This window comes from Anarhichas minor, unplaced genomic scaffold (assembly GCF_050575085.1).
Source record: "Anarhichas minor isolate MPS153535 unplaced genomic scaffold, ASM5057508v1 ptg000136l, whole genome shotgun sequence".
In the NCBI taxonomy this organism is placed as follows: domain Eukaryota; kingdom Metazoa; phylum Chordata; class Actinopteri; order Perciformes; family Anarhichadidae; genus Anarhichas; species Anarhichas minor.
Window position 1 is genome coordinate 1,082,101 of NW_027466582.1, and position 139,331 is coordinate 1,221,431.

At 42.4% G+C, this 139,331-nt stretch overlaps 13 protein-coding genes, 2 non-coding genes and 1 pseudogene across 26 annotated transcripts; 10 read left to right on the plus strand and 6 right to left on the minus strand.

Annotated features, from left to right (window-relative positions):
• Positions 1–12,730: 12,730 nt before the first annotated feature.
• atf3 (activating transcription factor 3) lies at positions 12,731–17,956 on the plus strand. The gene is made up of 4 exons (XM_076084682.1): positions 12,731–12,828; positions 14,151–14,409; positions 14,496–14,603; positions 15,060–17,956. Exons 2-4 carry the CDS (start codon positions 14,152–14,154, stop codon positions 15,372–15,374), a joined length of 681 nt encoding a protein of 226 aa, XP_075940797.1. The 5' UTR covers positions 12,731–12,828; position 14,151; the 3' UTR covers positions 15,375–17,956.
• An 8,959-nt stretch (positions 17,957–26,915) lies between these two features.
• On the minus strand, positions 26,916–29,060 carry batf3 (basic leucine zipper transcription factor, ATF-like 3). The gene is made up of 4 exons (XM_076084666.1): positions 28,457–29,060; positions 27,991–28,095; positions 27,345–27,389; positions 26,916–27,237 (listed from the first exon to the last, which is right to left on the minus strand). The coding sequence occupies exons 1-4, from the start codon at positions 28,628–28,630 to the stop codon at positions 27,103–27,105; spliced, it is 459 nt and encodes a 152-aa protein (XP_075940781.1). The 5' UTR covers positions 28,631–29,060; the 3' UTR covers positions 26,916–27,102.
• A 180-nt stretch (positions 29,061–29,240) lies between these two features.
• On the minus strand, positions 29,241–32,327 carry nsl1 (NSL1 component of MIS12 kinetochore complex). The gene is made up of 6 exons (XM_076083995.1): positions 32,117–32,327; positions 31,333–31,405; positions 31,053–31,186; positions 30,666–30,720; positions 29,879–29,946; positions 29,241–29,793 (listed from the first exon to the last, which is right to left on the minus strand). The coding sequence occupies exons 1-6, from the start codon at positions 32,303–32,305 to the stop codon at positions 29,572–29,574; spliced, it is 741 nt and encodes a 246-aa protein (XP_075940110.1). The 5' UTR covers positions 32,306–32,327; the 3' UTR covers positions 29,241–29,571.
• A 67-nt stretch (positions 32,328–32,394) lies between these two features.
• tatdn3 (TatD DNase domain containing 3) lies at positions 32,395–39,601 on the plus strand. Of its 3 annotated transcripts, none has more exons than XR_012951532.1 (10): positions 32,395–32,569; positions 32,851–32,883; positions 33,080–33,153; positions 33,598–33,682; positions 34,067–34,129; positions 34,991–35,100; positions 35,347–35,402; positions 35,485–35,597; positions 36,400–36,547; positions 36,646–36,713. XR_012951532.1 is itself a non-coding variant. In XM_076083762.1 (10 exons), exons 1-10 carry the CDS (start codon positions 32,513–32,515, stop codon positions 36,775–36,777), a joined length of 804 nt encoding a protein of 267 aa, XP_075939877.1. In that variant the 5' UTR covers positions 32,395–32,512; the 3' UTR covers positions 36,778–37,656. The 3 variants fall into 3 exon arrangements, 2 of the variants coding, with proteins under 2 accessions (XP_075939877.1, XP_075939878.1); XM_076083762.1 differs by having other exon boundaries at positions 36,467–36,547; positions 36,646–37,656; XM_076083763.1 differs by lacking the exons at positions 36,400–36,547; positions 36,646–36,713 and adding an exon at positions 38,143–39,601.
• A 337-nt stretch (positions 39,602–39,938) lies between these two features.
• On the plus strand, positions 39,939–52,844 carry flvcr1 (FLVCR choline and heme transporter 1). Its single transcript, XM_076083761.1, has 10 exons — positions 39,939–40,930; positions 41,834–41,978; positions 43,431–43,571; positions 43,960–44,027; positions 45,175–45,278; positions 46,128–46,238; positions 47,108–47,213; positions 47,437–47,548; positions 47,660–47,727; positions 49,632–52,844. Exons 1-10 carry the CDS (start codon positions 40,256–40,258, stop codon positions 49,728–49,730), a joined length of 1,629 nt encoding a protein of 542 aa, XP_075939876.1. The 5' UTR covers positions 39,939–40,255; the 3' UTR covers positions 49,731–52,844.
• Positions 52,845–62,558: 9,714 nt separating this feature from the next.
• On the plus strand, positions 62,559–66,162 carry LOC142941863 (uncharacterized). Its single transcript, XM_076083984.1, has 6 exons — positions 62,559–62,562; positions 62,610–62,888; positions 63,000–63,119; positions 64,223–64,248; positions 64,885–64,956; positions 65,357–66,162. The coding sequence occupies exons 1-6, from the start codon at positions 62,559–62,561 to the stop codon at positions 65,459–65,461; spliced, it is 606 nt and encodes a 201-aa protein (XP_075940099.1). The 3' UTR covers positions 65,462–66,162.
• Positions 66,163–67,189: 1,027 nt separating this feature from the next.
• LOC142941714 (cytochrome P450 2K1-like) lies at positions 67,190–70,427 on the minus strand (annotated as a pseudogene).
• Positions 70,428–74,195: 3,768 nt separating this feature from the next.
• On the minus strand, positions 74,196–75,261 carry LOC142941864 (cytochrome P450 2K1-like). The gene is made up of 4 exons (XM_076083985.1): positions 75,060–75,261; positions 74,783–74,967; positions 74,468–74,609; positions 74,196–74,383 (listed from the first exon to the last, which is right to left on the minus strand). Exons 1-4 carry the CDS (start codon positions 75,259–75,261, stop codon positions 74,196–74,198), a joined length of 717 nt encoding a protein of 238 aa, XP_075940100.1.
• A 3,555-nt stretch (positions 75,262–78,816) lies between these two features.
• On the plus strand, positions 78,817–82,957 carry LOC142942293 (uncharacterized). Of its 3 annotated transcripts, none has more exons than XM_076084560.1 (9): positions 78,817–78,960; positions 79,173–79,514; positions 79,645–79,917; positions 80,047–80,115; positions 80,569–80,658; positions 80,763–80,791; positions 81,295–81,351; positions 81,541–81,609; positions 82,203–82,957. In XM_076084560.1, exons 1-9 carry the CDS (start codon positions 78,897–78,899, stop codon positions 82,338–82,340), a joined length of 1,131 nt encoding a protein of 376 aa, XP_075940675.1. In that variant the 5' UTR covers positions 78,817–78,896; the 3' UTR covers positions 82,341–82,957. The 3 variants fall into 3 exon arrangements, with proteins under 3 accessions (XP_075940675.1, XP_075940677.1, XP_075940676.1); XM_076084562.1 differs by having other exon boundaries at positions 81,975–82,343; XM_076084561.1 differs by having other exon boundaries at positions 78,826–78,960; positions 79,176–79,514.
• A 1,225-nt stretch (positions 82,958–84,182) lies between these two features.
• Positions 84,183–86,930, plus strand: LOC142941854 (uncharacterized). Of its 4 annotated transcripts, XM_076083968.1 has the most exons (7): positions 84,183–84,293; positions 84,507–84,842; positions 84,969–85,247; positions 85,326–85,418; positions 85,781–85,867; positions 85,952–85,980; positions 86,253–86,930. In XM_076083968.1, exons 2-7 carry the CDS (start codon positions 84,584–84,586, stop codon positions 86,316–86,318), a joined length of 813 nt encoding a protein of 270 aa, XP_075940083.1. In that variant the 5' UTR covers positions 84,183–84,293; positions 84,507–84,583; the 3' UTR covers positions 86,319–86,930. The 4 variants fall into 4 exon arrangements, with proteins under 4 accessions (XP_075940083.1, XP_075940080.1, XP_075940082.1 ...); XM_076083965.1 differs by having other exon boundaries at positions 84,507–85,247; XM_076083967.1 differs by having other exon boundaries at positions 84,507–85,235.
• Positions 86,931–89,918: 2,988 nt separating this feature from the next.
• LOC142942118 (uncharacterized) lies at positions 89,919–93,568 on the plus strand. Its single transcript, XM_076084303.1, has 7 exons — positions 89,919–90,041; positions 90,168–90,446; positions 91,197–91,286; positions 91,366–91,394; positions 91,812–91,862; positions 92,431–92,496; positions 92,798–93,568. Coding segments are annotated over exons 1-7 (615 nt in total). The 5' UTR covers positions 89,919–90,040; the 3' UTR covers positions 92,897–93,568.
• Positions 93,569–93,661: 93 nt separating this feature from the next.
• vash2 (vasohibin 2) lies at positions 93,662–118,940 on the plus strand. Of its 2 annotated transcripts, none has more exons than XM_076084301.1 (9): positions 93,662–93,996; positions 95,345–95,796; positions 103,638–103,726; positions 103,847–103,903; positions 104,696–104,770; positions 109,444–109,681; positions 109,757–109,900; positions 112,949–113,067; positions 116,618–118,940. In XM_076084301.1, exons 2-9 carry the CDS (start codon positions 95,473–95,475, stop codon positions 116,685–116,687), a joined length of 1,116 nt encoding a protein of 371 aa, XP_075940416.1. In that variant the 5' UTR covers positions 93,662–93,996; positions 95,345–95,472; the 3' UTR covers positions 116,688–118,940. The 2 variants fall into 2 exon arrangements, with proteins under 2 accessions (XP_075940416.1, XP_075940417.1); XM_076084302.1 differs by lacking the exon at positions 93,662–93,996 and adding an exon at positions 94,645–94,887.
• trnat-ugu (transfer RNA threonine (anticodon UGU)) lies at positions 105,851–105,923 on the minus strand. The gene has a single exon. It is a non-coding gene; the product is annotated as a tRNA-Thr (tRNA).
• trnat-agu (transfer RNA threonine (anticodon AGU)) lies at positions 108,240–108,312 on the plus strand. The gene has a single exon. It is a non-coding gene; the product is annotated as a tRNA-Thr (tRNA).
• Positions 118,941–123,482: 4,542 nt separating the features above from the next.
• On the plus strand, positions 123,483–128,053 carry LOC142941720 (cytochrome P450 2K1-like). 2 transcript variants are annotated; one of them, XM_076083749.1, is made up of 9 exons: positions 123,483–123,689; positions 123,829–123,991; positions 124,082–124,231; positions 124,318–124,478; positions 124,609–124,788; positions 127,048–127,194; positions 127,287–127,466; positions 127,640–127,781; positions 127,866–128,053. In XM_076083749.1, the coding sequence occupies exons 1-9, from the start codon at positions 123,483–123,485 to the stop codon at positions 128,051–128,053; spliced, it is 1,518 nt and encodes a 505-aa protein (XP_075939864.1). The 2 variants fall into 2 exon arrangements, with proteins under 2 accessions (XP_075939864.1, XP_075939863.1); XM_076083748.1 differs by having other exon boundaries at positions 127,048–127,189; positions 127,282–127,466.
• A 3,383-nt stretch (positions 128,054–131,436) lies between these two features.
• On the minus strand, positions 131,437–136,931 carry angel2 (angel homolog 2 (Drosophila)). 3 transcript variants are annotated; one of them, XM_076084366.1, is made up of 9 exons: positions 136,767–136,931; positions 135,533–136,434; positions 135,021–135,241; positions 134,510–134,579; positions 133,805–134,235; positions 133,483–133,618; positions 133,105–133,174; positions 132,855–132,985; positions 131,437–132,387 (listed from the first exon to the last, which is right to left on the minus strand). In XM_076084366.1, the coding sequence occupies exons 1-9, from the start codon at positions 136,814–136,816 to the stop codon at positions 132,224–132,226; spliced, it is 2,175 nt and encodes a 724-aa protein (XP_075940481.1). In that variant the 5' UTR covers positions 136,817–136,931; the 3' UTR covers positions 131,437–132,223. The 3 variants fall into 3 exon arrangements, with proteins under 3 accessions (XP_075940481.1, XP_075940480.1, XP_075940479.1); XM_076084365.1 differs by having other exon boundaries at positions 131,437–132,384; positions 133,105–133,177; XM_076084364.1 differs by having other exon boundaries at positions 133,105–133,177.
• Positions 136,932–139,331: the final 2,400 nt, after the last annotated feature.

Here is a 139,331-nt window from a genome sequence, read left to right on the forward strand (position 1 = left end):
CAATCTGATCTGCGTCGAAACTCACATCATGACAGACAAGTAAATGATGCTCATTCAAGTAAGTTCTCTGTTCAAAAGGACACAAAAAGTAACTACTTTGTACTTATTTCACTGCTCTGTATTTTCCTGATAATTTTCTAGGGAGATTCCTGGAAACAGCTGTAATTTGGTACTCACAGTATATGTTCTTCTGAGAAAGTTACTTTAGTTTCAGCATGCTTCGCCTATAAGGAAAAAATAAATGAAGTAAAAAACGATTTAACTGAATTTTAAATGTAGGCTAAAATAATTTTAAAAAGTCATAATTATTTTCTGAGGATTTGTTCATGAGAAAGTAACACGGCCTATATTTAGACGGCTGTGCTAATGTTTGAGCGAGTGCATACCTTCACTGAGGCGCCACAATCCTGTCAAGGTGTTAGGAATCTGATCAGGGACAGAACTTTCACAATGACGGTCAATCGTGTAAATGTGCCAGATGCTCGGTCCAGTAACGGCAGAAGTTCATCAACAAAAAGGACATTAAAAAATATTGGTTTGTTCTCGGTTTATTAAGAAACTGTGTTTTCCGAACATCATCTTTTCCTCAGCTTCATAAAGATATTTGCTAGTTCGTCTTCTTTTTAGTTAAAACTATGAAATAAACACCATTTGTCTTCCATTTCACAGGCTGCAGCAGGTATTAATATGCCCACAGATGACATAACTTTTGGTTATAAAGCTTTTATTTTGATGAGAAACCACTAATACGAGAGCAGCAGAAATAAGGGCATTAAAAGGCTCCTGCTGTCAGTAAGAAATGATTTATTTGCAAAATCTTCCAGGAATAAATGTCTCTGCAACATCCGGCTCTTCCTCTGTTGCTTCATGTCAGATTTTACTGTCACTCCTCGGCTCTTCTCATCAGTGACTACGTGCCAGAAAATAGTCAAAAATAGTTTCCTCGTCCTCAGGCTGCAGCAGGTTACATGTGTTCGTGTGTGTTTGTGGTTCGTTTCTTCCTGTTTTCCTCAACAGAGGAGGAAGAAGTGCTCATGTCTTTTAGTTTAAATACCACTCTGTAAAAATACTCTGTTACATGTAAAAGTACAAACGTATTAACAGGAACATGTAAGTGTTAAAACAAAAGTAGAAGATAAAATACAGCATTCAATTTAGAAACTTAAGTAAAGTGCCTCCAATTTATGTTTAAGTGCAGTACTTAAGTGGACATACTTAGTTTAGTTCCTGTGGTTTAAGACATTATTTTAATATAAATATTTCTGTAAAGTTATTTGTAAAACGTTTAACATCGCTAACACATCATTTACATACGCAGCCTTAGTTAAACCCAAATTATGTCATTTCCTAAATGTGCCACAAACCTCACATGCACACAAAATGACGAACTCCACTTTTAAAAAAAAAAACCCATAAAGTCCAGTGTCGGGCCCGTATGATGCTGCTGCCTGTTTCTGCTACACACACACACAGACCCACACACACACATACACACACACACACACACACACACACACACACACACACACACACACACACACACACACATGCTTAACAGGAGAATTTACGTTTCAAAATGTCCATGTTTACTGTGTTGCACAATATATACGTGTTAAACATGTGAGTGTGTCACTCTCTCAGTTGAGAAATCCAAACTGACATAGATTTACAGTAAATCTGGTAACAAGTGAGACTTTGTTCTTTCTATGGAAGATACAACGAAACTTGAATCACCCCCACAGGAAAAATGGGACGCTCCAGCAGATGAGAGACAAGAGAACAGAATAAGAGCGTATTCATCACATGTTGCTACACTGCAGCTTTGTGGGGAATAGACGTATTGGTGACCAACTTAATCCTTAGAATAAGTGTGAATATGTTTCAAAAAAGCCCCGCCTTAGAATAAAAAACTAAAATACTAAAGACTTGTTTCTTGCCACATGGCCAAACTTTCCACTAAATTACGTTAAAATGTGTAACAAGTCTTTAAAATATCCTGCTGACTCAATGCAGGAAGGGTTTGTGTGAGATAATAGCAAAATAAAATGAACCCAGGGGAAAGCTGCATGTGATCGCTGATGAACTTCACCTGTGAGGTAAACTACAGAAGCAGAAACAAGTCAAACGAGAAGTTGTTGCAACATGTTTCCCACAAAAGCTTCTGAGGCTCGATGGCAGGAAGGTGATTAATGTAACGTTTCCTTTTTGTTTGAAACGACATTCAGCATGAACATTATGAACTTCCTGTTTGGAGTTTTGTTCTTATGCCCACTGAATGAAGCAACGTCCGGGCTGCGGTGAAGAAGAGTGTGTGAGATGAAACCTGGATGCATGTTTAATGAGACCTGAGGGGGAAACTGGGTCACTGCAGCAGAATATGTGTCAACAAAGACAACGTATTCAGATTCACACAAAAGAACTTTGCTATTAATTCTGTTGTAAATCAAAAGAGAGATAATATATTAAAACACATTTGAAAGAAGCAGTTATTGTACAATATGAGCAAAGATGTAACATAATAATAGATAATACAACACAAAAGCACAGTTAAAGGTGATTTGCTGCAAACGGGCTAAAACATACATAAAGACTGGTATAAGGTCTTTAAATTCATGCGACCCTTATACTTTATGTAAACGTCATCATACTATTTTTCCGCTGAGGGAAATTTTATACTAGAATCTGTAACTATGTGTTGACCTTTTGCCTGCATGATGACATCATCCACACTTAAAAAAAAGCCTGGTGTCGGACACTCAGAGCTGCTGCATCAGCTGGCTTTGAACCAAACTGCACTGAGGTGTGAATTAAGTATCATGAAGAAGACACACCTCACTGTGACTGTTCAGGTGCTGGAGGACAGTGGAACAGTGGAACAGCGGGGCCAGCTTGGGCAATAAAGTGGTGCAGAGGGTAAAAAGCGTTGAATCATTTATTTTCCTCTGTGACCTTCGGCTCGTATTAGACAACACGATGTGGTTCCTTTATAAAAAGATCACAGCCTGCACCTTTGACACAGTCAACTTTCAGCACACTGTTACACTCAGCGGTGGTTTTAAAAACCCACAAATGGCACCGCCACAGCCACAGCCACCCACTGTGTTAGGTTCAGGAGCAGGATCATCAACTCTAACATTGAAGCAGCTGGAGTTTATTTACTGTATGAAACAAAACCTCCAGGCAGCAAATATTGTTGTTCAAGAAAGAGAAACAAAGAAATTCATCAGAAGAGATCAAAAACATTGCTTAAGCAGAGACATAGAGGAGCATGTAAAAGAGCCACCAAGAGATGAAAAATGATCAGAGAGACACACAAAACAACCACAGTGATGCAAAACAGCCACAAAGAGATGATAACAAACACAAACCCACACGAAACGACCACCAAGACACGTAAAAATGACCACAAGTGACACAAAAACCACAAAGAGACACAAAGAAAACACAAAGAGACACACAGAGACTACAAAGGACAAAAGGACCACAAAGACACAAAAAATATCTAACGAAACACAAAAAGACTAAATGGCCACAAAGAGACACAAAACAACCTCAAAGAGACAACAAAGACCATAAAGAGACATAAAACAACCTCAAAAAGAAGCACAATGACGGCTCTCAGTCTGGATGTCCTGCTCTTATGTTGGGGGTTTGGTGGACTTTTTGTCTGTATCAAGGAGCTGATTGTCTCATAATCTGTTCATGGTTGTAGACAGTTTGGAGTTACAGACACTATTCATTTCAAATGACTTAAAGTTTATTTTTTATGGCATTAGACTTTATAAACAATCTAATAATGTAACGTTGCCAAAAACCAGAGCTTTGAAAGTCTGAACACATTTTGACTAATTTTAAAATACAGAAAACTGTCTTAGATTCAACATGTTACTGTCACAGATTATTCAGATATTCATATATTTCCAAGTTAGGAAGAAGTCCACAAACTCATCAAGGACAAAGTTCACAACGTCCTGCTTCTCATATGTGAAGATGCTGACTTCATTAGTTTACAGACGTCAGCGTGTTCTAACCATGAATCATCACTTTGATGCCATGTCTAATTATGATGAATCACAATCAGCCCAATCTATTGTTAGGCCGGCCTGACCTTTGTCTCTGCTCTCTGAATGTCGCTGCTGTAGAGACATTAAAACTTTGATGAAACCTGAGTGAGAAATATGAATTAATTCTTTCTTTCAACCAAACGGGTTCCTGACAGAAGTCAAAGGGACGAATGTGAGTTTATGTTTAAAACGAAAGAAAAAGAAGAACCAACGGAGGCACAAAGTCCAGAAGAGGGAGTCACGATTTAAAGAAAGTACAAGGTACACTCGTACATATACGTATAAATACTCATCTTACTTTAAATTACAAGCTATGAATATACAGTACAGAAATGATACTATATTATAGCTTCATGTGTAGTTGACCACAAGCCATTAATATAATCTGCAAAACTGGGTTCAAATCAACTTTACTGTCTCATAAAGGGAAATAATAGAACACCACGATAACAAGCAAAAACAACTGGACACAATAAAACCATAAAAGACCACAACTATTAGACAATAAAAACCAAAGCAAATAAAATAAACTAGCGTCTGACCAGCTCAGATGTGGGTTTGCAGCAGAATCACGTTTCAGCCTCTTAAATTCATTTCATGTTTAAAAAAGGACATCAAATTAAAAAAATGCCGTTTCAATGGTCGAGTGAACTTTTTAATCTAATTTTTTACACCAACAACTCATTAAAGTACTGAGAAAAATGGCAACTGGGTACGATCTGCAAAAGGAAGATCATGTGATATGCTTGAAAGCTCCAGATCAGCTCAACTAAATGGAAGAAAGTGAACCTACAACTAAAATATAACTAGTGAAACGGCTAGTCAGTTATCAGTTGTTGTAGATTAATCTTTTATCAATCAACAAACTGATTAATTGACTTCTTGTTTCAGCACCACTGAACATGTATAATATAAAACTGCTGCAGCCATATGGAGATTCATTTCAATGAAGGGACATTACAATGATAATAATGAGGATTTTGTAAAGTATATAATAGCAATTACGGTTTCCATCAACCGCAGGATGAATACATTAGTGATCAGTATTCGATAAATAAAGAGCAGCAGTTATTATTTTCTGGAAGCAGCATCGGACCGTAATGAAGCCGCAGTGTTCTCAGATCAGTGTTACGGTCCGTCTGCAGCTCCGTTTCACATATTTACCGGGATGCGATGAATCACCTCCGATCGAAAGTGCAAATGATCCCGGCCGGCTGCCGTAACATTCAAAACCCCGTTTACCACATTAACATGTACACGACAGAGCCGCATTATCCATCCATCCACCGGCCGCGTGTCTCACCCCGCCCCGCTTCTCATCAGTGGCGTGATGCAGGAGGAGGAGGGAGGAAGAGGCGGGAGGAGAGGAGGAGAGGAGGAGAGGAGGGAGGAGGAGAGGAGGGAGGAGGAGAGGAGGGGGATTTCCCGGATCCCCCGTGATAAAGAAGAACAAGAGGAGGAGGAGGAAGAAGAGGAAGAGCTTCCCGGAAAGGATGACGAAACCTGGACCTGCAGACGGATTGAAATAGGAAGAGAGGAGGAGACAATAACAAAATAATGCAATATAGAAATAAAAATGAAAGAAATTGGTGTAAAAATATATAAACTCGTTCTCCTAAAGATTATTATTATTATTATTATTATTATTATTATTATTATTATTATTATTATTATTATTATGATTTAATTGCAGTTGTATTTACATTATTAGTTGCAGTAATACTCAATTACTATGAATATCATTATATGAATAGAAATATCCTATATAATAAAATATATCATAAACATTATATTATAATAATAATAAGAGCATTTCACATTAGTTTTATATGTTGTATTCATGTATTTGATTTAATATTATATCTATTTAATTTATAAAATAATTCATCGTCTTTCCACTTTGCAGCTCAATTATATAGATTATAACAATAGAATAAATTCTGAAGCAGCAGAGGTGTAAACAACAGCTCCTCTGTCCTCCTCCTCCTCCTCCTCCTCCTCCTCCTCCTCTTTTATTCTCAGCAGGAGCGGATTACGTCACCCTCTTCCTTTCCGGGAAATAAAGCCTCTCATCCTGCCGGTGGCTTTACCGGGCAACCAGCGGGGAACCGGGAAAAGACACCGGGAGGATGGGAAGCCTCCTCGTCCTCCTCCTCTTACCATCATCACCATAAGCACTTTTATTTTACTATCAGAACATTTCAAAGCTGCAGTCTCATTTGGAAATGCAGGAAATAGCAAAGACCACTTTCTCCAACAATGATACAGCAACAAATCCTTTGTTCTTAATCCAGGAATCTGGTGGTGGAGGGCAGATTATCAGACAGACCACTATAGGAACCTGCAGACACTTTCAAAATCACTTCAGTTTTTGGGCTCCTACTGTTTCAGATATATTGAACTAGATCCACAAACATCTTTATAAATATTTGCGCTTGCATCTTTTACTTTCTGTAGATGTTGCTCCAACAGTAGATCATCAAGATATCATATAAAAAGAGAAGGTTGTTATAACACTGGGAAACAAAGTAAAGTGTAACAAATTGAGCATTGTTTCTGTTTTTGTCACACAAATATAGTTCAGACTAAAATGTGATGGATTACTGGGGTTGCTCATTATCTGAAAATGGAACATGTAACCAAATTATAATAAAACGGTAGGATTCTTAACCAAACCCCCGTAGAATCATTCATTTGGACACACTGCTTAAATTCCACTCACTTCAACTAAATGGAACCCCACTCTCTTCTTAAATGTCAACTCAGCTTATAAAAGTATGTTACCGAACAACGTAACGCATCAACATAACGTAACAAATTCAACATTACGTGACAACGTAGCGTGACGGCGTAAGGCGACAACGTAACGCGACAACAGCCCTGAGAGGACTCTCTAATGAAACGTTATTTAAGAACGTTTACTTAAGGTTTTCAACATGCATGAATAACTGCATGAATATTGATATTTCATCAGGATATAAATGTAGTGCTGAACACAGTCTAGTGGTCTACTCGAAGATTGTTTCCATTAGAGATAAAAATGTATTTTTGTGTTGATCACAATGTTTATTAGAGTCATGAAAGTTAAATAAAAGGAGGAGGAGCAGTTGTATAAAAGGACACATGGCCGTATTTAGATTCTTTGTGTGTGTGTGTGTGTGTGTGTGTGTGTGTGTGTGTGTGTGTCTGTGTGTGTGTGTGTGTGTGTCTGTGTCTGTGTGTGTGTGTGTGAATAAAAATAATATATTCTGAAAGATGTCGAAGAAACAATCACATGGCTTCTAAAAAAATCTAAAAAAGGGCATAAAGTTTAACAAGGCTCAGATATTAACCACAGGATGTGATGTGTCCCCATGAAATGACACCATGACACCATTCATGGCTTCTTTTGCTTTTCACTTTCTCTTCTACTGAGAGCAGATTCTCTTCATGAGAGATCCTGACTCCGTTCCCTCATAGTGAAACTTACAGCTCCGCCATCACGTCTGTTTTCTTTATCAAACCAACGTCTGCGGCCGAAAGTTCACAAACCAAACAAACTCTGCAGAACGAAGTGAAATGAAAAGCTGACGGCGGGTGAGAGTGGGTGAAAGTGAGAGTGTGGTGGTGAACCGATGCAAGGGCTTACATGTCGTCACCTGCTTCACTATCAACTTGAATTGCTTGTTTGAGACTAAGGTTCAGCAGACGACGTAACACTCACATTACTGTAATTATTAACAGACATTTGTTGTTTCTGGAACGGTTTGCCTCTTAAATTTAGCTGATTAAATACTACATTTACCTTCCTATAGTTTATCCATCATCTATTATTTACTGGAAAATAGGCAACACAGCCTAACTAACAGCATAACTTTATAATAATAACAAAAAAAAATCTAAAACCAGTTTTACATCCGCCTTAACTCCCACTTTCATCATTTAAACTCTACTCTAATGTTTTATTTACAAAAGGATATTTCATCTGACAAATTTCATGTATGAAGTCTAACAGTCTTGATCCTGACATAAATAATGTAAAATTAATATGACTTTCTGTTAAATCTTGGCACACAAACACTGGAGTTTGGTGAGTGTGAACACACACACACACACACACACACACACACACACACACACACACTGGGCCCGGTATGAAAACCCCTCAAATATAAAAATAGAGAATGTGATATTTAGCCGGCGGCTTAGCGCTCCGATCATGTGGTATTAATAGTCAACAGGGTCAGCAATGACTTCACGGCGCAGCATCAATCTGGATTACCACACTGACCTCTTAAACGTTTCAACACCCGTCTGCCTGCCGGCAGACAGACAGAGAGACAGAGAGAGAGAGAGAGAGAGAGAGAGAGAGAGAGACAGAGAGAGAGAGAGAGAGAGAGAGAGAGAGAGACAGAGAGAGAGAGAGAGAGAGACAGAGAGAGAGAAAAGAGACAGAGAGATGCGTTTCCATCCACCTGTTTTTATGCAAAACTCAGGTTTTTTACAATTTGCGTGTAAAAAATCTGAGTGAAAAAATTCAAAACAAATCTTGAAATGTCACAGAAAAGTGTTTACACTTGGCTACGGTGGATAAGTAGGTGATAATAATCTGTAGTTAATATTTTAACCCTTTTTTAGACTCACTAGCTAATTTGGAAGACATGTCATTTGTTTCTTCAACATGTTCCCGAATACATTACCTTATATATATACACACACACACACACACACACACACACACACACACACACACACACACACACACACACACACACACACACACAATACACAATCTAAAATAAGTAGATAAATATCCTGAAGTATCACAAAATGATTCAGGATGCAAAAATGTTAATTTCTGCTGTAAAGTTGGGCATTTTAACATCGAGGTCTATGGGGATTGACTCGCTTTTAGAGCCTCAAGTGGCCATTTGAGGAACTGCAGTTTTTGTCATTTTCCTTGCCCTCTTTTCTCTGCACTAGAGGCTTCCGCTCGATTTGCGCTCGCCACTACGTGACTGACTCGCACGCCAATCGGCTTGTTGTGCTAACGTCAGCATGTGTTGCTAACAGCGTATACACGGCTATGAACATCTACAAACCAGTTTTTACTAATTCATCATTTCCCATTGAACCATCACTGCTGACACTAAACCAGAACTGGAAACATGAAGTAGAGCTCATGAGACTAACCTTTAGCCAAGTCAGCTACTAAGTGATACTTGAGAGACCGACTGATCTAAACTGAGGCACAGACACACAATCTACCTTTTTATCAAATATCTTGCATGCCTAAGATTCCAAAATGTCTCCTTATCTGTATGACTTCAATTCTGAATAACTAAGGTTTGAATTTAGATCTTGAGATTGTTTCCACTTTATTTTCCTGAGAACAGACATTTCATGCTTGTATAACTCAAACTCGCCGTCCTACATTTGAAACCTGCTGGATTTGTTCAGTCAGCAGCGGAGAAACACTGTTTGGTGGATTATTAACAGTGTTATGGCTGGTATGATGCATGACATCCACACAGAATGTGGAGGCTCTGTTGAGTGGAAAGTCACCATGGAGGTGTCTCAGCCGCTCAAGGCTTCCCTGGAAACAATGCATGGCCCAGGGTGGATAAGCACACACAAACACACTCACACCCTGATGGGAGAGGTCGAAGTTTCTACATCAGTCATAAAGTCATAAAGTCATATTTCCTGTTCATTTCGAGTAAAGCCCTCATGACACCAACATATAGAGGCTGATTTGGACATTTCACAATTTCTAAACTCCTTCACAAGCTTCTGAGAGAGACTGGAAGCAGTGAAAGCAAAAGTTAACTTTTATTTTTGGAATGCAAGGCAGAAGAAACTGGAAGTTTCTAGATTACAGCATCCGGAGGCTTTGAGCTGGAAATGACAGGAAATGAGTGACGAAGAAAGAAAGATGAAATATCTCTGCTTTTTTCTTTTACTAATAATACGGCCAGTGGTTTCACTACCAGCTCATATCAGTCTGTTCTTGTAAAGGTGAAACTTTTGAAAAGTCTGTAGACGCAACACGCTAGAAAAGTGTTGATAAAGAGTTTGTAATTAGTTCCTTCAGAAACAATGAGAAGAAGAAGGCGTGGTCGCAGTTTCAGAGCATCTTTTAGTGAAACTGCAACTTATTGAGCGTGTGGATGAAGTGCAGAGAAGAAGACGGTGGTGTTTGGATTGTTTGAGAAGTTTCTGGATTGTTTTTGTCCCCAGAGTTAAAGCTAAGCTGCTGTTCTATATGAAGGAGAACAAACACAGTTTTTAAAAAGATTATTCTCTTTGCAATTAAATATTGTTTTAAGGGGAGACACCTCTTCTTGCACTGGTCAATTTTTATATTTTGGTTTAAGAAAACGTCCAAAACGACACACTTAGGTGTTTGTTTTACTACGTGTTTGTAGAGTTCTGCTAAATTCACCAACAGTTACCATTAGATATTGCCTCATTTGCATATTTAAACATTGTGGAGGGAAGCAGAGATGATGACTTCCTGTTAGCTACAGAAACATGTCATCCCTGCAGCTCTCTATTCATCCACCAGTTATTATACTGAACCATTAATATTTAAAATTCAAAACAACTTTATGGATCCCACTAAGGAGCAATTAGTTATGAACAGCTTGTACACACAAAAAAAACACAAAAACATACAACAACTACAAACAAGGAGCTAAAATGTGGAACAAAATCTATGAATGAATATATAATGGTATAAGTGATCTTGCAGTATACGTACTACTAGTAGTACTGCTGTTACTGGTAAGCCATATAATGTCACCACTAACAAAACGACTGCTACTACTAACACTCTTATACTACTAGAAAAGACCACTAGTACCAGTAAGTGTAGCACATGTAGTATTATAACTAGTACTGCTTACTGCTTTATCATGTACCTTATCTAGTACTACGGTAATAATGTTGTATTTTTAAGGTAGAAAGGCCTCACTGCTCCCCGTCTGTGTCAGCAGGTGAGTAAATGAGATCAACCGATTAAGACACACAAGAGTAGATTAAAGTAAAGCCACTCGACGGCTACAACACGTCTGTAAAACCACCATCGGTCCATGAGCAGCTCCTTTATAGGGAAGTTACCTCAGGAAGAAAACATGCAGGAATATGTTTTATTTACCCGCCAGCTGATCTTCAAGATGATTTCACGATCATAAAACAAAATGATGAATTCACCTGATGAATTAAGAGAAGAACAGACGACCACGCTGCCTCCACCGGTCTGTCTGTCTGTCTCACCTCACGGCTTTATACCCGGCTGATGAGACGCAACCACGGAATAAATAACCACGGTGTGTCATCGAGCTTGAACAGCGTTATTCACTCGTTAGTGAGGAATGACTGGAATGGAAATCCATGTCAGTGTGAAAACAAGGAGAGGGGACGGAGAAGAGTCAGCACCAGCTTATCTACTTATTTAGGAGTCATTGCAGGAGTTTTGATCTGCTTCTTAAACGTTGTTCATATATAAAGAGGACTTTTATTTATTTGAGTTTTGAGTGTGAAGTTATGGGGGAGAAGAGGGGAGGAAACAGAGAGGGGGAGAGTGAGGAAGAAATGATGAGGTAATGAGAGAAAGGGAGGAAAAGATGAAGGATGGGAAGGAGAGGAGAGGAGGAAAGACTAGAGGAAAGGGACTAAAAAGGAAATGATGAGGAGGGAGTTCAGACGATACAGGAAGAGAAAGAACAGAAGGAGGAAAAGAAAGAGGGATAGGGATGGACTTGAAAAGACAGAAGAAAGACAGAGGAAGGAAGAGACAGAAGGGGGGGTGAAAGGAAAGAACAAATATATGGAGAGATGGAAAGAAGGGTGGGAGAAGTTAGAAGAAAATGAGGAAGGAAGGAGAGGAGAGAAGGAAAAGAGTGAAGAAGAAGAAAAAGAAGAGACAAAAAAAGAGTATATGGGAAAAGGGGAGGAGAGACAAACTGGTGAGATAATGGAGGGATGGAAAGAAGGATGGAAAAGGAGAGGAGACGAGGAGAAGTGGACGATAATGGAATGAAGAAAGGAGGGATGGATGGAAAAGAAAGGAAGAGGTAGGATGAAAGGAAAGAAGTCCTTAATAGGAGAGGAGGAAAAGAGAAAAGGAGATGTGAGGAAGAGGAAAAGACTGAGGAGATGAAGGAAGGAAGAATAAAAAAAGAGAGGAAGACAAAAGGAAGTAAAGGACGGGAAAGAAATGAGTCAGAAAGGAGGAAGGAGATGGAGGAGAAGTGGATGACAAGAGGGAGGAGAAGAAAATGAAAGAGGGATGGAAAGGAAAGGAAGAGGTAAAAAAGAGGATAAAAGGACAGAAGTGATCTAAATAGAAGAGGAGACGAGAGGAAGAGGAAACGACTGAGGAGATGGAGGAAGGAAGCATTAAGAGAGAGGAGGAGGAAGAGGAGGAGGAGGAGGAGGAGGAGGGGGGAAGCCTGCCCTGTTTAGGCTGAGCAGCTCGGGGTTGCTCGATTGCATCATCGCAGGATAAGCCTTCTATAAATAGGGTGACGTCACCCCGCTGCTCTCGCTCCACCCCCCTCCACCCTTTCTCACCCCTCCCTCCCTCTCTCGTACAGCATTCTTGGTTGCGTCACCGGGCCCCGCCCCCGTCGTCCGTCTATATAAGCGGGTGATGCAACTCACCGGCCACAAGCGCAACTTTACGCACCGACAGGAAGAGACACGAGAGGAGAGAAGCAACTTTAGAGAGCTTTGTTTTCTTCCAGCGACAAGTTCATCTGAACCCGCGGACATTTATCAGGTAGGACGGCCGTCTGTTCACCGGGGGGAGGTCCGGGTTTGGCGGCGGGGAGGTCGGTGTGTGTTGTGTTTCTGTCACAGAGAGGACCGGTGTGTGTCCCGGTGAGTACAGCGGAGACGTCCCGTCGCTGTCCCGGGACACTTCACTAAAACTTTTAAAGTTGCTTCTACTTGTGATTAAATGAAAACGGAGAGGAGAGAAGCTCCGTGGCTCAGACTGCAGCAGTCATTTGTGATTATAAAGCAGTTTCTTATTTGTTTGTAACACTTTTGGGAGATTTTACTCTGATAGGATGTTCTGCTTGGTCTTAGTTTGCGCAGAGTGATAATAAATAAATAAAGTAAAACTAATAATAATAATAATAATAATAATAATAATGATGATGATGATAATGATAATGATAAAAGAATAACGTGATAATTGGGGCGTTCTCTGGATGTTTGTGATTTATATATTTGGCGAGTTAAAGTTTCCTTCGCTGTTTTTATTATAAACGAGTTGATGACAGAGATTTAGAGATTATTTATTTTAAGTTAAATAGAAAATAACTTTATTTATTCTCTGACTCGTTTTTAAAATGATAACCTGCACATATAAAACAAAACCCGAGGAAGATTATGGACACGATCAAACATACTGTAAATCAGTTGCAGATGTTCGATGAATTGGTAAATCTAGACAGAGTATATTATTTTGACACCTTATGGAAATATTATAGGGAGAATAAGTTGTTTTAACTTTGCCTATATGAATGTGTTTTGGTCTCGCAAGGCTGATAAGAATCGTATCAAGTCATTCTTCTCACGAGTCACTCCTCTGTAGATAACGCATGAATGATTCTCAATAATTGTTTATGCCCCAGAAAGGCAAATATGTGTTTAAGTTCACGTGGTTCTCCATCAAAGCCCGTTTGTTATTCCTCCTCCTCCTCTCTGTTGCATCAGATAACGCCATCTTGACTTCTGTTTACATGTTATACTTGTTGTGCAATATTTAAGAGCTTTACCATTATTACTCAGCAAAATCAATACCACTCTAAGTTATTAATAAGTGACCGTAACATGCTGAAAGATATGTTTAACCTCTTGGAATATTACTGTGTTTGTGCAACTTAATATTGAGATTAAATTAGTGTTATTGCATTTTATGTATTCATTTTATCACTATGATATCTTTATGGGCACTTGTGGTGTTGTAATATTGAGGTTATTGTGACTTTTTATTGTATTTGATTGCAAAATATCCTTATAATTTGTGTCTTAACTCTCGGTGACTTTGACCGGCATGATAATAATCTGTTGACTCTTGTTTGTTTTATCCAGAATGATGCTGCAGCACCCGGGTCCCTCGCTGGCTGACATCAGCTGCTCCGCCCTGGTGCCCTGCCTTTCCCCGCCGGGCACGCTCACCCTGGACGACTTCACCAACTTCACGCCCATCGTGAAGGAGGAGCTGCGTCTGGCCATCCAGACCAAGCGTCTGTCCAACGGGCTCAGCGCAGACATGAGCTCCGACGGCGCCAGCTCCGGCTCGGAGCAAGCCTGGGAGTGCCGCGCCGGTGGATCTGGAGGGAAGAGAGAGGTGAGGCAGAGAGCGGAACCGCTTCAGAGCGTTGCCATGTGGGGCTTGTTGACACCGTGTATTGACATTGTATCTCTGGTTTTCAGACCACACCTCAGGAACTCGAGAGGAGGAAGAGACGGAGGGAGAGGAACAAGGTCGCTGCCGCCAAGTGCCGCAACAAGAAGAAGGAGAAGACTGAGACTCTGCAGCAGGTAGCTTTCAACTGCTATTGATTTTAGAAGAAGATAACTGAACTTTTCTATCAGGTTTTTTTCATAGAAACGCAGTTTTGTTTCATTTTTCCCACCACAAAAATAACTGGGGTCATAAATGTCTGGCTCAAGGAGAGAAAAAATATTGTGATTTAAGAAAAACACATTCACAGCCCTAAATTCCAACAATAAGTTTTCAAATAAAGTTGTTTAACCGTTCAGTGTGCGATCTTTATGTTTTTGTGACTCCGCTCTTAGAAATGGTTTTAATTTAAAATCTGCACCCTTCAGAGAGGTTCAGAGGTGCTTCTAAAGTTCCCTCCTGCTGTAGGATTTGTGCTGATTTACAACAATCTTCAGACCTGCCTAAAATACAAAGAAGCTCGCCAAACAAAGCTTTAACATCCGACATGTAGGCACAACATGAATTGATTTCGCCCTCTGTCTCTCCTGCAGGAGTCAGAGAAGCTGGAAAGCGTCAACAGCGACCTGAAGGCTCAGATCGAGGAGCTGAAGCAGCAGAAGCAGCAGCTGGTCTACATGCTCAACCTGCACCGGCCGACCTGCATCGTCCGAGCCCAGAACGGCCAGACGCCCGAGGACGAGAGGAACCTCTTCCTCCAACACATCAAGGAGAGCACCTTGCAGCTCCACAACCTCACCTCCTCCACCAACACCACCACCTCCTCGTCCTCGTCCATCTCCACGCTGTCGCCTCTCGACGGAGGACTTCTGACCCTCGATCACATTCACTTTCTCGGTCACCTATGAGCGACCGGGTGCCACTTTTAATAGACTTGCAATGCCGCAATCGGCGCAGCAGAGGATGTTGGAGCGGCTGCTGGAGCCGCCACACAGACTTACGACCAGAGAATGACAGTGACTCTTTAGAAACGCCATTCAGGATGACTCCTCGGTCTCATTCACTGTTCACGAAGCTGCTAGAGAGACCTCAGCACCTCCCACTCCCTGAAGCTGCTGATGGGACAGGAAGTGTCTACAGCACCTTGACATGTATTACTCCTTTTTGTTTTGTTTCAAACATTACAAATGGTCATGGCCAAGGACAGATGCCAAAGCACGAAATTTTTTTTAATTTACTGGTATTTTGAAAAGATGAAAGTTATATTTTTCTTTTTTGTACCAAAGTGTGATTGCAAGGTGATCAAGGCACATCAGCTAAACGTTCACCTGAATAGAAAGCAGATGGACCGTGTGAGTGTGCACAGACCGAGTGGGTTTTGAGCTGCAGGCTTAAAAAAAAAAAAAAAAAAAAAAAGTCTTTGTTCTTTGTGTATGAAAAATTGTATATTTATTTAGTAACTACTGTATGACATGTCATTGCCGTATCAACCCTGTTTACTTGTCCTTTATACAACGTGAACTACTAAATTTGCTGCTACTACTAACCACTCAGGACCTGTGCTGTGCTGTAGAGGTTTCAGGTTGTCTGCTATCAGGGCCGCAGTTACAAAAGGGAAATGTACTTTGCAGGCAGGGGTTAGAATTATGCACTTAATAAAAAAGGAAAGTTAAAAAATTACAATATAATAATTTATGCAGATGATCGCTTACTTTTCTGGCAACCAAACTTGTCCCAAAAACAAAAAGCCTGTATAGAAGTACACTTTGTTTTATCACTGCGTCCCCTCTTAAGGTAAACAGAGAGTGTTGCTTTTTAAATCTTCTGTGACGATGAAGCTCCACAAGTACGAGTGTTATGTTGTTTTCTAGAGACGTTCCAATACCGGTTTTTTTTCTTCCCGATACCGATTTCGATACCTGAACTTTCATATCAGCTGATACCAAGTACCGATCCGATACCAGTGCTCTAAAAACAAAATAAAGTTAAACAAGTCAAAATTCCCTTTTTATATTTTTGTGAAAACATCCTCAAAAAACTGTATTCATTCAAATTAACAAGATTACATTTGAACAAATCATTATGATAATATAATTCACCTTCACCCCAAATGATTTTTTTTACTGACTAGAGCTCGAACGCATAATAATGTAACTCTAATGCAACCTCGGTACGTTGGCTGTTGGCTCCGTTATGTACCAGTAGGACTGTGCTGCTAATGGCTAACGTTAACTAGCTCTCCTCCTGCCGATTTCAACGTGGTTGTGTTGTTCAGAATGTAGCGTTATCTGGGATGAACAGGGTGCACAATGATTGTTTAAGCACAGGTGTGTAGTACTAGTTTGCACATGTGCAGTACGGATCGGGCAGGATGTACGGATCAGATAGCGGGTGATGTGTCGTTGTGGTTCCTGTGTATTGTGAGCTGATAAATGATATGATAACTTGATATCGGTACTTCTGATTCTGGTATCGGCATCAGAACAACTCTATTGTTTTCTACATAAAGTATCGACTGTGCGTTAGTTATGTGCTCCTGTATGTGAACACCGGATGCCTCCTTTTGATCTTGTCAGCGCAAAACAAAAGTTTAAAAAAAGATGGTTTATTTTCTAAAATGTATTTTTATCAACAAGATTTGGTTTGGAAGTTGTGTTCGCTTGATATCGTTAGCTAGGTATCGGAAGTATTCATCAATCATCTTTTCGGCTGGACCTTCAACGCTGAGTTATGCACGATGACGTGAGGTGTTATGAACTTTATCAGTATCCAGGCTTTAACTCACTGCCAAATAATTCCCGCTCCCTCCGCTCCCCCTGGCCTCTCTGGGGCCTGGTCGCTTTAGAGTGAAATCGTCCCCAATGAACGAGAGTTAAGACGATGTTGTCCTTGTCGACCGCTAAACCTGGCGGCAACCGAAAGTGTCTGCAAGCGAGACGCTGAAACCCTCTGAAAGGGGAAACTCTGCTGATCAGTGTTTGATTATTTGAATTGTCAGTAAGCCTGACTGAACATTGAACATCCTGTTAGCTTAAGGTTATCCTAAAGGTTTGTCACTGTCTGTTCCTGATAGAAGAGTAATAATTCATGCAGCACATTACGGTCACGTTGAGGACTGAAGTTTTATATTTTATGTTTGCGTGGTAGAAGGTTTATATTGTTGATGGTGTGGTATGTAAGCAGTCACATGGTTAAAGGGACGCAGGCGTTCAGTGTGTTTGTTGTTTCCGTGGTTCATTGTCCCGTCATGGCTAGATAGCTAATGAGCACTGAGGTTGATGCGTATGTATTCTATTGTGCCTACTTCTACTGGCTGTCTTTGTGTCGTTGTTGTTTGCAGCTGCTCCGACTGTTGGAGCATCGTGGCCTAAAGGAATGAACCGTAGGCTGTCAAGTACAACTGCACTGCTACTACCAATGTGTACTTCCATCTTTGTGATCTGTCAACTTTTGTTTTTGATACTTTGTTAATTAAAAATATGTATTGCAAATGTAACCGTGCATTGGTGTCGTTTTGTTTTGGGAAATAATCACGTTGCTTTTAAAGGACGTTATTCCATTTGATTCATACGGGGAATAGAAGTCGCTGCACAACAATAACATGTCTTCTTCTTACAACGTCCGTCCTTTCTTTTCCTAAACCGAACTAAGTAGTTTGTTGCCAAAACCTAAGTATTTCACGATAGTTTCGTAAACCTAACTAAGTTTTTCCTGTGAAGACATATCTATGCATGTATTGAGTGGAAATTGAACGTGATGTTGGACTTTCGTAGGGAAACGCATGAAGAATGAGGAGTAACTTTTCCTAAGATATCATTACGAACCGTTGCATGAGGATAAATTGCCTTATTTGCATGGATTGTTTACACTGAGTTACATTGAGGGTCATTTGTTCAAACCTGGTGGTTCGTGCTCAGGAGTTTTATTGGAGTGATCAACATTGAGAGATGTTGCTAATGTTGTAGCCACGTCCCATTCAGCTACATAAAATACTCTTCTTTTGAACTACACATCAGAAATTTGTCTCTCAAATCACATAAGCACCAATTCTTCAATTTCTCATATAAAGATATACAGAAAGAATATGTAAATATAAGGGGAATAACACCACTGTTTCTTCTAGATGTATTTCTCCAGACGGGGAAGCTGCTGTAAGAGGAAATTAACTTTTATTCTGACAGCTCATCCCTTCAGGCACTTCATGTACAAAGCTTCATAAGAGTGATGTGAGTTCACCAGCAAACATCCTGCATGTGAGCTCAGAGCGGCTGTGTTTGTGATGCAGAGAGAGACAAGACTGGACATGTCAGCTGATCAGAGAGAGAGAGAGAGAGAGGGAGAGAGAGAGGGAGAGAGGGAGAGAGAGAGGGAGAGAGGGAGAGAGAGAGGGAGAGAGAAGTTACGACCTAATCGTTATCTGTGAAGATAAGCTGAGAAATACTGTTCAAAGAGTAACAAACCCACCGACTCAGACTCTGACTCAGACTGGATGTTTAACACACTCTGAGTGAACAAATATAATCAACCACTTTTATATTTGTGGAGGGTTAGCTTTTACAAAAGAGCTTATTTCCTTTCAAATATGACCTCATACTGTATATTTTGCATTGTTAAGACTTCTGGCAGGTTTTTGAAATCATTCATGCAATCATTGGTCAAATGGAATATAATGAATACAATGTTGGGGAAAACTACACACTTCAAGTACAATTTTGAGGTTCTTGCACTTTAAACAGTTCAGAGGGAAATGTTGCTGCTGTTTACATTCCTGATGATGCAAATACAAAAAATGCACGACAGGAATGTACTTCTGTTTTGTTTTGTTTGTCATGTGTTTGTTGTGTTGAAAATGGGCTACAACTAAATTTTGTTGTGCATCCTTGTGCAGCATAATGACAATAAATGATCCTCTAAAGAAAAAGCTGGGAATAAAAAATGGTGGGAAATCTGATAAGCTTCACACATGCTAACTGAGTGAGGTCCACCATGGTGGTACAACAATGCATGAGGTTCTGACACTCACACTAAACTTGTTGCAAGTCAGTTTAATGGACTTCTTTGGGGTTTGTAGCTAATTACCCAATTGCACAACCAGCTAATTTGCCTGAAGCAGTGAACTCCACCCTCCTGCCTCACCACTATTCAACAAACACTATCACACAATCCAGGTTTACCGGTTTCTGCTTGAAAGGTTACCTCTAATGTGGTTTTACCCCGCCCGTCTAGAATGAAAAGGTAATAAAAGCAAACACTGAAATACGCACCACGGGTTCTTTTTAACATGCAGCTGTTATCACACATTTCTATTATAATTATATTGGCTGTTGGACCCCGGATAGAACACCATATTTGGGTGAAGTCATTCTAACAACCACTAAAACTCTTTTCACCTCATTTAAACATACATGTACTGTAGGTTAAAGACCATTAAAGAGTTCAAGGAGTCAACAATAGTCTTATTGTCATAAGACTACATGCTGCGGCTCAGATCCACTACAGCACTGTGAGAATGTGGGCGGTGCTGTTTGCTGGAGGGAAATGTTTCAACCTGCTTCAGTATTGTTTGATACACAACTGGTATGTTAATTATAACTTGTAACATCCCCAGGTATCCCATCCCCCCTCTGAAGCTGTTTCTTCCTCTACCTGTTACCTGTTCTCTTTGATCTGCCCGGTTGCCAGAGAAAAGTTGGCGTTGTCCGTTTCTGCAAACCACGGATTTATGGCATGCGGATGCATTCAGTCAGAGCAAGTAACAAAAGTACAACGAGAGACCGCTTTTAGAAAGTTACGTGGTATGAAATCTATGTGCTGTAATAGTGGGTCAAACAAACACAGGACTTTCATCCAGGACACCGCAGTTTGTGTCCCGTGTTACGCTAGGTTGTTACGCCGCGTTGTTACGCTAGGTTGTTACGCCGCGTTGTTACGCCGCGTTGTTACGCCGCGTTGTTACGCCGCGTTGTTACGCCGCGTTGTTACGCCACGTCAGAAGGAGCATAATGCAGACAGGTGTTTTCTTCTATTTTAATGTTTTTACTATTATTACATCTGCTTTTAACAAGTCAAAATGTTAAATTGAAAGGAAATATCCTCAAATACAGATGCATGTGCATTTCCTCTTGTACTATCTTGCAAAGGGATGACTTAAAAATGTCTCTTATATTTCATCTGATTATGCTTTCAGAGGTGAGCCAACGTTCAGCTGTCTGTTCTGCAGGCTTTAATTAAATGGTTTGATAGGAATGCCGGGAGGAGAAACATTGGTGGCACGAACAGGATCTGACATGAAAGGGTTTGTAAATGAGACTTGTTTATCTGATTTTGTTTACTATGAGAAATCCTGTTGAAACACAACTCCTCCGTCCCTGTTTTTCTGGTATGCAAATTCAAAGCAATGGCGGAAGAAGCATTCAGATCCTTTACTTTGTACAACCCTGTGAAAAAATACTCCTGCATTGAAAATGCTCCTCAATTAAAAGTTGATTGGAGGGTTATTCAGATCACCTGTTGGTCAGGATGTGAGGACTGGCTCCTTATTAAGAATTGAGAGCAGCTTGATGCATTTCCCCTCTTGGCCAATCAGGATGAAGATGACTTTCTTTTCTTTAGGGTTGAAGAGAGGTGAAGAACTGAACAGTCGGAGCATTCAGTTCCTCATTATAACAGAGTCAGCCAGATGCTCTGGTCTTCAGGCCGTTTCAAGACTTCTTTGTTGTCTTAACTTTCCAGATTGAGGTTGTTTTATTGAAAAACAAGCTGGAGTAATAATAAAGAACACCTTTACGCTATAGGTGACCTGCATCAGGGCAGGTCTTATTGCAAGAGTTGTCCTTGCCCAACGATAAGTTAAAGGAGACATATCCTTGCTCATTTTCAGGTTCACACTAGAACATGTTTAAAACACTTTATTTTCCTCATATTGTCCGTTTGAATACCTGTATTCAGCCTCTGTCTGACACGCTCCGTTTCAGTGCCTGTCTCTTTAAGCCCCACTCCTAAAAAAAAAGCCCAGTCTGCTCTGATTGGCTCGCGAGAACATATTTGTATTACAACACCTTTGCAAAGGTCGTTTTCAAGCCTTCAGGTGGAGATACTCAGATGGGCTCGGTGTACTCGAGTGAGCCTGCAGGCTATATTTCGTTTTTTTATTTCCATTGAAACACTCACATGTCTTTGTTATCAAAGAGGCATTTTATTAGAAGTGAAGAGGCTTTTTCTTCATGAGACTTGTTGTGAGACTTGTTTCTCCAAGAACTGTTTTTAAACATGTGGTTCTTAACTGGTTCTCAGGCTTAGAACCACATGATTATAACCAGAAAATGTATTAAAAAAATAAAAGTACTCGTGCAGAAAATATATCCCCTGTGACAGTTATACTGTTAAATATTATATGATTAGATTATTATTACTCATGCATTAATGTAAAGCAGCTAATGATTGTTTTCATTGTCATGTATAAATTGGGTAACTAGGTACAATAAGTACAATATTTAATTTAAAAGAATCCGGTAAAGTACAATACGTGAAATTTGTACTTCAGTACAGTACTTGAGTAAATGTACTTTGTTTCTTTCCACCACTGATTCTAACTTCCATTAAATGTATCAGCAGTCCATCACTAAACTACACCACTCAACAGATTACCGAGTGGGTTTTCTAAAGCTCTCTAAAGTACAGTTGGTTCTCACTTGAAGCGGAAGCAGAAGTGGGAAGTTTCAACACGGCTCTGTTACAGTTTATTCTCGGGTCAGCTCGGGGTCACAAGTTGAGGTCACTGTGAGTTGTTCTCTCGCCAGGTTTTGTTCCAGGAACCGATCGCTGACTTCCATCCCATCGATTACACACCAAGATGTTTCCAGCCAGGTTTGTCGTCACCGGAGTGAAACCTGAAATCTCAAAGTGCTGTGTGCTGAACAGCAGTTATTCCCACACGGGATGTTGGCCAATATGGTGCCAAAGTACAAACACACACACACACACACACACACACACACACACACACACACACACACACACACACACACACACACACACACACACACACACACACACACACACACACACACACACCCGGGAGAGGGAAGAGGCTTTGCCATGGAGGGAAATAAACTGATGTAACTCAGTCACAAGTGGAGGCGAGGTCACTGATGCAACAGCCGTGTCATAATCTTTGACCGGCAACATCCTGTGTGGTGGGTCAAAGATCACAGCTGAACACACAAGCACATTTGCAGGTATTACCAGATAACCGAATTTCAAGTATTCTTTTATGCTGCTGCAGTATATAGGCTGGTTCCAATCAGAAATATTTTATTATTTTACATTAAATGTCACAAATGATCCAGCCTGGTTTCACTCCCACAATGCACCCTTCATCGTCTGTATGAGACACACTGGACTTTCAATGTAAACCCATCTGTGTCATAACTAGACCTCGGGCAACACAAGTATTAAGAGGGAGAAGTACACAGTCAGGCGAACTCATTATTTTGTCCCGTGTGATCTTCACTGGTGATGTTATGCAGCCTGTTCTCATACAGCGTTCCCAAGTGCAAAGTGCTAAGTGGCATTGGAGGTGAATGGGTCAAAGCAAAAACGGTCTTTAGCCCAGGAGACTAGATGTGAAACGAGAAGTCAACCCAAACCACCATCTTTTCCTAAACCTAACTAAGTATTTCACAACTTATTCTTAAATGTAACCAAGAAGTTTTGTTTCCTAAATCAAACTAAGTTTCAACGCACAAAAATAAGAACTAATCTTTTCGTCAGATATCATACGAGCCGTTGTATGAGGACACGTCGCGTTACGTCACGTGACCACAGGATTAAGTAATGTGACGCCACATCCGAAGCTTACATTGCATTTAATTCACACTTATTTAAAGCTAAAGCATGATGGTTTTTTTCTAACCCTGACTTTGTAGTTTCGATGCCTTCACAGCATGAACCACACGTTACGCGTTAACCGGGAACGTTTCGCAATGTTAACCACGACCCTTCAGACGCTACGCAAGAGGCTGCCGTCATTATAGTGACGCTTTCTGCCCAAATGGCAAAATATGATGAGTAGTGATGAGATCAGGTTGAATTATCTGATACACTAATAAAGTTAAGCTCCTCAACAATCCTATCTTAAAGGTTGTACATTGTTCTTCTAAACGAGGCTGGTTGTCCCTTTCCTTAAAAAGACAGATACACAGTACAGAGTACAGTGACTGTAAGGAAGAAAACATCTACATGGAAACAGCCGACTGGGCCACTCTGACACATCAGAACTGCTTACTCACGTACTGACACATTAACAGAGTACAAGGAACAAAGCTTCTGTTTAAGGAAGTTACCCTGAGCTAAATAGAAAGCACCAGACATTTGCAAACCATAAGCATGATGCATTTTTCACTTATACGATTAAATAAACGTATGAGTTTAACGACTATGATGTGATGACGCCAGTATTCTTTATTTAGCCTTTTAAAGACATAAGGAAGTGAAAGAGGCTCTAATGTCTTATAGAATCTCCGGTGAGGGGAAAATACAAGAAGGAAGAAGAATTGGACACAAGATAAGTGAAAACAAGGAATAACAAAAAAGTGCAAAGTAGGATCAATAAAAACAACAAGAGGACAAGGAAGTGAACCTGAACAGTAAAGGGACGCTGATGGGAAACCCGATCATCTCAGTTAGACAGAAAGGTGTTGTCTTGAGGTTGTATTTCTGCCTCATTTGTCTCATACATGCAACAAGGAAAATTTTCAATCTTGTGCAACAGGTGAGAACAGCGCACCTGTTTCCAGTCAGAACATTATATTTTTCTTTCAAAGAGATTGTGCAGTGGTGATGAGCCTTTTGTGTGCAAATTCCACAATATGATGCCACACACGGCTTAACGGATAACGGATCTTGTTTGCTCTATTAAGCCGTAATGAGGGCCCAGTGCTAACAACATTCAACTATCACACTAAGATCTAAATATTTGAAGCAGTAGATTAGTTTTAAATATTACAGGAATGTAAAAAAAGAAGCAACAAGCAAGACCTTTTAAAAACTCAAAAGTGTAACTCAATGCAACCTCTGTTAACTTCAGCGGTTAGCTCCGTTATTAGCCGAGCAGGGCTGTGCTGCTAACAGCTAACGCTAACTAGCGCTCCTTCCGAATTCAACATGGATTTGTTGTTCACAATGCAGCATAATCAGGGAACAATAGGCTGCACGGCAGTGTTTCAAGCACACATGTTCAATGCAGGACTTGTTTTCACAGTGTGGTGTCAGTACTTTGATTTAGTAAAGTATCTGAATACAACCACTGCTCAAATCCATCAATAGAGAAACATTTCAGACAACATCTTCCAACATTCAATAAAGACGTTTTCTTTCAACATATTCAGTACGTTCCTGAGAAGATGCTACTTGAACTTCCATGGAGATAATCTTTGAGACTTGGTCAGTGTTCAAAACACCAGATACGGCAACATAGTGAGTGCCAGGGGGAAAACAATACTGAAAGCATTGGTATCATTTAGTGAGAAGGATATCTGTGACGCCCATCACAGAGCTCATGAAAGCCTTTAACTCTAATAATAAACTAACGGTGGACTCATGATGAAAGATATTGGCACTGCTGTGTAAGTCTTCCAGAGAAGTTATTCAGAATCCACTTGACTATTCAGTAGAAGTGTGTGTGTGTGTGTGTGTGAGTGTGTGTGTGTGTGTGTGTGTGTGTGTGCAGTGGAAGGTGTCTGTGCAGACTTGCTACTGTATTCCTCAGAACCACTCTGACGAGTTGCCTCCTGCCTCCGCGGTGTTTCCTGCTTTGCTCGGTGACCGGTGTTGTCGTGATGGTGGTGCTTTTGGTCACTCGGTTAGAAACTGATCCGAGCTCTAGTTTCCACAGTGACACTTTCCTGCGGAAGTCTCGGGTGTTGGGACGAGCGAAACCAAATAGTGTTTTCCACAACACTCAGCGTGTGTCTGCCTGAGACCTGGACGTAGTCTTGGACGTCACCCAGAAGGTTAATAAACACAAACACCACGCTTTTCAAGAAGCAGTCCAGTTTTTGCAGAACATTGCAGCAGAGAAAAGGTTCAATTCCACTTGGTTTACGTCATCAACATCTTCCATATAGAGGATTCACCCCCCTCGTTGTGGAAGAGGAAGGACAAATGAAGAAAAGATTAAGTTTGATGTGATCGTGGTCAAACTATAGGGAAGTGTTCATCTCAGTGAGCGTAACAGACCACAGCTGTGTTTGCTGATGAGTTCATGGATCCACTCTGACGCGTCCCGGACTTCAGAATGACCTCGAGAGCTTCAGCAAAACGAGGAAACGTCCCAGAGGAACGTGCTCAGTGATGTTGGTGAACGATCGCAGGAAACTGATGTTTTTATAGTTTCCATACATCAGTTGTCACAATTCTGACATTATTAATCACTGGGGTTTTTATGCGTCTTCTGAGTTCCTTTCTGTATTGTCTCATATTTCTGTTTTCTTTCTATGTTTTATAAAAATGTGTTGCGATAAATAACAGAAAACCCTTTCCTTTGGTTATTACATGACGAGACATTTATTAATAACTTATTTTCTAATAACTCTGACGTCACTCACATCTTAAACTCTGAAGGTCCATCTTACATATTTATGTTGTGCTGCGTTCAAATCCACAAACATATATTGGACATATTTTACTTCCACAATTATCATCAAAGTTCTAGAATACTGAATGTGTCGCACAAAAAGGCATCTGGAATATCTCCATTTTCTTTTATATTTCTCTCACTGTATTAATTATATAATGAAGTTTTGGAAAAAGCTGACAAGAGCGAAATGTTTTCTTCCTAACTTTTTAAAATAAGTGAAGATTTAAGGGGAACATCAGGATTTCAGAGGTTATTAAAGAGTAATGTGTTTCTCACTTGTCTCCACCAACCAATCAGAATCTAACATTAATATAACATTTATAAAGACCTCTTATAAAGGATGCACTAAGGAACACTTTGTGTCTTTGTCATATCATATCATGGCGTTATTACTCTGATTACTGCTGTCTTTCTAATAGAAATGTTCATATAACATAAATTAATAAAGACTGAAAATGTTCTTTGTTCCAACTCGTATTTTTTTAAATTATTTATCTACAACAAATAAACTTTATTCAACAAAAAGATCCACTGTTAACTTTACCAGTGCACGTTTTGAATTCATGTTAGTTGAATATCTGAGTAAAATAAACTAGAACACGATAAATAATATTAAAAATGACTTTAAAGTGATTGAGTGATTTTTATCAGTTTAATTGTATCAAATTAAACACATTGTTAAATTATTTTATTGACTTTTTTGGGCGAAAGATTAGTGAAAATGTGGGTCTTTGTTACAGCTGACTAGAATAACAATAATAATGAAGTAATTCCACAAATAAAGACTGAGGTTCAACAATTACAACTTTAATATCAGTGATGTGAAAGGACTGTACAGATAATCTATTACTGTATTTACATTATGGACACGAGCTGCTGCAGGTTGAACCACCAGAGGGCACGTGAGGTTATGAGGTCTCCTCACAGCGAGCAGCGCCCTCTGCAGGTCTACTGGTGCATTACACGATGAGCAGCTTCAGACTCATTACTGCTTTGCCTCAGACCGAGCGGGCCTCCATGGTGTCAGGCTGCAAACTGCACGAGGCAAAGGAGCAGTGCATGATGGGACAGAAGCGCTCGTGGGCCCCGAGACTCTCAGAGAGCATTCGCTGCTCCTCGTGCAGAGAATCCACCTGAAGACAAGCCGACCCAGACATTATATTACTGTCCTATGCAAACCACATGTTGAAGTAAAGATGTGTTGAGTACAGATATGATGTACAGTAGTCTGTTATTATACCTCTCTCCTCAGCTTCCTGTTCCTCTGCTCCAGAAGCTCACAGGCCTAGAGGAGAGGAGAGAAGGGAGGAAGGAAAGGAGAGAGGAGATCAGGAAGAGGCATAAATGATGAAGGATGTAAAGAGGTTGTTTGTGGAATTTTGGGGGCGTGGCTTTGAAGGGTCAGTGTTGCAGACTTGGCGACTTTTGGAGCGAATGCTGCTACTTTGTAGAGTTTTGTTTTAGTTTGGATCATTTTTAATAAATCTTTCTCAAGGCCTTTACTGCCTTTTCTTTGCTCTTCCTGGTTTCTCCAGTGGTGCCGACCTCAGCTTTAAGGAGGAACACATCCCAGTTACATTACCAGTCGTGAGTGCAGTGAAAGCTGTTATAGAAGGACTTCTGTGGCTCTGCAGACTCTGGAGATTTACACCTATTCTTACAGTTTAAAATCAACATATAATGCCTTTTAAAACAAAATGATCTTTTGAATATCGTCTTTACTGAATAACCGGAGTAACTTTAACACTAAAACCAGGTCTTAACCCTCACACATCCATTTGACGCAGTGAGGAACACAAAAAAGTCCTCACTCTCAGGTCTATCATTAGAACAAAGACCAGAGCGCGCGCACACGCACACGCACACACACACACACACACACACACCTCATGCAGAAGGTCAGCTCTCTGTGTTTGTCTCTTTCTGCTCTTCTGGGCTGCAACTCTGTTCTTCTCTCTCCTCTTCAACGTCCTGTCTTCATCCTCTGAACCCTGAGACACACGCACACCCACGCGCACACACACACACACACACACACACACACACACACACACACACACTATCCATTCAATTGGCAGGTCACATTTATGCAGTTTAACTTTATTTCAACATGTTTTTGAATAAACGGTTTGCTTCACTGAAACTACATTTTTTTAAATTTCCTTTTCATTAAACAGCAATATTTTGAATCCGAGGCCTCACAGACAATCATTTTTCAACATCCTGAAAATGTTGCTTTGACTGCTAGCACGACCTTTGACCTCCCTGTGGGATCAGCAGCAGGTTGCTATGATAGGTTTCCCTATAATGATACAAGAATAAAGACATAACGTAGCATCAGTGTGATCTCACCTCACATCCTTCACAGAGGAGGGATTTCTTGTTCTTCTGAGGAGCTTTGCAGGAAGAATCACAGTCTGACATCACAGGTTTGTTTAAAAGCTGCATTAAAATGATGGAACAGGAGGACGCCCTGCACACCGGCTCGGTCAGAAACACAAACAGTGTGGTGTGAGGACTGGCCATCGGGTCCAGTGAAGCTAAAACAAGCCGGGCTGCAGTTTCACTTCAGCTTTCTTTTCACTTTTCAATTTCGCTGCCGCTTTAGCAGAAGCAGCAGCAGCAGCAGCGAGGGCCGTTCACATAAATCACATGACCCACTGTCCCTTCATGCCTCACACACCCTGCTGTAGACACACACCTGAGCAGAGGGTCCCAACCTTTGAATTCCTTGAAGCCCCGCCTACTTTTATCAAAGAAAAACTGAGCCCCTAAAAAAAAAAACTACAAATCCGTGAACTAAATCCTCAATTTGAATAAAGTGATTCAGCGTATTGATCGAGTTAGTTTGCTTTCATTAAATCAACGTTCTTTAATGAAAAGAAGTCGTATAAATAAAGCGACAGATTTTAGTTTTGGACTTTTGGTCACAATCCTACGCAGCCACATCTGGATTATAATTCTACACACAAACGTATAATAATGATCTTTATCTGACACTCTGCACAAACAGAATGTGGATTTATATTTTGGACTTTTTTTTATTCAAACATGTTATTTACAGACTTTTGCATAAATGATCCAGTTAAGAGTGCAGAATGAGTAGACGGGTCAAAGTATTGAGACTCACAGGATGTTGGTTTTTGGTTATTTTATGGAATTTGTTTAAAATCTGTTTCAGTGGCAGAAAAATCTTAAAATGAAAACATTGTTGAACATGTTGGGCCCTTGTGCTCCATGAATCAATCCATGAACAGTTTATGTGAAATCATAGTAAAGTCTCAACATTAATATTTATTCATGTCTAAATGTGAGACATGATGGAACCTTTACTGCACGTTTAAAATGAATAAACCTGAAGAAGAGTCATTTTTAACCGCTGCTTTCTACTGTTTAAAAAAAGAAAACGTACGAGTCCAGAACATCACAGCGTGTCCACTGGCGTGTGCTCACGGAAGCAGGAAGTGTCACTCTGGTTTGTCGAGAGGCACGTAGCAGTCCGCGGCTGCTGCCTCCTCTACGGATCTCTTGATTGGCCGCCTGCTCCTCGCAGGAGGAGGCGGCGGCGGCGCGTCCGATTGGCCGTCGAAGCCGAACACTTCTCGGTGGATCTCCAGAGTGGCGTGACTCGGTTTCATGTCGAGGATCTCACAGAGGCCTTCGGCTTGTTTCTGCAGAGTGTTGATTGACTAGAGGGAAGAAAATATGAATAAATACATCAATAAAGCTTCTTTATATCCATCCATCTATAACACGATAAGGTGTGTGCGCTACCTTTATGACCTGGATGGCCTGTTTCACCATCACAGGAGCTGCTGCTGACAAGTCGTTCATGATGCTCTCTGGTGAACACACACACACACACACACACACACACACACACACACACACACACACACACACACACACACACACACACACACACACACACACACACACACACACACACACACACACACACACACACACACACACACACTAATTAGTTTGTCTGCTCGTCAGGCAACAGACATACATCTGTGTAAGATATGTTCCTGCATACACATCAAAATATATGCACAATCACGTTAAATAGTCAAGCTAATAATTCTATATACACATATAATATTCTGCAGATAAACCGTTGTGTCGTTTCAGGATGAATCCATTAACCGGCGGCTACATTTTGTGTTCGCACTCTCGGCTCCAAAGTCTAATGAAACTAAACAGTTTGAACAGAAAACAGCACGGATGCATTCAGGCGTTTCAGTTCATTTATGTGTTTCAAATGTCCAGCTGAAAGAGAAGTAGCTCTTCCTGTCAATCAGACAGGAACATAATGTATGTGACGCCATAGGAGAGAGTGTGTGTGTGTGTGTGTGTGTGTGTGTGTGTGTGTAGCATTTCAAATGCTTTAAACCGGAGAGAAATGTGAATATTTAGTCTCTTTCCTCGCCCGCTTTATGCAAAGACATCGTTGAACGTTTTTTCTGTCGATCTTTCATTACCCTCAGAATATCAAAGAACACGAACGCTCAAATTAAAACATGTGTGTGTATTCAATGATTAAGAAGGTAAGAACCTTGACCAGGATCTTTGAGCAGCTCTTGAGGTTTGACCGCGTGCTCGTACAGCCCCTGAAACACAAACGCAGCAGACGTCAGGGATAATAAAGTTAAACATGTATTAATCAAATACATTTCAGGGTTTGATCACTAAACATTATGTCATTGATACTAAATCAGTGTAACGTTGATCTCAACAGTCACTTGTCAGCCTGAACATCCATCTGTGAAACGATGGATTCCTGTTTTTGAGCTGTGACTGTGGCTTTAATGTCTAAAGTGCAGCTTCTCCTCCCACTCGGCTGTGTTTATTCCATGAAACGGAGGTGTCAGCGTGTCTCGTCCACTCACTTCACTGCACATGTATCGGCCCTGAATGAAGACAGAGCTACTGCGGCACCCACCATGAGTTTACGCTCAGCTTTGAGAGAGTGGACCACATGAGGCAGGATCTTTTTCGGGTACGTGCGGCGCCTCCTGGTGGTCTCGACTATGGTGTCATCCAGCAGGCTTTCCAGATCCATCGCCTCGTCCTCGGCTGAGTGGTGGAGGGAGAGGAGAGACAGTTAGCTTTATTAAATAGGACTTTATTTCAGACAACATCAACATTATTTACCGACTGAGGACGTTATGTAAAGCTGAAGCTCCTAAAACTGATTTTATACAGTTTGTCGTGTGAATCACCTTCAACATCAGGTGCCTCCTCCCACGGATGACCGTTCACCAACACGTTGTCCTGGACGGCTGCCTCAAAGTTCTGCGCGGATACGAACACGTTTCACTACTGAACAGTTTCAACAATACAGCAGTTCACGTCGAGCAAAGAGTCCAAATACTCCTGCAGCACATTATCAACTGTATCGCAGCGAACGCGTGTTTCTAGGGCTGCAGCTAAGCTTCTAATTATTCATGAATCTGCTGATTAGTTTCTTAATTGAGAATCATAAAATACTCAATTCCTAAAGCTCAAAGTGACGTCATCAAATGTCTCGTTTTGTCGAAGCAAGAGCTCGGAATGTAAGGATCTTCAGTTTAGTCTCACTATCGAGGCAAAGAAACGCTCACGATGGAAAATTGGGAATATTTGTGCAGCTCTGCTTAAAAATGTATATTTTATCTGCTCCCCAAATACTCTTTATCTGTACGCTGAAAAACATACATATAGGAGTTTAGTGCAATCAACTATTCCTGTGATGTACTTAAAATAAATAAACATACATGCATATATACACATATAACACCTTTAAGCCGAAATTATCACTTCAACTCAACAAATATTAATACAAACATTAAATTCAAGATTTGATAAATGTGATTTGGTTTGGAAGTCACCAAAGAGACAACTGTGCGCACTTGCAACAGAAGTCTTCAATCAGCAGTATGTTGATACTTGACAGGAACAGTTAATCCTTTAATTATCTAAATGTACAGTTAGTAGTAACATTAGGATGTAAACAACAGGACCCACCGCCAGCAGCTCCTGCAGTAAAACTCGCTTCGTCTCCTCGGAAACTTCCGGCTGTCCGTCAAAAGCCGTCTTCAAAATGTCTTTATATTTATTTATCTGTCCTATCACGTGTTTCTTGGACGTCACTTGTACTCTGTACTCCTGATTTGTTTCATCTTTCGGTAACAGTCCGCTCTCCACGGGCTCCATCTTTACCGCCAACTTGTTTATATATTTCTTTGCCGAAAACCGGAAGTGAATGTGTAACTTCCTGGTCCGACTGTTAATGTGTCCCCGGAACAACACTTCTAGCATCGCAGCAGCGTTCCGCCGGCTGTTAGCTAGCCTTCGAATGTAAAAATGGATAAATGTCGCAGTTTTTCAGCATAGTTTGGACTCGTTATTTAGATTTCATCAATGGAGTATGGCTTCGTTGACTGTCACTGTCATATATCAGCCCGTGAGTTCGAAGAGGTAAGTTAACTAAATAACCTAAACAAGTAGCGTTGTTTTTAACAGTATATGGCCCTCATTACATCCGTCGTAGACTAATTATAAGTAACTAAAGCGTGTACTGACGTTGTAAATAGCTACTTTGAATCATAAAAGCTGTTTGTACACAACAACATGTTAGCGTACACTCACTGTCCACACAGTCTGTTACAGCTGTAACTACAGTCTTTGTTGAATAGTTAGATTTTGTTTGTATAATTTCTGTGTCCTTCCGCTGTGCAAACTTCTGTTTGTCTTTCTAGGATCTGGATGATGTGATCCAGAGGACCACTGAGGTCAGCACACACACACACACACGCACACACATCATGATAGTAACATGGTGAACACAAAGCCTTATCTGAAGGACAATTTGAAAAGAGACATGCATGTCTGTCTTTATATATACTGTGTGTGTGTGTGTGTGTGTGTGTGTGTGTGTGTGTGTGTGTGTGTGTGTGTGTGTGTGTGTGTGTGTGTGTGTGTGTGTAGGCCGGGGTTAAGACTCTGGTTGCCGTTACAGAAGGAGTCGGAGAGTTTGACAGAGTTCTCCAGCTGCAGGGACGGTGTGTATGTCTTCAGTGTTACGTAATACGTTCTCATAAACGTATATTATAAAGTGTGCTTCATGGAGAAAGGAAGGACTGCATGAAAAAAAGAAATGGAGCTAACGATGATCTAATTAAGAATGTACTGGCATATTATGAAATTAAATGAACAAATTAAAGATATTTAGATGTAATGCACACAATCATTCTTCTGTGTGGTCTAACGACCTCATATTCTGCTCGGTCATTTCCTGTTCTCATTTAATTTGCACATGAACTATTATTTTCAGGGTAACTGCACTCGTCAGATCATTGTAGTCAAAGTGTATCGTCTCACTAAAATTCAAGTGAAGTGCCAGAACCTCCAAACTGCAGCGACAGTGAGTGCAGAGCGAGATGCTCTCAGCTGGATCACACGGTGTTTATTGTTCAGGCTGTCACAGTTGAATCCTCCTCTCACAGTTATCCACATCTGGTGGCTCCGTGTTTCGGCCTCCATCCGCTGCAGGGAGGCGAGGGCCCCGAGCAGCGCAGCGTGAAGCCTCAGGTAGCTCAACAGTCTGCGCCTCACCCGTCCTTTGATTGTTTGACTTGATTCATTCTGAGAGTAACTGTATCCGGTGCTGCTCTGTGGCGGAACGCAGGAGGAGAGACGGAGGCCTCTGGAGGAGATGAAGATGTGTATTTATTTTTCCTATTAAGCTATTATTATAAGTACAAAATACAAAATCGTAAACCTCCGGCTTTCAGGATGTAGAAATAGGGAGTAGCTCCCCAACGTTTCTTTAAGACTCACAAATAGCTTTACTCTCTTTCTTTATCTGTTCTCCTATTTTCTGTGGTGCACTTTCCACACATGACAGCGTGTGTTAGTGGTTGAGTAGCTGCTGTTGGATTAATTCACATAACAACAGAGATGTCTGTTCCTCAGGATCTGGAAGCTGCTCTGCCGCAGTTCTACAAACACAGAGAACGCCTCGTCGCTATTGGAGAGGTAGACACACACACACACACACACACACACACCCTCTATTCTGTAGCTGCCTGTTGAGGAATGTGTGTGTTTGTCAGAGCAGATTTCAGGCACCACATGGCTCAAGTCAACAGTCCCACGCTGACTCCTGTCTCAACAAATGTTATTTTTATGGATCGGGTTGGAAGCACAGCGAGATCCCCCCCCCCCCCCCCCCCCCCCTGTAGCTGCTGTGAGAAGCAGTGGACCGTTCAGGTTCAGGTTCAGGTTCCTTTTATTTGTACCCGTAGGTAGACTTGGTTTGCAACAGAAGGCGAGGCATCCATCATCACACATTACAATCAACGCAGACAACAAGACAAACATGATAAAAGTACACAAGGCTACAAATCAGTAAATCACTAAATAAAATAAATAAGTACACAAACGTTGCTTCTATAGCGTCTGTGCAGCGTTTCTATAATCTATAATAATCTATAATCTGTTCACCTGAGTGATGGCTGCTGGGACAAAGCTGTGTTTATACCGCTTTGTTCTACACCGTGGGACTATACACCTCCGTCGAGAAGGAAGGAGCTGAAACTCCCCGTGCAAAGGGTGGGAGTCGTCCTTCAGCATGGAGCCGGTTATCCGTGACTGTCTGGTGTACGGGGACTCTGGGTTAAGCTGTGACTCAAGTGTGAATGTAACAAGTACTGTACTTAAGTAGAGTATTTCTATTTTCTGCCACTTTCTACTTCTCCTCCACTACATCTCAGAGGTACATGTTGTACTTTTGCTCATACATCTAATGGGTAAACATTTGAGCACCTCGTCACTGTAATATAACAGGAAGAGTTCCCACGAGGCTCTCTGTGTGAGTATCTGCTGTTTTGCCTCCAGGTCGGTTTGGACTTCACGCCGTGGTGTGCTCCCACTCAGCAGGACAGAGACGACCAGATGTGTGTCTTCATTAAACAGCTGCACGTCGCCAAAGAGCTGGACCTGCCTGTGTGAGTAGAGAAGAATAACATGTTTTCACCTTTATGTTATTGGTTGTGCTGCTGCTGAGCCAAAGAGGCTGATTTCACTCAAATTAGCATAAAAGCACGTGGTTAGAAAAAGTGGTGCCGACACTCAGCGAACTTGTTTTCATGCTGATTGTAATATAATATAATATATAATATATATATATATATAATATAATATAATATAATAACACAATAAATTCGAACTCTTGCTTCCTGTTTTCTGCACAGGAACGTCCACTCACGATCCGCCGCTAAGGTCACCATACAGACCATGAGAGAACACGGTGCGTGTCCCGCTCCTGTTCGTCACGTCGGACGTACTAACTAAGACATTTGAACGTAACCATTCTCTGGTTTTTCCGTCAGGTATCAGTCGAGCTCTGCTTCATAACTTTGCGGGGAAGCCGTCGGCCGCTCTGGAAGGTGTGAAGGCCGGTTACCTCTTCTCCTTCCCACCTGCCGTCTGCAGGAACCAACAGGTGGGCGGGACTTCACACGTCACATGGCTTTGATACCTTTTTTAAAGAAGACAGAAGAACAAAAATAAATAGCATTATTTTGGTTAGCATGTTTGACTCAGTTGACGTGCTTGCTTGCTTGTTTTGCTTAAATCTGCAGGTGCGTTTGCATTATACTGAGATCAAATTGCAGCGATTTCTCACAATGTAAGAGGTTGTTTCATAGATGAGTTAGAGCCGGAGACTTCACATCTTTTACATCCGACTTCCACAGGGAGGAATATATTAGTTTATGGTCTGATCCCCCGTCTGACATACCAGCGAGACCATCACAGTCCTCTAGAAGAGAGTGGGGACCCTGAAATAAGTGCAAACATCATCATCTAAAAGGTCTTTGGTCTCATCGGGAACGTCTTCGTCTGCATCGCTTGTTAAATCCATAAAACCTAAGCTGGACTTTGGCTCATCTGCAGGCGTATAAAAATGTGCAGATGATGCATTCTGGGTAAAAACAACCCACCCAATTTATAAAATACACATTTTAAGCGATAGTAGGAGACAACATGATTTATCATAAGTTCTAATCTTAGTTACAATGATAGTTTTTACAACTGGGATGGAGACAGGAACTAGCAGAGCTCTCATTGGAGGCGTATTACTCATGCTAGTACTGCTGATACTAGTAGAGGTAGTTGTACTAGTAGTAAATAGTATTAGTAGTTGCAGCAGTACAGGATATTTTACCTTTAATATATAGTAATAAGAATGTATTGTGTTGTCCCCACAGTGTTATGTTATTGATATACACAATGTTTTATGTTAGAATAAGATAGAAGAAGAGCTAATGAATCTGTCCATCACATTGAGGATGACATACTAATACCATACAGAGAGACAAACTGATCAAGCAGATCCCGCTGGAACACATCTGTCTTGAGACCGACTCTCCTGCGCTGGGACTCGACAAGCATGTGAGTTTCAACTGTTTAAAATCTCATCGCGGACACTTCAACACAGCTGCATCTCCTCTGCAGATGTTTGTTTTTTATAATCTCTTTCTGTCTCCCAGGTGAGGAACGAGCCCCGTGACATCGTTCTGTGCTGCCGGTACATCGCCGACGTCAAAGGCGTGTCGCCACAAACTGTTCGGCTCGTCTCCGCACAAAACGCACACAGACTTTTCCCCAAGCTCAAACGCTAGCATGCAGGACACGCGTTTCTGAAAGGGCCTGAGGGTGGCGCCTCCTCAGTCTAGTCCTGATCCTCTATGAACCAGTCTCAGTTTAGTCCTGATCCTCTATATGAACCAGTCTCTGTTTAGTCCTGATGGCAGATCTCCATCAGTAAAGAGACCATCAGAGAGAAGATGGTCTGTTTCTATAGAGTTATTCTTAATGCTCGTCATCGGAGCCACCGGGTCGGATTCTGGTGAAACCAGATGAACTCATGCAGGTTCACCAGAAACTGCAGAGACCGGTCCACCGTGGACAGACCCAGATCCTCCAGCAGAGACCGGTCCACCGTGGACAGACCCAGATCCTCCAGCGGAGACCGGTCCACCGTGGACAGACCCAGATCCTCCAGCGGAGACCGGTCCACCGTGGACAGACCCAGATCCTCCAGCAGAGACCGGTCCATCTATTTGATTTTTTAGAGGTGGAAACAACTACAAACAAGGCAAAGATGAACACTTGTAATACTCCTGTATCTCTTCTGAATGGATATTTTATTATGATGTATCCATCGATCATTAAAGGTTCTTCAGGTCCTGTGTGTGTTTGTAGCCGTCCACAACAGCTGTGATCGATCTGGAGGAGAAGAACTGAGGCATCACACACAGGCTTCAAATAGTTTGTATAACATTCGTACATGATTCATATGGTTTATATGTATTTTATATATATATATATAAATCATGTGTACCCTGCATTGCTGATGGATGATTTCCAAAGTATAAATTAGCAAATTGGATTTTTGAATTATCATCAATAACTGTTTTTAAACTTAATTCTCAGTGTCCGCTCAAGAGGATAAATGTATAACACAACCAAGCTACCTAATGAATGAATGAATAAATAAATAAACCAATTTCTGTTTTTCTTATCCCTTCTCTAAAGATACCACAGCATGGCTTTACATTCTGTCGTGAAATGTGACACTCCCTTAATCAATTAGAAATGAATGGAGTCGTGCACGTGCAGATATAATAGCCGTGAAGACATTGGGAGTATTTCAGTAACGTCTTACTGCTCTCTTCGAAGTGCTTTCTCTCCGCAAGCTTGGAGGCGGTCGGCCACTCGATGCGGGCCGACGCGCGCTGCGATCCGCCGGTCAGAGCGGCGAGGAGGTCCGGGCTGGTGCGCAGGTGACTCCGGTAGTGTCTCCTCTCGGCCCTCTCCCGGTACCGCTGGGGGTTCACCTCCACCCGGCACCACGTCTCCCTCGTCATGTTGCGCTCCAGGAGAGTCCGCTGCTCAGCTCCAGACATCTTGTGAGTGTTTGTGTTGTCTTTTGTTTCTGCTGTAACTCATCCAACGTGTGGTCCGTTCTGTTTGTTTTTGTGTAGGATGCCGTTTCAATGGCAACGGGGAACCCGAAGAAGAAGAAGCAGCAGCGCGTTCCAAAGATCTTTCACGTTCATCCCACGGAAGAGGGACTGTAGAGAGTTTCAAACACACGCAGAGGTTCTGCCTTTGTTTGTTCAACAGTTGGAACTTTTGAGATTCTCTAAACTTTTACTTTCTCATCGTTTTGCTCTTTTTAAAGTCACTGAAAAAGTTCAAGAGTTAGTTTTTGTGTCTTGGTTATTCAATCAAACAGACGGTTTAAGAGTAAATCTATCAACACTGCAATTCAAATTTTTTTATGTAAAATAAGTTTTGTTTGCAAATCCAAAACTTGAATAGCATTGGGTTTTGCTCTCAAACCTCTTCTGTTTCTTTGCATAATACAGACACAACCCCACAATAACAGCAGATACATGTCATGACTCAGAGTCTCATATGCCATGTGATATTTCTTACACACAATATATCTCCTTATAGCCAACTCGTGTCTCATTAATATGTTTCTTAAATGACAGGATTCATCAAACTATCTACTGAGAGTAAATTGTATTTTTTCTTCGCCCTCGTGGGACTTTGAAACAGAGACAGAGTGAGAGGTCCCTCACTCAGAGGTTATGTGATCCTCCTGAGATAGATACAGCAAAGGGGTTTCAACTGCAAAAATATATATGTATATTATATATATTATAGCCTCCGCTTGTTTTTATTACAACCTGAATAATAACTCCTTACTGACCAGTGTCTGCCATTCAATGATTTCACGTCTCCGCTGCTGTGATGTGGAAGTGTACTCAGGACACTGTGACATCATGACAGGCCACTGAAATGCTGTTTCCCAGCATGACATCTTTAATGTTGCATTAGGTCAGGGCCTAACATACCATTTGGGGTTTATTTCACAAATATTAATATCCAATAAATGTGAGTTCCATGTGGGATTAGACTTGTACCTGCTGCAGTGGAGTCCCACTGGGTCAAAGGATGATTAGGATTAGAGCAGATAACGGCCTGAGCACATGGTCAGACTAACTGTGAGTAAGGACCAAGCAGCACTGTCACAAGGAACACAGGGGTTTACATTTGTCATTTATTTTAATGGATTTGTTTTGTTAATTATTCAAGATGAGACACTGCAGGCATTTCATGCTTGCTGGTCAATTTCAGATCTTTGTCTATTTTGTTTCTGCATGTTCAGACTAGTGGAAAGAAAACATTAAAAATACACATTTAGATGTTTATTCTACTACTTTGTCTATTTGCCTCGATAGATTTCTACTAAATCTATATTAGATAATGCCTCATTTGCATATTAAAACATACAATTTCAGAAAACGTGTAACACAAAAAACATTTGCCTTATTGTGAGTAATCAACTGTGGAGGTTTCATGGTCTCTCTTTTATTGTTTTACATTCATATTTCACCATCTATAACAATAAACGATGATCATGAGCTTAAACTGAGATGAAACATATTTAATGTGATTGTTTAGTCATAAAACAATGAATGGTGACATTTTCTTTAAAATGTTTCATAATGTAATGAGAGTTTTCTTAAACACGTATTTAATAATAATGCATTTAGAATTCTTATTTTTGTAGAATTGCAGACAGTGCAATAACATTATCGTGACTAAACAAGGACATATTGTATTAAACTGAATTATTAATAATGTTTACCTCTTGTAACATGTGCGGTGTAACAAGCTGTTGCATCGTCGCATGTCAGCCTCCACGTGGTCACCGATGCTTCTCTTATAAATATAAATATATAATATATCAAACCCCAGGCAGCAGTACAACATACCGCCAGCTCTTGCTGCTCTACTATTGGCTCATCAGAAGCTCGCGCGACAGCGTCGGATGAACAAAAGATAGAGGAACCACTTCACAGAGGGAGAGACGCACGAGACGCGCAGTACGTGAGAGAGAGAGAATTGCCGGATGTTTTATATCCGCGTGGAAGCAGTTTGTTTTAAAATGTATCCAGTCTGAGTGTTTCCGTGTTATTATGTTCTCTAACATCGTATAGGTAGTTTTTCATCGCTTCCTGGCTTGCGTCTTGTCAGCAGCGGGAGGGGGAGGGAATAACAGAAAGCGTCAAAACGGGCATCATGGTCGCCGGTGAGCTCGTGCAGGAGCATCTGCGCGCAGACACCGGCGAACTTGACGACATCGCGGTCAGCAGGAAGACTCCTGAGCCGGAGGGAGCGGCGGATCCGACGTATGGAGCGGCGCCGACGGGCGGGGCCGGAGAGACGGACCCCGAGCGAGAGAAGGAGCTGCAGCCGGATGAGAGAGAGGCAATGCTGCCCAACGCAGGAGGAGGAGAGGCGAAGGAGAAGCTCGAGACGAAGCTGTACCGGCGCCGGTTCGCCGTGCTGGCCGTTTTCAGCCTGTACTCTTTGGTGAACGCCTTCCAGTGGATCCAGTACAGCATCATCGCCAACGTGTTCACGCGCTACTACGGGGTGACCAACGGCAAGGTGGACTGGCTCTCCATCGTCTACATGCTCGCCTACGTGCCGCTCATCTTCCCGGCCACCTGGCTGCTGGACCGGAAGGGTCTGCGGCTCACGGCCCTGCTGGGCGCCGGCCTCAATTGCGCCGGCGCGTGGCTGAAATGCGCCAGCGTGAGTCCCGGGCTGTTCGGAGTCACCGTCACTGCGCAGGTCGTCTGCGCCGTGGCGCAGGTGTTCATCCTCGGCCTCCCGTCCCGCGTCGCCTCGGTGTGGTTCGGGCCGCGGGAGGTTTCCACCGCGTGCGCCGCGGCCGTGCTGGGGAACCAGGTCAGTGTGTGCGCGCGCATGGCACAGATTATTTATAGGGCTATAATTTACAATGTGTTAAAGGTAAAACGAGTGGAATAGATAGAGCCATGGAAGAATTGAGTGGGAGGGAGAGAGAGAGCAGAGAGTGAAGTGCATTTACTCAGTACTGAGGTGCAATTTTGAGGTACTTGAATATTTCCATTTTATGTTACTTAATACTTCTACATTGATTTATACAGCAGAATAATACAAAGTATAAATCAACAAACTAATACGTTATGATGTATTATTATAGATTATGACATCTTTAGCTGCAACATAAAAGTGATGTTTAGTGCATTTATATAATGAATATTATTCCGTTAGATGGAGCCTGTGGAAGAGAAGAAAATGGAGTAAATAATGATATAAAATACACTTTCTGTGTTAAACACAATATAACAGAATGAAACAATTGAGCATTATACCAGAATGTTATCACCAAACCTTCAATTTAATTGTGATAAAACACTGTGCAAACAATTGTAACATTAGTCTCTCTCTCTCTCTCTCTCTCTGTCTCTCTTTCTCTGTCTGTCTCTCTCTCTCTCTCTCTCTGTCTCTCTCTCTCTCTGTGTCTCTCTCTCTCTGTCTCTCTCTCTCTGTCTCTCTCTCTCTCTGTGTCTCTCTGTCTCTGTCTCTCTCTCTCTCTGTCTCTCTCTCTCTGTGTCTCTCTCTCTCTGTTGCTCTGTGTGTCTCTCTCTCTCTGTGTCTCTCTCTCTCTGTCTCTCTGTGTCTCTCTCTCTCTGTTGCTCTGTGTGTCTCTCTCTCTCTCTGTGTCTCTCTCTCTCTGTCTCTCTGTGTCTCTCTCTCTCTGTCTCTCTGTGTCTCTCTCTCTCTGTGTCTCTCTGTCTCTCTTTCTCTGTGTCTCTCGCCCCTTAGTTAGGAACAGCCATAGGCTTCCTGTTGCCTCCAGTTTTGGTTCCCAACACGCCCGACGACGACGAACTCACGGGTCACAACATCAGCATCATGTTCTACGGCACCGCCACTGTCTCCACCGCCCTCTTCCTCCTCACTGTTATAGGTACACACACACACACACACACACACACACACACACACACACACACAGCGGCCTTGCATACGTTGCCTATGTGGCGCTATCTGCTCCAGTTGCTGCAGATTAGTGGTTCAGTGGCCTTGAAGTCCCGTGAGGTGACCACAGGAACAGCTGCACAACAGAGGTGTGTGTTTGTGTGCTTGTTCCTGCACTTGTGAGGACCCAGATGTCCTCACAAGGATGGAGGATATTCCTGAAACTTTTCAAAAGGGGAGACATTTTGCCGCTCCTTAAATCTGTGGGCGACCGGTTCAGGATTAAGACTTGAGTTAGGGATTAAGAGTAGAATAGGATTAGGTTTAGGTTAAGGAAAGACCTGTGGTGAAGTGTTATGGTTTTATGTACATCAACACTGCATTGTGTTATGGAGTTAGTGGGTGAAATAGACCTTACAGATCATCAGTAATACAGAGCCAGTGTAACTAGTGATGAAGGGAAGCCGCTCCTTTAACTTTGTTGTTTATTATTGAGATCACAGTTATTTAAAATTACTGTGAGGATCTTTTAACTGGTTCTGAACCAGTCTCAGCTAAGTCCTGATCCTCTGTCAGACCTCCATCAGTAAAGAGACCATCAGAGAGAAGATGGTCTGTTTCTATAGAGTTATTCTTAATGCTCGTCATCGAAATCAGATGAAATCATGCAGGTTCACCAGAAACTGCAGAGACCTGTCCACCGTGGACAGACCCAGATCCTCCAGCAGAGACCGGTCCACCGTGGACAGACCCAGATCCTCCAGCAGAGACTGGTCCACCGTGGACAGACTCAGATCCTCCAGCAGAGACCAGAACCAGGACTGAGCGGAGCAGACTTTCAGACCCTGCTGCAGTTAAATTAGAGGTTTTCTGAGAGACCACTTTTGTCCACAGTGACCCACGAAGTAGACACTAAATTAAATGTATTTTTAGTAACTTTACCACGATTACTCATCAACTTTGGATTTGAACATCTTTTAGCTCACATGTTAGAGTGAAAGGCATCAATCTGCTGCACTTTGAGAGAGCTAGTAAGAGGTAGATCTATAAAGAATGTAAACAGTTTATTCATAAACCCGTTAGTTGATGAGATATGAATGGTTAACTTCTTATTAAAACATGTCGTATTACCTTCTGAGATGAAAACACTTGGTAATGAACGCATAGGTTACAATAAAGTATTCCAGGGGTTTCAGTAATGATTCTATTTGTAATAAAGCAGCCTAGAGAGTAATGCAACCTGCTTTTCCACTGAACCAAGCCAAGTGATTATTTATTGTACTTTCTCTTCTTCCATATGGGCGTTAAAGCACAAATGATTAACCATGAAACACTCAACCGACACTGAACTCCAGGCTAACATCACCAGGAGCTTCCTGGTGGAAACGCAGCTTCGGAGGCCCAGCAAGCTAACCCAAGCCGTCTCTTGTGTGTCCTACAGTGTTTAAGGACCGCCCCCTCCTCCCTCCCAGTCACGCCCAGGCCGTCCTGCCAGACTCCCCCACCGCCGATTACTCCTACAAACAGTCCATCGTGAACCTGATGAAGAATAAAGCATTCGTGCTCCTGCTCGTCAGCTACGGTGAGTGTGTGTGGGGGGACATTCGTTGGGGGCCACTTCATAAGGCTCTCGCGGCTCACGTCGCTTCTTCACAACTCACCGTGTGTATAAAGGATCCGTCACGCATCCCACAGGCCGACTTTAAAGGAAAGGGCGAGGCCGTATTTAACGTCGTGTACTCATTTGACCTGTAGGCGTAATGACTCAGGAATGCAGACGCTCGCAGCCAGTCAGGACAAGTAGACACAGAGATAGTTGTATGCAAATAAATGTGCTCTCTTTAATTATCTTAATGCATGTGACCGCGTTAGAAAAGCCCAGTGAAGCCTGTGGCTGTTTTTGCATTTAGAGTTTGATTTAACAAGTTAAACTACAAACTTATAGACTCTTTGTTTGTGTTTGCTTGCAGGTATGATGACCGGTTCCTTCTACTCAGTCTCAACACTCCTCAACCAGATGATCATGGCCTGCTATGAGGTAGAATAAACAAAAATACTCAAACAGCTTTAGGAAAAACAAACGCTTTAATCTTTTCACAACCGGACTCCGGTCTGTCTCATCTGGGTTTTAAGGGAGGACTAAAGCAGTGCTTTCGTGAGATTCTTTTTGGAGAAAGTTTTACAGATCTGTCGATTAAATCAGCTAATCGATTAGTCGACAAAAACGTACGAGTGTCAGTCGACTAAGACATCTTTATGGCGTCAACAATCTTGATGTAAGCTCCACTTCTAATCCTATTCCAGAGTTTTTAAACGGCTTCAAAACTCTTCATGTTGGTTTTTTTAGCCGCTGTAGGATCGTCTAGTGGTGGTGACTGTCGGTCACTTTGGTCCGGAGTGAATATCTGGAACATGAGAGGGATTACAGGGAGATTTGGTCCAGATATTTGTGGTCTGCAGAGGTTAACAGGAACCAGCAACACAGCAACAACACACAGAGGCCGCCACATCTGAAAGAGCAAGAGTGCAGATACAAAGCAAACAAACTTAAAACAAGATAATAAAGTAAACTATCTGTGTCAGAAGCTGCCGATCTTTTCTTAATCAGTACAACAACTTTCCCACCATTTAGCTGTTTCATGTCATTCTGTTCCGGGGTTCCCTTTTATGTTTAACATGAACGTTAAACAGAAACTGGATGGTGGATGGAGAGAGAAGAACAAAGACACGTTGATGGCTTTGATGAGACATGAGCTCATTGTCTGAGTTCATCAGCTGTTTTCATGCATGCCTGCTGCCCACCTCGACACACACACACACACACACACACACACACACACAGCAAAACGACACTCACACCCTCTCTCTCTCACACACACTGACTGACGGTCAGTTTCTGCTTTTCTTACACATTATCCCTGTTACACACACACACACACACTTAGAGATGTTCACCCTTGCATGAACTTATAAAACTTTCTCAGATGACTTAACAGCCCTCTCCCACCAGAAGCACTGTAAATCCCTGACCCCTACCCTCCATCTCATATACACACACTTACAGAACTTGTGACCGGCTTATAGTCCACCTGTACGAGTTTAAAGTTGCACGAGAATCTTTTTAGTCGGCGGTTTGTTCCCACTGATGCGTCATCGACGTATCTTATCTCCTCTGCTGTCCTCAGCACCAGGAGTTGAACGCTGGGAGAATCGGTTTGACTCTGGTCGTCGCTGGAATGGTCGGCTCCATCATCTGTGGCGTGTGGCTGGACCGCACGAAGACGTACAAGTAGGCAACACATGCACACACGCCTTCCCCACCCGTTCATGTTAGGCTAACGTCTCACGGAATTTACAAGATATTACGTGATACCATAGACTATAACAAATGGACGCAGTCACTGTGACGCCACTCATTGCTTTGTGGCGTACGCTTTTTGAAGCCTTTAAATTCAGCATTTTGGCCGCCGTCATCTTTGTTTTTTTTGCATCCAGAAGCGACACGAGAAGATAAGGAGACATTTTTAGGCTACTAAAAATGTTACAATTAACTTTCATTTGTTGAAGTCACACCGTAAAAAGGTTAAAGTTGTAAGACGAAAACAGGGACAACCGTGGTAGAGACCTGTCAATCACCATGAAGCCCCGCCCTAAAGCATACCCTGCTTTGTTATTACTAAGAAGACCTGAAACTAGAGATTGAGACCATAAACTCATGTTTACAATGTTTACTGAGGTAATAAATCAAGAGAGAAGTAGAGTCATTTTCTCATAGACTTCTATACAACCAGAGGAGTCGCCCCCTGGTGGACACTAGAGAGAATGCAGGTTTAAAGCAGTGTTATACATCATTTTTGTAAACGTGTAAACTCAACTTGTGCAAAGAAAGTGATCTGCTGTCTGTGTGTGTGTGTGTGTGTGTGTGTGTGTGTGTGTGTGTGTACGTTACATTGTAAACTATGTAACGTATTTTTTTTTTCTTGTGAATAGTCAGGAAAAAGAGTTAGTGGCTCATTACTTGGCAGAAAGCATTTGGACACTTGAAGACTCCTGACTGGCTCAAAGTCGGCGTTCCAGTTCATCTCAAATACTGTCAATCAAAGTAGTTCTATAACGCTGTCATGTTTGTGCTTCACAGGATGACGACTCTGCTCGTGTACGTCCTGTCCTTTCTGGGCATGCTGGTCTTCACCTTCACTCTGAACCTCAACAACATCATCCTGGTCTTCTTCACAGCTGGAGCTCTGGGGTACGACTGGATCCCAGTCACTGAATGTATACACTCACACGTTTAATAGATGCTTCATGTCTCCAGGCTGCACAGTGTTGTAATACCCCAGTTTGACCCTGAAAGCAGGGTCAAGGAATCAAAAAACGGAGCAAAGCCTCATATACCCAGTGGTATGCTCACTACTTCCCACACACGTGCATCTTCTCTAAAACGTCTATGCAGAGGTTGATTTAGTAGTGAGCGTACGAGTGAGACTTGGATTATGCTGCAGGAGTTGTGTGAGAGTTTGTATTCGGAGGTTTTCATATAGTTTTACTGTTGTTGAACGCAGCCTCCTTTCACTCACATTCATCCAGATGTTTCCACTTTTATCTCTGCCATGAAGATCATGCGATCGTTTGCGTTCTGGATCATTTATTTGGGTGCCCTCTTATAGCTGCATGCTCAAGGACCCGTCTGCTACTCTGACAATATAAAAACATACATGTAAAAACACAACAATAATCTAAAAGGGAGTGAAACAAGAAACAGAAGAGTAAAGGTTCAGTTCGGTGGAAGAGCTGCGAAGACGGATGGTGTGCTGTCGGTCGTCTCTGTAGCCTCGAGGCTGCACAATGAAGAAACAGGGTGTCAGCGCTGTCGCTGTCTCTGTCGCTCATACTGTTGCAGGTGTAAACACACCCGCTGTACGAAGAAGCAGCTGTGTTTACACCTACATCGTGTGCACATTTCAAACCACCTCCAGATGTGGTTTGGATCCGATTTGTCAGAATCACATTTTAGTTTGTTTTTTTGTTGTTACCGGGATAAAAGTCTGAACAACACCGTCTGCTCCTTTGTATTGTTGTGCACATGACTGTATTTAAGGTGAAACGTCTGTGTTTCAGGTTCTTCATGACGGGTTACCTGCCGCTGGGCTTTGAGTTCGGAGTGGAGATCACCTACCCAGAGTCTGAGGGGACGTCGTCAGGACTCCTCAATGCTTTTGCTCAGGTACCACCGAGTTTCTCAAAGGTGTCCTGAAGGTGCTACATGTAGAGCTCTCACATCCATTAACTGTGTGTGTGTGTGTGTGTGTGTGTGTGTGTGTGTGTGTGTGTGTGTGTGTGTGTGTGTGTGTGTGTGTGTGTGTGTGTGTGTGTGTGTGTGTGTGTGTGTGTGTGTGTGTGTGTGTGTGTGTGTGTGTGTGTGTGTGTGTGTGTGTGTGTGCGTGCAGATGTTTGGGATCATTTTCACTCTGATTCAGGGTAAACTGACCACAGACTACAAGCCGCTGTTCGGAAATATCTTCCTCTGCGTCTGGATCTTCTTGGGAATACTGCTCACTGGTAGGCTGTGTGTGTGTGTGTGTGTGTGTGTGTGTGTGTGCGTGTATGTGTTCTTTTGTGCATGTCAAGCCAGATATCAGAGATGTGATATTTCCTTGTTTTATGTTTCAGCTTTAATTAAGTCAGACCTGAAAAGACACAATATGAACATGGAGGCGGACAACAACCACATGAAAGCAGTGAGTACACTAAAACACACACACACACACACACACACACACACAGACCGCAGATCACTTTCTTTGCACAAGTTGAGTGTAACATCTGGAGAGAAACATTCAGGAAATGAAAGTGTCTGTTTTTTGATGTCACATTTTCATAACTGGAGATAGATTGTGGAAACTTTCGTCCTGGAAGAGTTTGAGTCGGAGCACCAGACCAGACTTAGCAGGAAGTCACAGAAACAGTTACTTCCTGTTAGATCCAATCTGTAGGCTACTTGTAGTTTTCAGACCACGTCCGTATTTATTTATCTTTGTTTGTAGATATATATTTATGTGTATCTGGCATTGTGTTCTATCCTTTATTCTCTTCACGTCTGCCTTGTGGAACACTTTGCTGCTCGTTTTAATATATGTTCTATAAATAAGCTTTATTATTATGATTAAACCTTCACTGCGTAACATGATACTTTTTGTTTATTATACTTAGTTTTTGGTTTGTGTGTTTGTTTATGAAACACTGGGCTCCTGCGGTTATATATATGAGTATAGGTTCAGGACCAGCATGCACCGGGGCAGGAGAGGCAGCGATAGGATTCATTTGTTCTTTCGTTAGCTTGCCTGTTCTGCTTTGCGAAATAAATCATAAGAAACATGGAATTTAGCATGAACAATGAACCACACATACCCATGGTGCATCAGTGGCCCTTTGATTTATGTTTGGTTTAGATTTTTCTTTATTCATTTCTATCATTTTCTCTTCCCGTCTTTCATCTGCATCCCGCCGGTGTGCCCTTTAGAGAGGACAGCACTGAGTCTGAGCGTCTCTTTGTTCAGTGTCTCTCCCCTCACTGGCGTCCCATGGCGTGACCTTATGACGTGACAGATTCTTGAACCGTCCTCTGCTCTCCCTGGACAGAGTCCCTCTTCAGTGTGGACATTAAGTGTCTTGATGTGTTTCTGTTCTGGCATATGAACAAAGCTATAAAATACTTGACTCTCTGCTCGCTACCGACTGATTCTCTCTCATGGTGTCTGAAGGTGCCCTGCGAAGCGCCCTTCAGACACCCAGACCATTAAATCTGTTTCTGTTTCTGGACTCTTTCATCAAACACATCCTCTCCTTCCTCTTCATCCCTCGCTCAGAGGTTTACAGCTGAAGCTTTGGCTTCCCCTGAGAGATCACACAGTCAAGTTCAAAACACCAGCGATCACAGATAAAGGCTCTTCTTATTTATTATCTTATTATTCATCAGGTTTAAAGTGATCTTTACAGTTCAAGATATTTAAATTGTCAATAAACCTTATGCCATTGGTGAGACAGACGGCAGCCGTTGATTCCTTGGGGACTGACATGAATACAGTTGCTCAGTTTCTCCAGTAGAAGGTGAAAGTCTTTTGAGCCAGTTTTCCTTCACAGAATATCAAAAGACCCAGCGTGGATCACTGGTGTTCATATCACTTGGCTGTGTGGAGAAGAGAACTGGCAACGGCTTTGTGTGCTTTGTGTGCTACGTGTAGATTGTCAGGCTTTGCTCACGTTTGGTTTCATAGTCCCCGAACAGAACAGTGTCCGGCTTATCAGGTGTGGAGTTAGGAATGTGTCCTCTGGCTCTCAGCCCAGCAAGCGGCAACCTCCGGGTCTGAGAAGTGAACCCAATGAGGAAGTGTGACACTTGTATTATCTCTCATAGCCTCCGATCGTGATGGAAAACATCACTAGTTTGAGAAACGGAGGTAAAGTTTGTCAAATCAAGTTCGTATTTAATTCTTCAGTGTCCTGTTGGCCTCATCACAGTGAGTGCTACTGCGTCCACATGTCTGGAACTCACCCCACGCTCTTCCAGACTGAAACAAATGTTCGTGGACTTGTCTTGCTGGTGGCCATCTGAAACGTCTCTCTGTCTTTCTGTCTCCTGTAGCTTCCTATTGAGTGTCCCGGGGACGGACCCTCAGAGAAGAAAACCAACGGCGTCAAACTGGAGCCCTCGATCAGCTTCTCCCGTGAAACCTCGCTGTGACCCCGCCGATTCACCGGATCCACCGAAGAAGGTCTCCCCGCTGCCCCGGGATACTCGTCGGCACCGAACCCTACGTGAAGTATCTAAAAAGCACACTTTATTATTTATTTATTTTGCCGAGCTCCCTGCCGCCCGGTCGTATGAAGCACAGACACAACCTGCAGTGGAGTCAGGCAGGCAGGTGAGCAACGCGGCGCGGAGGGGTCGACGTTCTCCATCAGAGCCCGCAGTGGGATCCGGGTCCCTCCTTCTCCCAAACACTTGCAAAGTGTTCCCTCCAATCTACAGAACCTTGTCTTTCATTACGGAGAGGTAGTTGTGGATTACATACAACAGAAGTACGCAGGCAATGTCATGCAGAAGGAGCTCCGCTGCACTGTTCAAAGAAAAACAAGCCTCCAGTTCTTCCATCACCATCACGAGGTTGGCTGGAGTTGAGAGAAAGTACTCCAGGTGACATGTTTGGAGTCTCCAGCCGTCCTGGAGAACAAACCACAGAGCCATTGTGTTTGCACACCGCACAGAACCAACGTCTCCTGAGTTCACTTGAATTTGACTTTCATGTTGATATCGCTTCATTTGATTTCTTCTTTACGTACGACAGTAGTTATGTGGAACCAGTGAAACCATCTGAAGTCTGCTTTGGTCGACAGTCGACATAAATCATCTTTATTTCTCTGTCATGCTGCATGCGTATCAGAAGCAGCTACAAACCATTGCTTTGTGTTAGTCTCCATGATAACGTGCTGACTCCGTCATTAATGGGATAGTAAGTCCAAACCCGCGGAGGTTTTTATTTGCAGCTTTTCTTTGTGACACCGGTTTACATATGAATGTCGCTCTTTACTCGCTGGGATCCATAAGAAGCTGGAGGTGACGCAGAAGAGTCAAATGTTTGGAAGGATCGTATTTGTCTTTTAGGTTCCTGCGGTGCATCGATGAGCTTTTCCTTCCGTTAACTCACCAGCACAAGAGGACAGTTAAAGCTGCTTATGAAGCTGACCTGACACAACACTATGAAGACGATTATGACGTGACAGAAATAACCATCTGCAGTAGTGAAACAGATGTTTTGATGTGGCTGGCTTGTAAAATGTCCTCACTGCACAAACCACAACGAACCAAACTGAATATGAACAGTTCAGCGCACAGTTAGAAAATACACGCACAACTTCAACTTTTATACTCAAAGGCATGATTTCAGATGAGTTCTTAATGCTTATTACACTCTGTAGGTCACAGCTGACGGAGGGAGGGACAGCGCCATCTTGTGGGTTCTCTTCAGAAGTAACAGAAAGCCGAGCGGGACAAGCACAGCAGAGATCAGGATGCTTATTAATTCAATCTGTCTGATGTATTTCTGTCCCATGAAGCTTTCTTTAACCGTTTATAACTGAAAGTATACTTTTGTTTTAGTTCGGTTGAATAAAAGTTGCCAACTTTATAGTTTCAAAATAGATATAAAATGTGTAATTAGTCTATTTCAAGTTGTTTAACTGACACAACAGATGTTCTGAAGCTTAAAGTAAAACACAAGAGGCTAACTCAATTCTTTTTGCTAAATGATTTATATTTTTTATATTCATCCCTTTTAAAAAATGCAAAAATAACTCACAGACAACCAAACTTTTATATTTTGCCTTTTATTTTTCAATGCATGGCAGCACCTCATCTATCATCTTCACCCCAACCAGCTGCATGTCAGCTGACTTTATTTATTTATGCTGAAAACCGTTAAATGACACGAAAACAACTTCAGCTGTTGCACATTCCAAAAACAGGCTCGACACATTCTGCTGAAGCGATATTGTTCCCGTCATCAGAAGTTTGCAACATTTCAGAATGAATCCTCAGAGAATCGGTATTAAATAATGGTACCAGGCAATGAAATGTTATTGTTATGATGGAGAATATTAGTCAAGTGTTGACTTGATGACATCAGCAGAGAAGTGCTTTGCTTATTTTTTTACTTTTTTTATTGTACCTTCAACGTGGTCGCCTGCTTCTCCAAACCGCTGTTACAGCTTCTGTTTCTCTATTTATCTGTCGAGCCTGATGTAACTATGTGACGAGTGCACTTCAGGGTTGTCTGATACATTTTCATTATCTTAAGATCCGTACATTTCTTTGTCTTTCTCCAGGTTTTATAACAGGAACTTTTATAGAGCACTTCAGTTTTATCATACGGTCATATGAGTTAGTTGTTGATTCATTATGAAAGGGTTATTAACGTGTGACTTAGTTAATATGTTTTACAAGTGAAATCATGAGAGGGTATTGTGTTGTGTGATCCTATGACTGCTGCTGATAGACAATGCTGTCTCCTCTCCTGCCTCACTGTGTCCATGAGACACATCTTCAGGCTCGAGGCTGTTTCATATATGAATCATGTTCTCAGTGGCAGCATGTCTTCATGGTTTTCAATGAGGGGACACTTGTAACAGTTATCTGAGACAAACCAACTTGATGGAAGAGGTCAAACTGAAATCTAAGACAGAACACCTCATTTGTGCATTTTCCATTCAGCTATACTGTGACTCTTTGTTGAAGGAGAAGGCTTGTGATGCTTGTGTTGGTCTGTTTGTCTCTAGTCTGTCTCTCTCTATACTTTCTGACTTGGGTACCACATGTGTGGGACTCATCCTGAAGCCCATAGTCGTCTACTGGGGTTGTAAGTCATGAAGTAAAATAACAGGTCACACATATATGAATAAACAAAGGCTCAGACATGTCCTGAAACAGCTGGCTGACTGATGTGTTTTGACAATGGAGCTCTATGGCAGAGAGGAAGACGATATGTCTTGTTCGCCGGATCAATTCACTGTTCATTTGTTCACAGTAAGAAAATGGAGAATATCGCGAGCCTTGTCCTGTAATTCTCTATGTATACCGACACAAACCTGGAGTAGAGATACTTACATTGGTGCAGATTGTTGCACTAGATGTGTTCAAAAATGTAAATGTTTCATTTATCTGTGAAGCTGCTGTTTGGTTTCATCTCATCTTCTAAGCGATCCAGACACTGTGGGACTGCTGTCATAAATAACTGCATTCAGATTATACACAGATGGCATTACTCTGAAGACACTGGGTCAAATCACAACAATAAAAGCATTTTACTCCAATACTCTGCAGTGTTTTACTCCAATGTCTTTCCTCTTGAAGTATGCTCAACAATGACACGTCGATGTTGTGGTTAGCACTGTCGCCTCAGAGCAACAGGGTTCTGGGTTTGAACCAGGCGGCAACCTGCGGTTCCACGGAGTGAAGCCGATGCTTCATGTCTTAAAACCTGCATTCTCTCTAGTGTCCACCAGGGGGCGACTCCTCTGGTTGTATAGAAGTCTATGAGAAAATGACTCTACTTCTCTCTTGATTTATTACCTCAGTAAACATTGTAAACATGAGTTTATGGTCTCAATCTCTAGTTTCAAGTCTTCTTCAATACAGCATGATGTTCATTTAGTACATTATGGTCCATTTAGAGTCAAACAGACCATAAAGCAGGGGATGCTTTAGGGCCGCCTTAGTGTGATTGACAGGTCGGTGCCCTCACCAGACCTGTATACGGCGTCTCTACGTCACTCCTCCGCATTACAAATATGGTGACTTCCGTCATTGGTTGCAAAAAACAACATGGCAACGACGAAATTGCCGAACTCAAGGCTTTTAAACGGCAATCCACAAACCAATGGGTGACATCACGATGACTACGTCCGCTTCTTATATACAGTCTATTGTTGGAACCCTGCCTGCTTGGTGTGTGGAGTTTCAGAGAAGGAAGTAAAAGAAGGAAGTAAAATGCTGCAATGGAAGTTGCTTCATTGTGATTTCACAATGATTGTCTCAGGAATAGCAACACACCCACACAAGTTCTTCTGAAATGCTGTGACTTAAATGTCCCATTAATAGATTTCACTGAGAGAAGTAAAGCAGCGCTCTGATGATGCACACATACAGACACCTACACTGAAATGATCTCCCTCAAAATGCTTGGATCATTTTCAGAGACTGGGTGGAGACTGATTCACATTAAAGGAACCTCATAAACTGGTTTAAGTCCTATTTATCAGATTGTTTTCAGTTTGTTAATGTCAACAATTAATCCTCCTAATTCCATTCACCTTATATATGCTTCCTCTGGGGATTATTATTAGGAAACACTCTCAAACTTTCATTGTTATGCAGACAATGCCCAATTATATCTATTGATCAAGCCAGACGAAACCAGCCAGTTGGGTAAACTCTAAGCACGCCTTAAGGCAACGCATTCTTACTCCCAACTCGTCAAATGCTGACGCTTGGTCAGTGGCCCGACGCTTCAAACTCTGACGCTGTACGAACCGCTCTAGCGTCCGCTTTGGACGTGACAGAGGCGGCGTGTCAGTTTCCACTCGCTACATGAATAGTGTCTTTTTAAAATATACTTCCGTCTTCACAGAAAGTTAGATTTAGGCAATAAAACCCACTTAGTGACGTTTAGGAAAAGAGTGCAGAGGACGTTGACGTTTATACTATTCATCAGTTGCTGTGACGGTCTAATAATGACGCAGGAAGGACGTGTCATCATCAGCTGCAGGTCACAGAAAAGACACAAAAAGCCCCACAGATCACCGCCTGCTTCCAGAGAGCAAACACAGAATGATGCGACTGGAATTAATCCTAATTTCTGTGCTTCAGTTTGAAGGTAACTGCTTTAAGTGTTTGTCTTTTTTACAAAATGTACATTTTATCTGACTGTGACAGAACATCCATACCAAGGGAAATTCTCAAAACTTGTCATAAGTGCTTAAGTGCTTCAGGGCAGATCTATTAACAAAAGTAACAATCTAATTGTAAATTCAGCAACATGAGCTTCCTTTTAAACTCAGTCCATCCCACTGAATATTAAGTGTGTGTTTCATCTGAATGCATTTAACTCGTTCACTTGCACATAATGATAAATGTTTATAAAAGATAACATCAGAACATTTCTTTAGCGAAGCAGTGTGACATTTTGGGAAATGTGCTTATTTGCTTTTATCTTAAATGCTCATGTCTGCACATTAAATATGGATATAAGAGCCAGAAGAAGGTTAGCTTAGCATAGCATAAAGACTGGAAACAGGTGAAAACAGCTGAACTGTCCAACTTTATTGGCCTACCAGCGTCTTTATCTTCTTTTATTTGATCCTTTAATACATTGTGGTTGCACACCGCACTATTTCCTGTGATGGGGAAGTGGCTTTCTGGAGTGTTTTCGTCACGGCGAGGTTGCCAGGCGACCACCAGTATTACTGTAAACAACAAAACTTTTTCTTGTGTCGTAAAAAAAAAAAAAAAAAAGTTATTATGAAATATTTACTGTATTCAAATAATTGAATGTGTAAATTGTCAGTAATAAAAAAACAAATGTACCTTTCTTTCCAGCATTGATCAGTGGACAGATAATCTACAAGAGACCCGGAGAAGATGCCGTCCTGCCCTGTGCCATTGCATCCTCCTCTGACCCAACCTGCCCCCTCGTTTCATGGCTTTACAGCAGAGAGCCGTCTCAGGGTCCCTCTCGGGTTGAGATTGGAGATGTCTCAGTCCCAGCCGCCAGGCTGAGTGTGGACACGACGTGCTCTCTGGTCATTAGGAGCGTCACCGCTGAGGATGCTGGTCTCTACACCTGTCGGCAGGAGGGAAGAGTTAGTGAGAACGTGTACCTCAATGTTCTTGCAAGTGAGTCCATGAAAAGCCGTTCATAGTATTACTTTGTTTAACAACGTATCCACTTATGATTCTGTTCTTGTCTCTTCTGAGCCAATGCTGTCAAAAAGGGAAGTCGTGACGTTCAGCCTTCAACTACTAACTCCTAACAGACGGAGGCAGACAGAGACACTAGACATGAGCTTATGAATGTAAAGACACAACACAATGTGTTTGTGTTTGACACCTGGCAAGGGTTAAAATAAATATAATCCTAATCTGAACTTCATTCTCTCTCTCTGTCTGGACAGCCAGCTGGAGATCAGCATTTACAAATGTGAACCTCATTTATTGCTCAACAACTCTCAATAGATAAGCTCCCTCTTTGTGAATTCATAACCAAAAACCCATGAACACCAGTGACTTTAAGACAAGGAAACCAGATAGGACTTACTCCTGCAGCTCAGCTCAACTCAGTCAAACATTTATCACCGAAGACGAACAGAAACTTGTAGTCTTGTAGTAAAGTCGCTAACATTCTTTCATTTCCTCCCAGTCTCTCCATCCCCACCAGACGCTGATCCAAAGAGGGACGGCGAAGTCACATTAGAGTGCACTCTGTGGAGACACAGCAGCCTCCGTCCCTGTCGACGGGACGGCCTCAACTGGCTGGATGAGACGCGGACCCTGCTGCGACGTAGAGGCCCCGGCTACCATTTCCCAGGACAGAGAAAATGCGTCTCTACTCTGACTGTGAAGCGTCAGAGCGACCACAACAGGAGATACACCTGCCAGTTCGTTGATGACAGACGTGTGGTGATAGAGGCTGAGTACACACCTGACTTCACAGGTGGGACAACATCTGATCCGGGTAAGATAACATGCAGCCAAAGGTTTGCCTCTTGGTTTCTCAGATGTTGGAGCTTTTGTTCTGCAGGATATTTAATGTTGTTCTTTTTTATTAACTGACTTGTGTTGAACATAGACACAGATCCACAGGTTGGTCTCCTCTGAGCTACATCATGTTGTAAACCTGTTTTCTGATTTAAATCTTGTGTGAACTGTGTGTTGTAGAGACATGAATGATAATAACTGTCCCCATGCAGGTGATCTCATGTGTAATGTGTCGTTTCTTACAGGATATCTGTTCTTTTCTTTCCAGCGGTTATCAGTGGAGCGACCGTCTCTCTCTTCTTCAGGAGTGGACAAGATGCCATTCTGCCTTGTGTCAACGCATCGCCGGCTGACACAACATGCTCCTTAGTTTCATGGATTTACAGCATGAATCATAATCATTATTTCCCTTTAGTTGAGAATGGAAATGTAGCGAGTAGCTTAGCCCGATCGTCCAGGCAGAGTGTGGACACAAAGTGCTCTTTGGTCATTCAGAACATCACAGCTGAGGATGTTGGTTTCTACACCTGTCGTCAGGGGACGGACGTTGATCTGGATGAACACATATTACTAAACGTTCTGACAAGTGAGTGTCATTTCCATGAAAAGTCATTTCAAAAGGCGACATGTGCACGGCCCCTAACTACCTTGTTTCCTCTCAGTCTCTCCATCTGAAGCAGACGCTGATCCACAGAGGGAGGGTGAGGTGACCTTACAGTGCACTCTGTGGAGATACAACGACCTCTTTCACTGTCCTCAGGACAGCGTCCGCTGGGTGGATGAGACGGGAGCTAAGCTGCTCGACGAAGGCGTCGGCGACAGTTTCCTCAGACAGACGAACTGTGTCTCTGTTGTGACTGTGAAGCGTCAGAGCGACCGCAACAGGAGATACACCTGCCAGTTCACTGATGACAGCCGTGTGGCGATAGAGGCTGAATACACACCTGACTTCACAGGTGGGACAACATCTGATCCGGGTAAGATAACATGCAGCCCACCAGATACAAAGCTTTGCCTCTTGGTTTCTCAGCTGTTGGAGCTTTTGTTCTGCAGGATATTTAATGTTCTTTTTCATTGTGTTGAACAGACTCCACAGGTTGGTCTCCTCTGAGCTACGTCATGTGTGCTCTACGTATTGGAGGACTGATTCTAATGATTGTAATCACCGTCGTCGTCATCAGAAACAGACGTGAGGACATTCAGATCATAGTTTGGTAGAGCTGGTTAATATAAATCACACGTTTAGGATTTCTAATGACTTTTTTTTTCATTCATTTTTCTTCCAGGGAACAAAAAAACACTTGATGACGACAAAGTGAGTAAAAATGTAAAGAATAAGTAACTTTTCTCATTCGTGTCTGAAGCTACGTCTGTGACCACAGAGGCTGCAGTCGCTCTGCTTCTTTCCCTTCAAACTATTTCTTCCACAATCTCACGTGTCGTGTTGTGTTTCAGGTCAATAACGACGACGACGGCGTCCAGTATGAAAACGTAGAAGCACCTCGTGCTGCTGCTCGACTGCCCTGATCAACAGCTGCAGCTCAACAGAAAGTCAAATAGCATCAAGCTTTCTACACCTGTGACCGAGCTTTGAGTTAAAACGATGTATTTAGGATACATTACTCTCGCTTCTTACGCCTTCAGTGATGGAAAGAATTTCTGTCCAACAGTTTTCTGTGTGGCTTCATATCGTTCACATCTGTCGTATTGACGGACATCCAGAGAAATGTCATAAACTTTGCAGTTCTGCAGATCTTTTTAGCCTCATTTAGCGAACAGGTTTTTTGGCACATGTACTCTGTGCTTCAGCCTCGACGCTCTCAACCCTTGTTTCCTCTGCTTTAAAGCTGCTGGGCAGCAAACAGAGTACGCAGTTAGCTGGTGAACACAGCGGAGCGTTTAGCAGCTTTAGGGAGATATTCCCCTTGAGGAGCTGGTGGAGACCAGAAGTAGAGCTAACAGAGTGAGAATGTTGCACTGATCAGGTGGAAACAACGTGAATGGGACGCTGGTCTGCTGGATGTGTGAATACAGAAGGCCACTACTTCCTTTGCTTTATCCGCTGTACAAAATCAAATGTATTTTAATATGTCAATGTGTTTTTCGATCTTAAATTAGTGACATCAATTGAGCTCCAAAGGATTTTGAATTATTGTACTGCTGTCGTTCTCTATTTGATCTCTGTTGAACTAAACACTTTCTTTTACTTCTTTTTTCTCAAATAAATGTGCTGATACCTGATATCAGTCCTATTAACCATCGTAATATGTTCAGCCTGAGTTTGTTAGTGAAGCAGCTCTGTGTCCCCAGTGATTGGTCACTTCTTTCAAAGAACATTGTTATGAAAAAGTTACTCAACAATATCTCCGCCCTCCAGCAGAAACCTCAGCTGTGGTTACTGGTGACCCTGATTCTAAGTATCCAGAGGACATGTTTTTATCGCCCACGACAGACACATACATGCATATAACTGTCTCTATATCTTCTCCGACGTCAGATTTTGTGTTGTGATATACATTCAATTAAAGACAACTGACTCACCAGGCTTGAAGACTTCCTACACTTTCAAAGCACATAAAAGGCCTGCGTGTAACCTCATGGCAGTCTTTTGTCAGAAAGGCTGATGTAAAGTCTCATGTGTCATGTAGCAACACCACATGCGTCTCTGTTACACTTAACATTAAATGACACGATATACTCGTGTACATGAAGAAACAACCTCAGCGGGGCTGCAGCAGTGACAGATGGGACGCCACACGAGGTAAAGTTATCTTCCTCCTGCTATCATGACTGGAACAATTATATATTTAAAATATCTTTATAATAAAATTGCAAGTGTATAAAAGAAAAAAAAATACGAATTTGAAAAAGGGGTAATTTTGCACCTTCCAGGACTTAATCCAAACACACTCATGAAACTGTAAGTCATACTCACTTCAACAAATCTTTATCATTTACATTAAATACGGAGAGCAGCTCCATCCTCAAGTTCAAGTGTATTTTAATAATATAAGGGCTTCAAACACCATCAAAAGTGGCTTTAGGTGTCACAGCTCTGCCACTTCTATCTTGTTTTTTCCACCTTTCACTCACCTAATCAGTTCATTCAGTGCACCTGCCAGTCACACTCACCTCATCAGCTCATTACTCTCACCTGCTCACTCTGCCTCCTCCACTATTTAAACCCCTGCCTCACACACACTCACTGCCAGATCATTGTTTGTGTTCCTACCTACCCGCCCGTTTTGCTCGTCCTGTTCCCAGTTTCCCAGTCTGCCTCGTCCTGCCGGATCTCCTCTCTTGTCTTGTCCTTGGATTCCCTGTTTGCGTTTGGTTATTCATTAAAACCCTTTTTTCACTACACCTGACTGTCTGCGCTTGAGTCCTCATCATGCCCCGTGACATTAGGGCCCTGAAAACACAGTTACTCAGTCAGCGTCTTCTATCAACGACAGGATCGTTCATGGACACACTAGTAGTTTCTGCCAAAGTTCAAATAGTTTTTGGTTGTTTCACAGAAGAGACGTACGTCAGTTGTTTTATTTGAAAAGGAGACGTCACAAATTTGCGTGCACTAATCAGACTTTTAGATATTTAAATCAGAATCTGACATAATATCAATGACGTAAATAATGTTTTTTGTCTTTGATGGTTTTGATACAAAAAGTGATTTTATGCACGCAGCCCAGAACTTATAATATCAGCACGTGTGTCCTTTGACCCCATCCATGTGATGTAGCCAGTGGGGTCAAGTGAGGGTGGGAACAGGAAACTGAGCGTGTATGAAATGTAACGTTTTCAGGCGAAAAGTCAAAGAATCCGAGCACCAAACGAGAGGAAAACGGAGAAAACAAAAAACAAAGAAGGCTTAAAATAGTTACAACACCGAGCGCGCTGGTGCAGCTAGCGCACAGGGCTGCTTCGGCTAACACAGCGTGGGAGACGGACACTGCAGAGCGCCACCAGAGGGACGAGGAAGAGGAAGAGGCCGAAGAATCAGACTCAAGATAAACTACAGAAACACTTTGGAAAGTGTGTTACTGCAGCCGGAGGCGCCTACAGTCGGACTGAGGAGCAAAGCAGCAGGAGAGTGGCCCCAGAGGGCATTACTCATATGCACTGAGGCTGTGCGGTGCTACTTCTATATTAATGGAGCTACTGCAAATGTGCACTTAGGCTTTACTGTGCTGTCGTCATTGATGAAGATACTGTAATATGCATTGTGGCTGCACTGCTGTTTCCATATTCTAATGAAGTTGTGGTAATATGTACTGTGTCTGTTCAGTGTTCTTGTATATTCAAATGAATCTACTGTCATATATGAATTGTGGCTGTGCAGTGCTTATGAATAATGTGTTGATGAAGCTACTGTAATACTGTTTTGTCCAGTATTTTGGTTTTACCTGCAAAACTAGTGACATTTCCATCATCCTAGTAATTTGGGTTTCCTGCTACTCAGGAAATGATAGCATGCTAACACGCTAACCTAAGATGAGTTAGCATTTAGCTTAGCACCACGTTGTCACAGAGCTGCCAGCATCGACTGCAGACTCGTAGTCTTGTTATTCTGTGTTTGGTGTGGTACCTAACATGCCATTTCCTCTTTTGATTACACCACGGAAATGACTAAATAGATGATGACATCATTTCCATCACACCATGAGCAACATAGATCTCAGATATAAAAGTTTCTTTAGTTTCAGTGGAAAAATTGATCACATGTTTAACATCTTAGGTCAGGAGTTGAACTGGTGGAACGGAGGCAGGGCTTTGTTTGTTGGAGCTCTCTACAGTCACTGAATGATTTAACCGGTAATATTGTTCACTGAGGGCACAGACGTGTAATATTCCTATAATATCTCTGTCTTGACTTTGATCTTTGGCTGAATAAAAGTCACAAAAAGCAACCACCGTCCAGCTAGAAAAAAGGATTACGTTTTCATCATCCTAACATTTGGAGATACAAGTTCACACCTGAGAAGATGTTACAACCTACAAATGGAGATATGAAGATATAAACTGCTATGTGTATATTTTAAACTTTCTATCCGTTCAATGTGAGTCATTCTGCTGAAGACGTTTATCAAAGCAAGGGAGTGAAATGCTCTTAACATGTAATTCTTTATAAGATTGAAACTGTCGTTTGTGAAACTCAAGTTGCTTTTAATCGTAGCTGTCGTGTGCATTCTGTTGAAGGCACATAGAAGAAGTGACGTAACTCTTAACTCTCTGGGACTCGTGAGAGGCGAGCTGGTAGGGGAAGCTGTTTCTGTTGTAGAGCAGAGAAGAAGAAGGAAACAGCGTCCGTCTGCTGACAGAGAATGGACACCAAAGGTCTACTGCTATTCATCCTTACTTTTGTGCTTCAGCTTCAAGGTAAACCTGTTTCCTTATTTAAATGTTTTTCATAATTTTACCGAAATGTGAGAATTTCATTATATTAAAATAAAGGCTAGTGTAAACACTTGCTACCAGGAACAAGCCAATATCTGGAGGCCATTTTGAATCAAAATGGCCTTACAGCTCTTATCAAAGCTTATCAAAATTTTTTATAAGAGCTGTAAAAATGAGACAATAGCAATTTACGAGTCTGTTATTTTTAGATGAAATGTGTATTAAACGTCACATGTATATGCAGATGTGAAGGAGATAAAAGCTGACAAGTGTAATGATCTGTTCTGTGTTACTTTATAACTTCAAGAAGTTAGTACAGCGTACAGAATAATACAAGTGCACACGAAACAAAGACAACATCAGATGTGAAGATTTGATTTGATCCGAGTGAACCTTTGTCTATTCATAATGTGTGTTGTAGAGACATGAATGATAATAACTGTCCCCATGCAGGTGATCTCATGTGTAATGTGTCGTTTCTTACAGGATATCTGTTCTTTTCTTTCCAGCGGTTATCAGTGGAGCGACCGTCTCTCTCTTCTTCAGGAGTGGACAAGATGCCATTCTGCCTTGTGTCAACGCATCGCCGGCTGACACAACATGCTCCTTAGTTTCATGGATTTACAGCATGAATCAATATCATGAATACCCTTTAGTTGAGAATGGAAATGTAGCGAGTAGCTTAGCCCGATCGTCCAGGCTGAGTGTGGACACAAAGTGCTCTTTGTTCATTCAGAACATCACAGCTGAGGATGTTGGTTTCTACACCTGTCGTCAGGAGAGAGACGTTGATCTGGATGAACACATATTACTAAACGTTCTGACAAGTGAGTGTCATTTCCATGAAAAGTCATTTCAAAAGGCGACATGTGCACGGCCCCTAACTACCTTGTTTCCTCTCAGTCTCTCCATCTGAAGCAGACGCTGATCCACAGAGGGAGGGTGAGGTGACCTTACAGTGCACTCTGTGGAGATACAACGACTTCTTTCACTGTCCTCAGGACAGCGTCCGCTGGGTGGATGAGACGGGAGCTAAGCTGCTCGACGAAGGCGTCGGCGACAGTTTCCTCAGACAGACGAACTGTGTCTCTGTTGTGACTGTGAAGCGTCAGAGCGACCGCAACAGGAGATACACCTGCCAGTTCACTGATGACAGCCGTGTGGCGATAGAGGCTGAATACACACCTGACTTCACAGGTATCTGATCAGTTACGCATCACGTCAGATGAGGTATTTTAAGAGGAAGGCTCACACATCTTCAAACAAGGGAGTTGCATATGTTGCGATGAATTACATTTCTGACCACAGATGACGCTGTCGATCACACCTTCATCATCGTCATCGTTGCCGTGGTCGGGGCGGTGGTCGTCCTGGTCGTCATGGCTGCAGCTCTCATCAAATACAGGAAGAGAGGCGAAGTGACAGAGGGTCAGTAAAACAGAGCAACTGCAGCATCATGTCATACACATGATATGATATGATATGATATGATGTGCTGTCACATTGAGCCCGCTATAGATACATGTAAGGATATTCATCTTCAGCAGTGCACGGTCATGTCTTATGATATGTGATACGAGTCGTTCCACTTAATTATATGGAATTCCCAAAAATGTGTTTAGTGAAAATAAATAGATATCATAGTCCTACTAGTCCATTATTCTTACATCAGGACACTGTGTTTGAAAGAACAGAATTAAGAGAGAATTGTCCGTGCATTAAGCATACTGTAAGTACTGTTACTACTGTGAAGTATATCTTGCAGTATTTATATAGAACATAAAGTAAAACTGTGTAACACTGGAGCTGTGCTCGAGGTGACCCAATTTCAATGGACTTCTGCCAGCCAATCAAAAACAAGTATTTTACATGGCCTTGGGATTCAGGGATCATTTATTCTCATTATGCAACACAGGGACGCACGACGAAATGCAGTCGTAGCCAGGCGGCAACCCTACACAGTGATTGACAGGTCTCTACCAGAGACGTCGTATACGCGTCTCCACGTCACTCCTCCTCAGTCCAGATATGGTCACTTCTGTTCATCGGTTGCAAAAAGTCAAGGTGGCGACGGCCAAATCTCCAAACTCGGAGCTTCATAACAAACCAATGGGTGACGTCACTCCTTATATACAGCCTATGGTTGTAGCCCATTTGCAACACAAGACAAATATGAAAACAAAATTCTGTTAAATTTGCATCATAAGGAATGTAAACAGCAGCAACAAAAACACTCCTCTGGGCAGATGTTACGGTCGACATCTTCATATTAAAAATCCGAGGTGAGGAAAACATTGTCCATCAGCTTTTGAGTGTTTGAGCACCAAGCATCATGCCGTGAGCACAGAGCCCACCTCCTCTCGGCCCGGCGGCGCTCTGCGCTCTGCAGCGATGGAGCAAAGTCTCTGTAGACACGCCGCTGTTCAGAGAGCATCTCAACGGCATCAGCTGGAACGATATCATGAATTGTATCATATAGAAAATGATGATATTTGAAGACTTATCTTTGGAAATTTTATCTTTTGTTCCAGATGTTCAGAAACCGAGCCAACACCCCGTGAGTAACGTGTGTTTTAATGTGATACAGTCACAAGAGAAATACCAATTAAGCTATATTCCAAAATGATTTAAATGCTTTATTTAAAAAATGCACTTGTATGTAGCCTATACAAACGAGTATGTTGGTAGCATTTCCCTTTCCTCACTCTTAAGATATTACAAGAGGCCTCAGGTCGGTAAAGGTTCAGTAGTCGTGATGATGCATGAATACTAATGTCTCTGGGTAACATTGCTCAGGTACACCGATCTATTCAGATCTATTCAGATCTATTCAGATCTATTCAGATCTATTCGTTTCATTTGAGGGAAATCTTTGCAATCAGTAAATTCACTCGGTTTTTGTCAAATTAAATCCTCATATTTGGAGTTTGGTTTGCAGACATGTTGGCCCTGATGCCAGATCGTGGCACATTACAATGATGAAAATATGTGCTCAATGCTGCCACTGGTGGCCACACGTTGTATTGCAGCAATACTGATGTAGAAGGTCTATTTCTCTCCACTTTAAAAGTTAAGTTAAGTTGCTCTCATGTGTATTTGTAGATGAGGTTTAGAAACACTATTCAATGGGATGAATACAGACCAACAGTTTGCACTTTCTACTTTACACAACCGCTGTTTTGTTTGCACTCAGGATGAGCCAGAGAGCAATCTGACCTATGTGACTGTCAGCCATGCTAACCAACAGGCCCCTCCTCACATAAAGGTGAGTGACCTGATACGCCTCTGTTCATCCAGCTGTGGCTCCCTACCTCTGTAAAGACGTAGTCTTACATTTGCTTTGCAGAGCAGATATAAAAGGTATTTACTTAACGCACAGATGTATGACTCACACTACAGTTGCAAGAGACCAATAATTGTCTCATGATTTTAGAGAGACCAACATGTTTCAGCATGATAGTGACCCCGAGCACAAAGCAGCTCCATTAGAACAAGAGAACGTTGCTGTCCTGCAGCGCCCCGACTTCAACCCCATCCAGAGTATTACTGCCGTCATTTTGTAATGAGACGTTTAACATATGGGTGTGGGAGTTGTTTTGTACTGTACATATAGATGATTCTGTAATGCCGTGAATCACGTAAAACCTCCGGTTTGTGTCATCCAGGTCAAAGAGGACGAGGTGACATATTCTACTCTCAATACTCTGGTGAAGACAGAAGCAGACGATGATCCCAGCAGCCTCTACAGCTACGTCAGCAAACCAAAGTAAATCAGAGGAAATTAAACTTTGTGTGATGACGAATTCATACATCGTGCTGTCAAGAGTGTTTTCTGTCTGTTAGGAAGTGCACTGATGGATTTGTGCTTCAGGTTTTCTGATCAAACACTGTTTCTAGTTTGTGTTGATGTTTTTTCTATTCGACTGCACACTGTTGGTTACGTTCAGTGTTCTATCACTTAGTCAGTTTAGGATTTTAAAAAGACATAAACCCGTTAACCAGAATTGGCAGCATGGTTGTTCCTTATCCAAGTTTGTATTGATATAAATATCGTCTTTGTAAGCGAGAAAACCTGTTTGTTTACTGGCAAAAAGAAAAAAGCTGCCGAGCAATACAATCTTTATTGTGTATATTATATCCAGATGTTCAGTTTTGCAACAAAAAAGAATTACACTTAATATTCAAGAATGTCTTGCTGCTGTAGCACTTTTTTGTGTGAGCATGTTGTGGCATCAAAAGGTGGGCTTCAGCATCGTATGGGGGGGGGGAACTGACTTACTGTCTTTTATGTTATTTTGCCAGTTGAGGCATTTTTATTTTGTTGTAATTTTGTTTCTTCCGCACCGCTATGATATCCAGTAAAGAGATTCAAATGGAAATCGTTCTCCATTGTGTGTGTTTAGCTTGTCAAAAGTAAAAGTGACTGACTTCCTGGTAGAGTGTAATAAAGCTGAGTCCTGGGTTTGAGTCCCCTGCCCCTTTGTGCTTTGGTGATCCGCTCTCTAATTCTCACACCTTTCCAATCTTCAGCTACACCGCCAAATAAAGTGAAAACAAGACCCCAACAAATAAACTTAAACAAAACAAAAACAGCAATGTCTGGTAAATCGTTGAAAACGTCAAGCTGACAAAAGACAAGAAGCGTATGCATCAATATGTAACTAAAAGCACATTATTTCCACGACCATCTTCTGACGACCAAGAAACACTTCATGGACTGGAAAAAACCACTGACAGGACATTCTTCTTCTTTTGAAACACATTTGTCAGAAACCTGTCGGGGCATATAAACTTAATTTGTCGTAGATGTGCAGCTTTGATGTTAAAGTAGTTAGGATGAGGTAAGCACCTCCAGGTTTAATGCTCTGTTGGGCAACTTTACACAAAGGTCAGACATCTTGAGGTCTTCTTTATTATTTTGCATCTCAAATTACATGAAAGCCGTTTTTGTAATAGTTTCAAGATGATTGTTCTCTGCAGGCGGACACATGAAGCAGCCATAAAGAGTTTCCATTGGTGTGACATGAGCGATTCTACAGCAATTCAACATACGTTTTCTGAATTACATCACTGGTGTTCCAGTACTTTTAAAGTACTTTTAAAGTACTTTTTTAAATCTTCAAGCCCTCCACCTCCTCATGTTCAGCACACAGTTCTGAGAAGGCTGACAGTATCTTGACAGTTTCAAAAAGACAGCCTTTAATTCTGTTTAGTTGATCTTTGGCTCGATTGTTGAATATTAATCTTGAATGTCAATCTGCTGTCGAGCCAAATTATTTTTATGGCTCAGCATTTTACCAATATTTTTAAATAGCAGGATGGATGTAGAGAGAACCATGTACTTTGTCTGATGAGTGACAATGTGCTCATTACATAATTGATGTCGGACATATTCAGTGCTGTTGCACTACACGGGAAATAACGCTGTACAAATTAGAATCTGCTCTCTTGATTGCAACAGAGTTGAAGTAATGAAAGTGGGCCAAGCAGGCAGCTGCTCACATGCAGGGAACAACACACAGTTTATGGGGTGAAGGGTTGCGGGTGAGGCCCATGCGTGGAGTCAGATCCAGTTCATCCTCTGAGACTCCAGGTGGAGGAGTGAAACGGAAGTTCTGCAGGAGGCTGGTGAAGAAGATGAAGAGCTCCATCCTGGCCAGACTCTCTCCGGGACAAGCTCTGCGACCTGCAAGAGAGAGAACGAATGAAAATGTTCAATTCACCTGCAAAAATACACGAATATGAAGAAGAGACAGATTCATTTACCAACCTGCAGAAAAAGGCATGAAGGCGTCTCGCTTGATGAACTTCCCATCTTTGTCCAGGAAGTGAGCAGGATGAAAGCTGTGTGGGTTCTCCCACTCACTCTCATCATGCAGGACAGATGTCAAGAGAGGAATCACTGTGGTTCCCTGTGGACAATACATGAATTGAAAAGTGTTCTATATTTTAAGCAATAGTATTCTTTTCAAACTACAAAAGCACAGAAATGAATTATTAAATTCAGAATTATTGTTTTAGTTTGTCCTCGAACATGCAGCTGTGTACGGAGGACCAAACAGGACCTGTGAGGAAAAGAAGTTAGAGGAGATAAAAAAAAACGCCAGACAGCTCCGCCTCTGCAAAATTAGGTGTCATTGGTACTGATTACAAAACAATTCAGATAATCCAGATAAAGTTTAACCCGGAATTAAAGTTAGCTTGAAAAGACATCAATACTTTAATGTTTGCCAGTCGAGACGAGGGACCAGATAAAAGATAAGAAAGCATACATCAGGCCAGGCATACGCATGGTTGTAAAGGAAGAAGTTGAACACAAATTGAGAGAAAGTTAACATGGTTGTTAACGAGTTTCACTGTGTGTGATGTTATTTTTGAAGGTTATTCCGCATTTTGTAAAATTACAATCAAAAAAGTATTTTAAAAAAGTTCTTAAATCTTTAATTTCTTCCTTGATTTTCTTGATTTATTTTATTTACATTTCAGAAAAAAGGAGATGCACTTATGACCTCTGGTGACTAGTTGAATACACTTATTGTAAGTCGCGTTGGAAGCGTCTGCTAAATGACTGTAATGTAACGAGCCATCATCTCCCTGTTAATGATTCATTTGATCCCAAACTTTGGCAAGTCAGTTTCAACATGATGTTTACTCACTGCAATTGATTACAAATCAAATAAGAAATACATTTGGATACAAATAGATGCACCTAAGAAAAGAAAATGGCACATAAATAAATAAAATATTAAAATAACGTATTTTACCAGCTTAGGTTTATATTATTATTTCATTATGTCATGATATTTATTGACAGGTTGGGTCCTGCTACGCGTTTCTTTCAGTCTGACCTTCTTGATGAAGTGACCCTGGAATGTGACGTCTTGGCTCGTTTTGTGAGGAAGTGCCATGGGGGCGATGTTGCCCAGTCTCTGTGTCTCATGGATGACGGCGTCGGTGAAGGGCAGGTTCTTCCTGTCTTCAACCTGCACTTGACGACTTCCTATCACCCTGCTCAGCTCCTCCTGGATCTGGTCTGGAAGATGAAAAAGCTTTTGTTTTTATGAAGGTTCATTTTTCGTTGATTTGTTGTATGAAAATTGTGGGGAACTTTATCTCTTTGCCTTGTATTTTTGGATTCTTGGCCATAAACAGAAGTCCCCATCTCAGTGTGGTTGCTGTTGTGTCAGTGCCAGCAGCAAAGAGATTGAGAACCGTCTGCATAAGGTTGTCATTGTGGAAATGACTGTTTGTATTCCCAGATTCCTGCAGGGAATGAATCAGTGCAGTTATTCAAACAAATATGATTCAAAACTTTGATACGTTACATTATTACGTTACAGTAGGACTGGATTTTGGAAAAAACTTCTGGTCCTTTGTCACATCTTAATAGCAATGGCCATAATAGCAATTTTGATAGGTGATGATACATCTCCCAACCTCCAGACTTTGCTTTCGGACTAGAAATGCGTCCACGAAGCCTCGGCACATCTGTGGGTTGAGGGTCTCCTTCAGACGACTGAACAGCTGTAAGTTCTGCTCCATGTTGGCAGTAGCCAACTTCACGATTTCCTGCCTGTCAGCAATTCATCTACCGATCCATGGGAACAGCTTATACAACTGTTGACAATAAAAACATATATATATAAAAACAGTATGTAATATTATTTCTTTAATTTAGGTAAGCTGTATTATTTATAGTAAATTCACAATAATAAAGCTCTAAGCTTAATAAAAATGAAATGACACCTGCATTGACGGGGAGCCCACAAGTTCAATGTTTCTGTTTGTTCGATCTACCAGGGATGTAAACTCTGGATCATCATATTATTCTGTTGCCATACACAATGGAGCAGATGATATTTGAGACTGCGTAGTTCACTGGTTGTTTTGTATCAAAAGCTTCTCCTGTAAAAAGGGGAAAAAAATCAATATCACGAGGATTGACGAAATGTTATGTCATGCTGTTGGTTGTAATAAGACATTAACCTTTATATTTCTTAAGCACTTCAATGAGGTGCTGACTTTCCTCAATGATTTTGTCCTCACAAGCCCTCTTGCCCATCCCAAAGTCTCTCAGGTTCGTCAAAGCAAAGCGCCTCATCTCTTTCCACGAATCACCATTTGACCATAAAATCCCTGAGAAAAAGTTGTTCAGCAAAATATGGTAACAAATTAGCGCATTGTGGGCAAAGGCTGTAAATATGAAAGTATTTGGGGAAAAGCTTTCTTTACCATGTCCTTTATTAAAGATATATTTGCATTGGAAGTCTGTCTCCAAACTCATCAGCATGATTAACGAGTGCCTCCTTCACCGTCTTGTATCCAGACAGGACCACCACTTTTTGGGGTCCCATATAGAAGGTGAACACTGATCCATATTTCTTGGAAAGCTAAGAACAACAGCATAATGTCATGGCATTTTCTGATATACGACACACACATGAGGAGGAAGTCAGGATGAAAGAGCTGACTAACAAGCAGAAACAACAAACCACCCTACGAGGAAGCTACTCTTACGCACTGCCGTACCTTCTGTAGTGTGTTGTAGGGTGTCTTGAGGTCAAGCTGCAGCAGGTTCCCGAGTATAGGAAGTGGTTTTGGTCCTGGAGGTTCCTTCCTCTCCCCCTGGGACCTAAAGTTGAAAGAGGAGACAAGGTAGACAAGTAGCAGGACCACCAGAGCCCCCAACAGGGAGACAGAGCTGGAGGACTGGAGGAACAGATCTAACATCCCCATGACTTTAAAAGAAAAGGTATCCTTGCCAGTGTACTGATACAATAAGTTTCCTGTCCTGCTGCCTTTGCCTCTGTGAGTGTTTGGGTAGTGAGACATGCCTCTTGTAGCTGCCAGTGAGAGAAATGGCCCAGCCTAAGGGTGGGGCTAGTATGGAAAAGTTCACGCCCCCAGTGGGTTTGATTGTTCTTTGAGTTTAAGAGTTTAAAAGCCATATATTCAGGTTGGCAAGGGACAAAGTCTGTACAGAGTTTGAAGGGACAAGCGGGTTAAAGTTTGACTGAACACGATCCAGTCTGTTTGTTTTGGATTCAGGCTCTTATCAAGACTTATTTCTTCGTGCATTGCTCATTGTTAACACTCCGATTAGCAAGTTTGGATATAAGACTGGAATTGGAGATGAGAAACAACGTTTGAGACAGGATTGTTTCACGAGTATCTGGTTTACAAGCTAAAGCAATAAAAAGCTAAATCATCATCAGACAATATCTAATGGGCTCTGAGATTGCATGTTGCTCTGCACACGGACTGTTTACCTGCATTCAACCAAAGCTTGCTAGAACTAGCTCAGCGCATTACACAGAAACATGTCCAACATCTACCTTAGAGCCCACCGGTGGGCCGTGGAGGTACTGCCAAATAGTTACTTTAGATTATTTGTCTTGGTAATTACAAAGCTAGTGAAAAATAATAACTGATAAATGGGCTCAAGAATTAACGTACATAATAAAAAACGTCAAATTAAAATGCATCATTTCAATGACTTTTGGCTGTTGGTTATGTTTGAACAGCACTATCGATGGTTCAAGGACACAGGGTGTCGTATGCTGTACAGAGTTAACCTTCTCTTCCTCAACCAGCTATGAAGGGCTCAACTTGCCAGCAAATGCAGTGGAATTCACAATTATGCCTCGCTGCATCGTATATATTTATGTTAGGCCTATATCAGTGGGTTATAATTATAACCCTGTGAAGTGTTTCAGTTTGATTGATGCTGGGACATTCTCTGTGGAGTCTGCATGTTCTCACTTTTGCCTGTACACTCCTTTCCCAAAACCCCCACCAGTCTCATGGAAGTGTTCGCGTGTTGGGCTCGAAAGGACGTCCTCTTCACAATTATGTATATTTGATTCTTACACCTAAGTGCACCTAATGACTGAGGGATAATAAAGCAATGTATACATTAATCTAGCAAAAGGTAACAAATAAAGGAGCAAAATAAATCCTGACTTTAATGCAATTCAAAAGCACCGCAAACAAAAGTGTGCAAAATGAAATTTTCTGCAACAGTTTCAACAAAAAACGATGACGCAATGGAGAGCTTTCAGCAGCAGTTACCTACAGATACTGTATGACAGAAACTAGGTCGAGGAGTTACCTCATACCTTGAGTCTGACCTCAATGAAGTGACCCTGCTCATATGTATCCTTTAACTAGAGATTGTAAACCCTGGTAAATGATAAACTGTACTGGATCAAATTTTATTTTTTTACTTTAGCTTACCTCGGATGATTTAACATCACGCCATTGGCAAAGATCATCATAAAACAAGTTTTACATGAGGTTTCAACTTTGTTCTCGGTCACCTTTCGTCCTGCATTATCTTTGATGCTCCTTTCTTAATGTAATAAGCACCTTCTTGTTTTTCCTTTTTAAAATGCTCACGGTAAAAACTGTCATTGTGTCTCAGTGGTGGGAAATGAAAGAAATTGTTGAGTGTCATCAGCATAGCAGCGGTAGGTTAACCATGCAATGTATTGTCATGGAAAGAATCTCCGTGTCCAGCATTGCATCTGGGCATCTCGTCATCCAGCAGAATTGTGATATTTCTGCTGGTTTCGTCAAACTGTGACCTCCTGCGATGAGCAGCAGGACCACCAGAGCCCCCAACAGGGAGACAGAGCTGGAGGACCGGAGGAACAGATCTAACATCCCCATGACTTTTAAAGAAAAAGTCTCCTGCACTGACAAGATATGGTTCCATCCAGAGCCTTTAGCTTTGTGACTGAGTGGGGAAACAGTTTTGAGAATAAGTACCAACCAAAAGGTGAGGAACAAACTGTCAAAACCAGGTCCTTTCAGGTCAGTGCTCTATAAAATTCTGCAGAGCAGATTTACAGTAGAAATGTATTTGTCAAGTGAGTTGTTGCATAACGTTTGTGTATTGTGTGTGTGTGTGTGTGTGTGTGTGTGTGTGTGTGTGTGTGTGTGTGTGACATATGGAAATCATGTGCGATAGGTAGAACGGCAATGGTCACAGGCCTATTTTTCACATTTCATGTTCATATTCATATCTCTTTTTTCTTGCTAAATGGTTCTCATACTCATCTCATTTACTGTCAGCTGCAGCGGCATCATATTTTTAGTGTTTTCTTGTTGGTCATGTTAACGTAGTCATCTGAACTCCAGCAGTAAGGAGTAGTAGTAGTTGCCGGAGGAATCCAGCAGAGGGAGTGAAGCGCTTTATACATAAAGGGAGAGTTCATTTTAGTCAAAGTACACATGTTCTGAGGAAACTTTATGTCCCTGCATCTTTCACTCAAGTACTCCCTCTTCAGGGTGTTTACATAGTGGTTGTAATGTTTAACCATCAGTGAGGATTCCATGTTTGGCCTCTTGCTGCTGTCTCAGTTTGTGACAAAGACAGAGAATGAGGACCCAGGCCTCCTCCTCTCCATGTACAGGGGGCACAAACTACTGAAGTCGTGGTTTTAAATGTGTTTGCTTAAGCGTATGACACATTACTAAAACAAAACAAAACATGTCAGCGGTGTGGAATTTTTACAAAGTGTGCAGTGTTTCCCACAGAATTTTGTGAGACTATGGTGGGTGGACCTTAAACCCGCGAGGGGGGTCGGGGGGCTCTCAAGAGAACGTGATTTATCTCAAAGTTTGATGCATCAATCTGGCTCACTTTGAGAGCAGAATGGAGAGGCTAGATCTATGAAGGGTTCTGTGCTCCTATGAACAGGTTTCTGTTCTTGTCCTAGCAGTGGTGGAATGTAACTAAGTACATTCAGGCTACTCAACAACTGTACCCCAGTACACGTTCAAGTCCAATCTCAGAGGTAAATATATACAATGTAAGAGCCAAATATAATCAGAATCCTACAACTTGAATTTGCTGCCCAACAATGATGTTAACAGAGAGGAATAGAGCTGAAACAAGTGGTTTTAATAACCAACGATATAGTCCATGCACACAAATTTCTCTCATTAGAAGATGAGAAGAACATAATATCATGGTTTTCTTGGTTGACATCACTTCACACTGAATGAAGTGAATATAAAGCTGCAGGGCAATTCAGTGACATTAGTTTTTCTATTAATTTTCCCGGACCTTTGCATAAGGACATCGAGGGATTTATTACATGTCCTCTACTTAATTGTATGATTTGAAATGAAAGAACTAGATCATTTGGAATCAATTGATAGTGTTTTTAATATTAACCCTAAGATAAACTTAATTTGTAGTAGATAGCGTTGCACCAGGATGATCTGTAGCTTTGATTTTGAAGCGAGAGTTGATGCCCAAAAGGTCAGATATCTTGAGGTCTTCTTTATTGAGTACATCAAAATTTCCATTTTGCATCTCAAGTTAATAAAAGACATTGTTGTAATATCTTTAAGATGATTCTTCTCTGCAGGTGTACATAGTAAGTAGCCAATGAAGAAGTTCCATTGCTGTGACGTGAGCGATTCTAGAGCAGCAATTCAACACATTTTCTTAATTACATCTCCTGGTGTTGAATTTTCAAGCCCCCCTCGTGCTCATGTTCGGGGGGCAGCACACAGTTTATGAGGTGATGGGTTGAGACCGAGGCGTAATTGTGGAGTCAGATCCAGTTCATCCTCTGAGACTCCAGGTGGAGGAGTGAAACGAAAGTTCTGCAGGAGGCTGGTGAAGAAGATGAAGAGCTCCATCCTGGCCAAACTCTCTCCGGGACAAGCTCTGCGACCTGCAAGAGAGAAGAAAGGAAAGGCTTCAGGTCATCTGCAAGTAAACTAAGACTTAACAGAAAGTTACCCCTCAGCTCACAAACCTGCAGAAAAAGGCATGAAGGCTTCTCGCTTGATGAACTTCTCATCTTTGTCCAGGAAGTGAGCAGGATGAAAGCTGTGTGGGTTCTCCCACTCACTCTCATCATGCAGGACCGATATCAAGAGAGGAATCACTGCGGTTCCCTGTAGACGATACAAACATTGGAAATAGTTTTACATGTAGGTAAAGTATTCTTATAGAAGACATTAAAATGTCTCACACCCAGAAAATACCTGCTCGATGTAACAATTCTCACATTTGTTTTAGAGCATGAAGATGAGTATAAAGTGATATTATGTGTTTTATTCAGTTGGACCTTCTTGATAAAGTGACCCTGGAAGATCACATCCTGGGTAGTTTTGTGAGGAAGGGACATTGGGGCAATGCTGACTAGTCTCTGTGTCTCATGGATGACAGCGTTGGTGAAGTGCAGGTTCTTCCTGTCCTCCGCCTGCACTTCACGACTTCCTATCACCCTGTTCAGCTCCTCCTGGACCTGGTCTGGAAGATACAAAAGCTTTTGTTTCATATAGATAATTCAATCTCATAGTGCAGCTTGGACTGTATGTCTTTCTGTGGAAGTTGTGCCTTACCTTGTATTTTTGGATACTTGGCCATGAGCAGAACTCCCCATCTTAGTGTAACTGCTGTAGTGTCAGTACCAGCACTGAACAGATTCAGAACTGATATCATGAGGTTGTCATCATGGAAGTGATTGATGGTAATCACAGATTTTTTGCTCAGTTTTTTGGGATTTTCGGGAAAACTGCTGGGCAAATCTCTTATAAAAGTCATTGCACGCGATTCCCGATCAGGCCGCACGTTTTGATATATTTTTTTGCGCAGGTGTTGGCAACGCTGTGTGAGGAGAAGCGTGGGGGGGGGGGGGGGGGGGGGGTCGCAAATACATGATATGAACCTTTTTTTTTTCAAACGTTGATTACATTAATTAATTTGAAGGAAAAGGGATCATTAGAGAAGAAGTCTGTGTGTCTCATGGAATGGAAGAAATGAATCCAACAAACAATTCATTTCTACTGATTGTTTGGTTCGTAAAGCCTACAGAAAATGGCCACAGAGCCATATATCATGTCATGTAAAAGTAATGACACATTATTCATCTCCTCACAGTCTCAGCTCTTACATCTATTCACTCAGAGCAGCAAGGAGGAAACCTTACTGCGGGTATAAACAGGGCCAAAGCTACACATGCCCTTAAAAGGTAGGATCACTTTTCCACCAATGACCCCCATAGCATGTGGAGGGGCCCCAAGAGGACCACAGACTAAAAAGATGTTTAAAGGGAAGTTTGGATCTCATTTAGAAACAAAGAGATATATAACTCTAACTACGAGAGACGTGGAAGGAAATGTCTTTATCATCATTTCTCGGATGTATTGTTGTAAAACGCTCTTTGTCCAGAAGGGGGGGTGGTAGGTTAAGGTTGTATTTGATGAACTTGTTGTCAGGCATTTAGTTGAGCTCAGTGATGAATCACATGTATGTTCTCAGATGTCTCTGTATGTCCTGTTCAGTGTTAAGAAGCAAACTGAGAGGAGGGGACTGAATAGGTTATGTCAACCTTCAGAGTTTAATTAAACTGTTGAATGAGGTGATGTTACCGCCTGCAGCTGCACCAGGTCAAATCACTCCCAACTCCCAAACGCTCACCAGCTACAACAAGTCCTCAGTATGTTTCATTGGTAGTGTGACTGAAGCAGGTTGGTGGGTTTGGTTCTTATAAAGGACGATGTCATCTGGTGTTAAATATAGAGAGAATCAAGACGGTTTCAATGGGAACTTTTTTAAATTTGATAATGTAGAAATCCATTTGTTGCATAACCTTTTGTCAAAGTAACTGTGTTTTAGCCAGTATAGTTGTTAATAACAGACGACCGTACAATTCAAGAAATATGGAGAATACTTTTTCCAAGAAGTGAAGCTTCTCTGCATCTGTTTTATCCTCTAAACTCGACCTGGGTTTGTAATTACTGCATCATTTTCTTGTTCTTTCTTAAACAGACTTTAAGATGAAGCGTTACTAAATCTATATAGCCCTCCTCAGACTTATGTCTGTGCTCGTCTCCATCCTACATCCTCACTCCGGTTTCACAGGACTTTTGTCCGGTCACTGTGAAATCTCACCTCCGACTTTCTGATACTGCAGAACATGAATGTGTTCATTTGACAATCCTTCCAATAGTTGAGACGTTTCAATCAAAACCACAAGTTTGGACCTCATGGTGGCGCTAGAGGAAAACTTCAGATCCCCAATTTGATGCTTTATTTGTGTCCCAGTGTCTGCATCTAACAGCTGAATAATCAACACAATGTTAATTTCATAAACATATCAAAGTTCAGTAACAATCCTGTTGACCATAATTTAAGCAACATTTTCAGAAGTCTACTCCGTGTGATGATTCTAACTGCATTGTATTTAAATGTATAACTTTCAAACAGTTAAATACGTGAAGTGACTCCAAGAGAAGTCATCCTCCACTTCAGCACCACGGACAGCGGCAGGTGTCTGATCCCAGGATTGTGGTTCGTATAACTGCACCATGCACCTCACACTGGGAAGTTAATGTTCTTTGCTGTAACTATTCTCACTGTTGTTACTGTTCAGCAGAGACGTGACCTGTTTATGTTTGTGGCCCAGGTTGTTTCTGGATGAAATTCCTGCCACATTCCCAATTTGTTTTAAATCTAATTTGCGAGAGAGAGAATACGTTGTGTCCGTTGGTAACTAAAAAAAGACCAAACAACGTCTTTCTAAACTTGCTCACACGAGCTATGTTTTTGCAAAACAGCTAAACATCTTACTATAAATATCCAGAAGCCCCAAATTCATCCAGTTAAACCAAAAATGACTGAGTAATTGATTTAAAGTCAAGGAAAGGTCAACAGCCAGCGTTCACGAACAAACGAGTCAGAAACGTTGGTCAGGTCATGAACTGTGAGCTTAATTCAAACAGCCACATCAGCAGAGCTGCAGATGAGCCTCCTGCCAGTTCTACGAGAGAAGTTGTCTCTTATCGGACGGCAGAGCAACATATTCGCTCCACGTCATCTGTGGAGCTCGACTTCAATCTCCACATTCAACCACATCTGTGTTTGTGGGCTGTTTAGATACACGACTCAAAGAAACGTTACTGAAAGTATTTGAGTAACTTGATTTAAGTGAAACGACCAAGTTTGCTGTTTGTGTTGAAGTTGGTGAGTCGAGTGGATTCTTGTAGAAATGATATTTAATATTGTTTTATCAGCCGTCGCCATGTTGAGAGCCGTGTGGATACAATCCTTTAGTCTTAAATAGGAGTTTCTGTTGAGTCCGTGTGAGTTCATCTGGTTTCACCAGAATAACTTTAAATAAATAAGATCATATATTGTTGAACAAACATGCTGAGTTCTTATGTGTCTCATGTCCTCACTAGAGGGTCAAACCTCCAGAGCTCTGCTGCTGTTGTTTCCCACATTCCCACCAGAACACTTCCTCTTCAGTTCTAAGAAAACATCAAGACGCTGCAATGAGGAACAAACTCCTCAAAGCACTAAGATGTCGTCACTATGAACCAGTATGAGCATATTGCAGCATGGGCTTCATGTTCTGGTGGGCGTAGAGTTTGACTAACTTATGTGTTTATGAGTGTGTCAAACATCATCATGGTTTTGTTACTCTGCTGTATTTTAAAGTCATAGTTGGACATTTACATTTAAACTCAACTCCCTCAGAACTCCTGCTCGTCTTTCAGGATGTCTTAAATCATCGTCACAAAATCAAGTGTTGAATGATTAAAACTGTTAAATCTAATGTTTGCTGCTAAAACGTCTTATCACTCAAATCAGTGTTTCTAATGATTCACACAGTAAAATAAGACAACCTCAGTCTGCTCTCATGAACTTTCAATGAGATGAGAATTAGTTCTTAAAATGCAAATACTATCCCTGTGCACAGAGAGTTAGGAAAGCATTTCAAAGGCAATATAGGAACACAGGCTGTGAATACAGACGGGACGCATCTGACTCCAAACACCACAAGAGACAGGAAGTGTGCTGTGGTTTAGGAGGGTGAGTAAAGACGTTCACAGTCAGCTTCAACACTCAGTTCTCAGCTGATCATCTTAAGATTCCTTCTCTGAGAGAAGTTCACATTTTGACCTGCTGCTTCTCTCAATGAACTTGTTGCATGTTGTGTGTTTTTAGCTGTTTTTAAATATCTATATTGATATATATATTATTATCTACAAGACATTAAGAGAGATGAAAGGCTGATCTCTCTGCATGAATGTAAGAAAAGATTCCACGTCACGATAAGGAAGTGCTGCTTCACTAATAAGAGGAAGTAAACGCTGCGTCTCTTAAAGAAACACTCGGTCAGAAGCTTTGACAGTTGAAGGCGTGAGAACCAGAGACAGAGACAGAGACACACGATGGTTGAAGTCAGATGGATTCAAATGACTTTATTTGTGACGCTGCTGCTGCTTCAGTTTACAGGTCAGAATATAAAACACATACACGACTAAAAGAAACGTGACTGGAAGTATTTGAGGAACTTGATTTAAGTTAAACGACCAAGTTTGTCGAGTGGATTCTTGTAAAAGGACATTTGATATTGTTTGTTATTAATATCATCGTCACATATAACTGTAAACTAAAAAGCTTTATTCTTATCACACATTTTTTATATTTACTCATGTCTTCAACAGCAGTAACTGGACAAACGTCATCCTCCCTCATCACCAGAGCTGGAGATGACGTCACTTTTCCTTGTAACAAAGAGATAAAACATGAGGACAAATGTAACGGTTCTACTTGGCTTTACAGTCGTTCTGGTGAATCAGCAGCAGTAGAGCTGGTTAATCTTGGGGTGATTAATAACAATGTGATCACCAAAGATAAATCCAACAGACTGGGTTTGACAGCAGACTGTTCTCTGGTTATAAGAAATGTAACAACTGAAGATTTTGGTCATTACACCTGCAGACAGTTTAACAAAACAGGAGAACAACAAGGTCACGGTGCTGTGGTTGTTCTGTCTGTTATTAACAGTGAGTATTTACATCATAATGTTTTCAGATCAAACTGTCAATACACTGAAACATTACAATAATTCAGATTACTGTGATGAAGTTAATGTTACTCTTGTTGTCTTTCTCTCATTATGAACTTCTTCACCAGTGATGGAACAGACATTCGATGATACGGTCTTCTTGCCCTGCTCTGTGTTGACAGAGACTGAGTGTAAACACAGAGTAGAGTGGCTGTATGAGGGTAATGAGAAGGATGTGGAGACATCACAGAGTGACTGTTCAGCCAGAGTGACATTTAAAACTCCTCATCTTAATCAGAAGTCAAAGTATTACGAGTTACTGAAGTGTAGCGTGACAGACAGACAGAGTGGAAACACGCTGCTGTGTAAAGCCGGCCCCCAGTCCTCATGTGAGAACACAGGTAATGTTTCTGATAAGTTATAAGATTATATAATTGTCTCTCATTTAGTCTCAGATGGTAAACATTGAGGTATTTTATCACCATTTATTGTGTTTTGCTTTTTCTAATCATATTCAACAAAATCAAAAGGAAGCTCATCAGTGGAGAGAAACATTACACCGTCTCCAAACAACGACCCTCCAACAACAACAGCAGCAGGTAGAGACTTAACATCTTACGTCTTTCTCTCTTCATGAAGCATAAAGTATGAATGTCAGACCAACACTCTTATCCACATCTCTGAGTCTGAAACCTCGCTGCTGGTAGTTTTTAATCTCTGTTGAATTTTGGTTTTGCAAATATAATAAAAGATAAGAAGACACATTTTAAAAGTGTTTCATAAAAGGTTGATGAATATTCTCAAACCACAATCAAGACAATGTGGCACACATAAGTTAAGCTTTTATTTTATGTAGTAATCACATCATTAAAAACTTCAACATCTTATCGCATACATTTAGATTATTTAGTTAAAGTTACTGTAATGAAAGACATGCAAAGTAAGACTCAGTAAATGTAAACAGTGTCTCATACGTACCGACAGACTGATTTACTTCACAAAGAATGTTTCAAAAAGCCAAAATGTTGTTAATGTTGTTATCCTCCCTGCAGGCTGGTGGCTGTGGCTCATCATCGGGTCTGTGGGCTTAGTAGCTCTCTTGATAATCACTGTGGCACTCATCAGATGGAAGAGAACCAAAGGTGAGAAATGACTTAAATTCTTATGCGTTATGTTGACAGACTGGGATTTTATTTTACTTAATTTCTTTATGGAAGCTAAAGTCGACTCTCCTTCATCTTTTCAGGGAACCGAACACGGATGGATGAAAGCATTGTGAGTTTAAAGGATTAACAGTCCTCACTGTATTGTGTTGACACGACTCGGTTCATCCCTGTCAATCAAAAATCACGTTCCCATACAACTAAACTGCATTCTTACTTATCGAGGATGAACCTTTCGTCTCCTGGATGACGGTCGGTGTGAAACAGTTTGAAACATGTGGTAACGTTATTAATTAACAAACAAAACTGCAAAACTACTACTGACCGCCTCCCTAAGCAGACTTCCAAGGACAAATTTAAAACTTATTTGTGAAACGTGAAAAACAAACGTAATCCCTGAACATCATTGTTAGGAGACAGGGCTGCTGTTGCAGTAGCAAAGGTCAGAAGATGCTCAAGCACACTTGTACCCATCATCTGTTAGCTTGAGAGAGATAGAAGAAGTAGATAAGCAACATGTACAGCATGGCACACAGTTTATTCTAAAAGAAGTGACCATTGATGTGAATGGGAAACTGTAACTCGACTGTATTTACTGTAACTGTATTTATGCAGGGACTGAGCTTAAACCATGCCGTGACTCCGCCTGTTCCAGAAACCAGTCCGGACATGGTGAGATCACACACTCTACTGTACGGTTACACCCACCACTGGTGGATATTTGTTCTCTGACATGTAGCAGTGACACACTTACAAGAGTCTAACTTCCCTCTGCCACACAGAAAAAGAGAAGTCAAGTGATGCAACTTAACTAAAATACTCACGCTAATGAGCAGCCATGACGGTGTCTTCTCTGTGCAGGCTGATCCCGAAGAAGGTGTTTCCTACGCCTCCGTCAGCTACACCAAGAAGACCAACAGTAAAGCCCAGGTGAGCTCTCTGATTGGTCGTGCTGGTGTCGGAAGTCAATGAGGAAACAGGAATGTTCCGCCGTGTGAGGCTGCAAAGTGTCGTTTTGAGCCAATTGCGTAACGCACCATGCTAACCACACCCATGATGCTAACATGCTCACAATGACAACGCTAACATGCTGATGCAAAGCAGGTGTAGTTCTGGACAGACACAAACACTCACTCACACACTCACTCACGGCCGCACACACACACACACACACACACACACACACACACACACACACACACACACACACGATCCTCCTGGAGATTAGAAGCATTAAACACAAATCAGAGCTGAGGCTGATGGGAAGTATTTAAATTGACTTTTTTTTTTTTCAGAAAATGGCACCAGATAAAACGTTAAAGGATCATCGTCACGAATCATCGTGAAAGGGATATTTGTTTTTGACACCTTTAATGTCAGCCCTCATGGCTTTAGGGGATCACTAAAGTCATTATGATGTGTTTGTGGACGTTTTGCTGTATTTCAATTGTGTTTGATTACAATGTGAGTCGCGTGATGTCGTGTTGAGTCCTTCATGTGCTCGTTTCCCTCTCGTTTCCCAGGTCCGGGTTAAAGATGATGATGATGATGATGATGCGGTGACCTACTGCACCGTGAAAGCTCCGCCTTCTTCTTCTTCTGCTGGAGCCTCCGCTGATCTCAACAACCTCTACGCTAGCGTCAGCAAACCAAATAAATAAGAGACCACATGTAGCTACAGCTCACATCATTACGTTGATAATGACTGTGATGCTGATATGTATTGAGCCATTGAGCAAAATTGGAGAGCATTTCATATTTATTGATACTTTTGTGTAAATAAGCCAAATGTTATTATTGAAACATGGAGGAAAAGACAAAAAACTTGCCGCTCAGCTACATCTTGTTGACATTTCTAATGTTATGATTTTAAAATATAGTTTTGCATTTCAGTTCTCAGGTGAGCATGTGACCATGTAATTATTTGTTATGATCATTTTCAGGATTTATTGCTGTAAATAGTCTTTCTATCCAGATGGGGGTGTAGTGGGTTGACTGGTAGCACGATGTGTAACATTCATATGGCTGGTTCCTTAAATATATGATGAAATGCATGTAATATATGATGTATTCTTCTTTGCAAACTTGCTGTCAGGCCCTTTGTTGAGCTCAGTGATGGATGTTTGCCTGTTAAACCGTGAACTTAAAGGGACCTCTGGTGCCTCTGATCTGGTGCTTGTTAGTGAGTTTATATTCTATATAGTTATTCTTTGTGTTTTGCATGTATTTTCTCATCAAGTTTTGTATAAAATAAACATTTAATTAATAAATAATACAATGTGTCAGTGTTGATAGTTAAAGATTGATCAGATTTTCTTTCATATCACCTGTAATTGATTATGTAATAAGTTTAGTTTGCTTGGAGCTGAACAAAAAAGACACTGACAGGAAGTGGGTTGTGAGATTCGTGAGATCAAAAGTTTGATCTGATTTCACATTATTGGTTGCTTTTTATAAACACGGCATTCAGACTTTGTCGTCACTGAGAACAGAGCTGTGACTCAGAAGGATAAATATAAATGATAGCTTCACCACATCCACACCACCACACCTCCACACCACCACACCTCCACACCACCACACCTCCACACCACCACACATCCACACCACCACACATCCACACATCCACACCACCACACCTCCACACATCCACACCACCACACATCCACACATCCACACCTCCACACATCCACACATCCACACCTCCACACATCCACACATCCACACCTCCACACATCCACACCTCCACACATCCACACATCCACACCACCACACCACCACACCACCACATATCCACACATCCACACCTCCACACATCCACACATCCACGCGAACCTGCGGGAAGGTTCCGGATTTCCAATCAATGCAGCCCGAGGCACGAGACTGACAGGAGAAACACACACACACACACACACACACACACACACACACACACACACACACACACACACACACACACACACACACACACAGAAACACAGCGATGTAACAACCCTGTTTTATTCTTTGTATCGGACGCTAAAGAGTTTCCTTGAGCGGTGGTTTTGACCCCGGAATGAGAACGGGCTGCACAATCTGATTTCTAGACTCCACGTGGTCCAAATGCTCTTTGCTGACGTCCAGAAACGTCCCGATCACAACAAAATACAAAGAAAAGAGAAAATACAGAGTCTCTGCAGATTCACACACCACACCAGCAGGTCAAGAGCGAGGATTGAGAGGGACTCTTTAGTATATCAGTCTATACATTTTTGGGAAATTGTTGCATATTATAACTGTAAACAGAAGTAAACTTAGACCTAAAGGGGTCACATTTCCACTCTCCTTCTCCTGCTGCACCAGGTCTTGAGTGTTGACTGATTCACAGAACAAAGAAGAAGAAGGAAAGCGTATGTTTTCACTCTTGGTTTAAAAAAAGAAAAAAGAGCAACTGACATCAGAGGAGGAAAGGATGACACTATGAGGAAGTTGACAAACTACTAATAACAGGAAGTGGGTGCTGTATATTTCTTTAGGAAGACGTTGGTAGTTGAGCGAGTGAGAGCAGAGAGACAGAAGCACGATGGTTGGATTCAGATGGATTCAAATGTATTTCTTACTGCTGCAGATCACCGGTAAGGACACAAAGATCACGTATATAAGTTACACTAACTGTGCAAAACTTCAATGCTACTCGTGTGATTCATTATCTAACATCAATTTAACTCAGAGTTATCTATTTGTTTTTAACAAAGTGATTTTACACACTTCTGTTATCATCTGTTGTTTCTAAAGTATAACTGTGAACATTAATAACTGGTTCATATTTCAGTCGTTTCTCTCCCCAGAACCTGTAGCTGGATAAGTTTCCCTCTTCATCACTGTCAGAGATGGAGATGAAGCCACTTTACCTTGTAACAGTGTGATGTATGGTAGTAAGAACTGTGACTCTACTGAGTGGATCTTCGATGCTCCAAGAAGAAGATCAGCAGTGTATCTGGTTAGAGATGGGAAGATTCATGAAGAAGCCAAAGCTAAATCAGACAGACTGAGTGTTTCAGAGAAATGTTCTCTGGTTATAAAGAATGTCAAAGAGGAAGATGTTGGTCGTTATGACTGCAGACAGTTAAGATCAGGACAACTTCTAGGTGAAAATGCTGATGTTTTTCTGTCTGTTGTTACCAGTGAGTATTTACATCATGATGTTTTCAAACTGTCTTGTCAGAACAATATACTGAAACATTATAATAATCATGATTATAGTGATGAAGTTACTCTTCTTTCTCTCACAATGTCTCCATCTTCTCCAGTGACTGAACACGAGGACAATGATGAGGTGACGTTAAGATGCTCTGTGTTGACATCTGGACCATGTGAACACAGAGTGAAGTGGCTGCTTCAGGGTCAAGATGTGGAAGAAGACAACAAAGACTTTAAGACATCACAGTCTTTCTGCTCCACCTCTCTGATGTTTCTGACTTCTCATTTCATTTACACATCGAGGTTTAATTCATTTCAGTGTGAAGTGACCAGAGGTGACAAAGTTCAGCAGTTTTCTTTCAGAAATTCGCCCTCAGGTGAGAAAACAGGTGAGAACATTTTAAAGACATACTTTTCTTCACGTATTGTAAGTTCTTTAGTTTGTTGAGTTGTGTTAATGTGTTCAGGTGACGACACAATAACAGCAACAACTGAGTCAACACCAACTGAAGACGTCACTAAAGCAGCTAACACCACGACACCTTCTGCAATCAGTAGTAGTAAGTAGTGACTCAGCATTTTATGTGTCTTTATCGAGAATCTCTCTTCCTGTCAGTCTTTATCTCTCCTCACAATTAAATATTTTATTTCAGCAATAATATTTGTTAGTTTAGGTTAATATTTTTTCTGCTAATAATAGAAAGTGATCGATAAATTATTTATGTATTTATTTTCGAGATGTCAGTGAAAGCATAAATACTGCTGGAGTGCAAGTTTTCCTCTGTATTTAAAGTCATAGACAGGTTTAATCAGATCAGGTGTAAAATGTATTTTCTCTCATGTTGATGAATGAAATCAGTTTATCAGGAAAAAATACAACTTTGCATTTTCATACTGATGTAAAGGAACATTCTGGTTCCAGGCTGGTGGAGGTTCATCTCTGTGTCTGTTGGATTAGCAGCACTCATCATAATAGTTGTGGCCGTCAACATACGGGCAAGAATTAAAGGTGAAGAACATCCACATATTAAATATTATAAAAGAGGATTTTTACTGTTGAAACTAAAGTCGACTCTTTCTTTTGTCTCTTCAGAGAAGAAAACACAGATGGATCAGATCGCTGTGAGTTTTTTACAACCTAATAATGAAATGTTTTGTTTTTACAGTTGTTACTCTTCATTACATTCTTTTATACAGTATTTTATCACTATAGTTGAACATGTGGGGGGTTAGGGAGACTTTTGGGAGCTAAAACCAAAGTGTACTTTAATGAACTGTGTGTCTTTACTTTAGTTCTTCTTTCCTTGTGATAAGTGTGGAGCAGTGGACGCCTACAGATCACAGAAGTGGGATTGGAAAGTGTGGGTTTGATTGTGTTGTGTTGTTCCTCACAGGTGCGTTATGATGGAGAAGATGATTCAGTGACCTATGAAAACATCAGACCTCCTGATGGAGTTTGACCAACACGTCTGCCTCCATCAGACTCCACTGATCATAATGTTCCGTGTTGCCATGTTCCATTTTCCTCAAAAAAACACTGACTATTCATTATCACCCAAATTAGCTTTAACTTGCAGCTGAAGTCATTATCTGATTAGTTTCTGAAGAACTGAACTGAGTAATGTGACTCCTGTTGGCGTGTAAGAGAGAATATAAAAAGACGATGATGTCAGAATCAGTCTTACATCACTTCCTCTCGGCCTGCTGGTTGGTGACACCTCACTCCTGCAGACTAAACAGGCTCTGATAGTAGCTGCATGTGTGCATGTACATGCATATATATGTGTGTTTGCAGACCATATACTTGTATATTTGATGTGCATGTTTAATTTTCTGTGTATTCATGTATGCATGTGTAGAATCTTTAATACTGCACTTTGTTACATCCTGTTTTATTTTGGTGTTTCCTGTTGAGCCCTCTAGGTTGAGGTTGTTGAGGTTTCTCTCTCTCTCTCTCTCTCTCTCTCTCTCTCTCTCTCTCTCTCTCTACTCTGCTGCAGCAGCACCTCTGTGGTTCTTGGTATTTAGTTTTCATTGATTCATGTGTTTATTTTAATAAACTAACATGCAGTAGAACTTTCCTTGTGTCCATTATTATGTTCGATGTGGAGCCAGCCCTAACAACTGACTGTAAGTTAAAGTATCATAAAAGGTATCGGACCGTCTCCCTGCAGGTGAGTCACCAGATACTTAGAGGGTCAACAAGCAGTCGCTGCTAACGAGGTGATGAGCTCTCTGATTGAACAGGTGTTGCACTTTTCTCTGTTGTCTCGATTCCTGATGAACTCAAAGATTCACATTTAAAACAACCAGAAAATCAAGAAAACATGCAATGAACCACCTCCACTGATGGATCTGATGTCACAGACCTCACTACAGACTTGCTTCTGCTCAGCTCTCGCAGTAAAAAGTCCCTCTGTTCAGGTGAACACCTCCGTTTGCACACGGCTCTAACTTTACTCTAAATAACATTTGAATGCATCTAAAGTGATGTGAGCTCAGGCTGCGTTCAGAGGTTCACTGGATGCTCATGACCTCTTTACTGTAGCTGTTAGATGACTCCATGTTATTCTCACACATCGTTAAAGGACCAACGAGCTCTTCAGTGTGCATCGCATGAATCAATTGAATGAATTAATAACTTTATTAATGTAGCATCTTTAAAAACTACCGTTACAAAGTGCTTCACAAACACTGAAGTGGTGATGTCTCACACACACACACACACACACACACACACACACACACACACACACACACACGGACAAAACGTCAACTTTTTTACTACAAACCGTTGGAACAACATGAACTGACCTGCTGCTACAAGCATTCAGGGTTGTGGGGACTGTTGTCTGATAAACATCATCTGAAGAGAACAAGCTGCTTTTGCTGCAAACATTTATCTTGAGCAACAATCTTCACACCTCGACTTCCTCAGTCGTCGTCTTCTTCTTTTCAGGAGGTCAAACACCTCAGTGACTTTGTTTACAAGCACTAAATACTCTGCTTTTTGCCAATTTCCCGAAAAGACAGCAATCCTATTTATCTGTTTACATGGCTGATTAAAATGAATATTCCACTAATAACATTGTTTACATGCAGACGTGAATACCTCAATTGACATAATAACACATCCGTGTGTGTGTGTGTGTGTGTGCGTGTGTGTGTGTGTGTGTGTGTGTGTTGCTGAGGAGTGCCGTGTTGAATTGAACACGTTCATTATTGAATAAACAAGCGACAGCGCTCTGTGCAGCAGCAGGGGCGGAGCTTCAGGCCTCTGCGGACAGATGTGGTCCACAGCAGGCTTTCTTAGGCCGCCGCTCTTTGACTGCAGTTCACTTCTGCTGCTGGATGCTGGACATACGACCACTACAACCAAAATCTTCTTCACTTCCCTGGAGTCCAGGAGTGATGAGCATTCCTCGAAGACGCTGAAAGCAGCACTTCTGGGGGCCGAACAAGCCGCTCCCAACAATACCCCCCCAACAATGCTGCAAGCAGCAATACCAGGAAGCATATTGTCCTAGTGGCCGACACGTGTGATTACAGCTTCTGGGTCGGTCACGTGATGTCAGAGGGCCTCAATAAAACCTTTCTCCCTCAGACTTACATTGGGGAAAGAGATGTTTGTAAATCAGCGGATCTTTTTGTTTTCAACCAGCTTCCCAGTACGAACACTTGAATATCCCTTATTTAAATCATCAGGTCCTAAAACTTGCAAAGTGCATTAACTGATGAAGCCAGAGTTATTTTCTTTCCTCCGCTCATGTGAATGACGAGCGTCTGAGAGGTGTGGTTAAAGACGGAGGAAAAGATAATCACTAAGTTTAATCAGATAGTTGAGATACTTCAGTCTGGAAAAAAAAAGTGTTGAGCCGATGAACCAACTGAAAGTATATTAGTTTATAGTTCAAGACAAACAGAATAGATTTGGTTGAAAGTGACACATTTTGGATTCATTAATGGGATTTTTGTCTGACAGACACAGTAACTTTATATTTGATTTGAAGTTTAGTCAGTTGAGTCAACGTTAAATCTCACTTTCTAAGACGGGAATTTGAGACATAGCTCTAAAAAATACAAAGGAGAAGTTGCATCTGTCTTTCTGCAGAAAGGAAATTACAGGTCTAAAATTGTTGCAACTTTCTGTGCAACTTTCACCATAAGGGACTGACGGCTCACACTAACCTGACATGCCAACATTTCATCCTTTTAAGGCTTTAAACTAAACCAACAGGTCTCACACCTCTACAACATCCTCATATCCGTGTTGTGTATGCAGATCATTTAGCTACAGATGCATTCAATGTACGCCACTGTTGTTTAGAAATTCACAGACAAAATAGTTTATATGCTCCACCTACATTAGAAGAAATGAGGCAGACTATGAGGAAGTGACTCCCTCTTAACCACAGCCAATATAAACTGCTTTCCTCTGTAGGAAGCACCAGTTTAGAGACTTGGACAGTTTAGAGCATCAGAACAGCAGAGATAGAAGAAGAACCATGTCTGAATTCAGATGGATTAAAACCTCTTTATCTCTGATTCTGATGCTTCAGTTTACAGGTAAGAATACATATAATGTGTTTATGACGACAGAAACATTAAAAAAGCTTATTTATTAACATCAATAATGTTATTTTATAACCTAACCTTCATTTAAAGAAGACAGACAAGTAGTGTGTTTGTTTTCCATCGAGGTGAATAGTGAGTTTAATGAACTCTTAGAAACCAACGATGAGGCACATTTGTAAACTGTTGTTGAATCTAAAACTATCTTCACACTGACATTAAAAGTCATGTTTTTATTTCTCTTTGTTCTTTTTATTTCTCTCTCATCTTCTCAGCAGCAGCAACAGGACAACTTTTGCTCTTCATCAATGTGAGAGATGGAGATGAAGTCACTTTGCCTTGTAACAGTGTGATAGATGATCATGAGAACTGTGACTCTACTGAGTGGCTCTTCAGTAATTCAAGCAGCAGAACAGTAGTAGAGCTGGTTAGAGATGGACAGATTGTTGAAGAAGCCAAAGCTAAATCAGACAGACTGAGTGTTTCAGAGAAATGTTCTCTGGTTATAAAGAATGTCAAAGAGGAAGATGTTGCTCGTTATGAATGCAGACAGATCAGATCAGGACAACTTCTAGGTCGAGATGCTGATGTTTATCTGTCTGTTGTCACCAGTGAGTATTTACATCATGATGTTTTCAAACTGTCTTGTCAGAACAATATACTGAAACATTATAATAATCATGATTATAGTGATGAAGTTACTCTTCTTTCTCTCACAATGTCTCCGTCTTCTCCAGTGACTGAAGACGAGGACAATGATGAGGTGACGTTAAGATGCTCTGTGTCAACATTTGGACGATATGAACACACAGTGAAGTGGCTGCTTCAGGGTCAAGATGTGGATAAAGACAACAAAGACTTTAAGACATCACAGACTGAGTGCTCCACCTCTCTGACGTTTCTGACTTCTCATTTCATTTACACATCGAGGTTTAATTCATTTAAGTGTAAAGTGACCGATCGTGACAAAGTGCAGCAGTTTTCTTTCAGAAATTCTCCCTCAGGTGATAAAACAGGTGAGAACATTTTAAAGTCACTCATGATCACTTTGTTTCACGTATTGTAAGTTCTTTAGTTTGTTGAGTTGTGTTAATCTTTTCAGGTGACGACACAATAACAGCAACACGTGAGTTGGTGGGAGTTTTCTATTCTCAGTTTACAGTTTGAACCTTTTCACACTGTGAATTATTTTAACTTCATGAAAGTTAACTGTAACATTTTGGTCGACTAAAAATGTCTTATTCAGCATGTGGTTGTATTTAGCTCCACCCTCTTCTGTCACTTCTGGTTCCAAAAACCAAGATGGCGACGGCCAAAATGCAGGTTAAGTTTTGTCTTTAGAGTTGTGATTTTCCAATTACCAATGTTCACCACACTTGTTTCCCTTTAAAACGTAATTGAGAGTGCAGTGGGAGCATCATTTTGCAGAAGACAAGGTTGTTAGAGGACACTTTCTTATTTATTTAATGCAGATTAACCTTGAGTTAGTAGTAGTAGTAATAGTAACAACTGAACCAACAACAACAAGAACAATAGAACAAGTACACCAGCAGGAAGAAACACAACAGAATCTGAAAACAAAGATACATAAAATGACTAAACATCTTGTGTCCATCATGTAGCCTGTGTGTTGGATGTCAATGGTAAGAACGTCAGACTGACGTGTTACTCATGGGTGCAGCTTTTGCTTCAAATGGTTTGTTCTAGATATTGAACATAACAGAAAGCTGCAGGCAAAATGTGTAATGTTTTCCTTTTCATTCCAGACTGGTGGCTGTACGTCGGCGTGTCTCTGGGTTTAGCAGCGCTCTTGATTGTTGTTGTTGTTATTGTCGTAAGATGCATTAAAACTAGAGGTGAGACAGATTTCATCCACAAGATCTGCTGATAAACCATCATGTGGAAGCTAAAGCCGGCTCTCTTCTGTCTTTTCAGCAAACCGAACACGGGTGGATGACAACATTGTGAGTCAAAAAACATATATTTTATATATACTGTATATATATATATATATATATTATACAATAGATTTTGTCCCAGCGCCTCATCATCCAGATGATCCGGCTAATGAACAACATGTCAGGCTCCGAAATAACAAGAGAGTTAAATCAACGTCTCTCTGACAAGGAAGAACTGAGCACTTTCAGCTTCGTAGTGACAATATTTATTGTTATTTGATTGCATTTTGTCAAGAGAAGAAGGATTTATGAGCCGGACTGAAGCAGAGTTGAAGATGTTTAGACACCACTACATGTACTACCTGGAGCGACATACACAGATACTGTGTGATACACTCTGTGTATTACATTGGACAGGTGTTGCTTGTTCTGTACTGTGGCAACAAATGCATTAACTCAACTGTTCCGTGCTTTTTCGTCCAGGTGCTGACCTCAAACCCCGCTCAGTCTGCTCCAGAGGACCGTCAGGACCCGGTGAGGTCACGCTCTGCAGGGCTTTGTTCCCCAAAATACGAATGTGCAACAGTGTTGAGAGTGTGGGAATGTGCAGCAAAGATGAAACGAGAAGTTAGATAATGCAACTGGACGACGCCAGCAGAGAGGCTATAAAAGAACTCCACCACGGTCACATGACTTCACGTCTCCACCACTAAGCTAAAGGAGGACTAGTGTTCTAGTGAGGACGCTTAGTCGTCTCATTAAGACTCTTTAAGACACGTTAAAGCTTCTAAATTCACTAATTCAGGGTGTTTACTAATGTATTTTATATTGTAGGAATAAGAAAAAACTGTTAAAATCTCCTCAGCTTGTGTTAACCACAGACCTTATTTCAGACATCTAACCACCTTTAAATAAAAACATTGACTTCAAGACGAGGGAACCGAAAGTGCAAATACTGACTAATTCCTCTTTTTCAAGACTCCTTCCTGCAGCACTCTATAGAAGTTTACATGTTGATAAGATTGAAGTGAAAAGATAAAAGAGTGAGTCAGTATGAGTCCAAATGTCACTGAGCAGCCATGACGTTGTCCTCTCTGTGCAGGCTGATCCTGAAGAAGGTGTTTCCTACGCCTCCATCAGCCACCCCGGGACCAACAGTAAAGCCCGGGTCAGCTGTCATCATAATATACTTTAAAATATATGTTTTATTGTTAATGTTTGAGAAAAAAAGTCTCTATTTTACCTTAAATAAAGTGTAACTGTGATGTCAGCCAGTTTAAACTGTGTTTTCTGTGCTGCGTGTGAGTTTTCGTGCATTGCATTGCTTTACGTTGTGTTTCTTTGTTAACGTTGTGTCGTGTGAATGTGGTGTCGGATGCTGCTTTAAACTGGCTTTATCTTTCACCATGTACCATATCCTGTTTAGTAATTTTAGTGTTGTTCTGTTTTTCTTTCTGTCTCCTCTTTAGGTTCGGGGTGGTGAGGACGCAGTGACCTACAGCACTGTGAATCATCCCACCGCTGATGACAACAACCTCTACGCCACCATCGACCAACCAGAGAAATAACCCATAGTGTTGCCTTTTCATTGATCGTTACTTAGTTAAATAATTCTGCTGTGAAAACAAAGTCAGCTTGTATTTACAAGAGTGACTTTGAGTTGAATTCAGCCAGAAGTCATTAATTCCCGCCTGCTTTAGTTGCACTGCATCGAGAGTATTCGCTCTAACTCAGGTATTTAGTGTTGCAACGTTAATTGTTGCGGATTCAGGAGGCACAACTGCACTTCATCACAAACAGGTGTTCTCCTTTTTCTTTCTGCTTTGCTGTGAAAAAGCTTTTTGTCCAGAAGGGGGAGGTGTCAGTTCATTTACTACCACAATGTGAACGTCCAACATTCATATGGCTGGTTGTTATATAAAAATGATGCGGTGATACAATGAACGTGCTCTCGTGGGTACATTATTGTGATGTACTGTGATGTATATACTGTTGGGTTGTAGTTCAATGATTAATAGATATTTTAATTGATTTGTAATTTTTTTAAAACATGCTTCAATTGTAATAGCTATGAATGCAATGTGCTGAACATTACCCCCTTCCTCCTCTGTAATATGATGTATGCCTATAGTTATAGTTATTTACAGCCACATTTTAAACTTTTATTAAAACTGATATTTTGTGTGGATTCTGTGAGGATGAACTTTTGCTGTTAGAATAAATATATATATTATAATATACTCTGTTCAATTATATTCTATTTTTGAGAATTAATCTTGCCAAGCACCTGAAATTGTACAAAATGTGCAAAATCAACAGTTGCAAACAAGGGGCAGAAAAATCCCATTTGTTGCAGATCCATCACTTGTTGACGCCTTCGTCTATCAAAACCCACCAATCAGAGAGCGTCAGTCAGCTCCAATCATGGCGGAGCACTCTCTCTCCGGCCCGCCCCTCTTTGTTGCCTCGACCAATGAGATGCGAGCAGCGGTGAGATTCGGGGAGAGCGTTAGGGTAGCGAGTAGGTCCGCTTTTATCCCCAATGATTTAATCATGTGAGGGACCAAAGAAGCCGGTTTTTGTTTTCAACATGAAGTCGGGATTTCTGGGGAGATTGACACCGAGGAGCCGAGCCGGGTGCTGACTGGGAGAGGAATGCACAGAGGAGGTACATTTTTCCCGGACTGGGAATAGTGGGAGGAAACGGCCCCCTGCAGTGAGCTAGCTAGCGAAACAGAAGCTGTTCCGGAGGATATTTTCAAAATAAAAACAAACTCTGACCAGAAAACATATCGTTTGTTTGAATTTAAATGGATAAAACATTTACTGACGCATGTAAATATCTCACATGCGAAGAAGTGACGGGTTCGCTAGTATGCTGTAACGATTCGTGCTATTTATTCTATTTAAAAATGAAAATAACTTTTGCACAACTGTTTAGTTAGTCAATTTAAACGTTGCACTACTGTTTAGTTAGTTAATTTAATATTTTTCTATTTCATTGTATATATTGTGCATTTTTTACATTTAATATGTTTGACTCTGTTATTTTTATTGTATATATTGTGCATTTTTAAACTCAATATTTTTTATTTTTTACTATGTTACTTTGATTGCTTACCTATATTATAATGCAGCTATAGCGAACACATTTATAAAGTATTAATTAATTAATAAAGTATCTATCTATCTATAAATACAGAAGGTCGACAAAACCTACTGCTTTTACTTTGAAGGGGAAACTTCCGTAGTCCCTGCCCGCTCGTTGTTAGCTGCTGTTAGCTTGACACATACAAGAAAGAGGGTGAAGTTACAAAGCCTGGAACCAAAACACGACTTCTCATCCTGTTAGCGGACACCACCGCCTCGGTATGAATGAGACCCACTTCGTCTCGCTGGGTCTTCTTCGAGTAAAAAGCCCTTCGACCCGGAAGGTCCGTCGTTTATCTGAAATAGGATCCAACGGTGGAAAATGCGCTATGAATTAGTATTTAGTAATATTTCAACGGATGCACTCGAACTAGAAACCTCCTGATTTCGATATTAACTTGTGACTGTGGTAAGTTACTCGCTAGTGAGTGTTAAACACATGTTTGCTCTGCAATAAGTTCGGTGTGTGTTTAGCATCACTGAATCACGAGTTTGCATGAATCTTGTTGGTTTTATTATAACTTTATTGTACTTTATCGTATATTTGACACACGTTTGGAACAATAGGCTCCTTGTGTGACCCAATGTTGATTTAAACATGTAACCTAACGTTATTAAATAACATTGTATCACCTACTATAAATGATTTCTCTAGATATCAGTCCTGGTCGACTGTTGTCACGTTGTTACTCCATCATTCCTCTTCCTAAAGAGGAGAGGAACAGACCTTCTCTGGGTGTACCTACTCTTATAAAACATAACTTGTGCTGCAGAAACTCACCTGTTCTGTTGACCTATTTCCTAAAGTGTGACACATTTTATTGCTCACCAACACTGATTTGATTATGATTTTTCTGACCCTGCAGGTTTGCAGTTGGAGATCAACATGTGCTGTCCGACACTGACGAACTCAAAGCAGCTCTTGTAGCTGGGGGAGGATTGCCTGCCCTAACTCCTCCTCCTTCTCCTCTTCCCGGCCCCCTTCCCGGGATCGATGACCGGACCCAACTCCCCGAGCCGGACCGGCACCACCCCGGCAAAGCTGAGCAGGCATGGCCGATCCAAGAGCTCCAGCTCACACTGCCTCCTCCGCTACAGCACCACCCGGGAGGAGTCCGCCGCCTCGCCCCCCAACAACAGCGCCCGGTCCCCCGGGGAGGAGGAGGAGAAGGATGGAGGGGTTCTTTTCTACGTCAACAGGACCGGGTTCCCCATCGAAGGACTAACGTGGGAGAGGATGTGGTCCCACGTGGCGGCCGTGCACCCCGAGGGTCAGGAGATGGTTGACAGGATACAAAACGCTGCGTACCTTCCCAAGGTAGGCCGGCTGTGATTGGTTCGTGCCTCTGCGTTTAAACAAAAGTCTTGAGGAAAACTTAACTGTGAGGCAACCAAACAATGCTGCAAAGGTGAGCAGAGGAGTTCCAATGAGCTCCAGTGTCAACCCCATAGTTCCATTATTCAATTCACCCTGTGTTCATCTTTGTTACTGGAGTTTGCTGACATGAAAAGCGAGAGGTGTTCTCATGGCAGCATTGATATGTTGGAGGTTGTTGGAAGTGCTTTCAGTGGTAATGGACCCTTAATGAGGGGGTGTCCTCACGGGACCGTCTGGGTCTCTGATCTATAGCGCTCTAACCAGCCCTGTCGTGCTCTGCTGGGAGGAGACCCGGATTGATCGGCTCAGGGTTCTTCCTGTAGACGGCCTACAGAGTCGGTGCTGGCTACATGATGGAAGTGGCTTTCATTGCGTTCATACTCCGTATACACATGTCACTACCTTGCTGTGAGCTTGGTGCTTTGTTCTTATCAAACATGCGTGTCAACTAATGCATTCACTTCATAAAGATATACATGTGTGTATATGGACTAACGTTGCAGCTCCAAACAAATATATTTTCTCCTAATTGTTTCAGCACTAGTCAATAATAATGTTTGTTTTTTAAGTATGCAGACAAACTGCATGTTATCGTACTCCAGGTGTCCTCTTCTCTCCCGGCATACGTACTGTTCAGATGTCACGGCAGACAGGCTAATTATGGGTGTGTGTGTGTGTGTGTGTGTGTGTGTGTGTGTGTGTCTGTGTGTGTGTGTGTGTGTGTGTGCGCGCGTGTTCACAGTTACATGGATTAGGTGTCAGCCTGTTTTCACACTCTGTTTACACTCAGATGTGCACACACACACGCACACACACACACACACACACACACACACATACAGTGAATGCATCACCTTACCATGACAACAATTGTGCTAAATTGAGGTGCCACACCTGTCAAGTGATGTTAATTCTGCTTTTTGTTTTGGTTACAGTCTGTGTGACTCAAGTTGACTCCTGATTCTCTCACACACACACACACACACACACACACACACACACACACACACACACACACACACACACTCCTGCCATCGTAACGTGGCTTTAGCTTCGACAAATGTTTGTCTCTCACAGACGATCAGGAGCTGAAGCGACGCAGACGGACGGTTCATGTTTCATATGAATCTCTCTGCTGAAGCGTCCTGGACATTAGAAGCTGAACAGCTCCGGGGGTTGTGCTGCTGAACAGCTGACTTCAATGCAACAGAGAAAGCTCTGTGTATCGTTTACAGTAACGTAGCGTTACACGACACAAACATTAAAAACATCAGCCATGAACCGGCTCTGATCGGAGGCTCAGATACCAGAGGCTTGTTCAATGAGGAGTGGAATAATTCATTAACATCATAATCATGATTGATTGGGTTGTTTGAGGAATATCATTTCCTGCAAAAGCAGCAAAGATGTTCTGCTTTTCCCTGTTTTATATCAGTGAGAACTGATATATTTTAGGTTTTGGATTATTAATTGGGACAAAAGAAGATGATATCACCTCTGACTGAGAAATTAACTCTATGTTATAATATTTTAGAGTCTAAAAGTAGAAGTAGTAATAGTTAAGGGTCGTCCACACCAAGGACAATAACTTCTTCCACACACACACACACACACACACACACACACACACACACACACCATCTCAGCCTGCTGAGGCCCCTCAGCACAGATTCTCCTCATAGTTTTCCCCGTCGGTGGTTTGGATGAATGCTTGCTGTGTTTCCTGGGATCTGCTTGTTGTTTCTGCTCTGCTGGTCGGCCATGTGGTCGGTAGTGACCTGGTTGGCCGGCGGTGCCGAAATCCCGTACTTGTTGTTCTGGAGAGAAGGAGCGACAGCAGGACGTGTGTGAACACAAACAAACACGGCTGCACAGCTTTTCTAAATGTTATCCTAATTACAATACGGCCCTCTGCAATTCTGATGAGCACGATAAACTACAACCTCCACTTGTAGTCATATGGTCAGTAAAAAACGTTATTATTTAACTCTATGATTAGTAATGAATATGTCAAACTATGAAAGGAAACTGAGCTCCATTAAGTTACAACGACTGATGACACAGCCTCATGGTAGTGGCTTTGTTCTCTTGTTCAGTGGGAGTTGACCAAACTAACTCACGATCCCTTTGCCATGACACTGCTGTGGACAAGCGCCTACGGGGCTCGTTGGTTTAAGTTGCTGTATTGTTGGTGTGTGTGTGTGTGTGTGTGTGTGTGTGTGTGTGTGTGTGTGTAAGCAGGTGGTAACCAGAGATGCTGATACGCTGACCCAGAAGGGTTAATTGTGTGTACTAGTGAGAGGAGGGAGAAGAAGAAGAATAGCTGATGGTGGTACAAACAACCATTGAACTCATATGTATCTGAATGTGTTAGGTTTAAGTCTGTAGGTGTGTGTGTGGTTGTGAAATGTATTTCTTCTGCTGTGTGTCACATTAATCAGCGATAGATAATAGAATAAAGAAGAGACCTTTTTCTATTTTACTTTGTCAGCCACTGGGTCAGGAAGTAATAATATATGTGTTCTGTGTACGCTGCTTTCAAAGTACACACTTGTAGATGTATACCGTGTACATCTGTGTTATTGTCTCCGCTCTCTCCGTGTCCTCATTAACAGAGTAGAGGTCTTGGCACCGGGGCCGAATAATCCCTCTAATACAATCTGGGTAGTGGATAATCTCTGGATACCAACTGGACCACGTAAAGGAAACAGAGCTGCCGAAAGCAAAACAACAAAAAAACAAGCCTTACTCACTTTGCAATCTCTTCACTTATTGCACGTTTTATTTTGAAATACAACATATTGGCAATATGCCCCATAAACACAACAGAGCAGTCGATGTTGTCACCAGTTTGTTTTCATTTCCATAATCCATTTTAGTTCCATTGTTCTGGATTAAAATGTTTCTGTTCAGGCTGTGACAATAGGATTTTATTTTGAAATGTTTTAACAGATTTAATATAAAGTAGACATATTCTTTGTGGATGTGGGTCATCTACAAAAATGTCTACAGCCGCTTGTGTTTAGTTCTTAACTCAGGATACAAGTGGCCCGTTTGAGGACTGGACCCTCTCTCTGTGTGTTGATGGGACTGGACCCTCTCTGTGTGTGGTGATGGGACTGGACCCTCTCTGTGTAGTGATGGGACTGGACCCTCTCTCTGTGTAGTGATGGGTTAGTCTGGACAGATGTTCTCTGACTGCAGCTCTGTAATCTAGAAGGTGTTCCTCAGAGTGATTACAGTCGATATACGAGCACAGATTAAGTACCGCTGTCAGACGTCAAGTAGTGTCCTCTCTCTCTCTACCGAGAAACAGAGCCTCATGTCAAGACTTTGATTAATCATTGGTTTCTCAGCTGTCCACACACACACACACACACACACACACACACACACACACACACACACACACACAGAAAGGCATTCCCTGGGATGTCCTGCTCTAAAGATATCTTTAAGCAAGAAATACAAGCTCTTGTTCAGTTGTTTATGTTTTTAATCCACACAGAGCGGTGCATGCTTCAAAGGTCTCTCTCTCTGTCTGTCTGTCTCTCTCTCTCTCTCTCTCTCTCTCTCTCTCTCTCTCTCTCTCTCTCTCTCTCTCTCTTTACCTCTCTCTCTCTCTCTCTCTCTGGTTACAGTCTGTTTTGTCTCTGCTGGGTGGGTCAGGTCGGCTTGCCCCCCCCCTTGGCTCTGTGAGAGTAAATAAATATGGAAGCATGAAGGGCGTGAAGGAGGACTGATGTTATGAGAGATGCAGAAGGAAGGACAGTCACAGATTTAAGATCACTATGTAAATAAAGAGCCAAATAATTACATGAGTGTAGCGCTGGCTGTGATGACAAGAGAAATATGAGAGCTGCTAGTGTACGTTCCACAGCAACCCAGGACGAGACGGACAGACAGACAGAGACAGACAGAGACAGACAGACAGAGACAGACAGAGACAGAGACAGACACACTTTATTAATCCCGCAAGGGGACATTTTTTCGCTACAGCAGCATTTATAGATGGAGGTAAAGCAATAAAAATAACAGTAAAAAATATTAAATCTAAAAATGCACAATATACAATGAATAGAATCTTATTAAAATGAACTAACTGAACAATAGTGCAAAGATTTGACCAAACAAACAGCAGTGTACCGCTGTTATAGTCGTGTAGCTCACGACAGGTGTGTCGTCCAACAGCTCTTCAGCTGTGACAGAATCACAACACCACGCTCGTGAGCTTCTGCTTAACTGGATTACTGACGGGTGAATTACTTTGTGTACATGTTTGTGTTCACTGCACCTAAATATGTGACTCCTCATTACTCCTGTGAGTTCACACACAAGTTTAGATTTGAAAGACTGTTCATCTTCAGGCAGCATGAAAACTCATCCGGCTGACTCGCCACCAGCGCTGCTCTCAACAGGTTTCGGGGTTGCTGCTTGTCGATCTTTATTTCTTCTTCTTTTTCTTTTTGTTTGCATTGTTGCGTAATGTGAGCGCAGTCAGCATGCAGGCGGGCTGTCGGTGGTGACTGGACCTGTCACTTCATCCTCATAATGGAGCCCCTTAGTATAGAAGCTCTGCAATGACAGACATGGCCCCTAAAGCAGAGGGGAGAGAGGGATCACCAGTCATCTCGCTCTCTGACCCAGCAGAAAGCAGCTTTAGAGAGAGAGAGAGTGTGTGTGTGTGTGTGTGTGTGTGTGTGTGTGTGTGTGTGTGTGTGTGTGTGTGTGTGTGTGTGTGTGTGTGTGTGTGTGTGTGTGTGTGTGTGTGTGTGTGTGTGTGTGTGTGTGTGTGTGTGTGTGTGTGTGTGTGTGTGTGTGTGTGTGTGTGTGTGTGTGTGTGTGTGCCAGCTGATGTAGCCAGCGTGTTGCTCCTTAGTGAGGATTTTACGACATGGGAGATTATGCGGCAATAAAACCTGCTATTTACTGGTCTGGGCTGACTGCTTTATGGACTGGCCTGATAATGAGGGGGACCAGTTGGTTGATTTGTTTTACGCGCTCAGTGGCTGACAGACCGGCTGGTTGCTCTCTCGTCTGGTGTGATCTACCTTCACGTTATAAATGCTTTGTTTCAGTGAGTTCATCTCAGGGGCCCAACAATTAAAACAACACAGCATGTCTCAGGGCTCGCCGTCCATCTCATCCTGCTGTCTTCCTCCTCAGCTCTCTTATTGTGCTGTAAATAAACACCCTCAGGAAATGATAGTCCTGCTGCTTATAGTTCACCCTTCCTGCACGCACACACACACACACACACACACACACACACACACACACACACACACACACACACACACACTGCCTGTGTGTCGGAGGAAGTGTCTGACTCCCCCTCTTGCGGTCGTGTCCTCTCATGGAGCCACATCTGTTACCTCGGCTCCCTCTCTTCTGGTTCTGGTTGAGGTTTCACTTCCACCAGGAGCCTGTCTCTCCTCACAGTGTGTCTGTCTCTCCTCTCAGTGTGTCTGTCTCTCCTCACAGTGTGTCTGTCTCTCCTCTCAGTGTGTCTGTCTCTCCTCTCAGTGTGTCTGTCTCTCCTCACAGTGTGTCTGTCTCTCCTCACAGTGTGTCTGTCTCTCCTCTCAGTGTGTCTGTCTCTCCTCACAGTGTGTCTGTCTCTCCTCTCAGTGTGTCTGTCTCTCCTCTCAGTGTGTCTGTCTCTCCTCACAGTGTGTCTGTCTCTCCTCTCAGTGTGTCTGTCTCTCCTCACAGTGTGTCTGTCTCTCCTCTCAGTGTGTCTGTCTCTCCTCACAGTGTGTCTGTCTCTCCTCTCAGTGTGTCTGTCTCTCCTCTCAGTGTGTCTGTCTCTCCTCACAGTGTCTGTCTCTCCTCTCAGTGTGTCTGTCTCTCCTCACAGTGTGTCTGTCTCTCCTCTCAGTGTGTCTGTCTCTCCTCTCAGTGTGTCTGTCTCTCCTCTCAGTGTGTCTGTCTCTCCTCACAGTGTCTGTCTCTCCTCTCAGTGTGTCTGTCTCTCCTCACAGTGTGTCTGTCTCTCCTCTCAGTGTGTCTGTCTCTCCTCTCAGTGTGTCTGTCTCTCCTCACAGTGTCTGTCTCTCCTCTCAGTGTGTCTGTCTCTCCTCACAGTGTCTGTCTCTCCTCTCAGTGTGTCTGTCTCTCCTCTCAGTGTGTCTGTCTCTCCTCACAGTGTGTCTGTCTCTCCTCTCAGTGTGTCTGTCTCTCCTCTCAGTGTGTCTGTCTCTCCTCTCAGTGTGTCTGTCTCTCCTCACAGTGTCTGTCTCTCCTCTCAGTGTGTCTGTCTCTCCTCACAGTGTCTGTCTCTCCTCACAGTGTGTCTGTCTCTCCTCTCAGTGTGTCTGTCTCTCCTCACAGTGTCTGTCTCTCCTCTCAGTGTGTCTGTCTCTCCTCACAGTGTCTGTCTCTCCTCTCAGTGTGTCTGTCTCTCCTCACAGTGTGTCTGTCTCTCCTCTCAGTGTGTCTGTCTCTCCTCTCAGTGTGTCTGTCTCTCCTCACAGTGTCTGTCTCTCCTCTCAGTGTGTCTGTCTCTCCTCACAGTGTCTGTCTCTCCTCTCAGTGTGTCTGTCTCTCCTCTCAGTGTGTCTGTCTCTCCTCTCAGTGTGTCTGTCTCTCCTCTCAGTGTGTCTGTCTCTCCTCTCAGTGTGTCTGTCTCTCCTCACAGTGTCTGTCTCTCCTCTCAGTGTGTCTGTCTCTCCTCACAGTGTCTGTCTCTCCTCACAGTGTGTCTGTCTCTCCTCTCAGTGTGTCTGTCTCTCCTCACAGTGTCTGTCTCTCCTCTCAGTGTGTCTGTCTCTCCTCACAGTGTCTGTCTCTCCTCTCAGTGTGTCTGTCTCTCCTCACAGTGTCTGTCTCTCCTCACAGTGTGTCTGTCTCTCCTCACAGTGTGTCTGTCTCTCCTCTCAGTGCGTCTGTCTCTCCTCTCAGTGCGTCTGTCTCTCCTCTCAGTGCGTCTGTCTCTCCTCTCAGTGCGTCTGTCTCTCCTCTCAGTGTGTCTGTCTGAGGTGGTGCTCACACCACACAACCCCAACGCTCTGCGACAGCAACACCACCCGTTTATCCGTCTGTTGATCACATTGTCTCATGTGGCTTCACAGCTGTCTGATGCACATTAAGTGCTCAGAGTTTGTTTCTCTGTTTCTGCAGAATCTACCACCACCGCTACCGCTACCGCTAGCAGCAGAAGGAGTTGTGTTATTCTTTTGTTATCTAATGTTGTTCAGAGGCTTTTCAGTCCAAACAAGAAACACACGTTGATGGAGAAACAGATTTGTCTCCTTACTGTATACTGAGTTCTCCTGCCAGCAGCTCCTATTGAACGAAGGTATTTATCAAAGCAAATATTAAGATTGTATTAAGCTTTATTTTCTGACCATCAATTGTGTGTTATAGTTCTCACTATAGATGACAATAACACGGTCAAATGATAACATTTGGATTATTTTTGCCGTGAAACCCAGAGTGTAATATGACGCCTACATTAGTTTTGTATGTTTCTTGTTGCCTCTTGAGAAAGAACACTTGTGTGTGTTTTATCCCACCAATAGATGGATTACTCAGTTCCTGGTGGGTTGGAAGGAGTGAACTGGTAGCGCTCCGGGCTGAATACACGTAGCAGTGCAGCTGTAAATGAGATCTTCTTTAATGCGAGAGTAGTTTGAACAGCTGGTGGAACATCAGTGAGTCACGAGAAGACACGTTTATGAGGACGGTGAGAGGTTTAAGACTCTGAACGTTACCACACGTCAATCTGAGATAAATGATCTCTCCCTCCCTCCCCCCCCCCCCCCCCTCTCTCTCTGCAGCATCACGTTCCCTCGGTCCCGACCTTCAGACCGTCCATGTCCGTCCCTGATTGGCTGGTGGCCATCCAGAACTACATGAAGGCTCTGCAGTATCCTTTTCTTATTTGTTTTAACGCAAACACAGCAGCACATGGTGGACGTGTGTCCCATCATCTGAACCTTCAGGAGCACTTGGGTCCATGAGAACTTGTCCCTAACGTCTCCTCCAGATACAACCACACAGGAACCCAGTTCTTTGAGATCAAGAAGAGCCGTCCACTGTGTGGGTAAGTGAAGAGGACATGTGGGGACATTTGTAGACGAGGTAGATGAATGTAGCTGAGACCGGTGGTGAGTCTCCATCAGGAGACAGTAAGTAAGACGTAGAGGCGCTGATTGGCAGAGAGATCGTTAAGACAAAATACTTTGTCTTTAAAAAATGTAAATCTCCTACAACAACAGAGAGCAGACGGATTTCAATATTATTATTATTATTCATTTAGTTTTTGAACTTATTTAATCTTTAATGTGGTTTTTTTGCACTTTGTCTCGATGCAAAATGTTTGTTACCTTCTTCTTGCTGAAGTCTGCTTCATAAATAAACCTAATTATAGAAATAAATGTAATTATAACCAGTACAACACAACAATCAAGTCATCAGAACCTTAAAGTCAGCTCACTGATAACAACATAAATGTACATTTGTATAGAACAGGTGAGCAGCAGAAGAGGTTGTTATGTTCATCTTGATGAATAGTGATATTTGTTCTGCATGTACACAATACTCTGGTTTATGTAACTTATGTTTGATGAAAGGGCAACATGCTGCACAGAGACCAGTGAGCCTCACAGCACGACACAACACTGAGCAGATCATTTATTTATACATTTAAAGATAAACTAGTTTGAGATTCAACAAAGTACCGACTCACTCTGTATTGTTTTGGTCTTTGTTTGATTTTCATCAAGTTGCTTACAGATCGTCTCTCTTATCCTCCTCTTCCTCCCCCTCCTCCTCTTCCTCTTCCTCCCCCTCCTCCTCTTCCTCTTCCCATGCTCTTCTCCTCATCTTCCTCCAGGTTAATGGAGACGGCAAGAGAGATGATCAGAGAGTCTTTGCCAATCAAATGTCTCGAAGCCGTCATCTTGGGAATGTATCCTTTACTACACACACACACACACACACACACACACACACACACACACACACACTTCACAGGCTTAGTATCATCCAGCAGAGCTTCAATATTAAAGCAGCAATCTCTCTTTCTCTCTAAAACAGTTTTGTTTGTGTCCACTCATCAAACCAGTGGTTTCCTCTGGACCAACGGGACCTCGACTTCAGAAGAAGAATTTTGTATTTTTGGTCAGTTTAAAGTCTCTGGATAAACACATCTCGTCAGATAACGTAAACCAAACTGTGACGTTCTCGACTGGTTCCAGAGCTGCTGCTTTTATTTTGTGAATACCTTTTGGGTTCTTGTCAAATAAAATAAGCCTTTTGAATTTGGTTCATAAAGGTTAAATAAACAATAGAAACCTGTGACGGGCACATTTCTGTACTCATCCGTCAAAATATTGACTTATTTGATGATTACATAAGAAAGATTTTAGAATTTCCATTTCATATTGAATAAATAAATAAATACTTAAAATGCACACAGAAATATTAAGTGCACTTATTGTTCAATAGGCAACACAGTGACTTAATATTTCCTAATGTGAAGAACAAACTCTAATCATGTTGTACCAGCGCAACCACATATTGAGGTGCTTCATCAACACATTCCCAGCAGGAGACGAGGCTCTGTTAAAGTGTAATAACGGTGTAATAACGGTGTAATAACGGTGTAGAGGAGCCAGCATGTGGCATGTAAACAGTTTGGGTTTCTGAGGGTACTGGAGAGGTTCCTCTCTCTTTCTATGAATGGTCCAGTTTCACATGTGCTAGTTTCATGGCGGCTCTTCTCCGGGGCTGTCGGGGTGGCGGCTGACAGTGACTTTAATTGAGACCGGCTTTAGTCCACAGATGAGAGGAGAGGAGGAGGAGGAGGAGGAGGGAGGGAAATGGAGAAAGTGGCAAAGAGCTCAACAGGAAAAAAGCAACACAAGAGTGAGGTTGGAGATGTATATATGAGCCAGAGGGAGTGAGGAAAGGAACCGAGTGAAGAGTGGGTCAGACAACATGTCAGTGTCACCTTTCACTGCTGAGGTCGTATGCTGGAAAAGTGATCAGGCCTCAGCGAGAATTGAACTCGCGACCCCTGGTTTACAAGACCAGTGCTCTAACCACTGAGCTATGAGGCCCTATGCGGAGGCAACAATGAGACATGAATATTAATAATTAATAAACAGAGGAAGACACACCCTGTTTAACTACCTGGTGTTATTAAGATAATGTGACCTAACCAGTCGACGCCTTCAGTGACTCAACCTCTGCACACTCTCTGCTGACCTCTAGAGTCAGATAGAAAACTAGAAGAATGATGAAGAGCAACTGTTGTTGTGGCAGTTAGAGATGTCTGTCCTCCTGTCTGTCCTCCTGTCTGTGCTGTTCTCTCATGGATGAACTGATTAGACGACCGAAATGATCCAAATTACTTTCATGAAGTGGAAACACAGTGAAAGGGTTAAAGTTGAAAGATGAAAACACAGACAACTCTCTGGTAGAGACCTGTCAATCACAGTAGGCCCGCCCTAAAGCATCCCCTGCTTTATGGTCTGTTTGACTCTAAATGGACCATAATGTACTAAATGAACATCATGCTGTATTGAAGAAGACTTGAAACTAGAGATTGAGACCATAAACTCATGTTTACAATGTTTACTGAGGTAATAAATCAAGAGAGAAGTAGAGTCATTTTCTCATAGACTTCTATACAACCAGAGGAGTCGCCCCCTGGTGGACAGTAGAGAGAACGCAGCTTTAACACATGAAGCTTTGACTTCACTTTTCAGGTCTCAGTAAGGTCTCAGTCCAGTCCATCCTGTCGGATGGGGTTGAGGTCAGAGCTCTGTGCAAGCTCTCTTTATGCCAAAGTGGGAAATGTGAAAACCATTTTATTCATGGCCTTGGCTTTGTGAACAGGGTATTGTCATTCCACAGGCAGGAAAGGGACGTCCCCAAATCGTTTGCCACAAAGTTTACAGCACACTATTTATTGTCTGAAACATACTTTTGTGCTGTAGCATCAAGATTTCCTTTAATTGGAACTAAGAGGCCCAACGCAGCCCACGAGAACTGGCCCTCGACGTGAGTGTCCATATTTCAAGACCATTCCCTGAGCTGCTGCAGGAGGGACTCGTGTAGCCTGGAGTTTGCTTGATGATGAGGAAAAGCACATGACTCTAAAGGGGCACCGTACATGAAGAGGATTTTATGCCTTTTCCAGTTTTTGTTTCTTTCTTATCTAGTATCTCGCTGCTTTGAAATGTAGCGAGGAAGGGAACTCTAGGAGAGAGGGGGAGGTGGGAGAAAGACGGCGATATGGGGATTGGAAAGGGAGAGGAATAGCGACAGAGAGGGTGGATTTAAAGAGCCGTGGGATTAGCTCTGCATTTCATCCACAGATAAGGTTTCTCACTCATCTCTGCCTCTCAAACATAGAACGGGATGAGAGGCAACGGTTGGTTCTAATTTAGTTTTGAAATGGACGGACGAATGGACGGATTACTTCCAAGCACCTCCGTCACAGGAAGTGTGTTTGTTTAGTGAGCTAGCAGAGGAACAGGGTGTGTTTTGTGTCTGCAGAGTGCTTCTGTGAGGCAAGATCATCTCAAACATGAACATTTAGCTTCCAGACATGTTTATCGTTGTTTATAGAGGAGCCAGACTTACTGTAACCCTGTGTGTGTGTGTGTGTGTGTGTGTGTGTGTGTGTGTGTGTGTGTGTGTGTGTGTGTGTGTGTGTGTGTGTGTGTGTGTGTGTGTGTGTGTGTGTGTGTGTGTGTGTGTGTGTGTGTGTGTGTGTGGGGGGGGCACTGCACTGCACAGATAGCTATCCCTGTCAGTGCTGAACTCTGTGAAGCTGTGCAGTCTCAGCATGAGAGCTGACTAAATATGGACCTCATTCAGTGTCATTTGTAGACTAGTATTTGAAAAATGAGCACACACAAAAAAAACAATCTGAAATCCCAGAATGTTGTTGAGCTGAGATGAATGTTTCATCTTCAGTCTTCTGACACTCCCAGGAAAGGGACTTCATGTGTTAAAGTTGCATTCTCTCTACTGACCACCAGGGGGCGACTCCTCTGGTTGTATGGAAGTCTATGAGAAAATGACTCTACTTCTCTCTTGATTTATTACCTCAGAAAACATTGTAAACATGAGTTTATGGTCTCAGTCTCTAGTTTCGCGCAGACAGGAGGACAGACAGGAGGACAGACAGGAGGACAGACAGCTCTGCCACAACAACAGTTACTCTTCCTTGTTCATTTTTCACTGCATGTTTTGGGACATTTTAAAGTGACTCTAGAGGTCAGCAGAGAGTGTGCAGAGGTTGAGTCACTGAAGGCGTCGACTGGTTAGGTCACATTATCTTAATAACACCAGGTAGTTAAACAGGGTGTGTCCTCCGTTCACTAACTGTTAAGATTCATGTCTCATTGCCAGCTCTCATGTAGGGCCTCATAGCTCAGTGGTTAGAGCACTGGTCTAGTAAACCAGGGGTCGTGAGTTCAATTCTCACTGAGGCCTGACTCTTTTTCCAGTAAATGATCTCAGCGGTGAAAGGTGACACTGTGTATATATACACAAGCTATCCATCTCTGATAGAGCAGCAGAGTCCTCACTCCCGCTGGCTCATATATTTTACTTTCATCTGTGGACTAAAGCCGGTCTCAATTAAAGTCACTCTCAGCTGCCACCCCGACAGCCCCGGAGAAGAGCCGCCATGAAACTACCACATGTGAAACTGAACCATTCATAGAAACAGAGAGGAACCTCTCCAGTACCCTCAGAAACCTGCAGCTGCTACCAGAGACGTATACGCCCTCTCTACGTCACTCCTCCGCAGTCCTAATATGGTCACTTCTGTTCACTGGTTTTTTTTTGAGGCTCCAAACGGTAGTCCACAAACCAATGGGTGACGTCATGACATCTTTACACATACTGTATGAATTGCAGAGTTATTTTCGAAAACATGACTTTAAATATTTTACTGAAAATGAAATCTTCCACATTTAGAAATGGGGAGTGAACCTGGATTGATGGAGAGAGAGAGAGAGAGAGAGAGAGAGAGAGAGAGAGAGAGAGAGAGAGAGAGAGAGAGAGAGAGAGAGAGAGAGAGAGAGAGAGAGAGAGAGAGAGAGAGAGAGAGAGAGAGAGAGAGAGAGAGAGAGAGAGAGAGAGAGAGAGAGAGAGAGAGAGAGAGAGAGAGAGAGAGAGAGAGAGAGGTGGAAACTATGCATTTGGAATGAGGAGGTCAAAGGTCAAGATGTGCACATAATCCCTCCATATCTCCTAGTGAGCCCCATGTCAAACACACATACCTCCTCAGGTTGCTGATGGTGCCGGCTGTCTCGTCGAGTCAGACAGGAGGCGCTGCACACACAGAGCTGTTGTTTACCCTGTGGCATCTCCACAGTGAGAGTCAGACTGAATCTAATGTCCTCTGACTCAAGCTGCTGCTGAGACCCATCCACACAAATACTCTTCTGCTTTCACTCTGGGGTTCTGTCCTCAAATGTTGTTGTTTTTGTTTCAGGTTTGCAGTCAGACGTGTAGCTGCAGTAGTGCGGTCAAAGCGTGTCTAGATTAGTATGTCTAATGAATTGAGAAACGCTTCAGATGGCACAAACCTTCCCTTAACTCCGGTCTGCTGACCAGCTACCTGACCAACGGGCTGACGTCTCTCGAGCGCTTCCCCATCAGCTTCAAGACCCAGTTCTCGGGCCACTGCTTCCACCACGTGGTGCTGGGCGTCTACTGCAACGGCCGCTACGGGTCGCTCGGCATGAGCCGCCGCCCGGACCTCATGGACAAACCGCTGACGCACCGCACGCTGGGGGAGCTGGTGGCCGAGTTCGAGGGCTCCTACAAGAGATACCAGCACACCCTGAAGAAGGTGAGAGGCGGGATGAGGGAGGGAGGAGGTGTGTTATCGGTAGAATCTTCTGACTTCAACCGCTGCTTCTCCCAGGTGAAGATCGGCCTGTATGTGCCTCACGACCCCCACGTCTGCCAGCCAATCGAGTGGAAGCATTTGGTGCTGAATGCTGCCCGACTGGGAGCTCAGGAGATGAAGAAGGAGCTGGAGAAGCACGGCCGGGACATGAGGATGAAGGTGAAAAGAAAACTAAACATTAAGAACATTCCTTTATATGTTCTCCACTGCAGCGCTAATATAGACAAGAACACAATGTTTGATCATGCTCGGTGGTGAGAACCCAATAAATGGTTTTATTATTAAGGTTATACATTTCCTGCAAACCACCTTCGTCAAACGACGTCATATATTTGTTAATAAGAGGAATAAATGTACCAGGATCAGAAATAAATGTGTACTTGGGACAAACATGCCCCAGTAGGTAGAGAAGTTAAACTCCCCTGATAAACAACAGTCTCCTTTTTGAGCTTGAGAGTGCTTTTGTTAAGAGAGTAAGTGAGTATGTGTGCAGAAGAAACAGAGGCTGCACACAAAAGCACTAAAGAAATCCACCAGGAGGCTGACAACTGAACACAGCAGGGTGGAAATGAACCGTCTGGTGTGGGACAGAAGGAGAAACAGTTCTTAGTGGTACAAGTAATGTCTGTGTGTTTGCCAAAATACAATACTGACGTGTTATTTTACAGTTGAATGCAAAAGACCAGAATGTCTCCCAACATCAGATCAAGGTCGGCCAAACATGACCTCTTACTATTCAGTGTGTGTGTGTGTGTGTGTGTGTGTGTGTGTGTGTGTGTGTGTGTGTGTGTGTGTGTGTGTGTGTGTGTGTGTGTGTGTGTGTGTGTGTGTGTGTGTGTGTGTGTGTGTGTGTGTGTGTGTGTGTGTGTGTGTGTGTGTGTGTGTGTGTGTGGTGGATAGACTGCATTGCATGTCAGCAAGATATGTAGGTCAGTGAGTTTGCAGCTGTCACAGACAGACAGTCAGACTCTGAGTTGTGGTTTATAAGACTTTGGTGTAATCTCTGTTGTACCCCAAACAATGTGAATTAATTTATTATAGACAACTGTGTGCGTGCGTGTGTGTGTGACAGTGAGGTCCTACAGCTAGTTCCTCTCTCTTCTTCAAAGGGTTAAGGTTAACATCAGATTTCATGTTACTGCCTCTGCAACGCACTGCAAGTCATTGACTGTCCTCACAAGTATAGACTTATAATGTGTGACCTCACAGTGACACTTCTGCATCGAGGACTTCATATAATGTTTCATGGTTTAAAAAAAAAATAGAAGTCATGTTAAAGCATAAAGCTAAAAAAAAAGGCTGTAGGACACACGCACACACTCACACACACACACACACACACACACACACACACTCGTATATCTATCAAAACCACATGACAAACACAAGTCGCTGTGGAATATGAACCAAATTCCCGGCTTATGCTTTTTCCACGAAAACTTGCCATTCGTGTTCATCCTGCAGATTTCTTCTCCCGCTGAGTTCTTAATGACACACACACACACACACACACACAGACACACGCGCACACACACACACACACACAGTCGGGTGGTTTTTCCATTCGTCGTGGTTGCACTTTCTTCCCTGCAGCTGAACGGCAACAGTGGCTGTTGGGGTGAGGAGTGAGGACTTCTGTAGAGGGAGTCAGTAGAACACCAGCATGTGTGTTTAATGTTCATAAGGCGTGGTGTAATACATCAATACGATATGGATACCGTGATGAGACTACATATCTTAGATTTTGGATATCACAATATGAGGCAAATGTAACTTTCTAACTTTCTTACAGGACTGTTCTATATTTGCTTTTGCCCACTTAGTCATTATATCCACATTACTGATGACTATTAAATCTAAAATCTCATTGTGTAAATATCTTTGTGAGAGCACCATCAGTCAACTCGATAATATCTTTACAACATCGATATCGAGGTATTTGGTAAACAGATATGGTGATATGTGATTTCCTCCATACAGCCCAGTCCTATTGTTTGGTTTGTCTGAATACAGACTGAAATAATAAGTCTATTAGTTGATGAGTTGATTGACAACAGGGCAGCATGTATCATGATGTAGGGGTTACAACTCAGTGTATTGTAATATATCGTGATATTGTAAGCAACGGGATGTAATGCAACCGTACAAAGACCACACCACAACAATCTGAGTTGCAAAAGAAGAATCAGCATTTTCATTCATCACAGTCCCTGTAACGTATTCTAACTTGTTTCTGAGAATCGATAAATGAATTTTGCATGAATTCTTTTCTTACACCTCTAATAACAAGGGTGAGAGATTGCTGCTTTTTCTGTTTGGTAAACTGAATGAATAAACTTTTTGTTTTCGGACAGTTGAACAGACAACACAAGCAGTTTAAAGATGACACCTTTGCCTCAGAGGAATTGTCAGAAATTGTGCTGACTATGTACTTTATCAGTTAATTGGGGAAGCTGAGGCTGAAGCTGAGGCTGAGGCTGAGGCTGAGGCTGAGGCTGAAGCTGAAGCTGAGGCTGAAGCTGAAGCTGAGGCTGAGGCTGAGGCTGAAGCTGAGGCTGAGGCTGAGGCTGAAGCTGAGGCTGAGGCTGAAGCTGAAGCTGAGGCTGAAGCTGAAGCTGAGGCTGAAGCTGAAGCTGAGGCTGAGGCTGAAGCTGAAGCTGAGGCTGAAGCTGAAGCTGAGGCTGAGGCTGAGGCTGAAGCTGAGGCTGAGGCTGAAGCTGAAGCTGAGGCTGAAGCTGAAGCTGAGGCTGAAGCTGAAGCTGAGGCTGAGGCTGAAGCTGAAGCTGAGGCTGAAGCTGAAGCTGAGGCTGAGGCTGAAGCTGAGGCTGAGGCTGAAGCTGAAGCTGAGGCTGAGGCTGAAGCTGAGGCTGAGGCTGAGGCTGAAGCTGAGGCTGAAGCTGAAGCTGAGGCTGAAGCTGAAGCTGAGGCTGAAGCTGAGGCTGAAGCTGAAGCTGAGGCTGAAGCTGAAGCTGAGGCTGAAGCTGAGGCTGAAGCTGAGGCTGAGGCTGAAGCTGAAGCTGAGGCTGAAGCTGAGGCTGAGGCTGAAGCTGAGGCTGAAGCTGAGGCGGCTAAAAAGCTACAGCGGAGTGGACGATAGCCGATTGTGGTTTTGCTCAACAAAATAAATAAAATACGTGTTGACGTGTGAGTTGTCGCAGTAAAGTGATATTGGCTGTCGTGTGATTTTTTTTAAATTTTTTTTCTCAGATCCTTAAATCGTCCAGCGCTCAGTCACCAATCAAGGAGCGCAGCCGGGGGAAATCCTTATCGCCGCGTCGACGACAGAGCAGTCCCCATCGTCGCTTCACACACCGCAGAGACAAATCGTGAGTGTTCTCCAGCTTTGAACAGATGGTGTGTGTGTGTGTGTGTGTGGGGGGGGGGGGGGGGTACTGTACAGTATGCTCTGTCACAGCTTTAGCAGCATGTTCTGACTGAGAAAGAATCAAAATAATGACCGGTTTCCAAACTTACCAGTGAGCTCACCAGTGTTTAATGGTGGATGCTGATATGATCCTTCCTCCTCTCCCTTTCTCTTCATGGCTCTGCTCTTCAGGTCAACGACAGTTTAGACTTTGAGTGGTGTGTGTGTGTGTGTGTGTGTGTGTGTGTGTGTGTGTGTGTGTGTGTGTGTGTGTGTGTGTGTGTGTGTGTGTGTGTGTGTGTGTGTGTGTGTGTGTGTGTGTGTGTGTGTGTGTGTGTGTGTGTGTGTGTGTGTGTGTGTGTGTGTGTGTGTGTCTTTGTTGCTGACAGCTCAGCATTATCACCCGGCAGACGAGTCCTTGTTCTGTTCAGCTGACAACTGTGTGTGTGTGTGTGTCTTCTGTCTGAGATGCAGGATGTAAGGCCACTGAAGTTATGAAAATATAGTTGTGATATGTCACATCAGGCGTTTAAACTTATTGTCTCAGAAAAACCAATGTGACGTATTTATCACAATAACAACAATTGATTGAAAAGATTTAACTGATTCAATTGTTTTTTTATTAAAATATGTTCTGTTGTTGAATTCAAAAGACATTTAAACAAAAACATTTTCAAATTGATTACATTTTTAGTCAAATTAATTATGAAATTATGAAAGAAAAATGTGCATATCAATAAATACAACACACAAACAAACTAGATTCAACGATCCTATTTAGTAATACTTCAAAGTGATTTCATTATATTCTACAGTGTGTGTTTGAATGAACGATGCACTGAAGATCATCCAACGACACACTTCTGTCTCTAAAACAAAGCTGAAAAAGATGTTTTGGTTAAATCTAAACATGCAAGTTATAATTCTGATATGTGGAAATGCAAATAAAAAGGCAAAGAATAGGTCAAGTTGATTGGTTTTAAAGTGAGTAAAACATTTATATATAAACGCCCAATGTGACATGTCAGATCTTTGGCACTAGGGGGCAGTGTTTAGAAAATATGATCAGAAATGTCTTCCATGTGCTCCATTTAGTCTGTCTTATTATTTTCCTTGGGTTTGGGTTCTTATGGGTTTGTATTCATACATTCCTGTAGTTATGAAGAATAATTGCATTTTATTATATATATATAGTTCAGTTTAAGTGTGTGAATGTCTTCAAATAGGTTCTACTCTTGATTTAATACATTCCTATAGTTCATTTCTACAGTTTGTTTTCTTAGTTTGGAGTCAGCAGCTCTTAAAAACAGGGTGACTCACCATCACCACTCCAGCTCCAGCTCCATGGCAGGGAGACCTTGACTCACACACCGGATGCTGAGTGTGTGTGTGTGTGTGTGTGTGTGTGTGTGTGCTGTCAGCTGTGTGGTAGGATGTAACACAATCTGACTTGGACGACAGCTGCAGCCCAGCCGCACTGCAGAGTCACCACACACACACACACACACACACACACACACACACACACACACACACACACACACACACGCTGCAGCAGAATTAGTGACATTCCTGGTGTTGCCATCTGACGTGGCACTGTGATGACCTTTCTTATGAGAAGCTCCAGCAGGATTAACCGTCTAATTATTCGTGTGTGTGTGTGTGTGTGTGTGTGTGTGTGTGTGTGTGTGTGTGTGTGTGTGTGTGTGTGTGTGTGTGTGTGTGTGTGTGTGTGTGTGTGTGTGTGTGTGTGTGTGTGTGTGTGTGTGTGTGTGTGTGTGCGCGCATGTTTTAAAAACATCAAAAGGAGGCTCTTTCAGTCATCTTAAATCAAATCATCTCCTCAAATGATGTAGATCTGAACCAGTTATTAGATCATTTGAGACAATAAAGCATAAAACTACAGATGCAATTCAGCTGTAAAAACATGAAATATTAAAGTTGATATTTAAGTTTTATTCGCAGATATTATCTCAGCAACATGAGCTTCGTATTAGTGTGTGTGTGTGTGTGTGTATTAGTGTGTGTGTGTGTGTGTGTGTGTATTAGTATGTGTGTGTGTGTGTGTATTAGTGTGTGTGTGTGTGTATTAGTGTGTGTGTGTGTGTATTAGTATGTGTGTGTGTGTGTGTGTGTGTGTATTAGTATGTGTGTGTGTGTGTGTATTAGTGTGTGTGTGTGTGTGTGCTATTTCAGCATGAGTTAATATCTAAAATGAAAATGTAATGCATATCTTGAGCGTCAACGTTTATATTCAAAGTTATATTCTTTACTTGTTTTCCTTTGTGATGATTCTAATAATCTAAATCGTGTCATTTTTAAGAGAGAGCTGCAATAATCAGTCGATCGGCAGAAAATGAACGATGATGATTGTTGAAAGATTTATCTGGAGAGGTTAAATACTTCTTCCTTACTCAGTCACATATTGTGTCAGTGTGGAAGCCAGAAAGACAACATTATACCAAGAAAAGAGGAAGAAGAAATGTGTTCAGCTGTCATAAAATATGACACAGCAAGAAGCTGCTTTTATTCTAAGATGCAGGAGAGTTCTGGGTGAGCTGTTATGAATCCAGGTGTGCGGATGACACACTCCACCGTTGATTGAGGGGTTTGAACCCTCAAGTGTGATGACCAGAGACCAGAGACACGGTGATATCTGTTCAGCAAGTTGGAGACAATGAGAGAGAAACTGTGTGAATCTAAATGCCTTTTCTCCGTCGTGGTTTTCGATCTTCATAAAAGCGAATTGTCTCATCGGTGCAGAGAAACGTTTGTCAGTGATCGTGACGCCTCGGAGCAGCAGAGCAGCGCTTCAAACCACTCCATAGCACTTAAAGAGCTATTACTGTTATCAACGCAGCACTCGCACACTTAACAACGTGTTGCCGACTCCAGCAGAGACGGCGCTGCAATCTGCTGCTGCTTTTCAACGGCCGCTTTAAAGGCTCAGCGCTGTTCTAGCAGCATGATACGATGTTACCAGCACTGCCTGCTGTACACTAACAAACACAACACAGCACTCAACTCAGGGGAATAACATTTAGAAAATAAGTAGATTAAAAACAACATTCAAATCGATTTTAAGAACTTCGTTATGAACTTCTCTCTGTGCGGAGAAAAGGTAGAAGAACAGAAAGCAACGAAGCAGGAACGACGGAGTGCAAGATGTCAAGAACAGGATGAAGAGAGGAGTTAGGGAAGGGAGGAAGGGAGGGAGGGAGGAGATGACGACATCAGTAGAGAGGAAACGGAAAGGAGGGAAGACGGGAGGAGAGAAGAAAGGCTGGAAATAGGTGGAGCGGAAGAGAGGACAGGAAGAAAAGAGTGAATGAAAATAGAGAGAGTTTAGTTCTTCTGTGTAACATTTAGGGGGCAATGTTAACCAGAACCAGAGGGTTTCTACTGCAACGCTCTGGGTGATCTGACCGTCTCTGTCTGTCTGTCTGTCTGTGTCTCGGTCTGTCTCTCTGTCTGTCTCTCTGACCGTCTCTCTCTCTCTGTCTGTCTATCAGGCCGGCCTCGGTGGAGAGGAAACCTCCGGAGCTCAGCACTCTCAACGACGGCTACCAGATCCGCATCTGACCCCCTTCTTCACCTCCCAGTCTTCCTAAATCCGTCCACGCTTCGCAGTCACCCTGATCCCCCGAAACAACAAGGAGTCCCTACCTGCCACCCACGTCTTTCAGGAGACGAGTCACTGCAGCAGCTGGAGCGATTACTCACAGAACCAGGTGGATGATGAACACGTGTTCTGAGCTGGAACAGCAAGAACTTCTTAGAAGCAGAGACTGGGACAATGAACCCATGACCACAGAGTCCTGACACCAGACACAGGTAGTGTGGAGAGAAACAGTAGACACGTGTTTATTAATGCTTTTGGCCTGTTATCGTGTAAAATCAGCACTTATCATAACGCCGCTTCCACAGCACAATTTCCCCGACAGAGAATCTGAGCAGTTGATATCTCCTGTCGGGGACGACTTCCCAGGTTTTCCAACATGGCGGCTACAGGGAGACGGATAGGAAGGAAGCACCGTCACGGGTGTAGGTGTGGTTATCCCACTTTATCCTCACGCTTTGGCTTCATCTGTACGAGAAAGTTCACTGAAGGAGTGTTCAGAAGAGGTGTTTCACTCGTGAACCCGACGGCCGAGCAGACTTCCATTAATCAGAGCGGACGAGCGTGGAATCAGGAGAGGACGATCGATAGAGTATGCGGGGAAATCAAAGACACGGAGTCGATGGAGGGGAGAGGAGAGGGAAGGAGGAGAGGAGAGGTGGGCGAGGGGTGAGAGGAGCAGAGGCTGCAGGAGATCAGTGAACGATCATTAGAGCACTGCAGCAAACCTCCCCCCCCCCCCCCCCCACACACACTCTCAGTCTCCTCTTCCTCTGCCCTCTGTTGACTCATAACTGAATACATCACACAGCTCTGTGAACGTCAGGAAGAAAACCCTCAAACTCCATCTCCAATGCAGATGTTCAGAAGTTAGCGGTCGCCACAGAGAGGCTCTTACCGATATCATATATCCAGATAACAACATCAAGTCCACATCGATTCCTTTTATTTATTGTGTAACTGCAAGAGAAACACATCTGCTGTTTGATTAAAGGGATGACAAAGATGCTTTTCTTTTTTAAAAACAAAACAAGTGTTTCAGACGTTCACCTCTTCAGGCCTCTAGAAGTCACTGTTTTAGTCAAACTGTTCCTTTGATGAACGTCAAAAGGTTGTGAAGGAGAAGTCGTTGAAATAAGAAGAAGAATCCGACTGCTTTACACGTTTTATTATTATTTATTCATAACACTCCGAGAATGTACAATTCAAGTCAGGAGTCCTGTCCAAAACAGAATGAAATGTTGCTGCCGCAAGGAATTGTGGGACGGCATCATCTACTCTTCTTTAGTGAAGGATCCTTCAGCGTTCCCTCTGCTAAAGGAGATGAGAAAGGAAGCATCAAAGCATCCTTTTTCTGAGCATTTAGAGCTCTTATCATGGCTGCCACTTAGATACTTCCGGCTCATTTCACTCAAAAAGACTATTGGACTGCAGCCGTGGTTTTATCTGATGGGGTCACAAGGGGGGGGGGGGGGGACCACTCATCCAAACTAGTTGATTCTAGAGGCCTGAGCAAGTGTCCAGTATTACACAAGAACTAAGCAAATATTAGAAAAAGAACAGGAAAAATATATATATTTTGTCTTTCTCGTCCCTTTAATCACCTTGTGGTCGCTCAGATTTGATAAATACGAGTGTAGACAGTAACTGTAATGAGAAAGGAGAAAATCAAAGATCTTAGACCTAAGACTGAAACGTAGATAAAACCGCCTCAGTCACAAGACAGTAAATTGAGCGGTCAGCATGTTTTGGGTTAAACTTCAAATACTCTGATCTCATAAACCTGAAATAGTATCTCTAGTATTTCCAAACATCTTCGTATGTGTTGACTAAACCGTCGTGTTCTCACAGTAAACTAACGTACTGTTAAACAGCTGTTCCACCAACAGCTGGATTATCAAATGACTGCAGCCACTTTGTCCAATCAGAGGAACGAGGAGTGAAGGCAGAGTGAACACTTTGTAACAACGGCTTCTTTCAGGACAGATGTAACACGCTGTCACACGCTGTCAGCGGATATTAAAGGACGGCAACGTCGGACCTTTAGAGAGATCGAGGATGATGGTTGGGTCACAGCAATGACAGAAAGTACTCCTGTTAGTGAGATTCGTCATGTTTTAATCTCAACGCTTAATGCCTTTCGGTTGAATTCTGCAACGTCCGCTCTGCTTTGTGTTCGACAACCTTAAAATGTCAACAAAAAACAGTGTGAAACAGTGTGAAACAGAAACATATGCTGCTGAGGACGACCACAGCCCTCCACCGCTGGCCCCCGATCAGCTCTAGAGTCACAGAATGAACGGGTCAGATGCCTTGCTCAATGGCATCTTGAGGGCGGCAGAAGTAAGATGGGTGCTTTTATTCAGAATAAATCCGTGTTTTGAAAAAAAAGCAACTTTCACTTGCTCTCCTGCTTCCAACTGTCTGCTTTTAGTGTACTTGAAAAGCTATGACCACTGACTCGAGTGCAAAGATTATCTCTGTTCTAATAAGCGGCACCATCTTTAGTATAGTGGCCGTGAGAGAGCAGCAAGACGTAATGCAAGTCCTGCAGCAGCTTCTGGGAGCGAGAAACAGAAGACGGCGTCCTATTTAAAGGCGCTCTGGTGTTGTTTGGCCACTAGTAGCGCTATAGAGCAATGTGTGGGAGCCCATCTTTATTATGCCGTGTTTCCTGGTCACTTTTGCCACCAGGTGGTTTTCTTCATTTCCTCCAGAACGTACATGAGTTGTGTTTTCACAAATGCCCGGTGCAGCTTTAACTCTATATCTAATGGAGCAAAGATAATCTTCCATAGCTGTAACGTTCAGTGAGGAACACGAGCAGCCTCGTTTTACTTTGGTGCTTCGTTCAGTCTGTGTACTGATTGTTTCAGAACGTTATCAGTTCATTGTTTTATCACTTCTTCTTCTTGTCGCCTGTGTTTTGATGCCGACTGAACATTTCACCGTAGCTTTTTGTTTTCTACAACAAGCTATGCACACGCTGTGATGGAGAGCAGGTCATGACTAACTAAAATCCCAGTCTTCCACAACTCAAGCGATGGAGAAGGAAGGTGTTTGTGGTATGATCTACATTTTAACACGTCTGTACAGGAAAAAGAAAATCTTGTCCAATAAGAATACTTCCACTCGCCAAGAAGAGCTTTCCCTTCTGTGCAGATCAAAGCTGAGCCACGATCGGCCGTTCTCGGTGCTGTGAGGAAGATGCAGAATACTTGTAGTTGTTTCTGATGTTTGGTCAGCAGTGCCCCGCCCAGAGCTCTGCCACCAAACATCCAGATCACCGTGTTAATATTTGTACTGAAGCGTAAGTGTTGATACTTTGCAAAAAGGTTTGATGTTGTTGTGTTTTTATTTTAGCATACAGAAGAAGCACAAAGCTGCTTTTTGCTTTTAGCAGTATTCACAGCGGGGTGGTGGACAAACGGACACATCCTGGAGAACATCTTTCAGGATCTCTGACTGTGTTTTTGGGGACTTTACAAATGGAGACTGACCTAAAGTCAGTAAAGAAGGACCATGAAAACTTTGGATTCAAAGACAAACATCAAAACAACAGTGACACCCTGAAACACTGAAACTCAATGTAGCAGCTGAAATGTCTGTTTGCAGTAGAGACTTCTGTGCTTGACAATTATTAATGAATGTTTCAGTTTTTATTTTTTGTAAAGGTTCCTGTTTGTGGCTTGACTTCTTGAAGCGCTTTTATGAAGACGTTTGGCTTCGATTCTTTGATTGTACGCGTCTGGTTTTGAATGAGAAGCGTTAGTTTTAACAGGAGAAGAACACCTCGTAGTTGTAGCAGGTGGTGTTGTGTTTTTTATGGCCTTTTTTGATTTGTTTCCAAAGTGCTGATTCCTCCTTCCTGGTCCTGAACTTACTGTACTGTGAGATGTACTGCAGTCTGTTTGAAAACACAGATTTAATGCTCTGCTTTGAAGTTTATGATTTTAACATCAATCATTTTTGTTTCCTGGTTTCTGGACACGAGGGTGCATATTAATTAAATCCAAAGGTTCTGTTGAACATGATAATAAAATTCAAAATGTTTTGCCAGACAAATAAAATGCTTTATGATTTGTATTTCTGCACTGAGATGCTGAATTGATAAAAGATAAATATATTTTTCCACCCGCATGTGTTGCTCAGCGTCCAGTGCCTCAGCAGTGTGTGTGCAGTCAGAATCTCTTGATCTGAGCTTTGACTGTCTTCGTGTTGTTTGGAGGAGTTGCTCATGTGCATTGTGCAAAAAAAGAAACGGTTTCTGACTCTGTCCTGAAGGTTTGATTTACAGCAACTCTTCCTTCTCGTTTGGTTTTCTTTTCCTGCTCAAACACGTTCTGTCGTTCCTGCTTTTTTTCCCCTTTTTGTTTATTTCCTGTTTTCTGGAAACATTTTCTCTTGTTGCGAACAATTTAAAAAGCAGACGGATGTGCTCTGTGCTGCGACGAACAAAGGCACAGTCAGCCTTCTATCAAACCCTTTGAGTGTGACGTGACACAAGGCGAGCAAAAACATCCAGTGTGTGTGTGTGTGTGTGTGTGTGTGTGGGAATCGAACCCTAAACCACGAGAACAGTATTCAGCCAGTGATCAAACGGAGCTCGTTGGACTGACTGGAGAAACACCACAGAGCCCTGAGGATCTGGCCACACACACACACACACACACACACACACACACACACACACACACACACACACACACACACACACACACACTTGTATTATTTTTAAAGAGCGCATGTTCCCCGTGTGAGGACGTGGTGTGGTTTTGTATTCCTGTGGAGAGGAGGAGATGTGACCCTCAGTAAATATTATTATTGTAACTCTCCTACTGTTACAGTGTCGGTGGTTCTGACAGCAGCTGTAGCAGCATGTGTTCTTTTAATAAATGATCTATGTTTTTAACTGTGTTCTTTCACTTTCCACATCTGCTCATGAGATCCATCGACTAATTGGATGGAATATATATCGCATACCTTTTAATAGTATCTGAACTTGAGTAGTTCGATTTAGGAGCTTTATTCTTGTACTTCAGTACATGTACCTCCTGACTGCAGTTACTTGATACTTTGCAAGTTTATTTTGCATAATGTAGCTCATTGCGAGCTCCTGACCAGGACCAATACTATTGGCTGATTTTAGCTCATCACAAATATATTGGTATTGGCAGATATATGACGGCCGATGAGTACCAGGAAATTGTGGGGGGAAGTATTGATAGTGCAGGAAAATGTTCCCCGTCAGCCTGTTACTGTTATATCTGATGTTTCTGGATTAATATTACTGATCAATGTTTTTGTGTCCGTAGCATTGTAACTCTTTTATATCCTGTTGTCTGGTTTAATCTACATTAATGCATCATATTCTATAAGGTCACCAGATGTTTGTAGCATCGCTGTCCTGTGAGGAGCACGCATCTCTAAAAAGAAAACACAGCCTGTTTTCAAAGTACAATATGTACCTCTGAGGTGTAGTACAGTAAAAGTACAGTATGTACCTCTGAGGTGTAGTACAGTAAAAGTACAATATGTACCTCTGAGGTGTAGAAGAGTAAAAAGTACAATATGTACCTCTGAGGTGTAGTACAGTAAAACTACCTCTGAGGTGTAGAAGAGTAAAAGTACAACATTTACCTCTGAGGTGTAGAGTATAAATTGGAACTAGTACATGTTCCACGTAAATGTACTTTGTGTACATTGTACACAGCTGGAAACAGAGAAATAATTGAAAAGATACAAAGGACGTGAGCTAGAGAAACAGGAGGAGGCTGCAGAGAAAACTACCATTTAAAATGATGTCATTCCTCTTTAGATGACAGTGCTGCATACACTCATACCACACTACAGCCTGGCTTCTGACGAAATAATCTCCTTACGTCTCACTGCTGTGTGTGTGTGTGTGTGTGTGTGTGTGTGTGTGTGTGTGTGTGTGTGTGTGTGTGTGTGTGTGTGTGTGTGTGTGTGTGTGTGTGTGTGTGTGTGTGTGTGTGTGTGTGTGTGTGTGTGTGTGTTAAGCACATGAAGGCAGCAGATTTGCAGAAATAATCCCTCATTTCTCATTTATGCAGCATTTTAGGGATTGGTAGGCAGCGGAGGCTCACCTCACTATTTGTGTGTGTGTGTGTGTGTGTGGGGGGGGGGGTCAGAGCATAGATGATCTCCACCCCCCTCTCTGTTGTGAGGGTCAATCTGTTGACCCATTTCCTTATCTTTTTTATGGCATACTGATTACTTTTTTCATGATTTCTTTTCACACAGCGATAGAGGAGCAGAGAACAGACTTGATGATAGTGGAGTAAAACAGAATCGGCAGATTGTACTTCCTGAGCTGGCACAGGAAGTACCTGAAGTACCTTTTTCGAGATGGTGTCGATGTTGGATGCAACCCCACAGGCGGCCCCGCCGCGAAAACAGAGGAGGCCCCTGGGCCGTTTCAAAGACTTTGTTTGTTCCATCTGGGATGGGAAATAGTTAATAATGAGACTCTTGGTTCCAGAAATTCCACATATATAATGGATAATAGTAATGGCATGCTTCATAATGGTTAAACCTTAGGACAACACATCACACGCAGGATGTGCAATAGCTTCTAAATGTAAAGACATCAACCCTGTTTGTAAACCATGTGTCCCTCCCCTTGGGCTGTGCTTATCCTTTAAATACTTTAACCAAACAGTCACAAAGATAAAGGCTCTGGAAGAAAGTTTATTTCATCAGTGAAGAAGCAACTTCAGGAAACTTTGTGAAAAGTCATGGGGATGTTAGATCTGCTCCTCCAGTCCTCCAGCTCTGTCTCCCTGTTGGGGGCTCTGGTGGTCCTGCTGCTCGTCTACCTTGTCTCCTCTTTCAGCTTCAGCTCCCAGGGGGACAGGAAGGAACCTCCAGGACCAAAACCACTTCCCTTACTCGGGAACCTGCTGCTGCTTGACCTCAAGAGACCCTACAACACACTACAGAAGGTAAGGCAGTGCGTAAGAGTAGCTTCCTCGTAGGGTGGTTTGTTGTTTCTGCTTGTTAATCAGCTCTTTCATCCTGACTTCCTCCTCATGTGTGTGTCGTATATCAGAAAATGCCATGACATTATGCTGTTGTTCTTAGCTTTCCAAGAAATATGGATCAGTGTTCACCTTCTATATGGGACCCCAAAAAGTGGTGGTCCTGTCTGGATACAAGACGGTGAAGGAGGCACTCGTTAATCATGCTGATGAGTTTCGAGACAGGGATCAAAAGCATCTCCAACATGAATTCAATCAAGGACATGGTAAGGAAAGAAAAACAGAAAAGATCTCTTCCTTAAAATTGTATCATTCTGCAAAGCCGTTACATATTTTGTTGACCCACTTCTACTCAGGTATTTTATGGTCCAACGGGGACTCATGGAAAGAGATGAGACGCTTTGCTTTGATGAACCTGAGAGACTTTGGGATGGGCAAGAGGGCGATCGAGGAAAAAATCATTGAGGAAAGTCAGCACCTCATTGGAGTGCTTAAGAACTTCAAAGGTTAATGTCTTATTATTATAATCAATTATGTGAGCAACATTTTCTGTGAAAAACTGTTTAGAAATGATCATTTTCTTTTTCCACAGGAGAAGCTTTTGATACGACCCAACCGATACGTTTTGCGGTCTCTAATATCATCTGCTCCATGGTCTATGGCAGCAGATTTGAATATGATGATCCAGATTTGACATCCCTGGTATATAATATGAGCTCACGAAATCAACTTTTTGGCTCCCCGTCAATAACGGTATCATTTTACATTTTATGAAACTTCTAATTTTCACATATATGAGCAAATAAACTAAAATAAAGTAATGGATTATTTTTCATTTTTCTCTCGCCTAATAAAATGTTTCATGAATGTTATTATTTGACAGGTGTACAACATGTTCCCTTGGTTCTTCAAATGGATTCCAAACAGGAAGCTTTTCCTCAGATTTGGTGCTGCCATCAAAAAACAGAACTTACAACTGTTTAGTCGTTTGAAAGAGACCCTCAATCCACAGATGTGCAGAGGCTTTGTGGACGCTTTCCTGGTCCAGAAGCAAAATCTGGAGGTTAGAAAACAAATCTATTAAAATGTATATTTTGGGTTTAGGTAGTCAGTGATCAAGAAAGTGCATCATTTAGAATTACTTCAGTCAATTGCCAGTAAATAGAGTAATTTATTCAGTGTGGCTTTGTAGCACAAGGCAGTAAAACTGCCTGTGCCAGAGCACACTGTATATAATCCATCAGGCTTAATAATAATCTTTATCCAAAAAGTTTAGTACGCTTCTCCTCACACAGCGTTGCCAACACCTGCGCATTCATCAAAACGTGTGGCCTGATCGGGAATCGTGTGCAATGACTTTTATAAGAGATTCGCCCAGCGGTTTTCCCGAAAATCCCGAAAAACGGAGCAAAATTTCTCCATTCACTTGAATTGGGTTTCGGTGTGAAGAGAGCTAAAAAACCACTTAACTTTGGGCCCATATTGAGTAGCCATACATTAACGTAGACAAATGATTCAAAGTTTAAAACGTAGACAAAACGCTGGAGTTTATTGAGCCAAATGGACATTTTGATAGCTAGCACAGTTTTCATTAAGTCACAGATTAAGTTTCAGGAAAATTTGGGTCTGTTTTTGACTTTATAATGGGTGTGTATTGCGCAGTTTAGCGTGTGTGATGTCACCGCTAGAGTGGAGAGCAGCTTGAGATTCTTGTGAAAAAAATATTTGTCTTTTGCCACTGACTCCACAATTTTCACTCTTCATGTTTCACTCTTCAATTTTGGGATGGAAAAGTAGCTAATCTTGTCCTTGTCGTAGACAAATGTCTGTGGAATCCAACGGACTTACACATTTGGCTCAAGGAGCCGCAGAGCGACATGAACTCCAACCAACTGCTCCATTAGACTCCATGTTAAACCTCACCACTCATTTCTCAAAGAAAGCAGACGGTACCAGTTTTGTCTATTGCTCTGGAGCTCACATTTTTAACACCACAGACATAAAAGCCACATCAGCGCGTTCGGCAGAGTCTTATCTTTCTCACGGTATCCATATTGGCCACATATATGGCACTAAGACTCCTGCTTTTTGTTAAAAGGAGGCAGGGGTTTCGTTCAAAATCACTGTTTACTGTAATGTTTCTTAATCAGTCTGCCTCTAACACCAGGTGCGTCCTCACCATGGCAACCAGTTACACACACGCAGGCTCTCTCTCTCTCTCTCTCTCTCTCTCTCTCTCTCTCTGTCTCTACACACACACACATGACATGGAGGCATTGTTAGACCTCCTGTCTGTCTATCTGTCTGTCTCACTCATCACTCTGTCTCTCTTTATGTCTGTCTGTCTCTCTGTCTCTCTCTATCATACAGTCATTCAGGTCTTAGATATTTTTAGAGAACCCCCCCCCCCCCCTCCCATTTCAAGATAAAAGCCCCACAGAGTGAATTCTAACAGGAATGCTTGTGATGAAGCCTGTCATTTAATAACCAATGTGTTTGTGTCAAACATTATGAATATGTCTCCTCTCCCTCTCTCTCACCCACCCAGTCCCACCCTTTCAAAATAAAAGTCCCATAGAGTAACTATATCTTAACATGAAGCTCAGAATGAGGTTTGTACAGAAATGATGGGAGCGTTAGCTCCCATCATTTCCAAAGGCTTTTCAAACAAAGATGTACATGTCCAGTACAGAAATGACGGGAGCCATTTGTGGACTGTCCATCACGAATACAAGATTGAATCCAAGAGTATCTAAAATGCAGAAAAGAGAAAAGCGATATCTCAATCGAACCTCAACGATACTACCGGTAACTTCGGCGTGTGTAGCTATACGTATATTGCGACATCTTCGGGCAGTAGAAGCCACACTGTCAAAATTTGTTGCGAAATTTTCTAGTTTACATTTACTATTGAATTTCATGCTTCAAAGAAAACACTTGCAACGGCAAAAATAGACCCGGATAGGGAGGCAAGAAAAGAGCTACGTGTGAAGTGCTCCGGACACGGACCAACAGGTGTAAATACACACCTGTTGATGTTTACTATGGGCCCACAATTAGGAAAGGTGCTGAGTCAGCTCCAGAAATTTCAAAACCAAAAAGTATTAAGGAAGATCTCTTTGTTTTCCTTTTTGAAATATATTGACGATAGAAATGTGAAGTCACAATTTGACAAACAACTGACGGTTAATGTACTGGAAAACTTTTTCTTTAAGAATGCAGTAAAACTAAATAATGAATTATTTTAGACAAATTGAAACAAGAAAACAACAACTTAGGATCAGATTTGTTTGAATAAATGCTGAGTCATCTTTCCCTGCAGGAATCTGGGATTACCATCAATCACTTCCATGATGACAACCTCATGATATCAGTTCTGAATCTGTTCAGTGCTGGTACTGACACTACAGCAGTTACACTAAGATGGGGAGTTCTGCTCATGGCCAAGTATCCAAAAATACAAGGTAAGGCACAACTTCCACAGAAAGACATACAGTCCAAGCTGCACTATGAGATTGAATTATCTATATGAAACAAAAGCTTTTGTATCTTCCAGACCAGGTCCAGGAGGAGCTGAACAGGGTGATAGGAAGTCGTGAAGTGCAGGCGGAGGACAGGAAGAACCTGCACTTCACCAACGCTGTCATCCATGAGACACAGAGACTAGTCAGCATTGCCCCAATGTCCCTTCCTCACAAAACTACCCAGGATGTGATCTTCCAGGGTCACTTCATCAAGAAGGTCCAACTGAATAAAACACATAATATCACTTTATACTCATCTTCATGCTCTAAAACAAATGTGAGAATTGTTACATCGAGCAGGTATTTTCTGGGTGTGAGACATTTTAATGTCTTCTATAAGAATACTTTACCTACATGTAAAACTATTTCCAATGTTTGTATCGTCTACAGGGAACCGCAGTGATTCCTCTCTTGATATCCGTCCTGCATGATGAGAGTGAGTGGGAGAACCCACACAGCTTTCATCCTGCTCACTTCCTGGACAAAGATGAGAAGTTCATCAAGCGAGAAGCCTTCATGCCTTTTTCTGCAGGTTTGTGAGCTGAGGGGTAACTTTCTGTTAAGTCTTAGTTTACTTGCAGATGACCTGAAGCCTTTCCTTTCTTCTCTCTTGCAGGTCTCAGAGCTTGTCCCGGAGAGAGTTTGGCCAGGATGGAGCTCTTCATCTTCTTCACCAGCCTCCTGCAGAACTTTCGTTTCACTCCTCCACCTGGAGTCTCAGAGGATGAACTGGATCTGACTCCACAATTACGCCTCGGTCTCAACCCATCACCTCATAAACTGTGTGCTGCCCCCCGAACATGAGCACGAGGGGGGCTTGAAAATATAAAAAGTGGTTTAACAGTAGTTAAAATGTCCAACATCATTGATTTCATTCAGAAAATGTATGCTGATTTAATGCTCTAGAATCGCTCATGTCACAGAAATTGTAATTCTTCTTTATCTACTTACTATGTACGCCTGCAGAGAACAATCATCTTGAAACTATTACGTCTTTTATTAACTTGAGGTGTGAAATAGAAATGTAACATTTTGATGTACTCAATAAACAAGAGCTCAACATATCTGACCTTTGGGACAGTAACTCTCTCTAAACCTGAAGTGTGAAGGTTTCTAACAGACCACAGCACTAAACGTGGAGGTGCTGACCTCTTATTAAACGGTTCAAATCAAAGCTCCAGATCGTTCTGGTGCAACTCTATCTTCTACAAATTAAGTGTATATGCCCCCGTGTGTTTTGCATTCATTTGTTTCAGAAGAAGAAGAATTTCTGTGTGGATTTTGTCGACTCTGTGTTTTCCAGTCCATGAAGTGCTAACTTCTTGGACCGCACCTTAGTCGTAAGAAGATGGGCGTGGTTATAGGTAAACAACACCAAGGACTTTAACTGTCAGGATGTCATGTGGTTTTGGTTCCATATTGATGCATCTTGCCTTTTGTCAGCATGACTCTTTCAACATTAAATCAACACAATGTAGCTTTAATCTTAGGTCTTAATCTTAAAAACGCTTTAAATTGATTCAAAGTTCTCTACTTTTTCTCATTCCAATTCATACAATTAAGTAGAAGACGTGAATAATAAATCCCTGGGCAAAAATACTTTAGCCAAACTGCTATCCCAGCATTATACCAACAACAGTGATGTTTTTTGAATGTTGTAGTTTTCATAGTAAGAGTTGTTTCATGCATCCGGATTGCTTCGTATAGTATGACTTCTTTCAAGGTATTTTTCAACATACTATACTATCACTTTTTAATTCCATACAATATGATTACCATGACTTTTTTAGACATACTAAGCGATTCGTTTTTTATGAACTTTTCAAGACACCCCTGACATTTTTCAACATATTATATTGTAACTTTTCTTGAAATTACTTTATTAAAACTAAAAAAAAAGCCTCTCAAGCTGTAAAAATGAAGTCATATTGTGTCAAAATCCTCCATAATCATCATGTTGCTTTTCTCCTAATCTAGAGTCGGGAAAAGCCAGGATGATCTAATCTTACTTGTTCTAATTTAGGGTCAGTCTTACCAGTTCTTTGCAAAGATTGCATCCATCTTTTGAGAATGAGAGATGTGACATTCAAGTCTCTTACACAAATATTCTGTTCAAGTCGTTCTTGTGAACACTGTCCCAGTCAATTAGAATGTCTCCTGTCCCAGCCCTATGAGACGTTTGTCACATACGTGCTAGAGGAGCTTATTGTCCTGCTACTAAACACTGTTTGTTGGTTCCTTTCTTCGAGGTCTGAGGCTGCATGGCACTTAAACCTCTCATACGGAGCATTATTATGGCTCCTTGTTGTTAGGATTATATATTGTTGGTTGTGGTGTTGGCAGGATGTGAAAGCCTCTCTGCTCAGCAGGATGTGACGAGGATTCCCTCTTCTTTAAAGTTGGAGCTTCTCTGTGCTCAGCGCCTTCATGCAGTGGCTGCTGTGTTACCAGCTTCTCTCTCCGACATTTACTGCCGAGGTCGTGGTGAGAACTTGTTAATGGAGGTCACCTGCCTCTCCTGAGGAAGGGCTGCTTTCTGCTTTCACCTGTGTGTGGATAAGAATCAGAATCAGAAACGGTTTATTGCAAAACACGTTTGCACATACGAGGAATTTGTCTTGGTGATTGGTGCGTGACAATAAAGACGTAATTTAAGAATAAAAGTTATGAAAACTTACAATAAAATATGATAAACAAAGAGCACAAGCTTGCACAATATCTTAGCATTTTATAAGCATTTTATAAGTTCCAACAGCTTTGTTCAAAAGGATTTTAAAATGAGTATCTCTTATCTTCATGATCTAGGGCTCAGCATCTGAAGAGACGAGGTGGTTGGAGTCGCTAAATATAGTCGTGCTTAAGCATATGTGAAGCTAATCAATTTTAAACTTATTGACAGCCATATTTATGTATTTCATGAACAGATTTGTTATTTATGACTTGAATGGCTTTCCATTAAACCTCTCGTCCTGCTCCCAAGAACATTGTGTCTGTAGGCTTCCTGTCAGTGTGACGTCATGTAGATTACAATGAATTCTAATGGACACGAACTATGACCGAAATACCCACAGAAAGGTAATGTTCGGGGTTGCACTGAGCTCTCAGCAGAAGTTGAGGACACTGCTGCCACCTAGTGCTCATGAACTGCACGGTCTCCTCTGAGGCGCAGGACGCAAGCTGAGCTTGTTGGGATGCAGCCAAGAAATCTGATGAGCAGTGACAGTGCATACACCTACTGACATACAGGGGGTGGACAAAACAATAGAAACACCTCATGGTATAAACAACAGCACAGAAGTAAACACTAACATACTGTAAGTACCTTTGATATAAGTACTGCCATGCTGAGGTTTAGTGATGACCACGGAGCTACAAGTGAGAAAACTGCATCTACTGAGGACCATGAAGTGCACAGAAAAAGACAGTAAGTGGACTTTGAGTACTTTTATTTGTAGAACTCAAATTTTTAGTTTTTATAATGAAATTTGTGAGATAAACATAATTCAGTGTTTGATATTTGTGACGTAAAACGGTAGTAGACCCTCAGTTAACTATATGTTATTCTGTTTAGCCCACACCGTCCGCTTTATCTTTCACGATTGTTTTAGGTTTACTGGGCTCAACTTTCAAAGAGTGCAGGACTCTAAGTTATTCCCTGTCATCAGATCTGCTATAAGAACAAAGCTCAGGGAGTCTGAAGCCTCCTGAGAGCCGAGCGTCTCGCTGCAGTGCAGCGTGATGCACAGAAATCCACGAGGTCCTGACTACACCGAGGTTAACGGTGCAACCATCGGTCTCCATCACACACACACACACACACACACACACACACACACAGAGGACCGGTTTCCCTGGGACGGGAAAATGGAAGACACATTTCTGAGACACATTAGACTAAATCCTGTATGTTGTTTAAGAAAACAACAGAAAATACAGAGACTTTAATGAAATAAGAAGCAGCAGAGTGTTATTATGCATGAATGTGAGAGGAAACAATCCTATCCAGCCGGCTCCCTGCAGACGCATGGGAACAAAACACCGCTGGGTTGAGCAGATATTCCTCCGATGGGGAAACAGAGAGGAGCAGCCATCTTTCTTTACGTGGTTGAACATTTTGTTACTCACAGGAAGCTGTGTTCCTCTAAGCAGCTAAACGACACTGATGACAACAGTAAACCGACAGCAGCCACGGGAAAAAAACACAAGTTCTTTTATTTACAAACTGTCCAAAATATTAGAAAAATACATCCAGTCCTTGTTATGTGTTGATTATGTATTTAGTCTGAAAATATTTTCTCTCTTGTTTATGACCGATTGACTGTCCAGCACCTCCAGGTTTACTCAGAAGGTTGCAAATGTGAAGCAGTCATAAATTACAGAACATAATATCAAAAGAAAAGATGTTCATGGCAATGATGCAGTGGCAACTCTGAGACCTTTGAAACTCAAACTTACTTACACAGCCGATAACTTCTTCTTCATGCGTCTGAAGCTGTAAGAGAAGATCTAAAGTAAACACTCGTCCCCGTCTTAGACGTCTGGACTGTAGAACAACAGGCTTTAAAGTATTTAGGCTGTTAGTTGCTTTGCCCGCCCACAAACATATCAAGTCGTTTTTATTTCATCAGCAGCACTTTAATGACAACGGTCACGCTTTAAAAAATAGATTTAAAATCTGTTCCTTCAGAGATTCACATCTGGCATGATAAACGTTTTATACACACGAGTGGAAACAACTGTGAGCGTCTCTACAGCAAGGAAACAACGCTCCAGTTAAAAGTTAGTGCAGGTCCTTAAGCACCGCTGTGCTGTTTCTATACGTCACAACACATTTCACCCACTAACTCAACTACTACTTAAGACTAATCAGGATTCTTTCTTCCCTGAGCTGCATCGTGTCGAGGCGTCGCGCCTCAGGAGCTGTTCTGATTGGCCGTCCAGCGAGACCACTCCCCCCCCACCGACCCCCAGGCCTCAGAGCCGGAAGCGGAAGCTGGCGATGAGAGGGAGGTGATCGGACGAGTGACACCGATTGGGCAGGCCGTTGACCTCCTCCAGCTCCGACTGGCCGACCAATGACAGCCTGCCCAGCAGTTGGAGGCCCCGCCCACCCGGAAGTGAAGGAGGTGTGACGACTTCTTGTAAGGAGGAGGACAGGAAGCGGTGTGACGAGATAAAAGAGGATAGAGGGGGAAAAAAGAGGCGAGAAGAGAAGAGAGAGATTGAGAAGGTTCATAAGAGATCGTACGACAATACTTCTTAAATTAAAGAGCTCGTCAGATTCTCCTTGTTTGACCGGATCCTGATTTAAAGCGGTAAAAGACCTGTTTTTGCCTTTGTCAGGTTGAAAAGTTGTCGACTGACACTTTAAATCAGGAGTTTGTATTAATTATGTCACTGTTCTGTAGAATAACTTTAAATCAAGCATGCGTCTTCATCTAGTTTGAATGTTTTTATCTTTTTCAACTGAAAACAAAAGTAAGGTATCAAAAAAACATTATTTTGGTATTGATGCCTAAAGTCGGGCATGGACTCCAGTATGTATACTGATAACGCCCTGGTGAGGAAAGTGATCTCAGAGTGTGTGTGTGTGTGTGTGTAGTACCGGGGGTGTACAGGATGTAATCCACAGTGATGGCGGTGCGAGAGTGAAAGGTGGTGATCTCAGGTCTCCCATCGGGCTTCAGGTGGTGCTGGTAGGACGACCGCAGCTTCAGACTGTGCTCGATCCTCGCTCTAACACACAGACACACAGACACACACACACACACACACACACACACACACGGTTACTGTGTGTTTGGCTTAGATCTGGGTTATTTATCAGACATTATGAAGGGAGGGAGAGATTTCACCTGTTAGAAGCAGCAGCAGCTGCAGCTTTGGTGGCGAGATCCTCGACGGTCAGATTAGAGATCGCTCCTTCTACTGCGGAGAGAGAGTCAGACGTCAACTAAACATCCGATGTCAGCCGAGTTCAACCACAACAGAACCAGTCTAAGGAGCAGTAACAGGATTGAGACCACTCTTATCTTTGTTACGGATTAAACAAACAAGATAACTCGTGTTGATTGGTGAGCTTCAGAGGGAGGTGGATGTTACTACCTCTGACCAAAGCCAGGCTAGCTGTTTCCCCCTGTTTCCAGTCTTTGTGCTAAGCTAAGCTAACCCCTAAAAGAGTCTATAATGGGTGTTGAACTATGAAGCCGTACGGTGTGTTGAGTTTGCTGCACCTGTCGGGCTGCTGGAGGACGACTCAGCCGTGGGTTTGTTCTCGTACTGACACTGATGGTTGATTCCCAAACTGTGAGACCAGAGTGGAGACGTGAGGACACGCTGACCTCTGGGACTGTTCTCCTGACCCGACACCTGCACACACACACACACACACACACACACACACACACACACACACACACACACACACACACACACACACACACACACACACACACACACACACACACACACACACACACACACACACAAATTTAAAATGCTATTCACTGATGAACCATTTGATGGGTTACCTCTCTCATCATGTGTGTATCTCACCATGCTGCTCTGTAGTCCTCTGTACTCCAGGCTGCCTGTCGTCAGAAAGCTGTACAGCGGACTCCGCGGCGTGGAGTTAAAGTCCCCGCACAGCACAACCGGATTGGTCGACCCGTCCGGGAGGCGGGACAGCCGGCCGATCTCGGCCAACAGGATCGCCAGCTGGGCCAGCTTGATGTCGCCGCGGCGCGGGTTGTACAGGAGGTGAGTGTTGGCCACGCAGATGAAGGCCGAGGGGTCCGACCGGCGCTCGGGGTCGTTGGGTCGCAGCAGCAGAACCAGACCCACGTTGTCCCGGTCCAGGAGGGCGTCGCCGGGCCGGAAAAACTCGACGGGATTGGAGGAGAGGAGCGACAGGCGGGAGGTTTTGAAGATGACGGCACAACCGTCTGGTTTACTTCCTGTTCGCTTCTTGTACTCACACTGGTAACCTGAGACACACACACACACACACACACACACACACACAGTTTCATAAATACACGAATGAATAATAAAAAGAGAAAACACACAGACCTAAAATAAAGTGGATCATTTCACAATAAAAGCATATTGACTGCAACTGTTTTAAACATGAAAATACATTTGTACAATTTTTTCCATCATATTAATGTCTTCACTTGCAAAGAGGACACACACACACACACACACACACACACACACACACACACACACACACACACACACACACACACACACACACACCTAGGTCCTGGAGAGCAGGTTTAATCTGGTTCTCATAGTGGTCCTCCTGGACTTCTTGAAGACACAGGATCTAGAAAAGGACATTTTCCATCAAATCTTGAATCTTAAAAAGTTTACATGTCAGAGTATATATTTTACGGTATGTGGTCAAAAGTATGCGGACACTCCTGTCCACACAGTTCTGTGTATTTTGGGTCTGGGGATGTTTTTCATGGTTTGGGTTTGACCCTCTATCCTAAAGAAGACAAAAGTTAATGCCACGATATAGAATGATATTAAGTGTACTATGTGCTTCCATCTTTGTTTCAACATGTCAATGCACTCGTGCAGAAAGCCACCTCCATAAAGAAATGTTTCTCTCAGTTTGGTGTGTAAGATCTTGAGCGGCCTGAGCAGACCTCGACTCAATATTCACGTGTCCACAAACTTTTGACCACATATCCTGCTGAATCCTGTATTCTACATAGAACAGCCATCTCATTAAAGTGTTCTAGTGATCCGACCGGCTCACATCAGCGTTGTGCTGCTGGATCTCAGCCAGCAGGCTGGGCAGCCGGTGGTCCCAGGGCAGCACGCCGGGGTGGCAGTGTCGGTACAGGTAGACGTTGTCCTGCAGCAGCTCCTGAGACAGGATGTTGTAGGACATCACCGAGAAGTCAAACGCCGTGCTGTCCCCCGGTGCTCGGGTGTCGTTACTGCGGGCGGGTGAGGCCTCCCAGTGTCTCTGAAGAGCTGAGGAGAAGAGAGGAGAGACGAGACGAGACGAGACGAGAGAAAGATGGAGAACAGAAAGAAACGTTAGTAAAATTGACCTCAGACTGACAAAAGGCAGGAGGCTTCATGGCAAAACTAAAATTATTCAAATTAGACTTGTGAATAACCTTGTTTGTTGTGGTCTACTGAACATTTTAACACTCATAAAGGTTAACATGTAGGAAAATAACTGTGTAACTTCTGACGAACCGCCCGGTACAGAACAGTACAAGTGAATGAGTTAAATAAAGCAAAACCTCTGACACTCACATTTCTCGTCTTCCTGTCGTCGGACCGTCGGACAGGTTCCAGGTGGAGGAAGCTGCCCGTCGGCTCCGACTACCTGCCACGGGTTTGGGGGATGCGTAGTGCTGCGAGGCTGAGCGAGAAGCCCCGCCCACTGGCCTCCATCACTACTTCTGTCCCTTAACTGTCCCTCGGGTCCTTTTGTAGTCCTCTCACACCCTCCCTGCTGCTCTGCACCCCTCTCTGTGAACCAGGGGTTGGCTCGCTGATCGGGAACTTTATCCCGTTCAGGTTTGGACTTTGGGGTCTGAGTCCTGGAGTCTTTATGCGCTTCTGGCTGATGTTGACCTCTCCCTCGGTTTGGGGTTTTATCTCTACCCGCTCTGTCTTTATTCCAAGCTTTAGTCCTTTCTACATCTTCGTCTCTGCCGTTTTCCCAGCTCTTCCCTCGGTCTCGACTTCCATCTTTGAAGCGGTGGTTTGCTCGAGGAGATTCCAGGTGATGGTGCTCCCTCTTGGAGCCTCCATCCTTGGCCTGGCCTCCTCTCACCCCTGCTGCTCCTCCTCTATGATCCCTTTCTTCAGCGCTCCTCCTCCGTTTGTGAGGAGGCTCTCTGTCTCTGTGGGAGCGCTCCATCACGAAGCCGGCCGAGGAGGAGAACGAACGCCAACTACCGCCGAAGTGACCCGGGTCGATGCTCCGAGGGTGTAACGTCCTACCAGAGAAGACCCGATGGGGTGCTGGGTGGAGAGGAGGCCGGGGGGGGAATCCCCGCATGGACCACCATGGGGGAGGAGTGGGGATGAAATGGGGGAGGTGGGAAGAGGAGGCACCGCTGCTCCTGAAGCCAGTCCTGCAGAGAGCGGGACGGCCGCGGGGAAGGAAGGAGCTGAAGGAGCTCAGCGGACGAAGGAACATGGGGTGGCTAAAAGGAGGAGAAGGAAGCGTCAACATATAGAGATGAAACAACTGGTTGATCAATACTTTTTGTAAGATTATTTTTTTTTTATCACATTTAAAAACCACAAAGATTAAGCAGCAACTGTCTTCGATTAGTCACAGTAAATAATACATATAGTAAATATAAAAAACAGACAATGGAAATAGAAGTTATAAACTAAAGATAGGAGACCTAAGACAGAAGATACTGACAATGGAAAGAAGATAATTTGATTTATTATTAATTTAATTCACGTTTATGTTTGGTGTTAATGTCATTATTGTTTAGCTCTGACTAGCTAGCTCACGTTAACTTACTTCTCTCCGGGGCTGGAAGAGACATCGTTTATGTTTTGGCTCGGAAACATCTACAAAAATGATTATCAGCCAACATTATCGAAGTTTTTAAGTCTCTAATATCTGTTTTCAATCGAATTCAAAACAATCCGCAGCACTTTCTGAGTCCCCAGCATTACACGTCACCGTCAATGCGCCCCGGAACCTGTGCTGCCTTCGTGTACACCAAATGAGCTCGGGTTTTTTAAGAAACAATAGTGAAATAGTGCTTTTCGTGCGATTGACGGGAGGAGTAACGCCTCACCTGAAGTAGGTTTTATATTATTCGTATTTAACAGGCTGCACAGATGGAACACTTTGTGAAACTTGGACAAAATGAAAGACGAAGAAGAAGGAAAAATGGCAGTTGCAGTTAGAATGTAATAGTTAACGAAAAGCTAAATAAATACAATGCCAATATTTGTTTAATCCTCCACTGGACTGCCCGCTAGTGATTTAAAAAAGACAAGCAGCAAAATACTCGATTATATAGTTTTTTATTATGAAGAAACGTCTTCATTTTCGAAATTACCACTGTACGTGATGTTAATGGAAGTAATTCCGATATTTCCGAGAGCGTTTAAAAGCAGCATCCATTTTCTTCCTCTCGCTGGAACTTGTAGTCTTTGTCGTCTCGGTTTCTGAACTCGAATCACACGGTGTGGACAGTGAACGGACTACAGCCACCTCGGTCCGGTGGAAATAGTGGCCCGACTGGAAACGTAGCTGACGACTACATCAGTGTTTTATCGAGAGAATCCTGAAATGTCACGCTTTCTTACGCAGCAATCACCGGTCGTTACGGCATAAATCCGCAAAATTGGTAATTCGACTAAACACGAATGTTACTACGTTTTTTTCCCTTTCTTCTATTTGAAGAGCAGCTGTCAGAAAAATATAAGTGTCGCGAAATGGAAAAGGTCATTGTCTACTTACGTAAAAGCGAACCTCTTCCTGAAGACAACGGTGTCGTTACAAACGGTTTAAAAAGATAAAATGGCAGCTGCTGACGTGCGACCATGTTCTGTTATTCCATGTCGTTAACACGCGATATAAAGGATTCATTGAGATTGATAAAGAGCAGTGGTCGATGAGGAAGAAGAGTCAGCACACATCCTCCCTCTGTGTGTGTGTGTGTGTGTGTGTGTGTGGAGTCAATCCCTCTCTCACTTCAGAATAAAACACGAGCTCCCAACTCCCCTTATTTCTCTCGTTAGGCTCATTTTATGATGTAAAGCTCTTTGCATTGCTGAACCACTGAGCTCTTATTATTCTGATGTAAATATTAACACCCCCCCATAAAAGATCAACATAAAGGGGGTGCAAGTTAGTTCCCGAGAGCACACCTTGCGCTCCCTTTAGCCTCCTCTTTATGGGCAGAAGGATGTCTTCTCCTTTATCAGACAGACAGAACAGCACTTCTTTAAATGTAATTATCATTTTCCCATCACAAGGATCATATACCCAGAGTTGTATTCACCTCTACCTCCCCTCCCTGCAGGAGCCTGTATAGCTGTTCAGGGTCGGAGCAGTAGTATTAAGAAATATTGGCTGTAATTGTGCCAAGATTAGTAATTTTACTGTTATTGATATTTCTTTTGTGGGTACTTGAAATAGTAGTAAATAAAAACGCATGTCAATAACAAAACAAGCAGCCATTATAAAACCTTTATTCAGGAGCCAAACAGGATATCAAAATGATGCAGTGGATGATTTCAAACACAGGAAAGTTGGGACACAAATTGTAGAGAATCTGTCTCCAAAATGAAAGAGAAATGCATCATTTGTAAAACTGTCCCCAACATTTGTCGGTCTGTAGTTAACGTGTGTTTCGGTTTGAGGGTCACAGGTTTGATCTCCACTGCAGCTGCAGTTTGTCCGTCAGCAGCGAGCCCCGTGTCCCGTCAGTGTGCTCGGAAATAAGTCAGGTATGCGACCAAAAGAAGAGCATCAAGAGTGGACACCTTTCAGCAGAATAGTTTAGTAAATCCTCCAAACGTGCACAAGAAAAAAATGAATGATTCCAACAAGCGTCGTGAGGGCTTTTAGGGCGACTGAGGAAAGATTTTGTTTCCCAGTTTGATAAAGTTACAGGGTGGAAAAAAACCAACTAAAACTTCCTACATGACCAGCAGAAGCTGCGTCCTCGAGGAAACAGAAAAAACACCTAAATCTGCTGGTTGACATATGAGACGTGCTGCAGACAGACTCTCTCTGTGTTCACCTGAAGCCCTTTGCTCTCGGGGTTTATCATCATTTTATTTTCTGTGTCAGATTGTCTCCAGTGTCTTCTCAGAAAGAGTCTGCTTTTTACGGTCACATAACGTGTTTTCGTCCACTTTGCATGCTTCACAGTATTAGGAGGTTGTTTTCAGGTCACAGATTAGAAAACCTTTTGATTCTAAGAGCGATGTAGAAACTATCTCAAACAGCAATGAGAGAGGACTCCTTCCAGACTCACCAGCGTTGCATCTTTTACTCTCTTTTGGTACAAAGCAATCTGTCGCACTAAGTTACTTTATTTACTTTAATCATATTTCTGCTCGG

Coding starts and splice junctions, on each gene's coding strand:
- atf3 (XM_076084682.1), top strand. CDS start 14,152: ATGATGCTGCAGCACCCGGGTCCCTCGCTGGCTGACATCAGCTGCTCC. Junction 14,410..14,495: donor GATCTGGAGGGAAGAGAGAG/GTGAGGCAGAGA, acceptor TCTGGTTTTCAG/ACCACACCTCAGGAACTCGA. Junction 14,604..15,059: donor AGACTGAGACTCTGCAGCAG/GTAGCTTTCAAC, acceptor TCTCTCCTGCAG/GAGTCAGAGAAGCTGGAAAG.
- batf3 (XM_076084666.1), bottom strand. CDS start 28,630: ATGGCCAGTCCTCACACCACACTGTTTGTGTTTCTGACCGAGCCGGTG. Junction 28,096..28,456: donor TCCTCTGTGAAGGATGTGAG/GTGAGATCACAC, acceptor CGTGTGTCTCAG/GGTTCAGAGGATGAAGACAG. Junction 27,390..27,990: donor GAGCTGACCTTCTGCATGAG/GTGTGTGTGTGT, acceptor CCTCTCCTCTAG/GCCTGTGAGCTTCTGGAGCA.
- nsl1 (XM_076083995.1), bottom strand. CDS start 32,305: ATGGAGCCCGTGGAGAGCGGACTGTTACCGAAAGATGAAACAAATCAG. Junction 31,406..32,116: donor TACTGCAGGAGCTGCTGGCG/GTGGGTCCTGTT, acceptor GTATCCGCGCAG/AACTTTGAGGCAGCCGTCCA. Junction 30,721..31,052: donor AAGCTGAGCGTAAACTCATG/GTGGGTGCCGCA, acceptor TTTGTGTTTCAG/GGGCTGTACGAGCACGCGGT.
- tatdn3 (XM_076083762.1), top strand. CDS start 32,513: ATGGAGTATGGCTTCGTTGACTGTCACTGTCATATATCAGCCCGTGAG. Junction 32,884..33,079: donor TGATCCAGAGGACCACTGAG/GTCAGCACACAC, acceptor GTGTGTGTGTAG/GCCGGGGTTAAGACTCTGGT. Junction 35,403..35,484: donor ACAGACCATGAGAGAACACG/GTGCGTGTCCCG, acceptor TTTTTCCGTCAG/GTATCAGTCGAGCTCTGCTT.
- flvcr1 (XM_076083761.1), top strand. CDS start 40,256: ATGGTCGCCGGTGAGCTCGTGCAGGAGCATCTGCGCGCAGACACCGGC. Junction 41,979..43,430: donor CTTCCTCCTCACTGTTATAG/GTACACACACAC, acceptor TGTGTCCTACAG/TGTTTAAGGACCGCCCCCTC. Junction 45,279..46,127: donor GACCGCACGAAGACGTACAA/GTAGGCAACACA, acceptor TGTGCTTCACAG/GATGACGACTCTGCTCGTGT.
- LOC142941863 (XM_076083984.1), top strand. Junction 63,120..64,222: donor GAGAGGCGAAGTGACAGAGG/GTCAGTAAAACA, acceptor CTTTTGTTCCAG/ATGTTCAGAAACCGAGCCAA. Junction 64,249..64,884: donor AGAAACCGAGCCAACACCCC/GTGAGTAACGTG, acceptor GTTTGCACTCAG/GATGAGCCAGAGAGCAATCT.
- LOC142941864 (XM_076083985.1), bottom strand. CDS start 75,261: ATGACTTTTATAAGAGATTTGCCCAGCAGTTTTCCCGAAAATCCCAAA. Junction 74,968..75,059: donor CAAGTATCCAAAAATACAAG/GTAAGGCACAAC, acceptor TGTATCTTCCAG/ACCAGGTCCAGGAGGAGCTG. Junction 74,610..74,782: donor AGGGTCACTTTATCAAGAAG/GTCCAACTGAAT, acceptor TATCGTCTACAG/GGAACCGCAGTGATTCCTCT.
- LOC142942293 (XM_076084560.1), top strand. CDS start 78,897: ATGGTTGAAGTCAGATGGATTCAAATGACTTTATTTGTGACGCTGCTG. Junction 80,116..80,568: donor TCCAACAACAACAGCAGCAG/GTAGAGACTTAA, acceptor TCCTCCCTGCAG/GCTGGTGGCTGTGGCTCATC. Junction 80,792..81,294: donor CACGGATGGATGAAAGCATT/GTGAGTTTAAAG, acceptor GTATTTATGCAG/GGACTGAGCTTAAACCATGC.
- LOC142941854 (XM_076083966.1), top strand. CDS start 84,584: ATGTATGGTAGTAAGAACTGTGACTCTACTGAGTGGATCTTCGATGCT. Junction 85,248..85,325: donor GCCCTCAGGTGAGAAAACAG/GTGAGAACATTT, acceptor TAATGTGTTCAG/GTGACGACACAATAACAGCA. Junction 85,868..85,951: donor CATACGGGCAAGAATTAAAG/GTGAAGAACATC, acceptor TTGTCTCTTCAG/AGAAGAAAACACAGATGGAT.
- LOC142942118 (XM_076084303.1), top strand. Junction 91,395..91,811: donor CACGGGTGGATGACAACATT/GTGAGTCAAAAA, acceptor TTTTTCGTCCAG/GTGCTGACCTCAAACCCCGC. Junction 91,863..92,430: donor CAGAGGACCGTCAGGACCCG/GTGAGGTCACGC, acceptor CTCTCTGTGCAG/GCTGATCCTGAAGAAGGTGT.
- vash2 (XM_076084301.1), top strand. CDS start 95,473: ATGACCGGACCCAACTCCCCGAGCCGGACCGGCACCACCCCGGCAAAG. Junction 104,771..109,443: donor GAAGCCGTCATCTTGGGAAT/GTATCCTTTACT, acceptor TCTGCTGACCAG/CTACCTGACCAACGGGCTGA. Junction 113,068..116,617: donor ACACACCGCAGAGACAAATC/GTGAGTGTTCTC, acceptor TCTGTCTATCAG/GCCGGCCTCGGTGGAGAGGA.
- LOC142941720 (XM_076083749.1), top strand. CDS start 123,483: ATGGGGATGTTAGATCTGCTCCTCCAGTCCTCCAGCTCTGTCTCCCTG. Junction 123,992..124,081: donor TGAATTCAATCAAGGACATG/GTAAGGAAAGAA, acceptor ACTTCTACTCAG/GTATTTTATGGTCCAACGGG. Junction 127,195..127,286: donor ATCCAAAAATACAAGGTAAG/GCACAACTTCCA, acceptor CTTCCAGACCAG/GTCCAGGAGGAGCTGAACAG.
- angel2 (XM_076084364.1), bottom strand. CDS start 136,816: ATGTTTCCGAGCCAAAACATAAACGATGTCTCTTCCAGCCCCGGAGAG. Junction 134,580..135,020: donor TCCAGCAGCACAACGCTGAT/GTGAGCCGGTCG, acceptor GTCCTTTTCTAG/ATCCTGTGTCTTCAAGAAGT. Junction 133,178..133,482: donor GTCCTCCAGCAGCCCGACAG/GTGCAGCAAACT, acceptor CTCTCTCCGCAG/TAGAAGGAGCGATCTCTAAT.